We start from the raw sequence: 110,533 nt of genomic DNA, 5'->3' as shown, positions 1-110,533 counted from the left end.
ACAGGTGCTTAATACGTGTTTGTGAAAAGGTTGGAGGAATGAATGGGTGGAATCGCAGCAATGACACTTCAGATGAAGCTTCTGAGCTCTGAAGCCACAGTGCAAACCCCACTGTTACACAACAGGCCAGCGACCTGGAGCCAAGTCAGGGTGCTTTATCCACGAGGTTGAAAGACCCAAGCAAACATTTGACAAAATGGAGTTAAAACACTTTTTAAAACAATCGTTTAGAGTATTAGACCACTGTCTTATGGGGGGTCTGAAGGGCCTGAAGTAGGAGTGTTTTATTTTTAAACAATTCACTTCCCTTCTGACTTCAGGAATCCCCAGGATGGCTTGGTTTTGAGGACATTGCCGGTCAACCGCAGCCAAGAAGTGATTAGCAAGTGCCTGCTCCACAGACACGGTCTGACTTCTGGGCTGAGTTCAAAGCAGAGTTCTTAGTTTAATAATAATACAGGATTAGCTTTCCTTTACAACTTCCCATGCTGGATCTATTTTGAAAAAAACACTGCAATGTCCATGGAACTTTGGGGGCACAGTGAAGACTTGGAGAAAACATTTAGTGCATATTTGCGTTCTTGTTCACATCCTCTCATAATGAATCATGGAGAAAATAACCCTCCCTTAATTCTCTTGGTGGGAAATGGTGGTTATTTCTAATGGGATGAACAAAGCAGGTCTTGAACTCCTCTCATCACCAATGTGCTGAAAGGTGGTTCCAGAGCTCACGAGTGATACAGGCTTGCGTTCACTTATTGCCATGTCATTTAAAGGAATCTGATTAAAAGTTCAGAAGAAATGCTAGAATTCTACAGAATAATTGTCCAAAGCTGTGGACAAGTACTGATGGTAGCATGTGAGAAGATTTTAGCCCAGATATGGGTGAATATTTTCATTTCAATGGCATATATTTATTTTAACACATATTTAAAAGATATATAACTAACACATCTGTGAGTTCTTGACTATTTTAGGAAAAGACTAAAGAAGCTATTTAAGTGAAAACCAAAAAAGAAAGGAAAGCGTGTTAATTTAAAGAAAACTAATAATAGTGAAAATTGTGAGGCTGGTACCTAAACAATGAAGTTTGCTGAACAGATTCAAAGCAAGCATTACATTTTTGTCTTGTTACTAGAAGCAGTACGCAGATGCTGGAGTCTTGTTTGGAACAAATATTCAGGACTTGGGGGAAGGCTCGGGTACTGTGGATGTGCTTGGAAGGAAGCCTTAAGGACACAGCCAGTCTTTTCGGTTGTGGGGAACACTTGGCTCCAGGATTTCTAGAACGAATCTCTGTGAGTCCATCAGTAAAGACCCCCAGCAGGCAGTGACGTCTGCTCAGGAGAGCAGACCTTCTCTCAGACTGAGCCTGGATCTCAGAGGGAAGCTGATAGCTCCAAAAGCCTTCCCCTCTGCCCACCTGCCGGGGATGTCATTGCCTGGCCCTTGGAGAACCTTCCACCAGGGCTATCGCACCTCACAGTGCATCAGAGTGGAGCCCAAACTAACAGGTGTACCTTCTACTCACCACCTGGTCATGCAGGCTGGCATGAGTCCACTGCATCTCCTTCAGGATAAAGATAACGAGGGGAATGGGCTCTTGCCTTTAATCACTTTTCTGAGTCTTTGCTGATAGGGGGGTGTCCTGGGCAGAGTGCTTAAGAGGACAACTTAACTGTCCAGGCGTCTTTTCTGTGGAACCTCAGTCTCGACTGGAGAATCCACTCCTGAGCCTGGCCTTGCTCGGGACCCACGTTTTCTCAGAGAAGGAACTCAAAAAGTGCCCAGAGCTGGTGCTGGGGATGCCATTTGGTGGTCTGGGAGTTGCTGATTGCTTTCTCTGTCACAAAGCCTTTGATTTCCACCGGCTCATGTGTACACATGTGGGTATTCTTGGTGGCCTGACCATTGAGCATAATTAAAAGAAATGATTGGCTTTCTCTTGATGCAAACATCTGGTTTTACTTGAAACAAGATGACTTAGCTGTTTCAGAAACATTCTTGTAACCCTGGATTCACATTTTCTTCTTAAAATATATATTTTCTCTGTTAGGGCAGCATGTTAATGTAAACACTCCATGTAACTGACAACCGACAGTTTCAGAGTGTGTGGGGCTCCAAGCACCGGAGGAACCGCAAGAATGATTGCGTTTTTGATTTGATCACTGGAAATCTGTTTCAACAGTCACTCTGATTTAAACAATTACTCTGATTTATACTCCAAACGCTGTAATTTGCAGAAAACGTAACCATGTGAGGACATTTTTCTAGAGTATGTCTTGGCAACTTTGTTTTGTTGTGATGTCATTCCTTCAGCTTCAAGGAAGTGCTAAGGGAATCCAAGAAAGAAAGCGGGGCCTTTTCTTTCTGATGGGCTTTCTGGCCACCAGGGGGAATATTCTCAAGTCTTACCACTCCCGGCCCCTGAGGCCAACTCTGCCGGGCTAAGAATGCCATCCAGGACAGAAGGAGACCCCAGGTTTCCTGAAGGTCAAAGAGTTAAGGACCAGGAGTAGGGTGATTGGTTGTGTAGCCACTCCCACCATCTACGGTTAAGGAGGGCAGGTGGGAAACCTCTTCTTGCACCAAATTCATTCTTCAAAGCCCAGGTTGACAGAGCTAGAAGACGGACAGGAGGTTTAATCCCTTCATTGCCCAGAAAGGAAGATCCAGAGAGGGAAAGAACACCACCCAGGTTCTAGAGCAAGTGTCAGAGCCAAGGGAAGAACCAGGTCCTTGGGTTTCTGATTCATTGCAAGATTGAATTGTAGGCATGGAATGGCAAGTTGGTTCCATTTTATGTATGGAGAATGTGTCTCAGTAAAATGAGAATACAATTGTCATAAATCAAAAAAATTAAGCAGTCCATGTTTTGTAGGGTACAGCTTCAGAGAGCTAGTATTCAAAGTATTAGCTGTGTTTATCCACCCCCACCCTGCACCCCACCCGCAGTACCACAGCCAACTACCGTAGCTGGTCAGTGCTGCTGGAGAAAGAGCCATGGAGGGCAATTCCCTGTGGCCTTGCTCTGCCTGCTGGCTTGGTGACAGCTCAACCACCATAGGCACTGAAGGTGCTTGTTATATGAGGTAGCATCATGCCTGTGGGGATGGCACCAAGACCCTTGATGGTGGTGGGGTGCCCACCCTCTCTAACTGCATCTTCCTAGACCATCTGCTATGGATTAAATGTTTTGTCTCCTCCAAATTCATATTTTGAATCCCCAGTGTAATAGTATTTGGAGGTGGGGCCTTTGGGAGGTAATTAGGTTCAGATGAGGTCATGAGGGTAGGGCCCCCACAATGGGATTAGTGCCCTTATAGGAAGGTGAAGAGACCCGATGCCTGGCTCCCTCCTCCCCCCATGCCACCCCTTCTCTCGTCCACGTGAGGATATAGGGAGAAGGCAGCTGCTTGCAAACCAGGACCTTCACCAGAACATGACGAGACTGGCACCCTGATCTCAGACTTCCTGTTTCCAGAACTGTAAGAAATAAATTTCTGTTGTTTAAGCCACCCAGTTTATGGTATTTTGTTATAGCAGCCTGAGCTAGGACACCATCTGTCTCCAACCTAGCCCTAGCCCAAGAAGTAGATGGTTCTCTTTAAAGTTCATCTCCTTGATAGCTATAGGCCTAGTTTTTCAATAACTCCTTAAAATCACTTATGTGGCTCTTATCACCGAGGAGCTGTAGGATATGACAAGTTCCATCTCCACCTAGAATCTGCTGTGTGATCAAGAAGGGGTCTGATCCTTGGCCATGCCCCAGTGTCCTCTCAGCTAAATGAGGGATCAGACCACCAAGTGCTGAAGTCTTTTCCAGCTCCACTACTCTTTGGATCTGTGACTCTATCATTTTGTTTATATGTTTTTCTTATTTAAACAGTGATACAGGCTGATGGTGGACAGTTTTTCCCTTGAACCACATACTCTTTGAGGTGTGAAGTTCATCATGTGTGTCACCCCTCCCACAGAGCCTGGAATGGGGACCTTCAGCCAAAGGCATGCTCACAGCCTGCCACTCCTCTTGGGACTGTCCTGATGACACTACCAAAGACTGTTGTGTGCTTCTGAACTATGTTGGTGTATGTAGCTCTTGCACGATGAGTGGGAGCCTACAAATACTCAGTTCCTAGTACAAGAGTTGGAGCACAGCTGGATCTCAAAGATGGTTTGCTAAACAGCCCTGGATTGGCTATTTGACCAATATGTCCTGCAGTAATAAGTTTATCCATGCTAACCACACTGATGAAAGAAATTGTTCTTTCTTTATTTTCCTAAAACTGATCTGATATTCCACATGAGCTCCCACACACAGCGTGGTGAAAGAAGAAATAAAACTAAATTTTGGTCCAATTGAATAATTTCAAACTGATTCCAGCTCTCTTGTCTTCTCCTTTCTCTTACTCCATGTGGCATTTGGGTGTGGTAGGAGGGAATACTATGTTCTCAGATCCCTCAGGCATTGATGATCCTCCAATTTCTGAGCCAGTGTCCCTTGGTCTGGTCACTGCTTGCCTTGCTGTCTTTGATGGCTGACGTCAGCAGCTGGTAAGATGTGTGACTTTACCTCTCTATCCTCAGTTGCCCCACGTGGCTGACTCAGGGTCTGCTGCATCCTACGTCTAACTCTGACCTGAGAGGTCTCTGCAGTGGGTCATTATTCCGCCTGCCATGGTGACCCATGCAGACACTCTGGCTCCCAACGCAGTGGCCGTACAACCTCCCCACCCTTGGAGGGCCTGTGGGAATGTCTGGGTCCCAGACACGCCACAAGGAAACTGAAAATGGCTCAGAAAAGGTAACTCAAGCTTGGTCTTCCCTTAGCTCTAGTATGCTTCACAATTAAATTTACTTTGGTGTGGTTGCTGCCATGTTGGTACAAGAATAGACTTTGAAGCGAAATTAACTCAGAGTCCCAACTGGGAACCAGGACAGGAGACTCTTCCTTCTGGCTTTCCATGCAATTATTCAACATATTGGAGCCTCTTATCTCACTCCCTGTCTCTTCTGCTTATTACCCCTTCTCCTCCTAATCCCTCAGAACTGGGAGGGGTGAACTCCTAGCTTTTCCTTCCTCTGTATATTATCCTCCTCCTGAATTTGACAGCAAGTCTCATGGCCTGTATACACTATAGAAAAAAATTCCGTAGCCTGAATTTCTTCAATTGATATGTGAGTCACTCTCAAATTTATACTTATCTTCTTCCTGAATCTCTATCTATCTATCTATCTGTCTGCCTGAATTGTTTTCTCAATCTTTACACTTGGATATCTAATAAGAAGCTCAACCTTAGCATAATCAACACCATAACTGTTTGGCTGCCCTGTCCCCGTATCTGTCCCCTATCCCAAGCATTTTTAATTTTGGTGAATAGAACTGCCATCTACTCAGTTGCCCAGACCAAAAAATTTTAAGTCATTTTTAACTCTTCTTTCTCTCACATTCCCACATCTAATCCATCAGAAAATCCCATTGGCTCTAACTTCAAAATAGATCTTGGACCCAAAACATTTCTCATCATCTCCATGGTTACCATCAGCATCTAAGCTACCATTTCTCCCACTTGGGCCATGGCTACAGTCTCCTAACTGGGATTCCTTCTTCTACTTGTGTCCCCATAGAGCATAGGTTCTCATCTGGGGGTGATTTTGTCCCCCTGGGGGGACATTTGGCCATGTTTAGAAATACTTTTGGTTGTCTCTAGTGGAAGGTGGGGGGGTGCTGCTGGCATCTAGTGGAGAGAAGCCAGGATGCTGCTAGCAATTCTGTAAGACACAGGACAGCTCCCCAAAACAAAGAATTACCTGCGGGCTTCCCTGGTGGCGCAGTGGTTAAAAATCTGCCTCCCAATGCAGGGGACACGGGTTTGAGCCCTGGTCCGGGAAGATCCCACGTGCCGCGGAGCAACTAAGCCCATGCGCCACAACTACTGAGCCTGCACGCTAGAGCCCGCGAGCCACAACTACTGAGCCCGTGAGCCACAACTACTGAAGCCCACGTGCCTAGAACCCATGCTCTGCAACAAGAGAAGCCACTGCAATGAGAGCCTGTGCACCTCAACGAAGAGCAGCCCTGCTTCCTGCAACTAGAGAAAGCCCGCATGCAGCAACAAAGACCCAACGCAGCCAAAAATAAATAAATAAAACAAATAAATTTATTTTTAAAAAAAAGAAAAAGAATTACCTGGCCCAGTATTTCAACAGTGGCAAGGTTGAAAAACCCTGCCAATCTCCCAACATAGTAGTCAGGGTGGTCTTTCTTAAGTATAAATTAAATTGTGTCACTCCCATGCTTAAAACAGTGTGGCTTGCTAGTGTAATAAGAACAAAATTTAAATTATTTATTCTAGTTTCCAAGGCCCCATAGGACCTACCCTCTGTAGACCTCTCCTATTTCCTATTTCTCCATTCTGCTCATTTACAATCCTCCAGCAGCAATGATCCTTTGTCTTTCTCTCCAATTTCCTGAACACATTCCTGTCTCAGGGCCTTTGCACTTGCTGTTACTTCTATGTTCTCTAGATTTTGCGTGGTTGCTATGTCATCACTCAGGTCTCAGGTTAAATGTCACCTCCTCAATCAGTCTTTCCTGACTTCCCTGAGGACCACAGGCCCTCTACCCACCCCTGCAAAACAGACAGACACATCACATTACCCAATTTTATCTTCTTCTTAGTATTTATCAATATCTAATATTGTCTTACTTTATAGTTTATTTGTGGTCTGTCTCTTTCCCCTAAGTTTCTTGAGAATGAGGCTATTTTTCTAGAACGGACAGAGAAGGGCTCAGTAGATATTGATGACTGCATGCCTGACTGATTGATTGTCAGTATGTTGAATAGAACCTAAAGAGATTTAGAACATCTTTTCTCTCTGGTCAGTGCCTAGCTTTCAGGCCTATTGTCTTACTGTGAAATCGTATTTCAATAATATGAGCTGAATATTAACTCTTTTTCTATGCATTCCTGCTATAACGTTACTAGCCACCCCCATACCACTCCATCCAACTAATATGTACCTTAGCTGGTTAAGGACTAGGTCATGCTCAGGGGAATACAAAAGAGAAAAAATAGTAATCATTATTTTCCAAAATATTACTCTTACAAATATAAACAAAGTGTTCAATCTATTATTAAAAAAACCTCCACTTCTTCTAGGAGGCAAACCCCATCCCCCTCTTTCCTCCCAGTGGGTAACAGGATGGGCCCCAGCTGGTTGCCTGTTTGCTCTGGTCTTGGTAACTGAACGTCTTTCAGTTGCTCCCTTCCCTACAGCACAAACCTAAGGCTTTACCTAAAGCTTTATCCAGCATTTCCTAAGGCTATTTCTACGTTGGTGAAAAGAATGCACTCCCTCGCACAGTAGCAGAGGAGGCTAAAATGCAGAAGTGCTGGATTCTCAGGAGCCGTTTCAAATACTAGACTCCCTTTTGCCAGTGTAGAAGCTGCCGAGATTTCACAGACACAGGAGGTGAGGTTGTGGGAGTGTGCTTTTTGTGCATGAGTGCGTATCGTGTGCACAGATCTGCATGCAGGCCTCAGGTGTATATCTGTGCTTGTGACATCCCAGAAGTCACACGATCAAAAATGGGAAAGGATATTTTGTGTCTCGGCCCACGGAAGGGTAGTGGGAAGAGTGCATTCATGTCATTAATCTAGTGTTAGCCACAGGAACTAGTAGCATTTGGCTAGGTGGCAGCTATTTACAGTTTTTTATCATTTATTTGCAAACGACCTGGGTTCAAATCCATTTAGTAGTTTGATTTGGAAAAGTTACTTAATTCTGCAGATCCTCAGTTTTTTGATCTGTAAATTGTGGCTGATAATTCATTTATGATGGTCCAAAAAGTACCAAAGCTCAGTCTCCACCATAATAAGACATCTCTCTCCTGCCCTCCCCTTGCTGGCTAACAAACACATCTGCTGTTCTTGCCTGAAAGTTATGGTGTCTTTATTACCCAGATTGGGGGATGTGGGTGAGGGGAAAACATGGAGGCTTATAGGCTGTCCACTGCAAATGGCAGCGTGCTACTGAAGAACAGGGGCCCAGCCAGAAAGGGGAAGGGGAACAGGAGTTGGAGCCTGTGCAGGCTTAGTTGGGAGCCATCGTTTTCTTGCCCATTAGGGATGAGGGAAGAGAGAGGATTGGGGACATCTGTCAAGCATGTGAAACAGGTGGTAAGAGAAGGAACTAGGGAAAGACAATCTTTAAGAAGGTTCTCTGTGTTAGGATGGTGATGCCACTTTGGTATTTCCTTGAGGGAGTACAGTGCTGATTGAGTCGGTTCTTCTACCACTTTGATGGCTCCACAGAGGCTCCTTTGAATGTGACATCATGCTGAGACAATTCTTTCAAAAGCAGAACCAGAAAACCAGACTTTATTCAAGTTAGAACCAATTTGCGCTGTTGTTGTGAGGATTAAATGTGATTTTTGTGTGTAAATCTTCAGCACAGAGTCTGGTAAATATTAGCACTAAATAAAATGTAGCTTTAATTAACATGCTAATCACAGTCTTATCTCTCAAAGACTAACTAACTTGACTCTCAAGAGTTCACAATCTCTTTTATGTAGCCCTTAAGACCATTTGCCACTGTTTTACCTGTTGTGGATTTTCCCTTGACAACTCCTACCCCAGGTTCTGTTGGCTCAGAGCTGCTTATGAATCTAAGACTAACTTCTGAAGGTCACTTTAAGATCCAGAGAAACGGGGCTCAGCTTGAAGGATACCAGATTTCTTTCCTTAGTGATAACTGGGGTTAGAGCCTTTGGAAGTATCTTTGGGCAGCAGGGGAGTGACAATTGTAATGGGGAGTTGACGGGTTGGTTGGGTTCCCAGTCATAAGGCCACCATAGCCTGGTGAGGGGTCCCAAGAATGCCAACCAAAACCCCTTCCCTCTGCCCACTCACCTCACTCCTACCCAGTACTGAACTCTAATAAGGCCCAAGCTTGCTCTGTGGCTCTGGGAGGGTGATTTAGTTCTTCCCAATCCCACAAGCTCAGGATCAACAAGGCATAAGCCAGGTGTGGCCAGCTTTTAAAGAGAAATCATGATGTCCCCAGGACCTACACAGTGTCTGTCCCAGTGGAAGCATGCTTTACCTTGTTGTGACCGGAAGGTGGAGAGGCTTTCTCCAGCCGTTGGCTACCTTTCTCCCCACTGCAGTCCTCACTCTCTGCAACCCCCCTTTCACTTAAAGCCCCCCTTCAGGTGCCTGCTGCCTTGTTCTCACCTTGTTCCTTATGTCCTGGTCTCAACTGTCCATTCATCACCAGGGCAGGAGGTCCATCTCTTTTCATCAGAAGCAGTTTCACAGAGGGGTGAAGAGTACAGACACAAATGCCAGGTGCTTAGAGTAGAATTCCAGCTTCACAACTTACAAACTGGTGACCCTGAGCTAGTTAATCTTTTCGTGTCTCAACATCATTATCTGTGAAATGGGGATACTGATAATGTCTGTCCTGTAGAGTTCCCACAAGCTTAAATGAGATAATATGTATTTAACTCTGCCTGGCATGTAGTGATCGCTGTGTAAGTTTTGTGGGGGTGATGATGGTGATGATGATCATGGTTATGATGATGCTGGTGGTGGTGATGGAGGTTGTAGTGATGATGGTGATGGTGGAAGTGATGATGACAGGGATGGTGATGATGGGTACATCTGCTCACTTAAGCATTAACATAAAGTCTTCCTCTGCCATTCAAAGGGCAAGTGATTATTCCTAGGCTGGCCTCATACCTGGGCAAGGATGACAGTCAACCTCTCACGTGATGTCAGCGGGTACAGAGGGTCCTGCCCTCCCCTCTGCTGCCTGACAACTCCTCTCCTATTCTAGGGAGAGTAAATGTTAGCGGGAAGATTTCTGGGCAAGATTCAGTAACTTCTCCCCCACCTATTTCTGGCTATGCTTTCGGGGTGAGATTGAGCACACTGGCTCCTGATGTTATGTGGACTCAGAGTATGAGCTCCTTGCATACAGGGCAGAGACGTGATGCTATTTATCTCTGTATCCCCAATCCCAGTGAGTCCAGGAGTGGTGCTCTGTAGACTGCATGGACGGATGGATGGATGGATGGATGGGTGAGGACGTGGATGGATGGATGGATATGTAATGAAAGATGAACAATTAGCAATTTTTCAGGGCATTTGTTGGCCGCCTGCAAGGTGAATGATGTTTGGCCCCTCTCCCTGATATCTGCCACCTGAGGGATGTCTCTGGGGACAGGAAAAGTTGAAAAGAGAACAAAAGGAGAATCTGGGAGGGGGGCCATAGGGCCATGCTGGGCCATGGTCAATATTCCATGACTGATTGGGCAGTGAATAGATTTGAAGAAATGAAAGTCTTCTTGGAGAATTATGATGCTGCTGACAGGTGCCTCCACGGATGCCCAGGTCTGCCCCTTGTCCACAGAGCCTCGGATGAGCAGGGTATGGGACCTGCCTTCAGGGGTTGCCCATTTTGGCTGACAAGTCTGATCATGAACATGTAAAAGGTAAAGATTCATTCTAAGCTTTTGGCTCAGTTGAGGGTTATTTGATCATAAGAAACAAAAACTACTCAAATGAACTTAAGCAAAACGGGAGGATAAACAGTAAGCAGAGAGAGGGGCTGAAAGTACTGCCAGGCTTCACGGAGTCTGGAGAGTTTCCAGGTGGTGCTTGTCAGACTATCTGTGTCTTGCTCTCTGAGACGACGTTGTCTCTCTGCTTCTTTTGGCTCCAGGCTCCTTCCCTGGAACTTCCTCTACAAGGCCCTTCATTTCTGTTCCTCCAGAATCTCAGCTTGCCCACGGCTTTGGGTTGCCCTGACACATACTCTGGTCCAAACTATGCATGACCTTGAGAGCCTCAAACGTTTTTACTGCAGTTTCTGTCTCTCTTAGATCAAATTCTGGAGAGAAGGAAAAAGGAGAGAGGGAAAGGTTCAAGCTGGATGCTTCTCTCTCCCCGACCCCAGTCACGGGGCTCACAGTATGGCTGTAACAAAACTCAGAGGAAAGGGGCATGTGCAGTGGGGACATTTCAGCAGAGACAGATGCAAGACATGCCACAAATGTACGCTGAACGAATGAGAGGGAGTCTCTCGAGTTGTGGCTGACTGATGACATGTGGGAAGGATTCCAATGTGACAAACGCATCCAGCGCTTAAGACTCCGTGCTCTCACTGCCGAGGGCCTGGGTTCAATCCCTGGTCGGGAAACGAAAAGTGCACAGGCTGTGCAGTGTGGCCAAAAAAAAAAAAAAAATAGAGAGAGAAGAGAGTGGGGCGTTAAGTAGGTTTGGTGCTGAGTGGTGGGGGGTGATGGGAAAGTTGAGTTCAGATCCCCTGAGCTTGACACTCTTGTCGTAGGCAGGTCAGTCGAGCTTCTGGAGGCGCGGAAGATGCACACGACGCTCCCCTCTGGGGGAGCTGACAGACAAGGGCGGGTTCTCTAGGACCCACATCTGAGACAGTCTCCTGGGCTGCAGAGATGAAGACCCTTCAGAGACGACAGTCACTCACCGTGTGGAGGGAGAGAATCGGGTCCCACGGTTTTCTCCAATCCTGCCCCAGGCAACTTGTCCCAAGCTCCTTCAGAGGAGAGACTTTTGAGCAGAGTTGGTTTGCTTCGGGGCCCCCACAAGAGCTCCACTCATTGAAGTCATCTGCACTTCGGCTGGAAGCTGAGCTAATAGTTGGGAAAGCCGTGGTTTCAAGGCCAATTCGGAGGTGAGAGGATGACCACAAGGACGAAGTCCAAGGAGCATACTGGAGGAAAGAGCGAGACGAGTTCTAGAACCATAAAGGAGAGTGTGTGAGCCCCTGGGCCCCAGGAGAGGAAGGAGAGAGTCTTAGGGGCTTAAACCCCAGTGACTTTCCAGGATGGAAAGACAGGGTCAAAGGTCACCAGGAGTGTGCTGGAAGGCCTGGGTAGTCCCCAAGGGCAAGGTAACTCAGAGGGAAAAGTGAACCTATACCCTTGCAGGGACGGTCCAGGAGGAGCTTTGTCCTGTACTAAAAGGGTCCAGTTTAACTCAGAAAACATGTCCAGGGCTGAATTGATATCCTGAAAGAGAAAAGACCATCTTTCTCCCTCAGAGACTTACACAATGGCACATCAAGAAGCGGCCTGACCCACCTTTTTGTCACCTGATTCAGGTGACAGTAATGTGGAGGGCAGGACAGGGGGCGGCCGCTCCCCTAGTCTGGAAGTTCTTGGGCAGCCTGCTCAGAGAGCCTGCACGAGCCCCGGGCCCAGCCCCTCCCTGGCCCCGGCTACTCACCGGGGCCCTGCCGATGCAGAGGAAGCCATAAAGAAACCGCGGCTGGTAGTTCCTGCTGGTGGTAATGGATATACCTGGAGGGTGAAAGGGAGTCATTAACCGAGACCCATGACAAATTTCTGCATGTTATTATTTTATATTTGTATTTAAAAGTCATCATCCTGGGCTGTGACACAGGGGTATGTTCAATATAGAATTTCTGCTTTGCCTGGAAAACTAGCTTTTGGCTGTGAAAGCGGCACATTGTCAATTGCCTGTACTTTGGCCTTCACACTGCATTTCCTTCCCTGCTGTGAGGCAGTAACCTGGCACATACCTCCTCTCCGCCCGCTCCAGGCTCCTCAGAAACGCTCCTGTCCCTCTACCAGAGCTGTGACCATTTTATTGAGGGTGAGCCCTGGCACTCAAGCCCCTCTGCTTTCCGGGCCAGCCAGAGGCCCCACCGGCAGAATGAGGCCCCCAAACTTCCTGGAAAGAGAACAAAAGGGAGTTCTGATTTGTTGAGGATCTTAGAACCTCTGTGGCCCAAATAAATGCTTGTTGTCACAGTGACAAGCTTCAGCTGGGACCCTCTGGGCATGAGGTAGACAGAGTCCATAGGTGTGGCCTCTAGCCTTTAAGCTGACACTTAAAGCAATTAAGCTAGCACACGGTAGCAATTAAGGTCATGGTTTTTGGAGTTAGGTTTTGGTTCAAATCCCTGCTGCATCACTTACTAGCTGTGTGTCTTCGGGCAATTGGTTTAACCCCACCGAGCCTCAGTTCCCTCATTGGCAAAATGTGAAGATATTAATATTAATAGTAATAATAATGATTAAAAAAACAACTTCAGAGGGTTGCAGTGAGGGTTAAAGGAGAAAACACAGGCAAAATGCTTCTATTAGTGACTACTACCTTGTATTTATTTGAAAAGCGTCAGTTTTATTGGTGCTATGTTTGCGCTCTGCCTGATTTTTTTTTTTTTAAACATCTTTATTGAAGTATAATTGCCTTACAATGGTGTGTTAGCTTCTGCTTTATAACAAAGTGAATCAGTTATACATATACAATATGTTCCCATATCTCTTCCCTCTTGCATCTCCCTCCCTCCCACTCTCCCCATCCCACCCCTCTAGGTGGTCACAAAGCACCGAGCTGATCTCCCTGTGCTATGTGGCTGCTTCCCACTAGCTATCTATTTTACAATTGGTAGTGTATATATGTCCATGACACTGAGATGTGACAGGGTAAGAGAGTGCCTGATTTTTAAAGTCTGGTGTAGGCAGTGTATCAAGGCAGGAAAAGCTCACTGCATCCTTTAAATAGCATCTGGGAAGAATCTGTCACATTTTGGAGATGCCAGCCAAAGAACATCTTATTTCCAGCCAAGCACCTTGTTTGTCCAGCTACAGGGTGTCGCATGTTTATCTGAGACAAAGTCACCCCAGCCCCATTTTTCATATTTACTTCTCAAGAAGTACAGCCAGAAGAGGAAATTAAGTTGTGGCTTGGTTGCAGCCCAAGATGCAGACATTTTCCTTTTTGATAGGTGCATCTGCCCTTCCAGAGGCCCAGCGAAACATTCAGAAACTGAGAATCACTTACGGTCATTGGAGGAATTGATATCCTTTGAAAGAGGGCTGGGAATAATGCAAATGTCACGTGATATCTGCTATGCACAGAATAGAAGGAACAAACTAATTAACTGATGGAATGTGGGGCATCTAGGGGAACCGCAGGGGCTCTGAAAGGCCAAAAGAGAAAAGCAGCAAAGCAGGCCCCAGGTGGACCGGACTCAGATGCTGGTGCTAAGTCTGGGCAGAACTAAAGCCAGTCTAGTGGTTTTGACTGGCACTGGGGCAATCTCCCAAATTCTCAGGATCCTTATTTTCTTTCTAGGATGGGCACATCCCTCTTTGAACTGGTAAGTTCCTACATCAGAGCCCAAACATCAAGCCCCGGTTCTGCCCTTTCTGGAATCTCGAGTTTCCCCTCACTTGTGGCTTTGCTTTCCTGCTGCTTTCTGTGGCAAGTGTGTCTGGATCTGCCTCTTCTGCTGACTTGCCAGCTCAGGCTGAGGACACCAAGTCATGCCCAGATTTGAATCTCTGCAGCAGGAGTAGGTTTTTAGTGGGTGCCTAGTGCACCAAGGGAAGGATCTTGGGAAAGTGTACAGTCATCGATTAGCAATGTCTGCTGTGGACAAGGGCACACACAGCATAGGCTAATCAGGGACTAGTGCACAGTACGTGATTTAGAAATGTTTGTACAGCTAGTAGCCAAATGAGGAATGAATAGAACGGACAGGGCAAGTGTCTTCCTAAAGCTCGTAGGCAATTTGTTGTTGAGTGTGGACTAGAAAGCTGTCTTTTGATTGGCAGCTCTGAATTCTTCTTCTGTGGCTCATTTGCTCTTGCCTGTGGCTCAGAGCTTGGGGGCTGTGAGAAATCACCAGCAAAAGTGGGAGAGAGAATCTGGTAAAGGCCAAAGCACTCTCTCCAGCTCCTGTTTGTTCTGGTCAGAAACGGATACATCTTGAGTCAGCCTAGGGAAGAGACCTCAGCTGAAAAGAGATAGACCGGACCAGGGGATACCTGGCTTCTGTATCACTCAAACAGAATTTGATGCAAGTTTCAGCTGGGGATTGCTAATCGCATGTATTCTCCATCTAGAAATCATTTGTTAATCAATGAGTGCACTTTTTTTTTTTTTTGTATGTTGAATCACATCTGGAAATGATCTATCCCCATAAATTGATGTTCAGGAAGATGATTAAAAAATCCTGATTGTGCTCAAATGAGTATGGAAATGTTTAATAAGGAGCTGGGGTCTGGGATCACTGTGAGGCACATTCTTGAATCCTCATGGCCTGGATTTCTCTCAAGGCAAAGGGACCAAAGGGAGGGTTAGGGAGGTGCTGCTTTAGTTTGTTTGCCCATCTAGGGTGGGTGAGCGCTCCTCTGCTGCCCTGCTCGCCCTTCACCCTTCTGGAGCCCAAGTTCCCATTGCTGGATTCTCAAACACATCACCAGCCTTGTAGCCCGGGGCAGAGGGAAGGCCAGGAAGAGTGTGGGGTTGTCACAGTGCTGGCATCTCACAGAGAGACCATGAGAATTCTGGGACAAGGGGATTACCATCCATTTTCACTCTCAAAGAGGCAGTGGTGATCAAAAGTCTTTTTGAGCCTAAAATCCCATATGACTCTCTCAAGCATTAGAATGAGCTGCCTCAGGGCTGGCTGGCCAGCCGTCTGCCTGGTAGAAGCCTGCACTGAGTGAGCTGGACCACGTCCACCAGTGCCCCTTCCTAAGCAGCACGATGCCCGCGTGCAGCTTGGGTGGCTGCCCTGGGGACTCTGCTGCACGCAGTGACTCAGGAACCTGCCGTGCGCCCCGGAGTTGGGAGAGAGGGCCCTGAGTGGACCCTGCAACCTCACATCTCCCTGCATCTTCTGTGTGAGTCTGAGATCCCGACTGCTTGCTTGGTTCCCAGGGCCGAGGAGAAGGGTTCTGACCTCACCTGTCAGCCAGCACAGTAGCCTCAGCAATTAGCCCCTAATTGGGCTCCAGCTGCCTCAGCATCTTCTTCCAGGGAGGCGGTTCCCCAGGCCCCTCTGACATTTTCTGCCTTTTGGCCTCCCTCTGAAGAAACTAAGGAAACTGAAGACTAGAAGGAGTTTCCCAAGATTTCATGGGCAGCTGGGGGCAGAACTAGGACTGGAAATAGAACTCCTGCCCACTTCCCAGTTCCATTATTTTCTGACACCCTTCTATTTGCCAGACAGGCATTTTTCTTAAGCTCCCCAGACATCTGATAAATTTGGTGGTGCCGTGACTTTTTCATCCTCCCGAAAGTTATTGCCCAGACACTGAAAGGCATAATTGAATAAAAAGCTAGAAGCTGGCAGAACCTGATATATAGAGAGCCAAGGCCACAGAAACAGCCAGAGCCTACAGCCTCAGAAGAGAAAGGAAGCCATGCTCACGGCTCTTAGGAAATTGTGGAGCCCGGGGCCCTCAGCCCAGGTTTGCCTTTCGTCCTGCAGATTTCCTATGGGTCCACGTTCTTACTGGCCCCATGATGCCTGTCTTCATGGCTAAGGCTTTCTTTGTGTGGCACGAACATAACATGGTGAGAGGCTTAAGAGACAAACAGACAAAACCCAAACCAAGCCAAACCGTAACAACGTGGCTCTTGTCACTCATTAGAGAACAGGAGCCAATGACCTCCTTGTTCTGGGCATTGAGATCACAGTACAAAGTTCAGGCCTCGATCTAGCTGTCACTTCAATGGGCACACACGTTTTGCAAACTCTTGATGTTACTGAGTGGGCTGAAGTTTTTTATATGGGTTTTCTGGGGTTGGAAGGTCAGCTAGGGAATGGGAAATATTATTACCAAGGTGAGTCAAAGCAACATTTTGTTCTTGTCTTTTCTATCCTTGTTCTGCTCGGGAAGCTTGCAGTGAGGCTTCCTCCTGCTGGTCGTGCCTGAGGCGCTCTCGTGCAAAGTTGGGTGGCAAGGCCAAGGTAGAAGACCCCCACTCTGGGGAGGACTTGGGGGGTCTGAGAGTAGTTCCAGGTCTGGTCCACTCTCGTCCTGCATCCAGTGAGGAATATGCACAGTCAGCTTAACACCCATGGCCTGGGCAACTCTCTGTAAATCCTGACCCTGGGCTGAGCATTTTTGGCACATTTTGAGGTTTAAGTTAATTTTGAAAGTTGGTTTGGAGTCAACAGTGGGACTTACCCTGAACCTCGAGGCTGTGTATAAAATATCAGTCTCCTTGGGTGAGGGACAGCCGGTGTGCTGATGTGACCTCCTCTGTCCGGAGGGGCACAGGTACACGGGGAGGATGGAGGCGAGCAGTGGGGATGATTCACGTCAACTCCTTGGAGGCAGGAGCTGTGCAGAAAACTGGCTCCCTGCCCTGACCCCTTCAGCTGATGTTGACCTGGAGCAAGATGGCACAAGAGGTGATGGTGGTGGGGGAGGACACATGGGCATCCAGGAAAGGGTTTGAAACAGAGACCTTGCCTTCGTTGAGCTGATTCTGCGGAGGCAAACACAAGCAGTGTGTTTAGGGGGTCATTACTCTGTGTCTGGTCTTGTGCTGGTGGTAGAGATGCTATGGGTGTGCTCCTTGCATGCAGGGAGGGGTGCAGGGCTCTTCCAGGCTATAGGTTGGGGGGTGGTCCCAATGGAGAGTGGCTTGGTCCAGTGGCAGCAGCTCTGGTGAGCGACTCCTCAAGCACAGAAATTTGGCTGAAAGTCCCTCCAAACAGTCCTGTTGGTCTTGGCAGTCAGGCTGTGTGCGTTCTATTCATCAGTGTCACCTCTGAAATTCCCAGGGGCCCCTCTACGTGGAGTGAAGCAGAGACAGCACGTGTGCAGCTGGAAGTGCGTTTCCGCAGCAGTCAGGGCCCCAGGCAGCCCTTGGATGGAGTTCTTGAGGCAGGAGGGGGTTTATTTCTGGGACATCTTACTCAAATGAGAGATACTCCCTGGAGAAACGCCAGCCTGGGGCCGGTGCTGGGAGGGAGCGCTTTCTCCAGCAGAGAAGACTGCCTGCTCGGACACTCCAGGCCTTTCCTTGGAGGCTCAGCTGCACTCCTGGCCGTGAGACATTAGACGTCTCTGGGAGTTACCCTGATAAAAGCCTGAGATGGGAGGTTCTGAGACCCAAACACCTCATAGAACAGAAAGGGAGTTTGTAGCCCCAATAGAGTCAGAGGCCAACAAATGACATGTTACTGCAGGATAGGGGACAGCTTTGCAGGCAGAGCTACTCAGGCAGAATGGAGAGATTTGCGTTTGTTTGCTCTCTCCTAGAAAAGCAGCAGGCACACAGCAGGTGCTTAGTAACTGATGAATGAAAGAGCACAGCCCATCTCCACTTCTGGGCCTGTCTCCCCACCCTGTGATACTGGCTGGAGTAGGAGGCAGGGAGGTGAGGGGTTCTGGACTTGTGCTCAGGCAGAGGGTGTGGGCTGACCTGCCCAGGAGCTCATTTGAGAGAAAAGTGCTGTGACGTACTCTGGGGATTTCTACAACTGCTCCAGGAACTGCACCCCATGGGGAGTAACAGGCCAAGCGAGGAACTCCCCTGCCCCTGCCCCGCGGCCGGTGCCCAGCTGGGGCCCTCCCAGAGCTGGCTGAACCAACGCCTCTTCACCTACTTTGCGATAAGAGTCTGAACGTGTGGACTTACCGGGAGCTCGGCGGCTGTGGACAATCAGGCAATCAAACCTGCCTGCCTGTAATTGGGCTATTTCTCTCCTAGTTGAGCTGATGTCTAACAAGCAGAACACCGGTGGGTGCCCGGGACGCCAGGCTGGGTTGACAGAGACCTTGCTCTCAGCCCCCTTTCTCAAGGACCAGCCATCTGACCATGGCTGTGGAGCCCCTCTCTGCTTCCAGGTACCAGATGGCATAGCCCTGGCTTTCAAGGGAGCAGCTGAATGTACCGTGGAACAGGAAAGGGAGAATTTCAGAAGCAGAGGTGGGCAGTGGACCTGGGATGGTGCGTCTCTAGCAGCTACGGGGAGGCACCAAGAGGAAGGATGCACCGGGGGGTATGTAAGTGCAGGGTGCATCTGTTCATTTGTGTGTGTATGGGTACGTGTGTACGGGTACGTGTGTACGTTCATGCAGATGTGTGTAGCCACGTGTGTGTGTGCCTGCTGTCTATATACAGGTGTTAAAAGATAAATTGAGGCATACTAAACATTTTAAGAGTTTATGGGAGCAAAATCGATTTGAACTGGGCAGTGCAAGAGGAGCTGGGGGCAAGACTTTTGTGGAGAAGGGGCAGAAGCAAAGCGAGGACATTATTTGATTGGCTACAGCTGAAGGGGTTGCCTTATTTGGGAGAGCCTAGTTGGCTGCTTGTGACTGGTGGTTCTTAGGTTTCAATTTTGGTTTGCTTACATAGGCTACTAAGGCATTAGAACCACCTCAGTATGTTTAACTTTTAACAGGTATTTCTGCGTTCCTGTGTCCCACGTGCACAAATGCATACGGCCCTGGTCGATGTTAACATGTGTGCTTACATGCCTGTGTATGTGCTTAGGTTACTGTCTCCAAGGGCCCACACTCAGACTAGCACAGGCACTGACCAATCAGAATGACACTGTCAGTAACAGGGCGGTGGCTGGAGTGGGGGTAGGGTGGCCCAGCGGGTCCCGTAGGAGGGGCTAGGGTGACGGGGGCAGGGCAGGAGGCAGGCATGTGCAGAGGTACTGACTGCTTCAGATATATTTCAGTATTTTAATAGCTGGTATGGCCTTCCTAGTGCATCAGTTCTGCTGTCACCAAAAATAAACTTGGGTGAGTAATTAGGAAAATATATTTCAGCTGTGTTAGGTTTTCAACAAAGGGAGCCATAGGATCAGATTTACATGTTAGAAAGGGTACTCTGTTAATCCTCCTGTAACACTGGGATGACCATACCCACCTTTATGTAAGGATGAGGTAAAGATGAAACGAGATAAACCCATACAGTGTGCATGGGCGGGAAAGTTGTTAAAATTATTGGTGTTATCATTTGTATTATACAAATGGCACAGTATATGCTTCCAGGTATGGTTTTGGAGATCACACAGATCTGAATTTTAAGCCCAGTTTTCTGTGTATAAGTTGTAAAGTTGAAGCTACTCAACCTCGGTTTCCCTGTCTGTAAAATAAAGACCACAGTGTGCTGCAGTGGGTTTGCTGCAATACTGTGAACACTGTCTCACACATAGGAAGTAATCTGTAGATGAGTCCATTAATATTATTTCTGATGATGATGATGGTAAAAGAAGAGACACAGTCTATCAGAACCTGAAGGCCTTTAGAAATTACCTGGTTCTGCTGTGGTCTGGAGAAATGTGACATGGGACTGACCTCCTGAGGGGCCCACTGAGGCATGAGAAGGCCAATGGGCCTTCAGCTGGGATGGCTTTCTTCACTTTGCTGAGTCCTGGGACTTAGTGACCTTGTGACCTTGGGACTTTGCGAGACGTTGGTGCCACGCACGTCTTTCATCACTTTTGATCAGCTTGTCAGTTGTTGCTCATCGCTGATAACTCGGTCCCATTCTTCGTATGTGTGTTGTGTCAGCAGCCTCCCTGGAACCTGGGGTTCTAGTAACTTTGGAGCAAGGGGAGCAGCGGGGAGGGCATCGTGGAGCCTCTTCTCTGCTGGACACAGCAGTAGCCTGGCTGGCTTACCCAGGTCAGGGCTGCCCTGGCCCCATCACCTGAGAAACATCCTCTCCGTGTTGTGAGGTCTGTGTAGATGCTGCCTTTAAGTTAGAGGCAGAAACTCAGTCAAGACAAAGCCTCCTAGTTCTCCAGGTACCGAGGTTACAGGAACTTATTGCTCCTTTTGGGGCTGGTGAAGGAGGTGGAGGCTGAGGGCCCACAAGGTGTTCAGTTGGGTCTCAGGGAAAAGTGGGGTTCAGAAGTCAGATCATCAGATACTAAAGACAGCAAGTACTTCTATAGCCTTCACATTGTGTCAGTCACCGCTCTAAGCAACTGACACGTATTAACGCCTATAATTTTCACAAGAACCCTCTGAGGTAGGTACTATTATGATCCCCATTTTACATCTGAGGAAATGCAGATACAGAATAGACCAGGGATCTCAGAAGCCCACAGCCCGGGCACACGACAGAACTGGAATTAGATCCAGGTGGCCAGGCCCTGGAGTCTGCTCTGTGTCCTCTGTTGGAGGATCGGATCGAAGGACAAGGCCCCTTCCTTCCCCAGAGTGAGATCTGGGCCGAATGCTGGGAAACTGAAAGCATGGGCATTTCTTCTGCACAGGAAGCCCTGGAGCTCCGCGCGGGGCTGGGCGGCTTGGGAAGCGGCTTACTCTGCATTCCACGGCGGCCACGCGCGGTTGCCTGGAGAGCCTCTGGGGAGCATCGTTAATCACGGCGTGGCCCCTCGTGGGGACCGGCCCCACCCGCCCTGCCCCTCCTCTCTCACTTGCCGAATTCTCACTGAGAAAGGGAGAGTGGCCTTCCCTTGAAGGGTGGGCTCCTGGCCTCCCAAAGGCGTGTAGTTGGAACCAACTCTGCCCTAAAGTTGATCTTAAAGGTTTTTCTGTGTCCCTGCCAGGGGCTTGGGTCCACGAGGCCCAGTCGTGGGCTACGGATGGGATGAGATGTATGAAACCCAGGCCTGGCCCAGGGCACACCCAGGCCACACGGCCAGGAGCCGAGAGGGCAGAGGGCTCACAGGAGCATCGGGGGCCCTGGGTCAGAGAAGGCTGACCAGAGGAGGGGGAATCTGGGAGCTTTGTGGCAAAGGCGTGAGCAGACAGGTGTGGCGTGCTACTGGGAAAAGGGTGGGAGTGACAGGGGCTGCTGGCAAAGCCCTTGGGGCCACGTTTGTTGAGCCCTTTTCCTCCCGGGTCAGGAGGGCTGAGATCCCTCTTGGCGCTGGGCCGCAGGGCCCCATCGTGCAGGCTCCAGTATTCACCCCTGTGTACTGGCCTCACCCCTCTGTGCGCACCACGGGGCAGGGCCCAGAGCACATGGTCAGCACTTAGAGGAACAAAGGAACTAAGGACAAGTAACCGGGTGATTCCCCACCAGACCTTGGCGCCCCAGCAGAGCCTGCCTGCAGCAGGAGCCCGGGCCAAGCCTGGAGGACGTAAGCGTGGTCTTCCCTCACCTTAGCTGTGTGCCTCTCCGGCCCGCCTGAGCCCTGGATTCGTGTGTGGGGCAGCTGACCCTGAGGGTGCTGCGTTCTCATCCAGGGTCCCACCCTCAGCCCAGGCACCTGGTCGGGGGCCCTGGGGAGCCCTCAGCACCCTTCCCCCTTACACCCTGTCACCAGGCAGGACTGGGGGAGATGCCGGGCAGTGTCAGCAGGGGGCCTCAGCCCTGATCAGCGCCCCTTACTCATTGGTTTCGGGGGGCGGGGAACACCCTTGGCCCTACCTTGGTTTAAACTGACCTCAAAGCCAACACGGTGGCGTTTCCTGGGAGCCAGGCCATGGAAGTAAGAAGGCTTCTCCCTCATCGCCAAGGGAGCACCACAGAAAATTCTGGGCCACCCTCTCCCCGTCCTCTCTGGAGTCTATGCATCTCTAGCAGGGAGCTCATCAGGATTTGCATACCCTGAAGACCTTTAAGTTTGATTTTCTATCTGTGGGCAGCTGGGAAAGCCTGTGGAGAGTGTGCCCACGGGCGATAGGCTCCTTCCTCCCCGCCCTGAGTAGGTCTCAGTCAAGCCCAATGACCCCGCCCCTGCCAGGCTGGTGACATGGGGAGCGGTGGCTTGATTCTCAGGGGTCGCCGGGCCTTGAAACGTAACCTCTCCCGGAGCCGTTTTATATTCTCACCTCCAGCTTTATGTTTTGCTCAGAACTGTTCCCATTATACTTTAGCACTTAATTCAACAGCCATGGAAAATATGCTCTTTTTACTTTTTTCATCTTTTTGACCTAAGATCATGTTGGTGCCAATTTCCTTTAAAATAATTCATTACCTGTAGGCCGCTGGTGTGAAATCCCAGCGGTAGCACCCACTGACCCTCTCTCTGTAATTCCGTGGCCTCCCCTCGCTCACCCTCTCCTCGGGGAGCCTTGGCCTCTGTGTTTAGACACTAATGTTTTTTCTCACACATTCATTGTGCGGCTTTCCTTAATTTGGTGTCCCGCCGGGCACCAGCGGGAGGCCACTCAAACATTATGTCAGTGATCTCAAAACTGAACCCCAGGGCTTTCTTCTGCCAGCGGCCCGAGCAGATGTGTGGCACACTTTATTAACTCAAGTACCCACGAGTTGAAAATTTCATTAGTTTGAGGGGAGGGCTAAGTCCCATCCAGAGACCTGGTCTGGACAGATTCTTTGTGTCAACCTGACCCCTAGCAAAACGGATTATTGTTCTAAGTGAGACAAGTGACCTAATGTTCTGCCTGTTACGCACACATGGTCTGTAACCTTTTAAAATATGAGTGTGGGAAAACAGCGCATTTTGCCACATCCCTGACTGCAAATTCCTGACAGGTGGCAGCCGGGCTCTTAGCAACGCCACCAGGAGCCTGGAATTATCCAGGGGCCACGGTGCTTCCCTTAGGGCAGGTACAGGCCGGGTCTGGAGAAAGGAAGGGGGAACCTTGGTGTCCAGTGCTCCTGAGACAGACCAGGGTGCAGCCTTAGCCTGGGGCACAGGACGGACCCCTCCTAAGCTCCCTCAGCCTGGGTCCTGCTTTCCGGAAGCACGGGGGGGCTCAGCCAGGGAGCGCGGGAGACTAGCAGGGGAGCGCCCCTTGGTTTGCTGTGTAAGAGACTTTTCTAAGGCTCCGTGCTGGGCGTTGGGCACAGCCACGTCCCTGCACAAACCCATCTGCTCACCTGGGTCCCCTGCCGCCATCTAAGTGACCTCATGTTCTACCTGTTAGGTGTCCATGGTCTGTACCCTTCCGAAACCAGAGTGTGGGGGGCACAGCACCTCCTGCCTCCTCTCTGCCCACAGATTCCTGCCCAGTGGCAGCCGGGCCCTGGGGGAGAAAGGGCATGGTGAGTTCACCATCTCCTGAGGTTCCCTAGCAAGGCCATGAGCTGAGGCCCACGTGGACGGGGTGACCCCGCTGTGGCCTGGTGTGGTGTAGGCAACGGTCTGTCGGTCCGGAGGAGAGGATGGATGAACACCCAGTCGGGCAGGGGGTACGGTCTCCATTACATGATGTGGCTGGAGGGGGGAGGCAGATCTGACCACAGGGCCTGCAGAGAAGGAATTGAGCAAGGCTTGAAGACGGAGAGGAGTGGGCGAGGGTGGGGCCTGGGGAGAAGGAATTGAGCAAGGCTTGAACAGGCAGAGGAGTGGGTGAGGGCGGGCCCTGGGGAGAAGGAATTGAGCAAGACTTGAACAGGTAGAGGAGTGGGCGACGGTGGGCCGTGGGGAGGAGGAATTGAGCAAGGCTTGAACAGGCAGGGGAGTGGGCGAGGTTGGGCCCTGGGGAGAAGGAATTGAGCAAGGCTTGAACAGGCAGAGGAGTGGGCGAGGGCGGGCCGTGGGGAGATGGAATTCAGCAAGGCTTGAACAGGCAGAGGAGTGGGTGAGGCCGGGCCCTGGGGAGAAGGAATTGAGCAAGGCTTGAACAGGCAGAGGAGTGGGCCAGGGTGGGCCCTGGGGAGAAGGAATTGAGCAAGGCTTCAACAGGCAGAGGAGTGGGGCAGGGCAGGGGCCTGGGAAGGAAGACCGCAAGGTGTTGGTCTTGGTTGGAGTTTTTGGGGTGCTAAGAGGTGGCTATGATCATCTACAGTGTGCTTGCCCTGGACTGTGTTTCCGGCTGAGAGACAGGGCAGTTCCTGGGCAGAGAGAAATATCCATGTGGAATCCTTGGCCACCTTTCTGGTGGCACTGAGTTCTCCAGTGGGGCCTGTCGTGGGCGTCCACCTGTTGACAATTTCAGCTTTGGTGGCTGCATACGTGGAGACCTAGGACGCAGCCCCTAGGCCTGGGCTTGTCTCTCCCCAGAGGCTCTGTGACCTGGCCTCCCAGGGAGCTGAGGAGAGGGCGGCCGTGGCCCCTACCTTCTGACAGACACAAAGCAGAGCTGGTTGTAAAAACTTAATTAAATGAAATATTTTAACAAGAAATTCCAAGAACAGAATGCCCTGCTCGTAAGCAAGCCCTCACAGAAATAAAAGCTGACGGGAAGCGTGTGTTCTGTCCGACAAGAGAAAGTTTCTGCGGGAATCAAGATGGTGCAGAGAGGCAGCCTTGCAGGGCGGGCCAGTGAGCCAGGCCAGTTCCTGGGTCAGAGCCGGCAGGGGAGGGCTCAGCCCTCCGGGAAAGCTTGGACCATCCTTCACCCCATCAACACACGTTACTCAGCATCTCCTGTGTGCCAGGCAGTGGGCAGGCTGAGTGTGTCATGCCTTCAGCCGGCACCGGTGTCTCCGTGCTCCTGTGAGAGGGATTTTTATAAGATGCAGAAATGGAGGCTCAGGGAGGTTACGTGACCTCCCAGACTTAGGTCAGAGGTGCGAGTGAGGAGGAGCTGGGACCAGAACCCAGACCACTTGACCCCCAAGTCCAGTCTGCTTTCCACCTGACCTGCCCTTTCCACCACAAAGAAATTGCTGGCTGGCCGGAAGCAGGGCCACTTCCAGGGCTGGGGTGTGCCGTCATTCCTTCCCTTGGGGGGGTACAACTAAACTCTGTCCCCACAGTGAGCTGAGGGGAGTGGGGAACCTCGTCCCCACTCTGAGAAGAGGGCCCCGGGCCGGTACTGCTGAGGTGTCACAGCGAGACCAGCCTGTGTCAGGCCCAGAGGGCGCATCATATGATGGAGACAGTGGGGCTGCATTGTGGGCAGACAGATAGTCAAGACTTATGGAGCTCAGGAGAGGGCTGGCAGGTCTTAGAAGGCTTCCTGGAGGAGATGGCACTTGAGAGGACCCTGAAGAGTTCCTTAGAGAGTCAGGGGAGGGTGTTCCAGGCTCGGGGAAGGAAGTGAGCAAAGCCTGGGGGTGGGTGGCTAAGCGCCCTGTGTAGCCAAGGGGGCAGGAGGTGCCCGCGTTGGAGGTGAGAGAGGAGCCTGGATCCGCTGACTGACTCCCCAGGGTAACCTTGCCCTCATGTATGTGCCAGTGACGATGACGTGGCAGGAAACATCTCCTACCTCCATGTCAGACTGGGGCCTCTGTGAGGAAAATGCGCCATATGTACAAACCAAGTGACCGGCCTGATTTCTCGATTGGATTTTTCCTAGAAGTATTTCTGTAGTCCTCCCTGATGTAACCTGGTATATTTACTGCACACTGTCTTCCAGTGCCTTCCAGTGGCCTCAGTAGGACGTGGCTGAGTACCACCCTGATTGAAGAAAACTACATAAAACTCTGAAAACTGCGAAGAACATTCATTTTAGGGAGAACGTTTCATAGGATAAGAGTAAACTGCTTTACGAGAATCTTCCCCATCAGATTCTCTTATATTGTACATTTCAAATATTCTTTGGCAACATCAGCTACTGAAATGTTATTTTAAAGACACTTTACTTTTTTCCCTTTATCTTCCCTTCATTATTTTATTTATTTATTTACTTGGCCGTGCCGTGCAGCGTGTGGGATCGAACCTGTGCCCCTGCCGCGGAAATGCGGAGTCTTAACCACTGGATCGCCAGGGAAGTCCCTCAAATATTCTTTGATTTATCAAAGTGAACGCTCACATTTTCTTGGACCTAGTAAATGTGTAAAGTGAGTCAGGGATGTGATTGGCTTAGAAATCACCTTCCAATGTAAGTGACTTTTTTGCAGCAGAAAAATTGCCTGCAAATTCTATCCTCCACTCTCTCCTACCTGTTTCCTTCCCTTAGACACCAAAAGGGAATGCAGAGAATATTCTTTTTTTTTTTTTGGAATTTTTAAAAAAATTATTTATTTTTTATTTATTTATTTTTGGCTGCATTGGGTCTTCATTGCTGTGGTTGAGTTGTGGTGAGCGGGGGCTACTCTTCATTGCGGTGCGTGGGCCTCTCACTGCAGTGACCTCTCTTGTTGTGGAGCACGGGCTCCAGGCGCGTGGGCTTCAGTAGTTGTGGCATGCAGGCTCAGTATTTGTGGCACGCAGGCTCAGTAGTTGTGGCGCACGGGCTTAGTTGCTCCACGGCATGTGGGATCTTCCCGGACCAGGGCTCGAACCCGTGTCCGCTGCATTGGCAGGCGGATTCTTAACCACTGCGCCACCAGGGAAGCCCCCACAGAGAATATTCTATCAGGAACCTGCATCCACAGGACCCACCTCTCACAACAAAACCAAAGCCTTGACTAAGTTTCCCCGTGCAAGGTTCTCATCTCACCCTCTTGGGAGAAGGCAGAAACACATGGGGGCCTCTCGTTACCTATCTAACTTGTCCCAGGAAAACTGCGTGAAGAATTTTCGATAAACAGATTCTTTTAAAAACATGGTAGGATGAATCACTGCCCCAGTTTATTTGTGAAAGGTAGGAAAAAATTATTTTAAAGCCGGCTGCAGTTGGAGCCTGTTGGCCTAAAAGGAAGGTAAAATGTTTCCTGGTAAGAAGACTGCTTGTTTTGTGTTAAAGGAAAATAGGTCGATGGGCCTTTGTTGGAAAACGGGAGGCCCCACTGCCTCCCCAGGAAGAGTCAAATCCTCCTGCCCTCCACAGTGACAGGAGTCTTCCTCTGTTGGGTGGGCAGGCAGGGTTTGGGGACCTGGGGAGAGTTGAAGGGGGAGGAGGAGAGAGCCTGAGAGAGATGGGAGCCATTGGCTCACAGGACAGCCATGTGTTAGGGGACCTCGGGGAGGGGGCATATGTGGGCTGGAGCTCAATGGGTTGATTCCGATATTAAAGAGGAGGGAGACCTTGGAGGCTGCACAATGTGGGCACATCCAGGCAGCCAACACTTGGTTGCATAGTGCGTTTTAGGTTTGTGTTCTGTGTACATGGGATTTGCTCAAAGGGGGGCATGCCGTGGTCATACTGGACCCCCAGGCTGTCAGTCCTGGGAGGACCATAAGGAGGCAGGGTGACCTGCGCAGCTTCACAGCGCCAGTCAGGCCTGCAGCAGAGATGGAGCCACGCCTCCTGACTGCCGTGGAGGGACTCTTCCGAGTAGAGGCCCCGCTTGCAGATGGAGACTGCCCCGCTGGCCAGATGGAGGACTCCCGGGAGGCCAGATTTCCACTGGGGTTTCCCAGGACATGGTGGCCCTGTGGGGAGCATGGAGAAGCTGAGCAGCCGTCAGAGAAGGAGTGAGGAGTTGGGATTGGTGTGTCCCATGTTTGGACTATTCCCTGCCTCTGGTGTTACTGGGGAGTTGGGGCTTTATGTGCCTTCTGTCCTAGCCCCATGGCTTTGCCCCATACACAGATCTGAGGGGAGTTTGCATCTGTACCTGTTATAGAATAACAGTCAGTCCTGCATGGCCTAGGAGACCTGTGAATGGGGAGGTGGGGTGCCAGGGCTGGGGAGGATAAAGCTGAAAGGTAAAAACACAGAATCTGGCATGGGAGCAAGCACCCAGAGGGAAGGGAAGAAGGCAGTCCAAAGTATCAGGCTCCAGTCAGTGAAGGTGGCCTTCTGTTATCCACCACCCGGGGTGTTAAGAGCCTTGACCAGAGGTCAAGGTAATAAAGCAGGCAGACAAAGTGATCTAAGACATCAGAGAAAGGAGGTACAATGGGAAGTGCCACTAAAAATGGACCAAAGGAACTGGCCTGATTAATTAAAATGCACACCCAGTCATCTTGGAGCAGAGGAAGTAGTGGTGGCTGGGTGGAGGCTGGGAAGGCAGCAGGTAGGTTGGAAGGGGGTTGGAGTTAGGAGGAGGAGGCCAGTTCTTACAGGGGGGATGTGGGTGTGTGGAGGGGCAGTTCCAGGGCTAGGAGCAGGTGTGGAGGAAAGAAGAGACACTTCCGCTTCCCACCACCCTGAGCAGCCCCTGGCAGCTCAGCCTCCTTGGAGGACATGGATAGTCTCTCCCCAAAGAGCCAACATCAGTCTTGTGGGTTTTCAGCCCCCTCCTTCTTCCATTCAACCCCTTTCGTGAGAGAAAAAGTCTACAAGTACCACTTCAGTGCAATGGTCACTCAGGCAGCCAACAAACAGCCCACAGCAGGGCTGAGTGGGTTGTCTCAGAGGAGTTCACAGAAGGGAATCATTGTTTCACCAAACTCAGGGGACCCTCAAAAGAGGTTGGGAAGGTTCCACAAGGTGGAACGTAGAAGAAAACTGACAAAGTCTTAGTGGAAGCCCATTGCAATGGCCTGGTTGATTTCAGAATTTGGTCTGGGGCAGCAACATGGGTCAGCAAAGAACATGGGTCAGTGCAAGCATGTGGCCTGGCTGTGCATCATAGGTGACCAGAGAAGGTTTCAAGGACTAAGAGCCATTATTTTCATATATATATATATATATATATTTTTTTTTTTTTTTTAATGAAGTATAGTTGATTTACAATGTTGTATTGTTGTATTAGTTTCTGGTGTACAGCAAAGTGATTCAGATATATATATATATACACACACACACACACATATATATCCTTTTTCATATTCTTTTCCATTATGGTTTATTACAGGATATGGAATATAGTTCCCTGTTCTATATAATAGGACTTTGTTGTTTATCCATTCTCTATATAACAGTTTGCATCTGCTAATCCCAACCTCCTAATCCATCCTTCCCCCTTCCCCCTTCCCCCTTGACAGCCACAGGTCTGTTCTTTCCATCTGTGAGTCTGTTTCTGTTTCATGGACAAGTTCATTTGTGTCATATTTTAGACTCCACATAAAGGTGGTATCATATGGTATTTGTCTTTCTCTGTCTGACTTACTTTGCTTAGTGTGATAATCTCTAGGTCCATCCATGTTTCTGCAAATGGCATTATTTCATTCCTTTTTATGGCTGAGTAATATTCTGTTGTGTGTGTGTGTGTGTGTGTGTGTATATATATATATATATATATATATATACATACACCACATTTTCTTTATCTGGTCATCTGTCGATGGACTTTTGTTTCCATGTCTTGGCTATTGTATATATATAGTGCTGCTGTGAACACAGGAGTGCATGTATCTTTTTGAATTATATTCCGGATATATGCCCAGGAGTGGAATTGCTGGATCATATGGCAACTCTGTTTTTAGTTTTTTGAGAAACCTCCATACTGTTCTCCATAGTGGCTGCACCAATTTACATGGCAAACCAACAGTGTAGGAGGGTTCCCTTTTCTCCACACCCTCTCCAGCATTTGTTATTTGTAGACTTTTTAACGATGGCCATTCTGACCGGTGTGAGGTGTAGCTCGTTGTGGTTTTGCTTTGCTTTTCTCTAATAATTAGTGATGTTGAGCAGCTTTTCATGTGCCTACTGGCCACCTGTATGTAAGAGCCATTTTTTGCTGAGGCTTGAAGGATTTTCCTGGAGAGAATTAAAAAGGATCAGTCATGGAGATAAGAAAGTTTAGATACTGCAGAGGACCAAGACTAATTCAGTTTATCTGGAGTGCATGACTTTTGTGTTCCCATTTTGCAGATGAAGAAACTGAGGATTGAGAGGCAGAGTGACTCCCCCAGGACCCCACATCTAGTTTCCCTCCCTCCCTCCCTGCCCCTACTGTCCCCTGGGACCCTAGGGTTCCTGTGAGTCCTTCCCATCTGGGCCTCCCCCAGCCTCCCACTGCAGAGCCTTGTTCATTTCTGTGTCCTGAATGCTTAGGAGAGTGCCTGGCCTAGGGAAGGGGCTTAATGAATAGCTGCTGAAGATATGAAATAATTTTCTTTTGAAAGAGGAGTTTGTCCATCCAAAAATCCCAGGTTGATGCCATAAAGAAAGGGAACCACAAATTAACTTAAGTACTTAATATTTGTCAGGCCCTTGCAGGTTTTCTTTTCTCTCTTTAAATTTTTGAATAAAGTAAAAAAAAATAATTAATATATTTAAATTAATTAATAACATAATAAATGCCCCCAAACTCATCATCCAGCATGAGAGTGAAAGCATGACATAACTCACACCTACCTTTGTGTCCTCACCCATTGTGACAGTTAATTTTATGTGTCACCTTGACTGAGCCAAGGGATACCCAGTAGCTGGTAAACATTATTTCTGGGTGTGTCTGTAAGGTCGCTTGCAGAAGAGATTAGCACTTGAATTGGTAGACTGAGTAAAACAGATAGCAGTCACAATACTGGTGGGCACCAACCAATCTGTTGAGGCCTGGATAGAACAAAAGGCAGAGGAAGGGTGAATTTGCTCTTTCCTGAGCTGGGACGTCCATCTTCTCCTGCTCTTGGACATTGGTGCTCCTGGTTCTTGGGCCTTTGGACTCTGACCAGGGCTTACACAATTGGCCCCCAGATTCTCAGGCCTTCAAACCCAGACACCGCTGGCTTTCCCGGTTCTCCAGGTTGCAGATGGTAGATCATGGGACTTCTTGGCCTCCATTTTCTAGACAATTCCTATAATAAATTTCCTGTTAAATCTGTTTCTATGTGTATATATGTGTGTGTGTGTGTATATATATATATATATATATATATATATATATATATATATATATACACACACACACACATATATATACATATATATATATATATATATATATATATATATATATATATATACACACACACACACACACACACACACACACACACACACACACACACTATTGATTCTGTTTCTCAGGAGAAGTCTGACTAATACACCCACCCTTTCCACTGCCTCTCTCCACCATATGTAACCTATTTTGAATCTTGAGTCTACCATTCCTTTCCTTTAAAACTATAATTCCAGAAAATAAGTTGTTTGGTTTTAGTTGATTTTAACTTTATTAAAAGGGTATCATGCTGTGTTTAGTCTTCTGGGACTTACCTTCTTACTCCATTTATGTTGGTAAAATTCCTCTACATGGTTGTGTGTAATTGTAATTATACTTCATTTGCTTTAACTTCTGTCAATATGATGCATTCAGTTAATCCACTTTCTGTGTGCCAGGTACTTCATATACAGTATTTCATTTCACCTTCATTACAAGCCTATAATGTAAGAGGGAACCACCCTCTATTCCAGCTCAGAGTGCTTCAGCCTATTCTTTCATTATTCCCATTTTAAAGATGAAACTAGAAAAATCAAGTGACTTTCCCGAGGTTATATAACTCATGAATGGTGAAGCCTGAATTTGGCTCCAGAGCTGAGCCTTCTTTTGAGAAGAGGGAAGTAGTGGCTGCCCCAGCTCAGCAGAATTACAGGCAGGACTCTGCCCTCTTTCTACTGTTCTTTCCGTGAACTTCCAAGGCATCATGTAATTCCAGGAGTGTTCTAATGACCTCAGCTCCGATCCATCTAGCCCAGCCCAGGTACAAGGCTCCTGGAGCTGTCCTAGGCCTCACTGCTCCATAGGGGCCTAGGTGCCGGCCTGAGTGGGACCTGCTTGATGGAAGGGAAGAGAAGGAGTGGAGAGTCCACCTGAGGGGCCAGGGAGAACTGGGGAGCTGGGCTGCTGACTGAACTGCCCTTTCCTCAGGCTACTCTCTAGCTTAGAGTCTGAACTGTGGATGCCTCTGCTCTGTGTGGTACTCATGCTGCACAGCTATGGCCCAGACACAGCTTAGAAACAAGGGTGGGGACACAGGCCTACAGCTCACGGACCAGGCTACCTCCAAGGCCTGCGTTGTCTCTCTCACTTAAAACTGGGCCTCGGTGGTGCCAGTGGAGGGGTAAAGTTGACACAAAGGTCAGAGCTTAGTGCCTAGCGCCTGGGTATCACTGACCCAGAGCACTGCTCAGATTCGGAGGAGGCGTGAGCCAGTTTGTACAGGAGGAGAAGGGCAGGGCCCTCTCCTCCTAGAAACATGTGTACCTACTCCACCAACTTTTACGAGGCCCTGGAATGTTATTTGTTAGTGACCACCCAACCATCCCACCAACAAATGGAGTGCTTGAAGGGAGTGCAGCTGACCTCTTAATGTGAAACAGCAAGACAAGGAGATGAGCTAAGAGGTAGGGTCTGTTTCTGCACATTTATCTCTGGTTATTAGACACTTTTAGAGGGAACATCTGTTTGTCCACTCTGGCTCCCATGTTACAGGCCCCATTTGAGGGCCAGCTTGGCCCCTTCTCTGACTGAATGGGGACTAAGTCATAAATTAGAGCCAGAAGAGGGACCTAGAATAAGAAGTCAGAGGGGGTTTTGCTCATCTCACCAATAAAGGGCAATTGGGTTCCTCAACTGACCAGCCGTCAGGTGAAAAGCAAAGAGAACTGAGGGGGCTCCAGATGCACCTGGTGGTGCCCACTCTCAATGGACCCAACGATTACAAGGTTTATTCTGGGGACAGCACCACTAGTCTAAGGCAGGACCTGGGAGTCGAACCAAAGCACGCAGCTTGACCATGCTTCCAGAGTTCCAGGGACCTGGGCTGGGCGCCATTATCTTATTTCTCCTTTGGTTTTAAACTTTGGATATTTGTTTTACGGGAGGAATAGCTGTGTTTATAGTAGTACTTTCCGAGTCATCTCACAGTATGTTCTCAGGACATGTACATGTTGGCTCACTCTCAGGTCAATAGGCCAAGTAATTGTACAAGGGGACAAACTTTGTTTTCTTGTTATGTTTCTAAAGGTACATATAAGGACATAAAATCAATACAATTGGTTAAAATTCTCCTTAGTCCCCATTCCTTTGGATGTTGTTTCTCTAGCCCACATCTCCAATTTAATATTGGAGATATTTCTGCTTGGACATACCACTGCAACTTGAAACTTACCATGCGATCCCACACTCCCTTTCCAGCTGTCACTGATCATCTGTGGGTCCATGCCTTACATTAATAGTCTACCCTCAACACGTTTCTCCTATTTCTAGTGATGCCCCATAGGTCTTCAAGTTATGCAGGTTCAAAATTTCGTAACTCTGAAGTCTGCTTTAGTCATTCTTCCTTGTTCTTCAGGTCACTCCAGCAACCCCTCCAATTTTTGGTTCCAGTGAGTTTCCAAGGCAGCTCAGTTCTAATAGCTTTTGTACCCATCCCTTCTGTCCTAAACAGTCAGCCCCCTGGCTCTGTCTTATGTCTTCATGATGCTTCTTGTATCCAACCGGTCCTCACCATCCGCAGCATCTATGACTCGGCTGAGATGCTCAGCATCTTTTACTTGGACCTTGGAACAGCCTCATACCCAGATTCATCTCATTACAATTCGTCCTGCAAAAGCTGCCATATCAGTTTTCTTAAATCACAACCCATAACACCCTCCTGTTCAAATACCTTCATTGGATGCCCTCTCCAGCCAAGAGAGTACCACCTTTCACTCCAGCTTTCAAGACCTCTGCTGCCTTTCCAATCCTGTCTCCCCTTGACTTTTCCTGTGCCTTGGCCACCTTCAAACACACCCATCTATCTTTATTTGCTATGTTCTTCTTCTAGAATGGCATTTCTCCCTTATCTCTTATTAAAGTCTATGTAACTTCAAGATCCATTTCAGTGGTCTCCATGAAAACTTCTTGATTCTTATCCTTTCCTGTTATAAAATCTTCATAGTACTTTGTTTATACCCATCACGAGACAACACATTCCACCTTTGATAAACAGATGGACAGACAGACATCCAGGAACTGTGTCTTACTGATTTTTGTCTCCTCTGTAGAGCTTTTGTGCTTAGCACATAGAAGCATTTAATAAATGTTCACTAAACTGGCCAGTTCTCCTTGTCTCCATTCTCTCTCCTTGCCATAAACTTGTTTAAATAATAATCTAATAATAATAGCACTTCATTTCTACACAACATTAAAGGTTACAAAACTCTTTCACGTTATTATTTCAACTGATTTTCATGGGACAGCCTTACAAGGCAGGTAGGATAGATATTACCCTCATTTTGTAGATAAGAAAACTGAAGCTCACAGAGGGGAAATAAGATGCCCAAAGCTCCAAACAAGTAAGGAATGTAGCCATTAACTGAACCCAGAGAAGTATCCTGATATGTAGTGGAAGACCAAGGTAGAGGACAAGAAAAGTCCAAGCCCTGCCAAAGATCCCTTCTTCCAACTTTACTGAGCATGATAAAGATATTCTAAGCCAGCCAGGGGCACCTCGTATAAGGGATACCAGTCAGGGAACTGAACAGGTGGCACTGTGTGATTCTATGATCATTTTGAATTTGTGTCTGTTTTTTCCTCCTCTCATGCCCCAGACACAGATATGGCCATGTGAGCACCAGGAAGCTTGGACTCCTCCTTTCCCTCCAAATTAAGCCATAATCCCAGGCCTCCTTTCAATTTGAACACTCAGTAGATCCTTGCTGCTCACAGCTCGTCAGGGAAAGTCTCATAGAGTTATGCCTGGAACCGCTCATGTGCTGCTGTGGGACCTGGGCCTAATTTCTCCCCTTATCTCATGCTTGGAACTGACCCCTCATCTACCCTCTCATTCATTCACTCAACTATCTGTCCATCCATCTACCCATCCACTCATCCACTCATCCATCCATCTATTGATTCATTAGCCAAAAGACTTTCCTTGAGTACCAGATCCATACATATTCCACCTCCCTATGACTCTTTCTGGCTCCTCAGTTCTAGATAGAAGAATCCTGCTAAGGTACCAAGAGGCTAATGTGTTATCTTTTCCAGGTAATGCTTGTGTATTTTAAGAGTGGCCTTTACCAAGGGAATTTGAAGGCTTTATGAAAGAATGTTGCAGCTTGAAGGTATCTGGGAATAAAAAGGGCCTTTTCCAAACAGGTCTCATGTAGGACTTGGCGGTGGGGTGGTCTCCAATTTCCTATTCCCCAAAGGTCACACCCTTCCTTTGTCCTCCAGTGCCACTGAAATGCAAGTTATAGCTGACCTTCCCAATGACATTAGTGACAGCTGGGCTGCACAGCCTTCCCTCACCAGAGCTCATCCTGGATGCTCTGACTGGATGTTGCCAGTGTTTAAAATCAGAGTTTGAGGTGAGTGGATGTAGTAGGGGAAACGCTTGGGTTTTGATTACACTTAGGATGACTGGATATTAAGTTTGGAGAAATAAAGAAATTCAAGAGCATTAATGTATGCTTGGTCCCAGAAATGTTAGGAACCCATGTCCCAAGTCTCCTCTCCTACCCTTACTTCCTCTGCCACGAATGGATCCTGGCCGAGCTGCAGGGAGCCTTCTGGGATCCCTACTGCCATGAAACCCTTGCGGTTAGGACTTCTTTCTTAGCCATTCCTTTTCTACTGCTGGCAGGCGAGTCAAATAAAGGGCCTGATGGTTTATCTCAGAGCCTAGCAGAGAGCCTTGCCTGGCAAAAGCAGACTGATTGGTGAGGAAGATTGTGTGGCACATAATGAGATGCTCCTGTGGGTCAAATTATGTGAAAGTCTTTGCAAACAGTTTTTCATTCTCACTTGGCAAATACAGTCTCTGAGATCAGTTACTTTCTTCAAGGTGGCAAAGTATTTCCCTCCCTAAATTCTCCTTTTCCCCTATCACTCAAAACAGTGTGTGTTCTAGAGGTTTTGAAATGCCAGACATTTGAATAAGTAACCTCATCTCTCTATCTTTCAATATGAATGAGTCACATTGAGTGGTATGATACACAATAAAGAATTTATTTATTTGTTCTCGCTCTCCCAAAGTTTAGCAAAATAACTCAGATCCTGGTTTTCTTTAACTTGCAAAAAATGTCATTTCCCAGAGTTCAGAGACCTTCAGAGATCTGATGCCAGCTTCGATGCAGGTCCAGTTCATATGTGTTTCTGCATGTAGTCAGCTACCTGCTACAGGGCTGGCTTGGTGGATGATTATATTAATACATACAGTTTGAATATTTTCCCTACTATGTGGAAATTTAATTGGAGCAGAAGAATAAATGAGAATTGCTATAAAAAATTAGAAGGTGATAGTAAACTCTCCTGGAGCAACCCTTATGTAGGGGCTCATGCCACTGACTGTGGCCAATTGTAGCTCTTTCAGTAACTCCATGATATATCTCAGAAACATGTGGTATTTTTGAATGGACAGGTCAATCAATCTTTTGGACTCAGCAATGAATTTTTCATAGTAATCAGAGAGGTGGTCTGCAAAATCCTGTAGTTTATATGTGAACTGCTGGTGGTAATCAGAAATGATTTCCTTCACTGTAACAGCCCAGCTTTTAATTATTTCCTGAGCACTGGTAGAAAGCTCTGCAATCTTCTCTTTCCCTTTTCCATCTGCATCGGCAAGGATGCTCAGATATTCCTGGAAATCTTTCTGCACCAGTTGCTCAACCTGACTTGAGAGTTGGGAAGCAAAGCCAGCAGCACTGACAGTGTATTTGGAATGGAAGTCCTTAAGGGCATCTACTAGGTTCTTGATCAGGTTGATGATCTTTTCTTCAAGTTCATAATATTTCACTGTCCAGCCAACCATACTTGGATCAAAATATTCTTTGCGAAGAGCCTGCACATACTGATGGAGCTGCTGTAGCTCTTGAGAAGCTTCCTGAAGTTTGTTTTGAACAAGTTCATTAAACTCACCAAAGTTACGACCTAGGTTTTCTTTCAGGAGTCTAGAAACAAAGGAAATGAATATGTCGAAGGTTGTGCTGATGTCATGTTGGATATCATTAATGAGATCAGTAAATTTCTTCTCCTTTAAACGTTTAAGGTCTTCTTCTATCTCTTGGAAAATGCTATGTAGAAACTTCTTAAGATCACTTAGCATCTCTGTAGTCTTGACAGACTGGAGGTCACTAAGTGCCTTTTGGACCTTTTGTGATAAAGATTTCAAAAGTTTTCCATACTCTGAGCCTATACCTATTAGTTGATCATACACTGAATCAAAGGGAAATTTATTCTTTAGGTCCTTGATTAATTCAGATTTCTCCATCAGGTCTTGGAAATAGGAAAACAGTATTTCTAACCCACTATGGATCTTTGAATGTACCTGGGACAGCAGCTCCCCTACTTTCTTCAGGACCATAGTGTAGAGTTCGTCTTCAGTGTAGTTCCCGGCTCTTCCTGGGAGCTGGAATCTGGTGGACTTCAGGAAATCAATGAACGAGTCAATCACACGGTTGACTGTCACATTGTATTCCTGAGTAACTCCTATTAAGCTGTCAAACACCTTCTCCTGGAGTCTCTGGAAACCACTGTGGTCCTCCTGAGCCAATAGTTCCTGGTACAGACTCTTGGCCTTGTCCTTCCACTGCTGGTAGGTTCTAGTGGTGCCTCTGGCTATCTTTCGGAGCCCCACGTCCACCTCATCAATCTGCCTCACGGCCCCTTGATACACCTGCTCAGCGCTGTTCTGCAAACCTCTTCTCAGTTTTAAAGAAGCGTCTCTCAGATTGAGTCCCGTGTACTCCTGGTGGTACTTGTTGACATAGTCATAAGAGGCCCCCGTGGCCTTGGGCATATTGTCCTTGAGAGAGCTTAGCAATTCAGACACTGCTTCTTCTTCCCAGTTAGCTTTAATCTGAATTTCATCATCCAATTCCGGGACCCGCATCTCAATTTTGACTATGTTGAGTGTTTTATCTGGAGAGGACTAAAACCAGCAAAAAGGATGAAAAGAACATGTTTTCAATTATCTTGATTACATAATATACTACACTAAAACTTCATTAGCAGTTAAAAGTAAAGATCAGAGGATCTTTCATATTCTGATGGGGATTTATCTTTCATATGTCAGTTCATGTGTTTGTCTTACAGTTAAACAAATACACTCTTGTTAATTCCTCTTTAACACATGCCCCAGAAAGGACAAAATTATGTAAGGCATTTACACAGTAACATTCAACATTCAGGCCTGTCTAGGCCTGAAGATCAGAAGAGGAGGAGGAGGGGGAGGAGGAGGAAGAGGAGGAAGAGAACGGGGAGAAAAAAAACAGGGAAAGACTAATTCAGAGAAAGGAGAAGTAACAAAGAAGAAAAAAGCCCAGGGCCCATCGAGCAGAGACCTAGAAGACCACTATCAGGAGCCATCCATCCTCTAAGCCTGTGATAAACTTTAGTGATAGAACCTGATTATTTCTTCTCCTCTGCTAATGGCATCTTTGATTTGGCCCTGGCAGAGCTTGTAAAGTACGTGAGAGAAACTTGGCATATCTAACAATCCTACTGTGGGGAAGAATTTTGAAGCCTCAAATACTCCAGAAGCCCCAGTCTGAAAAATGTACTCAGCATATGGCAGAGTTTTTCCATGATTTAGGTGATGAGGCAAAACTCTCACCTTTCTAGAACAGCCCAAATGTAATAAAATAATAGTGGTAATATGAGGTCATGTGTGCAACTAATACAATCAATAAAAGACTCCTAATACTTTCTGGAGAATAGCTCCTCAGAAGAGAAGTTCAACCTGCTCATTGCCTGTGTTTCACCTAGTTTGGGAAAGCCCCTAGGTAATACTTTGTACGGACTTCAGTTTACCTGTCCATATTCTCTGTTTGCTCTTGGGGTGTGTAACCCACTAGATGGGACTCACCTGAGGGCGGTAGTAGAGGTTCCATCTCAGTAAGGTATCGTTAATGTTTTTCACGTCGATGACCACAGTGCCTATGGCTGGGGAGGCTACTGAGGAGGAGAGGTGGTTCTCGCTTTCTTGGTAGCGCAGACGGACATCAGTTAATGTCGGGCTGGTGATGTTAAGGTCGACCTTTCCATTCCAGTACCTGAAAGCAAAAGAAAGCAGATGGCCTGTCATGAAAGGGATGTGGAGATGGCAAACATCACAATGACTGGAAAGGAGATGAAAATAGAAGCTCCGTACCCAAGTCCTTGATATCTGCCATCTTCTTCATATTCTGCACTGAAGTCACGGTGTGCAAATGATCCGTTAGTTTTACAAACTAACATGCCACCTTCAATTTTGTGTGTTCCCACAACTGTATGGGAAAGATTTTATATTTCATTAGATTAGTAACTGCAGGATATAAACCTTTTCATTGTGAAAACAGAGAATTCTATCTTAACTGTCTTATATGTTTGAAACATGCAGTCCTCATTTAAAAAAACAGGAGACCTTTTTAGTCCTAAAATGATTACAGAAAAATCTATTTTCTCTGACCCTATTCTTCTGCAATTTCAGTAGGTTTTCAACAGGATGGTTTTCATATGTGGGGTATACATGTGTCTCCTTCCCGCCTCTTTTCAATTTTGCTATAGAGAGCAATTTTGCTTCGAGTCATATCTAAATACAGAATTATTTATTCACAACTCGCACTGAAGAAATAAAGCACGTAGGGGAGGCAGGAAATTTCCTTACCGTTTAGGTCATATTCCAGGAACTGAATGGTGGAGCTGCATGTGGAATCCAGGAAGGTTTCAACGTGATCTTCTTTGTTTTTCAAACCAGCACTCCAAGTGGCATTATACAAGGGAGAGGCCACCTCGAAGCGTGCAGTCAGTGTTCCAAAGGAAGGAATGAAAATTCCAGCAGGTACAGAGAACTTCATGGAAGGAATCTCAATAGTCTGCTCAGGCATGGTGATGGTTGACAACTCGAAGTCTGCAATGTTGCTGGCCACACTCAGATCCAAAACAGCACTGCCAACTGAAATACTTTTTGGAAGGGTGAAGTGGGACACAGTTAACTGAGATGCAGGCACAGTTATCTCAAAAAAGGGAACTGAGGAGACTTCTGGTTTAGAATATTGTGCTAACATATCAACTTTGGGGAATTTCACTTTGGGTAGTGTTGGTATGTTGAGGGCAAATGGCAAAGTACTTAGCTTCTTGTAGATTTTTATTTCACTGAAGTCAAGTACGTAGGATGGGACCTGAAGATCTGTAAAGGGTACGTGGAATGTAGGTGTGACGTTAACGGAATTTAGGTTATGTAGTTTCAGTCCAGGAATAATGAATTTATCAGCCAATTCTCGCACGGGGATAGAAACAGGATAGCCATTGGGGTTTTTGGTATATACAAGGGCAGTTGAAGCACGGAGATACTGTTTCCTATCGTTGTTGGTGGTTACATCCAGCTTTAGGAGGTCCCATAAGCTCTTGTCATAAACTGGTAGGACAACATCTTTGAGGAACCATAGGTACCCTTCTAAGGAGCCTGCCATGTCAAGGCGTGCCTCTTCTTGGTCATTGGAAAGCTGTATGTTGTTCTGGAGAGACCCAGAATGAACCTGGACCTGACTTTTCCAGCTGATTTTCTGGTTCTCAGTGTTAGCATTCAGGGACACTTCCTGGCCAAGGTAATTGATGTTAAGAAGGGAACTGGGCTGACGTGCACGGACCTGAACAAGGGCTGATACTTCCCATAGGGAAAGTTCCAGGGTGGCTTTGCTTGTATGCTCTCCAGATGTTAAAAAGAGGCCCCCTAGTCGTAAATGGTTTTTCGTATTTTGTTCCCAGATGGCATATATGCGTTGGAGAGTGGTTTCTCCAGCAAAATTTTCTTTTACTTCAAGATTCCAGATACCATCTACTTTGGAAGCTCCTAGCAGCTTCACAGAAGATCGAGTACCCTTGGAATTCAAGTAAGTGCTGGCCTCACTGGCAAGAGTTCCTGAATATTCCTTTGAAAGGATAAAAGCCTTGACACCTCCTTTGGTAGATGACTCAATGGAAAAGTAAGAGGTGAGACATTCTAAGCTGAGCTTGTGGTCAAACGCCCCTGTAGCAGTAGTGTACACATGGGGCCAACTGAAATCATACTTTAATTCCATGGATGAAGAGACAGTAGGTTTTGACTTGGTATTTCCATTAAGTTCTTGCTTGAAATTCATTCTCAAAAGTGGAATTTGGACTCTTGCAGTTGTTGTCATGGATGCATCCATGTTTTTCTTGGTGAAGCTAATAGTATTGTCATGATTGCCCTCCACGAGTTTGTTACTCAGAGACAAAGCTGTGGCTAACTTCAACCCTCTTTTCCTCGTCAAACTTGAGGTGCCCTCTAATTTGTACTGCAGTGCATCAATGACAGAAGAAGAGGAAGTAAGAAAATGAGCCACAATATCTGATTGGTTATAAAGACCAACATTGGTATTCAGTGTGATGACACTTGATTTAAAGGAAAAATCATAGGTAATATTGCCCATGGCTGGAATTAAAATTTTGTTTGTGGTACTCAGTACCTTGAACTCTGGAAGAGAAAGCTCAAGAAGATTCCTAGGGACATGAAGGGTTGGCAGCTCTAGGAATGGCAGGACTAATGTGTATGAGGGCACGTAGACGCCAGAACCCGGCATGGTGATGCTGGGGGTGCTGATCTCTTTGGGGATCACATACCCGAATGTCAACATCTTCACTGTGAATGGAGACACTTCAATGTTGGTAACTGGAATAGTGTATCCAGGAATTTTATAGATCCTGGGTTGCTGATTGAGGGATTTTTCAACCTTGTACTTATCAAATGTAATTTTTGCTTCATTGTAGGATTTGATAAAAAAATCTAATGCCTTGTTTCTGACTGTCTCGAAACGCCTGTTGAAGGAATTGATGTTACGATTGATAAATGCATAAAATACATCCAGAGGAACTGGGATGGAATGCTTGTCTTTGTTTTTCTTATACTGAGCCTTTACACTTAAATCGAACGATTGCTTTGTTGTTTTCAAGAATTCCTTCAAGCCTGTCTTTTCCCATAAGGAGATATCTTTCACCTGGGGCATTGTGAGCTTTGTATAAGGTAGAGTCATTTCAGGGATTGTTAAAGGAATGTTTAAAAAATCCAGGTTGGCTTCTCCATTTATTCCTATGTGGGCCTCAATGCTTTTCTCATTGTTTCCAGCAGAGAAATTTTGATTGTACTTATAATGATTGAACCTGGCACTTGCTTGCCAACTTGCTTGCTGGGCACTAGGACTCAGAAACAGTGCATAATTATTCAGAAAGTCTATCTTCCCTGTCAATTTTAATGGAAAACTAACTCTCAAGTTCCCTTCATTGTTTGTGGATGCGGTAAGCGCACGTGGCTGTGCTGAAAAGAAAAGAGAATTTTTCAAAGTTCCAATAACCTTTCCATTTAAATGCGCATCATGGTTGCCAGTTATCTCTGCCTTCCCTTCTCTAAGCAGTGCCATACCTTTAGCAGTTAGAACACTGTGGCCCAAGTACTGGCATTCAGCTTGTGACTGGATTTCAAATTTAGAAAAGTTGAGGAAGCGAGATTCATAAACTATATTTTGGTTTACTCTTAGGTGTTTGCTATTGATCTTATTAGACAATCCAAAGGACGTGATGGGTCCTTCCATAGTAAAGTTACTTTGGGATTCATGTGTTCCCTCATCTGAGAATTTGGGGCAGGCCAATTTCCAGGACCCTGTTCCAGAAGAAGTCCATGCTAGGTGTCCAGCTTCCAACAGGGTCTTGATTTCACTGCGCAGGTCAGCCTGGCTGGAGAAGTCCAGTTTGGGGATGTTCAATTTGTGGAAGTACTTTGTGTTGCTGTCCAGGGTAAGCTGATTATTTACCTTGACGAGCACACCGTTACTAAGCTCCAGTGTATTTTTTTCTGTGTGTAAACCTGCCACTGTGTTTGATTTTCCCTCAATAGTATTTCCAACAAATAGCACTTCACTCTCATGCTCTGTTTTCAGGTACTTGCTGGAGAACCTCATAGATTCCTTCAGAACAAGTGGATTAATCTTAGGGTCTGAAAGTTGTGCATTTGCTTGAAAATAAAAATTGAGAACTTCTAATTTGGATTCTCCTTTGGCAGTGACGGAAGCCTCAATCTCTGCCTGGTTTGCTGAAGCAGTTACATTCTGAATGTCAGCATTTGCATCTAATATGAGAAGGGGAGATTGGATTTTCAAAACGCCATACAGCTTGCCAAAAGTAGGTACTTCAGGTGTGTGTGAGATGTGGGGAAGTTGGAATTCTGGTATGTGAAGGTCAGAAACTTGAAAATCTGTAACATTGAGATGTGGGATGACAAGTTCTGGAATTGTGATTTCTGGTAAATGGAAGTCTGGCAGAGTGATTCTGGCAAGAATGGTGTCCACCCCGCTCAGATCCCTCAGGTACACTTCCGGGACTGGCCACTGCAGCTCACTGTTCAGCATTTGGTCAATGGTTCTGATGATCTTTGTTTTTATTTCTACCAAGTCAACTGTAAAGGAAGGGATGTGGAAGGTATTGAGGACAGTAAATTCTGGCGTGGAAAACCTGGATGGGATTTTTATATCTTTCAACTTTTTGAAGTTGATCTGAACGGATGGAATCTTCAGATCTGTCAGGGGGACAATGAAGTCAGGAGTCTGATACGTAGCCTCCTGAAGGGCACGGAGACTGACTTCAAAGGCAGGTATGGTCCCGAAGGTGGTCTGGATTTTGGGAACAGTGAACCCTTGTTCTACTAATGTTTTCAGGTTTTTGGCCCAGTCTTGGATAGAATACTGTTCTGCAAAGTCAGTAAGGTTCTTAGCAGCAAGATTCCACCAATCAGAAATATAGGTGACAAGTGTGCTGTAAACCTGGCCAACTAGGAACAGGTATCGCTGGACTTCCTGCTGCATATCCATTTGATACACTCGGTCTCGTATATCTTCCAGGGTCTCTTGGAATTTGGCTTTCATGTGAACTACAGAAACCTCCTGTAACCAATCAAAGAATAAGGTTATTTTGGTGGCCTTTAGGTTTTCCAGATGGATTGAGACTGTGGCCTTGATGTCCTCTGTAAACAGTTTTAGTGCTTTAGCTTTCTGTGGAAGTCCCAGAGCCTGAATTTCACCATTGATTCTGTGAGTCACCTCACGAATTTTGTTATTGGTTTTATCTACAAACTGGTGGTAATCAAATGACCTTAATTTCTTTACCAGCATGTCAAGGAATCTGTTTATTTCTTCAATGAATTGTTTAAAAGACAATGCTTCAAGCTGCTTGAGAGCATGGTCGGTAAACCCAATCAATTCCTCAACAAGGTCTGCCATCTTGACTTGTTGTAGGACACTGCTTAGCTTCTGAACAGTCTCCTGCAGCTTATATTGGTGGGCCAACTGCACTGATTTATCCATTAAAACCTGGATGTGGTGGTCTATTTTATACATCTCAGTGAACTCATGGACCATGACTCTGAAAGCATTGATTTCCTCAATTACTTCAAAATCTTCAAAAAGATTTGTAACACAGTATTTGACATGCTCAATAATTTCCTTTATTCTTTGAAATGAGATTGTAGTTCTCAACTGATCTAAAAGCACCCTGACATCAATAGCTTCAACCTGTTGTTTGAGCTTTTCAGCAAGGTGCTGGATGTCTACATTCTGAATCTGTGCATTGAGCTGCTGCAATTTTTCTTGTATCTGGATTCTGATTTGATACTTAGTATCCATAGTTTGAATCCAAGATGCAGTACTACTTCCAATTTTGTTAAAATCAATATTTTCAATAAAAAAATACAGATCACGGATTTTTTTTTGTACAGTTACACGGATATTATAATGTTCATCAAGAGTTTTCAATTTTTCAATGATTTGATCAATAATCTTAGCAATAGCTGCCTTAAAATCATGTAAATCATAATTATCTTTAATATACTGATCAAATTGTATCACATATGTTTGTAGCTGAGATAGTTTTCCATTAAGGTTGATTTTGGCATTGTCTAATGCGATCTGCAGATCATTTTCTGTAATTCTATAATTTTCTGTGAAAGCAGTTAGTTTCTCCTTGGCACTCAAAACTTGTTTCTCCCAGTTGAAAGCATTCAGATAATCATTAACTTGCTGTGGGAGTTTGTCCAAGGCTGTTATGTATTTCCTCATGCGTTCATCAATATTGATGTGTTTCAATTCTTTCTGTATAGCTTCCAGTGCACCTATAACTACCTCTCGAGTCTTCTCAAAATATTCTGGCAGGATTTTAAAGAATGGGAGGTTGATGGTGTGAACATCTTGGTTCTTATCATATTTTACAGAAGCAACAAGAGTGAATTCTTGGGGCTGGTCAACAGCGTCCCTCAGCTCTAAAGCATCAATTACACTGACGGGCTCACTGAGTAAAAGTGGCACTGTAATAGGGGAGTCCAGCACAGTGAGGTCAGCCAGGGCTCGTCCACTGAGCTCAACACCAACTTTGTCTTTAGTGTTGTAAGCACTGAAGTCCTGGCTGTATTCATTTTGGTTCAACTGGGTCTTGAGTTTCCAGGTGCCTGTCTGCTCGGCCAGAGTGAGCAGGGCACTGATTTTATGATCAAGAGCGGTACTGATGCTCCTCCTGGACACGAGATGGTGACTTGTGGATCCTCTGTAATCATGAGAGAAAGTAAAGGCCAGAGGTTCTGCTTTCAACAGGAATTTGCTATACAGCTGCCCAGTGTGTTGTCCCCAGAGAACCAGTTTCCCATTGCCATTTGTATGCGTGTCGACGGTCATTGTAAATGGGGCCATTGCAGAGTGGAAAACATTGTTGAAATGCAGGGAGTCCGAATTGTAGTTTGTACTAATGTCAACGGTTGAAGCAAGCCCAGCGATGTTAGTGTTGAGCCGATGGCTAAACTCTGTCCCCTGCACCTTAGCTACAGTGTCTGCTTTATAACTTGCTGATAAGTCAGCATAAGAAAGAGTGTAGATGTGTTTTAGTTCATTATTTTGGTAGGCTCCTTTTATGGTCCCACCCACATTCAGCTTCAGAGGTTCAAGCCGTAATTTTCCATTGTTGGTCATATCCAGAGCACTGAATTTCAAGTCATTGTTTAAAGTAGTTACCAGGGAATAGGGCTGGAACTGTAGATTAAAATTTTGCTTATAAAACTTGTCAGAGCTATAAATGTTGTCAAGTTTGGAAGAGAAGTCCAGTGATAACCCTGCAATGTTCAGATTGTTTGTGTAGTCAAGTTTCATTTCAGCGTATGAGCCCATCATGTCATTTGAAAGCTTGAGTCCTTCCTGGTTGATTCTGAAGTTGAAAATGTTTTTGCTGTCAACACCCAGAATCACGGCCTGATAAGCACTTCCCAGGGACACCTCTCTGAGGGTAGCTCTTCCATCTAGACTGAATTTTGCATGGTGTTCCCGGAAGCGGCCATTTGTTGTTAATTTCAGGGATGCCCCAGAGAGGCCAAGCGCGGCATTGAGTTCATTCTCCAGCATTAGGGGACTATACTTCAAGTTGGTCATTGCACTGGTAGACATTCCATCTTGGGCAATCCTTAGTGTTGCCTTGTGAGCACCACTATTAATTCTGTCAGTGCCCAAGATGTCAGCATTTAACTCAAGACCATGGGAGTTTAGTGATCCAGAAAGCAGGGTGAAGAACTTCAGTGACTTGTAATCAGCCTGATACTCAGAACGTAGCAATGCACTTTGCTTAGAGAAGGTCAGATCCATCTTGTTCGAAGTGGCAAAGTCCTCATACTTCCCATTAGTGTCAGATTTCAGAGTCAGCTCATAGTTCTCATATTTCAGGGAAGCGGTATTTTTCATGAGGCCACCTTGCAGATCCAAGGTGGACGTAATAGAGACTGTTCCATCTTCATAGCTTCCTGTTATCTGGTTGGTGCCCTGGACGTAGGAGGAGTTAAACCTCAGGTTGGATTCCCCATTTAGCTGGCCAGTGGCAGGATCCCTCTGATAAGACAGGTCATATGCGCCTTTAGCATAGAACGAAGAGTCTCTGAACTGCCCATCAATCGTGACTTCTTTGACATACAAATGTTGTTTCTTTTTTGAGTCCAAATGGACTGAAGCAGATATCTGTGGTCCCCAGGCACTCGATGCATCGAATGTTAGAAAACCTTTTGAGGCTGGATTGTTTCCAGTTTTCTCTACGTGACTGAATTTGACAAGTGAATCCAGGAATTTGTGGTGTAGAGACCCATCACCTGAAAACGTGAGTGTATTCCTGTGGTCATACGTTGTTTTTGCAGATCCTAGCATAAAAATCAAAACACATTGGTTAAATGAAGTCATGCACTTCCACAACAATTTCTATGCTGAAAGTCTTTCAGTAAGAAAGTCCCATTGGTCTGGGTCAGTTGTGCAACAGTCTCCTCCATTTATAACATGAGCACAAAATCTGATAGCAAAAGGCATTCCTCCTGGAAGCCTTCCCTGACCACCACAGACCTTGCTGGGTTCCCTTGTCCTCCACTGTACCTTACACACTATACCCTATCACAGCACCTCTCACACTGACTTCTAATTGCCAGTTTATCTGTTTTCTCTGTTACTGCCTAGTAGAATACTTGATACATAGGTGTTTAATAAATATTTCCAAAGGAAGAAAGGGAGGGAGGAAGGAAGGGAGGAAGGAAAAAGAATAGGGTTCCAAGTAGCAAGAACAATGTCTGCAAGAAAGCCCAAGTTTTTCCCTTCCTAGAGGAGGCTAGCCCATTGGAACCTGCAGCAAATTCACTGTGAACCTCCCCTCGGGCAGGGCTCACCTTGCACATGGTAGGAGAGCAGGTCGACCACGGCGTCTGCCTTCACATGGCACTGAGCCTGGAGGCTGAAGGGGTCTGTGCTGGTGTTGCCGCCAGTATAGGAGGCGGACCAGTTGTACAAGTTACTGTAGGTATTTGTGGAGAGGTCTAGAACACCCAAGAGAGGCACCCGCAGTTGATACAACTTGGGGATTGTAAAAGCGGGGACTTGGAACTCTTGAGATGGCAGGTGGAATCCCACAGGGTGTAAGTTGAGGGCCGGTGTCCGAATAGTCTCTAACATCTTTAGATCTTTGGAGGATTTGCCACCAAAAGGCAAAGGGATCTCAATGTTCACACTGTTCTTGTTCAGGGTGTATTTGATCCGACCGTCACTGAAATGAAGAGCAAAGACAATGTCCCTACAGTCAGACAGCAAGCCCTCGAAGTTCTCTGCCTCCTGACCTTCTAAGCAATAGTGCATGTGTCTCATTTCCAATCCTGGACCGCACTACTTCTCATGCTGCTCCCTGGGCCTGGCGTCCCTTGGCTTTAACCTCTACCTACAAACGCTCACATCCGTTCAAATCCCTCCCAAGAGCTGTGTCCTTATTTCTACCATCCCATCTAAGTCACAGTCAATTTCTCTTGTTCTTATAGTGACACAGTTGCTTCCACCTATCTCAAAGATCTTTTCATAATCTGCTTATATAACTAGCACTTATTTGTTCATTTGTCAGTGTCTACACAGTGTCTTCCTGTGAGGGGAAGGATTACACCTTATCCAGTTTTTATTTTCTCACTGCACCTAATCTAATCTAGTACTGCACACAGGGGATACTTGATACGTATTTGCTCAACTGAATTGAGGCATCTTGACATGTGGAAAGAGCACAGGCATGGGCATCAGTAATCTTGAGTTATAATGTTAGTATCGTCAGTCAGTGGGAGCTATGCTAGTGAATTCGCCTTTCTGAGTCTCAGTGATGTTATCTGCGTAGTGAGGATAATAGTACCGTTTCTGCTGATCTCACAGAGCCAGTCTTGGATATGAAATGAGAAAAGATACCTAAAAGCACTTTGCAATCTTTTCAGTACTATGCACATACAATGGACTATTTTGACAACTCACAAGAAGAAAGTAGGATGGCAGAGTGTAAGTGTAGTAAACAAACAACTATTCATTGCATTACTCCATCAAGGACTGGGTGCTGCCTATCCAGATCCCAGCATTCATGATAAGATCCCATGCTGGATAAGGTCCCATCCATTTCTAAGGTCCTGTGGTCCTGCCTTTTCAGCACAGCACAGACAAGACTGATGGTTGGAAACACTAAGAGTGAAGGAAGAGGTTCCTGGGTCCTCTGAAGCTGCCACTTTTTTTCTCTTATCTTCATATTTTGTCCATATGAGTGCTTTGGTGAATTTTAACCCTTTCACACACTTATCTGGTCTATTAAACTTTGCTGCCCAGACACAGACTATGGAAAGGCCCATGTGACACAGGCCACTTGTTTTCTAAACCCTGAAGATAACACAGAGAACAGTCAATCCAGAACAGACTGTAGTCTTTTCAGCTCATGCTCTGATTTTTAAATTTTCATGACAGACATCAAAGCATCACATGTATTTCTGTAAGTACAGAAGGGGACCAAGCATTTTACAGTCTGACTTCCCCATAAGGATGATGCTATTTTGCTAAAGTGACATATGCTCTCAGAATGTGCCTTCATTCCATGCCCAATGGCTGTCCTGACCCTCTGAGCTCAACAGCAAGCCTGTAGCCGACAAGTCTGCCAGCCACTCTTGAATTCTTCACGATTATGAGTATATCCTGATCCTGAGCATAAGGGGAGTTCACTTATAGTAGAGGAAAACTGAATGGCTTTCAAATTCAGTTTTAAAACTAAGTGAATAAAACATCTTAGGGTGAAAGTACCAGAATCTCCTAATTACTTTCTTAGGTTTTTTTTTTTTTTTTTGACTGGGCATTCACGTTCTGACCTCATATTTAATAATGCAAAAATGCCACAATGTTTATGTGAGTTACTAATCTCCTTAAAATGCTTACCTTGTTTCCCTTAAAAATGTAAATTAAAAAAAAGTCTAAATCATGCTAAGTAAAATCTTCCATTTACCTTTCATGGTTCAAGGAATTTTTCTGGTTCCTCTTTTTACCTTTTTAAGAAGAGGTTTTCTGGGATGTGGAAGTCTGGCAATTGCATTTCCTGGAGGTACAACTCTTGTAGGCCACTGAGATGATCTTGTAAATTCTGGGCATAAGGAAGATTCCTCGATGCCTCCTGAAGCCATGTGCTTGTTGCCTACAAAATAATAGGAGTTTTCAAAGCAATGGGCATGGATGGGCATCAAACACAGTTAACATCAGGTGATAATCCATATTTGACAGCTTGATCGTTAAGCAGGACGGTATACTCAAAGTTAAAAAATAAAAATTATGAATTTTGGTTGTCAGTAATTAATCTCTTCCTGTATTTTATGAAAGGAATACGTAGCATAGTCAAACCCCTAGTCAGTGTCCTGAAGCTCCCTGTGGTATCTTAGGCACAGGCAACTCTTCTGCTTAGTAGTATTCATTTGGTATTGAAAAATATAGCCTTGTGTAACTGGGTAACTATGCATACGTGTTTCTTTTTCTCCCCAGGAATTCCCTGGGGGTAGGAAGCATGCCTTATCCATCTTTGGATACTCTTTCACCTAACTCAGAGTTGACTATGTGATTAGCACTTATAACCGTGTATTTACTGACTGGCTGATATGTACTTACAACTACTAATTTGGAACCCATGTGCCGGAAAGTCATGCCTGTTTGAGGAACTCTGTGATCCAGGAGACTACTGGCATACATATGCAAACTTTTAGGATAATCAGAGAGATCCACAGGGAAACTGGAAGCTGCTTTTTTGGTATCCACGTTGGTGCCTGTGTTCCATTCAAATTCAATCTTCTCCTCATCTGAAAACACACACGTGACATAGTTGTCAATAGTGCCAGGTCAGCTCCTATCTGTGGCTGTCAACACTGCCATCGAGTACACCGTGCTCTTGGAAGTGCTCACGTGGGGAGGACGTGCTTACCATAACGCCACGCCACCTTCTTGGAAACTGTTGAGCCATAAGCTGTAGCAGATGAGTCCATCTGCAGGAGCAGTTTTGAGGGAGACCACTGGGTGAGGATCTCACTTCTGGCTTCTGCTTGCAAACGGGGTATGGAGATAACACCTCTGATTTTGCCTTCTTCCTTCCTGTCATAACTATTGAAAAAGAAAAAGTTGACGTCAGTGACTCCATTCATTCCAAAGAGATAGGCAGGGTTCAATGCAAGTTCCATTTGTGGCGATGAAAACAAGATAAATGAATGGCTCAGAGAAATGACCAGAGATGCAACTCCTTAACTTCTAAAGCTAACTCACTACAAATTCAGGACACTCCAGGGAGGTATGGGAGAGAGGTTTTCGAAAACTGAATCCTGCTCTACCATTTACTAGCTCTACTGCCTTGGCCAAATTATTTAACCCCTCCAAGCTACCATTTCCTTATCTATAAAACAGGGAAACTCATACCTATCTGCAGTTTCTCATGAGGGCTGAGATAATTTCTTTAAAGTACCCAGTATAGTGCCTGATGAATAGTAAGTACCCAATGAACGGTAGGCAGATCCAACTGGACACGTGCAGAGGGTCACAGTGTTGAGGGCTCTGTCTACCCCTTGAAGTGCAGACCCCTTGGTCAGCTTTAAAGCTGAAAAGGAAGAAAGGAAAGAGCCACAAAGGCCCACAGCTCAGGTCAGACCCCCCCTTGAGCCTTCCTTACCTCATATGGCCGGTGAGGGTGACCTCAGTGATTTTCTTATTCTGAATGTCCAGGGTGAGCTTGTAAGACTTTTCTTCCTTAGCAGATTTATCATGAACTCTGAGGACTGTCCCAAGGTCAACGTCAAAATCTGGAATCTGGATTTCACTGGACAAAGTCTTACTCTGCCGGTTATATGTGAACATCATAGTCGCCTCGGTCTGCTTCACACCTGGAAGAGTGTACAAGAGAATCAAGATGTCTATTCAGAAGATATGTTTAGGAAGGAAAGAGAGAAAAAGGCAGAGAAACCTCAAGTACTTAATGTGCTCAAATGAGGACACAGTTCAGGATTTTACCTTAAATTTTTAACTCAGTGGTACTTGCACATTTGTTCAATCTGTAAGTATTTATTGATTGCTTATCGCGTGCTAGGCACTGCTCTTGGCACTGGAAGCCCCTGCCCTCATGGAACTGACATTCTAATGGGAGGGATACAGACAATAAGCAAGTACATTATTTATGTCAGGTGGCAATACATGTTTGTTAAGAAGAGAAGTAAAACCGCGTAAGATGATAAAGGAGAGAAAGGGATAGAAGAGGCGCTATTTCATGTGTGGTGGTCAGAGAAGTTCTGACAAGAGGATATGTGGGCAGAGACCTGAATGAAGAGAGGCTGAGCCACGCTGCATCCTGCAGGGAGAGCCTTCCAGGCAGAGGGAATCGGAAAGGCAAACGTCCGGATATGAGAAAAACTCAGCGTGTTCAGGGACCAGTAAGGGCTCGAAGTCCTTCTGTGTCAGGCACACGTGACATCTCTGTATGATCGTCGGCCTACGACACCCTTCCTGGTTCGTTGCCACCCTGCCCTGCCTTCCCCTCTCCCCAGCTCCTCCTTTCTTTGTCACAAGATTTCCAGGTTTCCTTCAATTCACAGGTGTACCCATTTTATATCTCTTGTAAAATCGTTACTTGACACTTTTTATCAGTACGTGCCCCCTGCGTGCCCCCCCTTTCCTGTGGGTTTTGTTTTCCTAGTTTAATTTTGCGACATATCATTCCTACATAAAACATCTTCCAAAGCGAACATTTAAGCTTCTCCAACCCCTAAAACCTGCTCTTCCATCTCAGGACGTGGCAACCCTGTCCTCCAGCTGCTCAGGCCAAAAACTTCGAGTCATCCTGATTGCCTTTTTTCTCTTACCCTGAACATCTACTGTGTCAGCAGATTTTGTCTTCCCAGTCTTCAAAACATGGCCGAGTCCAACCGCCTTTGCCATCACCACTCCAACCCAAAGCACCACCGTCTCTGGCCTGGATTACTGTGATGGCCTACATACTAGTTTCTCTGCTCTTGTCTCCCTAAAGTCTCTCTTCAACATAAACATAAATCAAACAGTAGCTTCTTCAAAAATAAACAAATAGGACATAATCAAACTTATAACCACAGCAAAGGAAACCATAAACAAAACAGAAAGACAACCTACAGACTGGGAGAAAATATTTGCAAACAATGCAGCCAACAATGGCTTAATTTCCAAACATACAAACAGCTTATACGGCTCAATATCAAAAAAAAACAACCCAATCAAAAAACGGGCAGAAGAACTAAACAGACATACACACGGCAAACAAGCACGTGAAAAGATGCTCAGCATCACTAATTATTAGAGAAACACGAATCAAAACTACAATGAGGTATCACCTCACACCAGTCAGAATGGCCGTGATCAAAAAGTCTAAAAGTAACAAATGCTGGAGAGGGTGTGGAGAAAAGGGAACCCTCCTGCACTGTTGGTGGGAATGTAAATTGGTGCAGCCACTATGGAGAACAGTATGGAGGTTTCCTAAAAAACTAAAAAGAGACTTACCATACGATGTAGCAATCCCACTCCTGGGCATATATCCAAATTAGACAAAAACTCTAATTTGAAAAGATACATGAACCCTAATGTTCACAGCAACACTATCTGTAATAGTCAACACATGGAAGAAACGGAAGAAACCTTGTGTCCATCAACAGATGAATGGATAAAGAAGATCTGGTATATACATACAACGAAATACTACTCAGCCATAAAAAAGAATGAAACACTGCTATTTGTAGCAACATGGATGGACCTAGAGATTATCGTACTAAGTGAAGTAAGTCAGATAGAGAAAGACAAATATCATATGCTATCACATGTGGAATCTTTAAAAAAATGATACAAATGAACTTATTTACAAAACAGACTCACAGACATAGAAAACAAACATGGTTACTAAAGGGGAAAGGGGGTGGATGGGTAAACTAGAAGTTTGAGATGAACAGATACACAGTACTATATATAAAAGAGATAAACAAGGATCTACTGTATAGCACAGGAAACTATAGTCAATATCTTGTAATAATCTATAATGGAAAAGAATCTGAAAAAGAATATGTATATATGTACAACTGAATCACTTTGCTGTACACCTGAAAGTAACACAACATTTTAAATCAAGCATACTTCAATTAAAAAAAATAGTAGCTTCTTACTTCACTCATCGTAAAAACTAACATCCTTACACAGCCTAGAAGACCATCCTTCCCTCACAACCCCCTACATCTCTGACCTCATCTACCATTTTCCTCCCTGATCTCCCTGCTTCAGCCATACTGGCTTCCCTCCTTTTCCTCAAACACAGTAGCCATGCGCCTGCCTCAGGGCCTCTGCACCAGCTCGCCCCTCAGCCTGTAACGCTCTTTCCACATGGCTTATCCCCTTCCCTCCTTCAGGTCTCTCTTTTATGCTCCCTTTACCAGTGAGGGTTTCCCTTATCATTCCAAATGGCACTGGCTTCCCCCATCCTTCCTCCTTGCTGTCACTCCTGACATTCCCTAGACCCCTCTGTGCTCTATTCTTCTCCCCAGCACTAATCTGACTTTCTGGATATTTACTTGTTTGGTTGTTTACTATAAACTCCACAAGGATGGGGACTTTATCTCCATTGTTTACTATTCTAGCCTCAGCTCTCAGAACAGGCCTGACACTTATCTGGCACTCAGTAAATATTTGTTAAATACATTAAATTAAATATATTCTGCTTGTGAGTCCTGGACCTGAGACCGAGGGCAGAGATGGAGGGACCCTTTTCTGGGCACTTGCCTTTTGCCTGAGTTACAAACTTCAGCATGTCCACCAAAGCTTCACCATCTCTCTGGAGTTCGTAGAATGCCCTGGCAGAATACTGCTCTACTTCTCCTGTTGGCTTCAGTTCCAGTTCAAATCTAAAGATGTTACAATGCGTGTGATGCATAACGTTAGAGCTTTCATGATGATGACAACATCCCCAAAACAAGTCAGCCTCAATTGCAACAAAAATCTGGTCCTTATTCAACATTGTCTCTTGTCCTTAACTAATGATGATCTTTATGATCCCTTTCAGTCCCTCCAAAAGCCCAAGGCAAGGGCAGATCCCAGGGTGCCTGGGGTTTTTGGACAAGCAGGAGTTGGTTGGTTGTGTCAGCAAAGCTGAGAACAAGGATAAGACTTGTCCTATAAGTCTTATTTTAATTTATTTTATTATTTTTTTGGCTGCACCGTGCTGCATGTGGGATCTTAGTTCCCCGACCAGGGATCGAACCTGTGCCCCCTGAAGTGGAAGCGTGGAGTCTTAACCACTGGACCACCAGGGAAGTCCCTTGTTGTTTATTTTTTGAGCGAAGACCTCCCTTAGGGGTCATGACGCCTCACCTTCCAGCACCGCCCCACTCCTACCCACCTATGAAGACGCCCAGCCCTAGACTCAAAGGTTAGGTAGGTACCCTTCAGGTGTGTTGGGCAAAGGACCACTGTTCTAAATAACCAAAGGACAGTGCAAATTTCTGAGGCTGGTGACGCGACATCTACAACACACAGCATTTTTTCTTGGCCCTGCTCGGTCGCCATAAGGTAGGAGGTAAGCACACGCTGGGTGGGGACACTGAGCATCTCTGACCTGGTGTCCCCAGTCAGCGGGTAGTAGGAAGAAGAGTCTGTGGAGCTGGCGTTGGAATAAGCGACCGCGGTGCAGTAGTTCAGGCCAATAAAGAAAGGCTTGCAAGTTGACCAGGACTGCCTGTTCTCAACGAGAGGTGGGATCACTTCCGTTTTGGTGGTAGACACCAGATGCAATGTGTTACTGGTGAAGGAAGAAAAAACCTGAGTTATCTTCAAGTCATGGACCGAAATGAACATCACTGATTCTCCCAGCGCAAATGCCCCCTTATCCTGCGCTCTGTCTCCCCTCTGTCCACACCCACCTCAAATTCTTTGATTTACTCAGAAACAAAGAATAGTAAGAAGAACATCAACAAGGCTAACAATCACGGTGACTCTTATGTTTCCCGAAACAACCTGCACTTAGACATTGCACTAAGTTCATCACATTTGTTCTCTGTAATTTCCACAACAGTGGGCATTAAGAGTCTCCTTTAACAGAGGAAAGAGGCTCTGAGGGGTCAGTAACGATCACGGGGATCTGACCTCAGGGCTGCCCCTTCCTTCCTAAAGTGTGGATAAGAGGTGTCCTGCTTCTCTTTCATCTGCAATCTCTCTCTACTGGCTTCTTTCCACCAGTATTAAACATGCTCAAGTCTCTTCTCCCACTGTGTGTGTACACACACACACACACACACACACACACACACACACACACCTTTCCTTCCCTTCTAGCCCCCTCTTGTCTCCCTCACAATCAAGAAATTTGTCTGCCTTTGCAGTCTCCACTTTCTTTCAACACCCATCTCACTGAACAGGGATCTGACTGTCACCCCCATGGTGCTTCTGGAACTGCTTTCATCAGCAGCTCCAATCAGCTCCAAAGGACATTTGGAGGCTTCGTCTTCCTTGATCTCTTGGAAGCATTCAGTAGAGTTGCTCACTTATGGCCAGATTAAGACTTTTGAGTCCAAAACCCCTGAAAAGATTATGGTATCCTCCTCCCAAGTATGTACTTAAAAAATTAGTAAGTGCCAGAAAGTTCAACAATGTCCTGATTTCATCCAAGGATGAAAGGATCTTTGATATATCATGTTCTTTTCTCAGTATTGTTTCCTCATCTTAGGGGGTGCCCTAAGACCAACGTTTGATGGTGGGCATCAGTGCCAGCGTTGGCCTGTCTATGGGGTGATCCACCCCGTGGCCACGCCTGGGCTTCTGTGCCCCTTTATGGCTTTGGTCACCCCTTCTCACTCGTTGCTGCTTATTCCTCTCCCCTTCACATGTGTCTCTTCTGCCTGTTTCCGTCCTAGTCCCTCATGCCTTACTCTATACTAATCACTGTTGGACTTCAACAACCGCTATGTGCCAGTGATGCCCAGATCTGTATTTATAGCTCAAACCTCTTCACTGAGCTCAGACCCACTGGTCCGTTGACAGCTGGATGTTCCCATCGGCTGTCTCACAGGACTTCCAGTGCAGCGTGTTGAAAACAGAATTCGTCACTGTCTCCCACACCAGCTGCTCTTCCTCTTTAGTCCTTATTTCAATGAAGGGCACCCCTGACTCCTCTTGCCTCTTTCTCCGCCCCCACCCCGCCCACCATATTCAGTCAGTCAATAACCAGGTACTTGTGTTTCTACGTCCTAAGGATTTCTGGGGTTGGCTCACTCGTCTGTCCACCTGGCCCTTATCGGGTGTGGCCACTGTCATCCCCCTCCTGTATGTGATTGTAACAGGCTCCTGACTGGTCTCCCTGTTGCCAGTCATGCCCCCTTTTCACCCATTTCCCGCTCTGGAGTCAGAGTTTTCTAAAGCACCGACCTTATTTTACTTATGCTCCCACTTTAAACCCTTTTGCCTTCAGAAGAGCCCAATCTCCCTAAGACGGCTCACAAGACTGACCCTTGCCAGCCTCTCACTTCCTCTCTCACCATGTTCCCCGTGTACTTGACCTCATGGAATTTCTTGTAGTTCCCAAACCGTATCATTTTTCCTTCAGGCCATTGCATGTGCTTTTCTCTTTGCCTGGGAACACTCATTCCTTTCTCTTTTGTCTGCATAACTCTGACACAGCTTCCAGGGATCAGCTCAAGTGTGGCTCTCTTCAGAAGGTTTTCCTTAACTGCCACAGGCTCCATGATACGTAATTTCATGGTCCTCTCCTGCTTCCTCTAACCGAGCCCTCACTTGATAGTCACTGCTTGCCTCACTATATTTGAATTGACAAATTAATGTGTCCAAAATATGGAAACTAAGGTAAATCAACGTTTGAAGATTTCATTGAAAACGGAGCTCTCAATAGGAGGCTGCATCCCATAATCAGGAGAGTAGGACTTCCATGCTTTATGCACTGAACTAGCCACTGCAAATCAGTATGTCCTTTGGTGGTTTTCCTGGGAAAAATACCCATTTCCCAAAGATGATTTCTCTATAGCTAGTGCTTCTTCATTCTCAAAACAAACAACAAGAAAACACAACCTAACAGCAACTCATTAATCAGTAGGTCTTAAGTCTCATCTTAGTAAAATGTGAAAAGTCAAGGAAACTGTAATTATATACTGAGTCTAAGTCAGGTTAAAAATAGGTAATCCAGTACCTTCTCTCTCTCCAGCACCCCCCAGATCCACTGGGGCCTGAATTATCTCAATCAGCTGTCTAGCCTGGCCAAACCCTGCAGTCATAATTCCTTCTTTCAAACTGGCTGATCAGATCTTACTGAAAGAATTACCTGCCACTGAACAGCCTGACTGGCCTCTTAGGAGAAGGAACGATGAACTCCAGCTGCCCAGCTTTCAGGGCTACTCTCGCCTCCAGGCCTGTCTCATGGAAGAAGTTGGTGTTCATCTGGACCCCACTCCTAGCAAAGTCCGGAATGATGATGCCCATATTTGTCACAAACTCCACAGACACAGACGGCTTTGTCACCAGTTCTGCCTGTATCTGTAAGTCACAAAACAACCTATTCAGCTTTGTTAAATAACCTCAGTCCCCTGTAGTCAGATCAACCACCCTTCCCACCCCCGGGCAAATATCTCTGGATGGCTCACACCAGAGGAAACATTACTGAGATTCGTTTGTAGGAGGAAAAGCCAAGTTCTCAGTCCTCCAGGGCCAGACCGATACCCAGGACTAGGAAGTGCCCAAGTTAACTTGAAGCATAACAAGATACAAAGACGACAGAAACAGCTGAGTTCTCATGCTACTGCTGTGCCCGAGCAGAGCTAGCGAGGTGGTGCATCCTAGTGGAAGCCTAACGTTTGTCATAAAAGTTAATGAGGTGATTCCAATGGTGATGCACTTCGTCTTGAACTGGAAACACATTTTTTAAATTGCACAAGACACCCACCCTGGAGGAAAAGAACAACCTAAGGAAGGAAAAAGTGGACGGGGTCTTACATTGGCTACTTCCAGTTTCACTCCAGCCTTGATTCCAGGAGTGATGACTCCAGAGGAGGACACCTGCAGTTGTAATCCAAGTCCGGTGGGGAGTTCAAAGGCATTGTCCATGAAGATGTAGTGAAGAAACAAGTCACCCTTTGAACCTTTCCTTACGAGCTCTTTAATCTGTAGATCCGACAGGGGAGAGGAAAAGTATGCTTCATCGAAGTGGGCTTTGTGAAATGCGACCTCCCCCCCCATTAGACAATGGTTATTCTTCTTTATCCAGAAAGGAAGGGACCAGCATATTTTAATTAGCTGAATAGTTTAATAAGTAAAGATGAATGATTACTGATTTCAACAAATTGGGATACAAAAAATTGCCCTGTGTAAATATCATGTTGTTTTCAACTGGTGATTTAGAAGGCATTTCAGAATATTTCTGGGCCTCTGAGATTTATGAACTTTAAGTATCACTGCATAGCATGGCTTAATTCTGATTTTTTGGAGTCTAAATGTAAATGAGGGTTTACTTGCAGCATGATATATTATGGTAAAACCAATTTTTAAACAGTGATGGGCTGGGACTTCCCTGGTGGTCCAGTGGCTAAGACTCCGTGCTCCCAATGCAGGGGGCCTGGGTTCGATCCCTGGTCAGGGAACTAGATCCACATGCCGCAACTAAGAGTGTGCATGCTGCAACTAAAAGATCCTGCACGCCGCAATGAAGATCCCGCAGGCCGCAACTAAGACCCAGCACAGCCAGATAAATAAATAAATAAATAAATATTTTTAAAAATAATTAAAAAAAACAAAACTGATGAGCTGTTTAGATGATGTACATATCAGTATGCATTGTTCTTTGTTCTTTATAACACATCTGTAAAATAACTTGAGATCTCTTTTATTAAATCCACATTATTATTCATTATATCCTATGGAGTATACTTGGATATTTTCTCCCTTTTTAATAAATTAATAATTATAAAAAACTATAGGGACTTCCCTGATGGTCCAGTGGTAGAGAATCTGCCTTACAATGCAGGGGACGTGGGTTCAATCCCTGGTTAGGGAACTAAGATCCCATATGCTGTGGGGCAACTAAGCCCACGCACCACAATTACTGAGCTCATGCACCTCAACTAGAGAGCCTGCGTGCCGCAAACTACAGAGCCCACGCGCTCTGGGACCCATGTGCCACAACTACAGAGCCCACGCGCTCTGGAGCCTGCACGCCACAACTAGAGAGAAGCCCATGTGCCACAACGAAGAGAGAAGCCCGCGCGCCACAACGAAGAGCCCGCATGCTGCAACTAAGACCCAACGCAGTCAAAAATAAAAAAAAAAAAAACTATAGTTCATATTTAGATAGTGGATTACAGTTTTCTACATATGTTGTTTCATAATCACTGCATCATTTCAATATTAAAAGGAACCTGTAGCATAGGTAGAGGGAGACACACTTAACATTGTTTTCCGGATGAACAAATGAACGCTGTTAAAAGATACATCTAACATGATGAATAGCTTAATTTCTAAATGTTATCAGTTCCTTAGGATCCAATAATCTTCTTCACTGAAATTCAAGACAAACCTGCCTCTTTGAAGGAAGTACAAGCACTTTCTCTGGTTTGTGTGGCTGGGATCTTAAGGGAGCCTGGGAGATCTAAAAGGAGCCCAGGCTAATCTCGTCACCCTATGACGGGGCCTGGCCCGCTTACCATCTGAGGGACCCCCTGCAGGGTACGGACACCGTTCAGCAGCAGCCTCCCCAGGAGCTGGAGGTCCTGGAGCTTGACAAAGCCAAGCTCTTCTCCCAAGATGTGGAGGTAGGCTCTGGCTTCTGGGAAGTCTTTGGATTTCAAATCTTTGATCAGCTTCTCAGCATTGAGCATAATTCCGTTGACCATGTCCTGGGATTTTAACAACAAAATATCTAGTGAGGTGTGAGCGTTGTCAAACAAACACCCGTAGATTCAGATGTGGGACCTACCTGCTGCAGCCGTGGTGGGCCTAAACACAAATGCTCAAGGCGGGGGCACAGGGAAGACACTGAAATCAGGCTCCCACCTTTTATCAAAAGGTAGATAGCTCCTCCAGACTGAGACGAAGAACACTCAGGGACAACGGCGCTTCCACTCTGTTCTTAACTTGAATGATGTAGGCATAGTAAGGGGCACCTCTGCTCTCCAGGACACCAGGATCCCAACAGCTCCCCAAGATTAGAAGACCCTCTGTCTGCCAACCCCTCCCCTGCTTACTCCCTCTCTCCTTTGACAAGGCAAAAACACTAGGGGTTTCTTGGGAAAGCATAGCTGCTATATACATTGGCCAAAGCTTGAAAAACACCTGGTCTAGGTAAGTTCTTATCTAGGTAAGTTCCTAGAGATAAGAATTCCATAGACTGATGCTTAGGCATTGAGGAAGAAAAGAGTGATTGATTGAAAGGCTCCAAACAGATCAAAGACCCTCAGCCTCAAGCGGAGGTAAGTAATAGAAGACGGAGGTGGGACCATTTGCGAGCATGGAGGAGTAAATTATGGCCCTGCTTCTCAAACTGAAATGTGCACACCAGTTTCTTGGCAGTCTCGTTATAATGCAGGTTCTGATTCAGCAGAGCCCAGTAGGGCCTGAGAACCTGCATTTCTAACAAGCTCTGATGTGATGCCAATGACAACCACACTTTGGGTAGCAAAAAGCTAAAGCATAAGAAGCTCCAGATCATACAATCTATTTTCTACTCCTTAAGTGGAGGCTTATGCTAGCTTCAAAGAGGATTTTGCTCCCATAAGCTAGTGCACTGGTGTGGGTGAGAGCCAAAGAAAGTAGTTATTAATAATGAAAATATGAAATTAAAGAGTATAATACTATCTGCTTCTTGAATAATCAATACAAGAGTCAGGTACTTTGCTTCGCTTTTTACATACTTCAGTTCATTTAGTCTTTAAATATCCTCGTGAAGGGTATGGATTATTATTAGCAATCTGGGGATGTGGAAACAGACATAACATCAAGCAGCTTGCCCAGGTATGCAGAGCTTGAAGAGAGTGAGGTTAGATTTCAAACCCATGCCCCAGAGTTCATACTATTATGAACTCTATCTTAGAGAGCCTCTAATGTTAGAGAGCCTCTAATTATGTTAGAGAGGCCTCTAATGGGTCTGGATGTGGGTAGACTGAATCTCCAGGAGGCCCATACCTACAGAGGATACTGGCTCTTATCCTCACTGGACTGGTTAATAATTGCCATAGTTGTCATTTCAGTTAGATAGTACCTTGGTCACTTCCAGGCTTAGATTAAGAATGTTTTCGCATTGAAACCCAAAGCTTTCCTTGAGAGGATACTTAACAGAAACATACCTGCTCACGTTTATCATCTTTGTTGTAGCCAAAGTGATCCACCAAGACCTTGGAGACACGATCAGGAACTTGACCATCAACCCAATACAAAGCCTTGTTGACACTGTCTGGGAAAAATCCTTGCTTCCCAAAAAGAGCTTCCAATGTTGGCTCAAAGCCTTTTCCTTGCAAACCAATCTGAGAAAGAAAATCAGGCAAGAAAATGCCATCATGTTTCTCTGTTGCCTGTCAGCCTTCCATTCCCCTCTTTATGCCCAATTCATTAAACGAGTCTTCGGTGACTACTACAGGGCAGGAGCTGAGCTTAGCACTCCACGTGAGTTTTCTTATTTAAATCTCAACAGAATCTTGACAGGCAGAACTTATCACATGCCTGTTTTCTGGAAGAGGCAGCTAAGGTTCAGAGAGCATAAATAGTTAAACCAAAGATTCAGAGTTGGGAGTGGACTTGGGGTTTGAACCAGAGCCGTCTGACTGCGCAGCCCATGCACTTCCTTGGATTTGGGGTCTAAGGGCTTCTCTGAGACATCTGCATTTCCATTCATATAAGGAGTCATGCTTCAGATGGCCCCTAGTGGGGAGGCAGGAAGGTGAGGGAGGAGGGAAAGAAGTGATGGTACCACTGCCTGATGATTCTTGTTCCTCCGTAGCTGGCTCACGGCTCCCTTGACTTGACTTTATGTTTATGATGTAGAACAGAATGGCCTAGAAAACATAAGACTCTGCTTCAATCTCACACATACCTCAAAGAGGTCAGCTGGAGCTAATCCGAAGACTGAGAGGGTCATTTTCAGCATGCTTTCTTTAGGAAGGTAATTACTTGGATCAAATATAAGATTCCCTTCGATTCTGCCTGAGACTGGGTCAAGTGATGGAAGAGAAATAGATTTGGAAAGGTGATAGTTCCGGGAAAACTTTTTGAAGTCCGTGACAGTTGGAAGTTGAGATTTTTTCAGAGCTTCTTCCACTAACTTTTTCAACCTAGATGAAGAGGAGGAGGATATTGTGAGCCGACACACATCACGTTACTCTTCCACCCCCAAGTAAATATGGATTTCCAATCGCTACCAAACTATTTGGGTTTCATCTGCCCCAAGAGCTTGGCTCAGATCTGCCACCCTTTCACCCAGATGTTTGTTCCAGAAGAGAGAACAACGTATGAAGGGCAGGCAGTGGCTAAATCAGAATTGAGGTTTGGAATTTCAGCCCCCTGTGGCAGATGGGGACGAATTCACTCACTCCTGGACATACAGCTCTTCTGAGTTTAAGATGTTGGCGATGTGGGAAGCCACAAAGTTCTTCACTTGCTCATTCTGTTCCCGTGGGAGGAGTTGGGTGATTTTGTTAATATCTGACTGGGAAGGGCTGCCCATCAGCATGAGATAGGCAGCCAGTCGCTTATCCCCTGGAGAGGCGTCATCGAGGAAAGTCTGAAGTAGGACCTCCCGGACCTGCAGCCAAAAGAGACTGTTGTCACTGTCAGAACACAGAACACGCCTGGCAAGCGTGCCTCGTCTTACGCGCAAGCTGAATTTCTCTCTAAGAATCCTTCAAATGCTGGTACTGAACCTTCTTGCCCGTGTTCCCCCCAGAGCAACCAGCTCAAGGAAGGGTTCTCAGAAGACACCTATCAAATGCGTGTTGAATTCAACTGCATTAAAATACACAAGTTTTGGACAAGTTACAACTTGTCGGAGATCTGCCACTAACTGAAGATAAAGTTGTTTTAACATAAATTATCTTAATATGAGAATAAAGGTGGGAAGGGACAGTGAGAATTTGGTGCTAATAAGTAAGTCAGGTTGTCTGCAAAGCTCTGGAGTCACTGCCACTTTCTGGGGCCAGTTTGACTATCCTAGTCTAGGGGAACTGGGGAAAAATCAGCCATGTTTTCCCAAGAGGGGAGCGATGGTCAGTCTGGCGGGAGGACAGCGTATAGTGAACATCTCACACTCCGCCTGCTGGAGTAGCAACAAGAGCAAATATTTCTCTCACGTCCACATTACTGCTAGGCAGTCACCAGGTGTGTTGAAAGTTGCAATTAAAAAGCAGTAGAATAAAGTCACTAGAATGAGGAGATTTAGAATCTCATTCCAAATCCTTGTCAGTCTGAATAAACTTTTCACTTTCAGTCCTCTTCTGTGGACTTTACCTCATCTCTCAGCTCCATTTTCCGCAGGGCCTGGATGGCGGCCTTCTGAATCAGCAGTGATGGCTGTCTACTTTTGATGCATTTCAGGACTGAAGATGGGAGTTTTGGGGTTAGTTGCTCCATGGTTCTACCAATATTTCCAATGACCTGCATTGAAAAGAAACAAGAGGGAATCAGGGCACAGAAGAAGTGAGGGGTGTACAGGAAAACTGCACATCATACAAAAAACTGAAAATACCCTCAGAATCAAGTAGGTGTGATCTTCGTTCCCAGTGCAGTCATTGCGAATCTGTTCCGACAGGTAATCAGCAATTTCCAGCAGGTCCTGTGTCCCCGTAGGGTTTGTCTTATGATAGCTACAGAATAAGAGGTAGGATTCAGCGAGCATAGCCAGATTTATCTTAAAATATACACTTATATTCGCTGATTTCTTTTTTCAAATCATTACTCTCAAAATGAGCAGTAGAAAAACAAAAGAGTAAGCATCATAATTTGAAAGTGGAGGGAGGGTACAAACTTAATACAGAGAAGCGGGGTCTTCCTTAGCTCCTACGAGGAGAACCAGTGTAATACTCACTTGTTGATCACGTGACTCAGAGCATAAAACGTGGCCCGGCTCTGCTGCTCCTTTGCCATGTTAAAGACTGCCCGCAGCCTCTCGGCAGAGGGCTTTGGAATCAAGGCCACCAGGTAGGTCACAACATCTATCAGAAGGGGGTTGGCTTTCTCACTTTTCAGCCACTGGAGGATGTGAGTGTAACACTGGGGCTGTCCGCATTGAATCAAGGCTTGTAAAGTGATGGGGCTGAGAAGAAAAGGGCAGAGAAAGTTATAAACATCACCTTCTAGGCAGCTAAAATATCCTTGGCTCGTGGTGTTCCCTCTGTCAGGAATGCCCTTATTCCCCTTATTCACAATCCAAATCCAACCATCTTCCAAAATCTCACTCAGATCCCTAGAACCAGAAAGCCTTCCCTATAAGCATTATCCACCGGAGAAGCACCACGGAGCAAAGTCTGAAGAAGGACCCCCTGGACTCAACATCCAGAGAGGTCTGTCATCCTTTGGTCAGAACACAGAACATGCCAGGCAAACACTCGTCCAGTCCTCAGTCCCTTCTCTGATCTTCACAGCACTAACAGTGAGTGCATTGGAGTAAAGAGAAGGCACAGTATTATTTTGTTTGCCTGAGTTCTCTCTCCTCTAGCCTATAGGCTTCCAGAAGGCACAGACTTCTTTTTCTCTCAAACACTCCAGGGTACCCATTACAGAACTAGGAATTAGAAGATACACATCAAAATGTGGGAAATATTTCCCTCCTGTCTTAATACACAAGTATGTATCTACCTTGGATGCAATGTGTGTACATGTGTATTGCCCATGGAACTCTAGACACCTTAGCTGATATTTCTCTATCCAGTAAACATTAACTGACTGACTAATTGATTAACTGGGTTGAAATTTCAATGGTCCCTGAGAGTCTCTGTTTGGCCGAGGTCTCAGCCAGCTACCAAAGGTGTATAATCTATGAAAGATTGAGCTGCGACTATTCAAGAAATACCTGGACACCTCGATCAGCTTTGGCAAGAGGGATGTGACTGCCTCATTGCTGAGGGCTCGCAGCTCAGTCACCAGTTTATGGAAGAGGTTAGCTCTCTGGGCATTCTGCTCGGAGACATGCAGTTTCTGCAGCTCCTGGAGGGTCTTCACGATGGCCTCGGCCTGCTTTGGAGGTGACGTGGACTTGGTGCTCTCAAAGGCAAGACCCACCGCCTCGGCACCTGGAAGGAGGAATGTGTCAGAGGGATTCTGGTTTACCTCTGCTTCTCACCCTCATCTTTCTACTGGAAACTGGAGGTCAAGGAGGGGTCAGCAAAGGGGAAAAGAAAAGAAAACTATCCGGTACTGTACTTGATGCCCATTACGTATCTATCTGGCTCTGTGCTAGGGGTCTGACTTCAGTGTTTTCATTGACTCATCACACTCTCCCTGAGGGTAGTATTATTCCTCAATTTAAAGATAAGGGGGGACTTCCCTGGTGGCGCAGTGGTTAAGAATCCGCCTGCCAATGCAGGGGACACGGGTTTGAGCCCTGGTCTGGGAAGATTCCACATGCCGCGGAGCAACTAAGCCCGTGCGCCACAACTACTGAGCCTGCGCTCTAGAGCCCGCGAGCCACAACTACTGAGCCCACACGCTGCAACTACTGAAGCCCGCACGCCTAGAGCCTGTGCTCCACAACAAGAGAAGCCACCTCAATGAGAAGCCCGCGCACCGCAACGAAGACCCAATGCAGCCAAAAATAAATAAATAGAATTAATAAACTTATAAAAAATAAAAAAATAAAGATAAGGGAACTAAGACCCAGAGGCAAGCCACTCACCTTGCCCAAGACCTTTCTGGGTGTGAGAGGCAGAGCTGGAACTCAATCCAGGCTTTTGTGACTCTGGTATCGGATAACCTTTCTGCCTAAAAGACCTGGTGAGGAGGTACTGCTGCTGATGTGGCAACAGCTGAAGCTGACTCACTGCTGCTCACCCACCCTTTCTTCCAGCGGGATCTACTGGCAGTTTGTGGGGGAGGGGAAGACGATTTTGTGTCCCCTCCATCACCCTCCCTGTGCCAGGGAGGCAGGTGAATCAGCATGGAAATACGGTGCAGTGGAAGGAGTCCACTTAGAGTAGACCTGGAGGCCTATTTTTCACCACCTCTAATAGTCTGTGACTGTGAACACATCACTAAGCCTCTCTCTGGGTCCCTTTCACCTCTGATGGGTATAAAAGCACACGTTGCTACCACCTGACATCACAGGTTGCTGAGAACAACGAGGTAAGGCACACGACAGCTTCACATACAAGACACATGCAGGGCTGGGGTTGGACCAGAGGTCTCTATAGTTCCTTTCAGCTCTAAAGACTGATCCCTGACCCTGAGGGTCTCTCTCACTTGCCCCACCTTGTCCAGGCCCCAGGCCTTATCATGGGGTGTATGAGGCTGTCAGATCTACCAAAGGTTGACTTAGGAATCCAGTTTCCTACTTACAAAAACCCAGGTAGCTTTGGGGAACTCTTCCCTTTCCTTTATCCCATTGCCACCTGACATTCTGAAGTGAATGTGCTTTCTCAGTAGAATGGCCCACAGCCAGAACACTAGAGCCCATGACCTCATCACCAGCAGACATTTCATCGGGCCCAGCAAGGAGCTAAGCCATGGTTGGTACATCGTGGGCAGATTTCCCAGCCCTGGCAACCACGTGCACATAAAGTCTTACCTTCATCAAAGAAGCGGCTGTTGATCTTAGGTGTGTCTTCGAGTTTCAAAGTCTGTGTAACCTGTGCCATCATCCCATACTTATTCCTGGTAACAAAGGAGGCACATCATGTCATCGATGGCCAGCTCCCCAAACCATTCTGTTCTTTTCATGTTAAATGTTTCCCCCACCTCTGCTTCTACCCAAATTCTGCTCACCTTTCAACACATAGTTATAGCCAACTGTCCTTCACGGGTGTAGAGAACAAACAGATAGATACCAAGGGGGGAGGGGGGGTGGGATGAACTGGGGCATTGGGATTGACATATATACACTACTATGTATAAAATAGATAACTAATGAGAACCTACTGTATAGCACAGGGAACTCTACTCAGTGCTCTGTGGTGACCTAAATGGAAAGGAAATCCAAAAAAGAGGGGATATATGTATATGCATAGCTGATTCACTTTGCTGTACAGCAGAAACTAACACAACATTGTAAAGCAACTATACTCCAATTAAAAAAAAAAGCCAACTGTCCTTGATCCCCCTGGTGAACAGTACCACCTCCTTCTGGTCATGTTGGCTGTCCTTCCACCAGAAGGACATATGTACCTTACACCCTCCACCATTCTGGAGGGCCCAGAGGGAATGGACTAACATTGTGCTTTGAAAGTCCTTTGCACCTCCCACAGCACAGTGCCAAGACTATAGCAGTTACTCAATATACATTAGTTGACTGACCAGTTTTCAGAATGGATTTGGATACACAAGTCTCTATGCCAATTCCCAAATCTTCTGCAAAGCCTTTATAACCAGGGCAGGCTGTAATGATCCCCAGTTTTTCCTGATCTATAGCCCTTAAAGTCTGGGTCTCAGATATCTTTTGTTGGTTCCAAATTGTTTTGCATGCCTAAGATTTTCCTACCAAATTGCCTGTTAGCTTGAGACAGGAGGACAGGGATGGGCTCTGCTTTGTACCTCTTTACAACCCCCTCCCAGGCACAGCCTAGCCTGCAAGAGGGCACCTGAGAAGCATTCAGCTCCTACTGGCCCCATAAATAATGAATCAAGGCTGCAGAGGGTGACCTACTTATAGGAGAAAGGCAGGAACAGGTGTTGCTCCTTGCAGATGGCTTCTGACACGTGCTTCCTCTTAGGGTCCAGGGTGTACTGGCAGGACTGGCTGCTGCCAATCAGCGTTGACAAGGGGCGGGTCTGTGAATGAGATCAGGGGAGAAGCATTTTCATCAGTCCCTGGGGCTTGAACCGGAGTCTTCGGCCATAGGTATTTACCTTCAGGGAAGAAGGTGGGGGGAATGGGGGTTCTGTACCACTAGATACATTCAGTTAGAGAAGAGAGCTTGGTACTTGACATTTTGACAAGGGGATACAACAACTCGGCAGACCCAAAGCTGAGTCAAGCTATAGACTCTTCTTATTCTACCCCAGTGGACCTATGATCCTGCACAAAGTATATATAACCTGGTACCCTACACACGCCTGTCTGTCCCACCAAACATAAACACTTCACAGCTGCGACTGCTTCTTATGTTTTCTTTGCCTACAAGTTTTCCTCTGAGATCCCGTATAGCTCTAACATTCCATCATTTTAATAATAAAGAGGCTGCTGTCGTGTGAATAGCAATGCTGATGTGAAACTTACCATGCCTTTGATCAAAGCCAGGGGGCTAACTCCCGTGCTAATGGGCTGGAAGTGATCACAGCTCTCCAGGTTTCTTTCGATGGATATTTCTGTTGCCACATTTCCCTTCCTTGTTTTAACGGTAACGTCACTGGAGCAGTTTCCATACACGGTGTCCTATGGGAGCAAAAGATACAAATGGTGTATTCAACATGGGGAAACATGTTTAGGTTCTTGGGGTGGGGCTGGGAAAGGAGCCAGGGAGAAAAGGCGGATGCAACGTGGCTTTGGGAGAAAGCTTCATCCTCTTTGACAGAGCATGGGCATTGCTGGTTCCAAGGGCGGCCAGAGCTGGAGTGAGAAAACCACTTACGGGTGATCCTGGTTCTGAGGCATACCTGCTGGCCCTCCTAGGACCTAGCCAATGCTGGTTTTATATTCTGTGCTCGCAGAGCATTTTCTCAACTGTTCATTTATGGTTCGTATTCCAATCTGCCTTGTGTTCTATGTGTCTTGGTTCTCACCCCAGGTCCTGGGAACTCCCTGAGGAGAGGCCTCTGCAGGATGCAGCAGTGAGTTCTCCGCGAGTAGCGCAGTATGGAACTCAGAACATAGTAAGGGCTCAAAAGTGTTCGTGGGACTGAAGTAAATTGAATTCTCTCTCCGATCAAAACCTGAAATTCTTAAAAGAGGCTGGCAAGTAGATTCAATTATTTTCTGTGTTTAAAACAACACAGAGGCTATACCTTGTGGAAACAGAACAAAATCAAACAAAGGAGTAGGGTGGTTGGGACTCCCCAGAAACTGCTATAAAATTAGACCCAACCTGCTCAGGCTGTGTGGGCTGAGCCCTCAATGAGCCCAGAGGCTGGGGCGAGCCCTGGGCACTGTGCTTCACACCAATATCGGGCCTCCCGTGTAACTAGCCATGCAGCTGAGTCAACGATCCACCTGATGTATAAGTGGGACCTGGCTCCAATATGTGAAGATGCGTTCAAAGGGCCACTGTTATCAGCTTTCTGAATTCTCACCAGAAATAACACTTGTTTAGCCTCTTCTGTCTCCAGGGGAAGCAGGAGGGCAGAAATGATGCCCCTCTTGATGTTCAGGATGTGTTTAGGCTCTTCTTTCTCTGGGTAAAGTAAAACTTGCTTCCCTTCAGGAACAGCCAGCCTGAGATCGTACCTGTCCCAGAGAGAGTGTGGTCACTGAGTGTCCTTTCTCCACCATGAGCCTGATGGACATAAGCTGGGTGGCTTTGTAGCCTCCTTTTTACTTATTTTCTTTTTACATTTTTTCTTCATACATAGCAACACACATCTATATATATTTTTTCAAGAGCATACAAATATGTGTATGCTTTTGGTATTCTTTCATTTCTTTTCCTTTTTTGCTTGGCTCACTCATCCTCTCTCTCTTTTCTACCCACATCGGGTCTCTGCAGCCACACTCCCCCACAGAACAACCTACTGGGCATCCCATTTGTATCTCCACACTCAGACAACCCGGTATAGAAGCGTGGGAGTGAAAACACCTGCATAGAAAGAGTTTGTTGGTCCTTGTTTTATCCAAATGGGATGGTATTATGCATACTTGTCTTTCTCTTGTTTTTCTCATTTAATTTATACTCCATGAAAATCCTTCTGAGTCATTTGGTAGCGCTCTAACAGATTCTTTTTAGAAAGTTGTATAACATTCCATTCTATGGTTATATATACTTTATTCATAGTCCCCTGTTTGATGGCATTCACTTTCTCTTCCTGGATTTTTTAGGTTTTTTTTTTTGCCACACGAACAACACTGAAATAAACATTTTTATGCATCTATTGTCACACATTACTACTTTTCTTTTCATAGGCTAGAGTCCCAGCATTTGAAATTGCTGTGTCAAATGCTACAAGTATTTTTAATTATAGTAGATATTGACTAATGGCACTCATTCTCACCAGCAGTGCACGAGGGTACACTGTTCCTCATAGGCTTGTTAGCAACAAGTGCTATAGCTGTTTTCAATTTCTGTAGTCTTATGGGTATAAGGTGATAAATATCTCGTTGTTACATTAATTGCATCTCCTGACCCCTGGTGAATTGGAGCTCCTTTCCATACATTTGTTGGACATTCATTCACTCTTTTATATGATCTCAGGCTATGTCTAAAGCCTGGGTCAACTCGGATCTAAGGGACCTTTCTTTGGGGACTTCCTTAGGGGGTTTCACACGGCCTGGCAGCACCTGCTCTAGTTAAGTCAGAATAAAGAAAAGGAGACCAGGTATGTTTCCCACAGCTGTCCATCCTCTCAGAAAATTCCAGACACTGATGCAGGCTCACAGGAAAGCCTTGAGGTGGCCAAAAGCAGGAGTCCTTTTTTGCAGGAGGGTAAGAACCAAAAAGGAACTATGACTCCCTTCTGTCACTGCACCCCACTCCCTCAGATGCATCTAAGTCTTGGATAAAATAAGATGTATTGGTAAGAGACAGAAGCATCAAGGCCTATTCTGGCTTCCGAGTCTAACGTTTAACAAACTGAAAGAAGGGCACGGGGGGAGTTTCCGATGTTACCAAATCAACAAATCCATGACTGTCCGTATTTGCACACACTCAGGACACTACAGACTGTGATCTGGAGATGAGGCAGGGATAATGTTCAAAAAAATCTAACAACCAGTACAACGTGAGCACTGATCAGTCAGAAGTGATGCCGGTCATAAACGACAGGCATGGCCCGGTCAGTGCGCACTGGCAAAATGCCAGCCCTGAAGGGCGACCAGCTCGGGCCTCAGCTCTCCCTGGACCCCTTGAAGCTGGTGTCCTCTGCTGAGCAGGCCCGGCACTGCCATGTTTGGCCACAGCAAGTCCTGCCGGGACCCTGTCTGAAGACTACGAGGCGCAGTCTTGTTTCATTCTTTAAAGGTGAATTCTCTTGCTTAAACAAACCATCTCAGCTTTACTGTCTCAAGGAGTTTTAAAGCGTGAGATCTTTTAGGACCACATTTAAATGATAATTAGGGGAACTTCAGTAGGGGAGGGTAAATACTGCTTCCCTCTTTTTGATTGTTGGGAAAACTCAGCAATTCCCTGATCCATGGTGAATAGAGAATACCAATACTTACACTCACATACATGCCCAACATAAACACACACATTCATGCCTCAGTGGACACACACACACACACGCTCATGCACAACACGTGCAGTGGCACTCAGAGCTCAGAAATTTAAATGCACAGGCCCACGTCTTACTTGGACATGGCGGCAGCAAACTCCTCAGAGTTCTTGGCCTTCTTCAGCAAGGCCTTGCCCTCAGGGTTGAAGCCATACACCTCTTTCAGGGTGCAGTGGCTCGTCTTCAGGATGAAGTTGCAGAGTTGGGGGACCTCCAGCTCAACCTGACAACAGAGGGTAACAGCACATTAAGACTCTCCATCAAGAACACAAGATCCCCCCTCAGCCCAGGGCTTTCCGGCCTTTTCCATGTCCTAGGGTACCATGCTTCTGAAGTTTTCCCCCATGCATGCAAAGGATGATATCTTCTTATTGGTTCTAAATGTACTCCCTTTAAAGACGTACAACTGGCTAGAAGAAATGCAGCCTAGGAGTGAGGGTTTGGAAGAAAACCAGGAGGCAGGAGGAGAGCTATCATTGCTTTCAACAGCAAATGTTTCCTTAATGTAAATAGAAAAACCAAAAATTCAAGACCATTGTACCTATCAGGGCCTATTCAGAGCTTTGCATGCAGCTGGAGTTTAAACAGATCCCTAGTTGTTATCCAGCACTGCTTAAAGAACTTTCTGCAGTGCTGGAAATGTTCTATATTCTCACTATCCAATATGGGAGCCGCTAGGTGTGGGTGCCTATTGGGCATTTGAAATGTGGCTAGTGTGACTAAGAATCTGAATTTTTACTTTCATTCAATTTAAATAGCCACACGTGGCTAATGGCTACCTTATCTGACAGCACAGACGCTGGGACCCTAGAAAGAAGAGGGTGGCCCAGCCTGACTTCTCTTTCCCACACCAACCCCAATAGTGGCCCTTAGATCTGTTCCACAGGAACATGGATAGGAGTACAGTCAGTCTCAACAATAAGTGAAGTTTTATTTGAGAACAAATTGCATATAAAAATTTTTCTTTTTTCCGTTTTGTCTTTAGTAGCAGATACTATTTGACTTAGATGATAAAAACGGCACTCCAGAATGCTTTCCTGGGATGCTCACCTCCCTTGGCCCACCCGCTGGACATCTCTCAACATATTAAATCTTCTGGTCTGCAATCCTGATATTCTAGATCACATATTCTAATTACATCTTGGAAGCTAATGGGAAAATAAACCTGGTGGGTAAAATTTGTTTTCTGTGGCAGACAACTTCTCAGCAAAGTGGCTGACTTTCAAACTGAGGGCCAGTCCAGCACTTGGAGATTACGACAGTCCTGGCACAAGCCGGGTTTGCTCAGCCCTGGGCTCCAGGGTCCTCCAGTGGCCCTCTATCTCCCCTCATACCTTGCAGTTGATCTTGGTGGAGCTTCTTGAATCAGCAGTCCCGGGGACTCCACTGGAACTCTCAGCCTCATAGTTGTATACATATTTCCTGAGGTGCTTGAATCGCGTTGCATCTTCTGCAATGAGGAGAAATAAGTCAGCTACATAGCAGAAATAACTTGCCCGAGGACAGTCAATCCTGGGCAGAGAGGGATAGTGGCAAAGATAATAAAAAATGGTAATTAAACTCAAATTATTTTTAATTGATTTTGCCTTATACTTAATTTTCCTTTATAGATTTAGCTTCTGGCATTATGATTTTGCTGAGGCTAATATTTAAATTAGTTGGTAATCTTTGAATATATAATCTGAGGCACAAGGCAGGGCGTGTCAAGTAATGAGGCTCAGAAAGTCTATAGGAAAGACTCCCTGGAAAATTAAGAGTTGATAGCATAAAAGCAAATATCTCTCATTGCCTTTTCAGCTTGAAAATACCATAATTCTGTGGCTCTTTTTTGATTCTACCAAACATCTGAGGCTAAGTTCATTAAGCGTTAAGGGTATCCGGCTGATTTAAGAAACCCCTAAGAAAGAATTTCCGGAGGTTTCCACAGTGCGTGAGAGGCATTTTCTGAACAATTTAAGAAAAAGAACATTTGGGTCATGAGCCCAGATGCAGTGATGCCAGACGCCCACGAGATGGCAGTGCTGCTCCATCAGAGGGCAGCCTCCGGCTCTTGGGAGAACACAGGGTACCACTGCAAGGCCAGCTCCTTTGACCCCTAGGGGTCAGGTAAATACAAAGGGGTGGGCATCTGGATTTCTGCACAAAGGTTAAAGTCAGCATTTCCTCACCTTCCTGCCCTTCAAATTAATGATTAGCCCCTGACAAACAGGACGCATGTCTCTTTAAAGTGTCTATGGACCAACAGTTGACGGTCCCTTCCCCACCCTACTCCCAGGCTGAACTTTTAGGACAGATGGGAAGGGCGGGTAGAAGAGAGCGGAGACCCCTTGGAGGGGGTCAGAGGCTCAAGGAACTGGCTTCTTGGGCCCAGAGCAGGGTACACCAATCACAGCATCACAGCATTTAAGTGGCCTGAGGTGTAGGGGGAGGGGGGGAGGGGTGCCCTTCCTTGCCCCAGCGGGAAATGCCTTACTTGGACAGCTCGGGCTGACATTTTCCGGCACGGTGTCTCCTGTAAGAAAGGGAGAACGACAACTGTGGGTTTTCCCGTTCTTCCAGATGGGTCCCAGCGTCTGACAGGGACGACAAGTGCAGAGGACTTTTAGCGTCTTGGAGGGAAGAAGGTTTTGAAGAACCCAATCCCCAGCCCCTCCCGTTACCTGAGTCTGGAGGAGCCACCCAGCTGGTCCTGTGCCCCTGTCCCCCGACCCTGTGGCTGTCCTCCCTCTGACCCAGGCCCGAGCTGCCCCAGCCCCCGCTCGTGCCCTGGCTCCCGCCCCCCAGCCCCGGCCTGGCGCCCCAGCGGCCGGGGGGCCTCACTCACTGGCCCGGGCGCTGGCGGCAAGCAGCAGCAGCGGCAGCAGCAGCGGCAGCAGCGCCGGCCTCGGGGGGCCCATGGCCGACCTGAGCGGCGGCTCCCTCCCGCCCGCTGGCTGGGCCTGGCCTCCGCGCTGCTCGCTGGCTCCTTAGGGACCGGCGCCCACAGGCAGCAGCTCCGCACCCGCACCCGCTCCGCACTCGCACTCGCGGGAGGAATGCGGGGCCGGCGCCCGGGCCTGATTTATACGAGGCCGCCCGCCCAGGGCTGCAGCTGAAAGAGCGCCGGGCGAATTGCAAAAGGTCCAAAGGGCAGCGTCCGGGGCCTGTTTGCTTTTCCGCACCAGGCCCGGCTCTGAGGACCGAGGAGGGGGCTCAGCCTGGACTCAGCCAGGGCCACTGGGGCCTTGCCTCTCGCCTGTCCTTTCCCCGGGGTCTCAGGGCCCCGGGCCAGTGGGCTCAGCACCCGAGGCGCCTGCCCTGCGCTAGGGGTGCCTCCGGGAGATGACCAAGCACGGGAACCAAACTCGCCCCTGCTCCCTGCGCTTTGTAACCACTGGGAAGCCAGTCCTTCACAGCGTCTTGGTGGAGTCATCTTCCCACCTCTTCCTTCCGCCTTTAGTGGACTCTGAGTTTGCATGGGGGCCTGTAACCCGGATCAGCACCTGTGGCCCTGGGTCACCTGCCCTGGATTCAGCCCATCTGGAGGGAGCAGACAGCAAGGGGAAGGAGGGAGGTCTGGTGAGGGACTGACCCCCACTCGACCTGAGGGACCACGTCTCAGTCAAAGTAGAAATCCAGGAGCCTAAATCTTCTAGAAACCCCAGTAAGGTGGGGCCTTTGGAAAAGACCAGCCTCCGCCGTCTTTCCCCCAGCGGCCCAATTTCTTCTTCAGAAATTGAGGAGAGGAGGCTTTTCCCTACGTGAACTGCTTCTGGGTTTCCTCACGGATGGGGGAGGGCAGCGAGGAGAAGTAGAGTAGTGGGGGGATGCATAATGTTCCTCCTAAACATCCCGGAAACGTCTCCATGAATCCTTCCCTTCTTTTCTAGGTACTGTCCATTTCCCACAGGAAACTTGTGCCAAGGCAACACTGACTTACTGACCCAGAAGCGATTATAAAGGGTGAATGATGGGATGGTGCTGTGATGGGATGGACAAATGTCTGGGACTGGCCATGTCCACAAGGCACCTCCAATCTGGTTGGGTAGACAAAGTGTGTAGACAGGAAACTGCTGGTGAGCAATGAAGGTAGGCTGAAAGCAATGCTAAACTGTATGGGGTATAACTGTTGGAGGAGAGCAAAGGGAGGAGTGGGAGGGGGGGCCCTGGAGCAATGAAGAGGGGCTATGGACTGATGGGGACACGAAGCACCAGAGGCAGAAGTCAGTATTTGTTGTTACAATTTGTTACTTATGAGATGTATCCAGATGTAACAAACTACTTGTGAAGTCATTTAAATCTTCTGGTGCCGAGAGTGATGGTCAGAAGGGTCACATTCTGAGACAGTAACAGTGTATAAGAACCCCCCATTACCTTAGCAGAGACTTGCAGGAGGATGTTTGCCTTGTTCCTGGCACCTGCGTCGCCACACTTCTCCTCAATTCATGTATTTTCCTTAGCCAGGAACTCCCTGTGGGCAGCTAAACTCCCTTCAGTGATCAGCTGCTTTGCATCCAAGGTATATTAATATTGTTAAAAGTGGATATTACAGAGGTTTCAACCCAAGGCTGCTCATACCTACACCACTGAATTCAAAAAGGTCTGGAAAAAGTAACTGCCCCCAAACCCCATTTCTCTGAACACTTTATTTGAACTATTTTATGTGGACTGTCTTTCCACGGGAGGAGCTGCTGCTAGTACATCAGGAAATGGTCATGCTCCCATGCATGTGGGTAAAAATATTTAGGTATAAAGAAACTGAAACGAGATGGTTAACTTCAATTTATAAGCACAAGGCCAGGATTTCTCTGTTGGATGACAAATGAAGCCACTGTCCTATAGTCAGTGTCAGTAGAGAACATTAAATAAGACTTGGGGTTGTAATGTACAGCATGATGAACATAGTTCATAGCACTATTCTGTGTATTTGCAAGTTGCTAAGAGAGTAGATCTTAAAAGTCTTTATCACAAGAAAAGAAAAAATTGTGCGGGGGGATGTATAGTGTCAGATGTTGGTATTGTGATCATTTCACAATGTACACAAATATTGAATTATTATGATGTAAAAAAATAGAGAACATCGTTTTTATGATTTGGGAATCAAAAAATGAATCTGCTAACTTGGACGCAGGGAAACCTTGTGGGTTGCTTAGATGCCCCTGAGCTGACTATCACCATCTCTAAACGGAGACTTGGAAGCATCGGGCTCAGCTTCTCTTTCTACCCCTGATTTCCTCTGAAAAGTCACCCCAGTGCTGGGTAGCAGCCAGCAGTACTCATCCTCTGACAAGGTCAGGTACAGAAGCACCACAGAGGAAGTGTTGGATCGTGGAGTTGACTCGGGTACACTTACAGAAATACTGTAAGGATTAGTGCGTAGACTTTTCTTACATTACTAAATCCACTTAGATCTTTTGTCAGAAGCTATTTTAAAACATAGCATTATTTGTGAACACAGATACCACCCTTCATCTCTTTGCCTTTAAGAAGAACATTTCTCAGTTCCCTCTCCTAAACACATTCAAAGTTTCAAAGGACAGTGACCTGTCTTCACAGAGACATCAAATGGTGTCAGGAGTCAGGAAATCTTCTAGTATAAGGTATTCATTGAACAGAGAAAACCCAGGTCGAGCAAGGTCAGCTGATGTAAAGGAAAGCAGTATGAGTGTTAGACTCAAGAAGACCTGGGATTGTGTCCTAGCTGGGTTTCTTGTGGGGCTTGTAACCTTGGGTGACTTCACTTTCCTAAGCTTCTGTTTAGCCATCCCTAAAACTGGATTAAAAACAGCAACCTTCCTCATAGGAATTTTTGTGAGAATTAAGTGAAACAATGATGTAAATAATTGCATTGATAGCATGATGCCTGGCAAAAAAGACAGTGAATGATAAATTATCATTTATTATGTGTGTGCGTTGGAGTGGAAGTATATTTGGAGGGTAGCTATTGAGCTAGCTAACCACAATGGATATAGATACAGAGATTAACAGAACAAAAACAGGAAATCGCTTTAGGGAAAGAGAGCAGAAACAAGATAGGGCATCCTTGAGGGCTGCGCATAGGGGAGATAGAACATCCATTTGTCTCTGATGATTCCTAACTTTTCTGGGGATTTGAAATCACTGTCCTTTCTGGGGGTGAATGGAGGCCTTCCTACAGCAAGCAGACTAGTGACTCTAGCAGAGACACGTTCTGATATCACAAAGATTAATCTCAGCTAGTGGCTATGACTTAACAGTTTGTGAATGCAAAGTCCCATCAAGTGAACGATCAGTCTGAGTAATCACTAAGCTCTGCGTACCCATTAGAAAGTCACCTGATTAATGGAATTTCAAGGAATTAGATAATGCCGAGTATTTCAGTTAACAGTCTCTAGAAGTGAAACTATGCATTCTGTTTATTTGCAGGTGACCAGAAGGGTCCTGGTCAAGTTCAGGGACCTACGGAAACTATTAAAAGCCCCTCAGCAGCCCAATATCCTGAGTTCAGTGTAGTTCATATACTGAAATAGGTGTTCAATATATATTTGCTGAATACAAACGAATCTACGCCATTCAGTTATACCCCACTGCTTCCAGGATATTTATGTACAGTGACCATGATGCTAAATAAATCTTTACAGTGACATAAAACAAGGAAATACAATCTGATGCAAATTATTCCCAGCTATACTGTTCAAATAACTCATCTGGCAGATAAGGACCAGTACTGACAATGACTAATCAGCCTATCTCTTTTCTGCCTATGACAGCATTATAATTGCAAATGATGCCCAGAAGCTGGAAAGTAAACTTCAAGAATTGTAGATGGAGTCATGCCCAGTGTGGTCTGTGCATGCTAATAACAAGTGCACACAGACATATATACAAACACATACACAAATGATAAATGTCATGGAAAAAATAGTGCATTGAAGTGAGTGGTACAAGTGGAAGATGGTGGGATGGGCCCAGTGTCAACCAGATGAAGACATTACTGATGGATGATTAACCTCCAGTGAGGAAGCAAAAAGAAACTTTCCTATTTGGTTATTCTGCTATCCAAGAGATAAGGTCAGAATGTTGAGCAGCGGTTCTTACTGGGGAGAAAAGTTCGAAGTCAGCACCGTTCAGCGTGCAGTCGGGTTCTATGTGTGTGCAGCTATCACTTCCTTGACCATGAAGGTCCCATCCCTCCACCCTGCCAGGGCCTGCTCCAGCCCCACCTCCTTTGAAGAACCTTTCTCTGGCTCCAGTCCAGTAAGACCTCATGGCGTCTGACCCTGGTCTCTTATCAGTCAGTTTCTTCACAGGGCAAGTGATCCTGAAGGGCCTTCATACAGACCTGCTGTTGCCCTGAACTTATATTTGTCTCTGGTGATATTATCTAATTTTTCATGTGTTTACATGTTATCTTGCCAACCAGAGAGAGAAGCTTGGAGGATGAGAAGTGTGCGTCGTTTTCACCTTTGTACTCCTCTTCCCTCTCCCTCACCAGCACCTCACACTAGGCAAGGCAGATGGTAGCAAAGGAGTAAACGCTGTGATTATAATGTGAGACGGTCCTTGTGAGACAGGTTTTTTTCATACCTGCAACTCAGTTTTACTCTCGGGTGCCGCTGCATATGCTTATATTTTAATTTAGACTGCATGGTGAATCTGAATCAGCACGAGAGAGGCAGGATCTCGGAGCTGGGATCACGGGACAGTCTCAGACTCTCTGAGTGTGGTCCCTCACCTGTGTGATGAGTGGACAGGACTAGGTGACCTTTTAAACCCACTGCAGCTCTGACTACTTTGATTCTGTGAAGACTTTGGAACTTAAAGAAAACAGCACATAAATTACCCTGTGCTCGGACCTCACTATGATGAGAAGCTGTGGCTAAGGATTTGGAATCATTGAGCAGGATGGATTTCTAGAAGGCCACCTACCTCAAAGACCTGCACTCATAATACTGTGCAAGAAATATAACCCTTCACCCATTTTAAACAGATTTCCAAATACAGAGTGGTCATGCCCTCCTGGGGATACTGGAGACTCTCAGGAAGTCCTTCCTCATGTCTAACTTTAGGCTTCATCCTTGCCTGGCCTTCCTTAGGTATACCTTAGCTTTTCCTTTGAAAGACTTTTTGCTGGTTTTGGTCGGCTGCTCTTTGCTGATTTTTTATTTTCTAAGTTTCCTTTGTCTTCTCATGGACTAAGGCTCAGGATGCACTAGCCTCGAAGGGCTGACTGGCGCTGATGATAAACAGAGGGCTGGCTAGCTAGACAAGCCTCGCCATCCCCACGTGACTGCTGATTTTCTTCAGGTATTTACGGAGCCTCTGAGCACTCTGTCTTCTGAGAGCTTACAGGTGAGGAGAAGGGCCTGAATACACATCACAGCTAATAAAAAAATGAAAAGATAAAGCGTCCAGAGCAGGGTCTGCACAGCCAGACTTCAGTGGTCTGACGTGGGTCTCAGAGGTCCTGGAGGAGGTGGGACTTGCGTGGATCTTGGGTGGGTGATGGGCAGGATTTGGGTAACTGCACTGAGTGGCACCACTGAAAGGGCGATGGCAGGGAGCTGACACCGTCTGACACGCCTGACAGTCTGTAACCCAGCCGGCCAGCTGAGTCCATGGAGAAGGCCGGGGAAAAGCAGGATGGGGGTCAGCAGGGAGCACACTTTGCTGTGCTCAGGACAGAGAGCTTGCTGGCTAATTCAGTCTTTGATTTAACTGTGAGTTACTGTGTAAACTGCACATTGGACATTTGGCATTAAATAGGGAACATATGGCATTGAAACTCTAGCTAGTATACAAGGCTATGATTATTGGGCTGGATTCTCCTTGTCCAGAGCTGTGAAGGGAAATGGAGGAACAGGGATTCCCAGAGTGTCAGACAAACAGAAGGTCTTTTTAAAAATAATTAATTAATTGGCTGCGTTGGGTCTTTGTTGCTGCACATGGGCTTTCTGTAGTTGCAGCGAGCAGGGGCTACTCTTCGTTGTGGTGCACGGGCTTCTCATTGGCGGTAGCTTTTCTTGTTGAGGAGCACAAGTTCTGGAGTGCAGGCTCAGTAGTTGTGGTGCACGGGCTTCTCATTGCGGTAGCTTTTCTTGTTGCGGAGCACAAGCTCTAGAGTGCAGGCCCAGTAGTTGTGGCGCACGGGCTTAGTTGCTCCACGGCATGTGGGATCTTCCCGGACCAGGGATAGAACCCGTATCCCCTGCATTGGCAGGCGGATTCTCAACCACTGTGCTACCAGGGAAGTCCCATACTGAAGGTCTTAGAGGCAGACTCTAGACAATATTCTTACTTTATGGACAGAGAAACTGAGGTCTCGACACCCTGAGGTTCTTTTTTGTTCTTGTTGTTTTTCCCAAACAAGGGCAAATGTAGGGCAAGAACTTGGGTCCCCTAGTTTATAATTTAGAATATTCATTATACTCCAATTGCACTAAATCTATGTTGACTACATAAAATTGCTTGGAGATTGCTTTACTGAAAATGAATCTTTGGTATCAGTGTATTTCCTTATAATCTATTGCTCATTAAAAGTGAAAAACTTAATTTTTTTGTGGGTTTGTATTCAGAATAAACATTGTTATGTTACTAATTACATAGACTCACAGAGATTCAGGGTTTCAAAGGGCCATTAAGGTCACTGCATCCAACTCATCTCCTAATACGGGGATCTCATCAGACTGAGAATACCTGGGCACCCATTAGCAAGCTGCCTAAATGGTGGAATTTTGTGAAATTACACGATGCTCTAGTCAGCATAGCAATTAAAAGTCCTTAAAAGGGACACTCCTCCAGCCTGTTTATCTGCAGAGGACCAGATGGATCCTGCATATGGACAGCAATGCCTTGTGGTCATATCTCAGGTTTATTCTATTTCTGTCCTCTGTCCAGGTCAGACCATCCATCACAGGGAAAGCTGAGAAAGGTGCCAGTTTGGGGATGGAAGTTTCTCTGATACTGTCTTTATCTGTATTTTGAAGTCAAGAGCAAATAACTGCCAGATTGGCTGATGTTATTTTCATCTGTACATCCTTTCTTTCCTATTAGCATGGGGGGAGGAGTCAGGCCATCCCCAGAACACAATCTGGTTTGGTGTCTTGGTATTCAAAGCAGAAAGTGGATAGAAACGTGCTGTTTAGTATCTCTGTCTTCTTTTTAATAGTGGCACTTAGCTTTTAATAGTTATTTTAAAAAATAATGGCCACCTTCAGCTGTTTTGAGATCTACCTTGGAAAAGGACTTCTTTTTTATCAGCTTTATTGAGATACAATTCATACCATAAAATACACCCATTTCAAGTATATAATTCAATGTTTCTTCGTGTATTCAGAGAATTGTACAACCATTACCACAACAGATTTTTAGAAAAATTTTAACACCTCAAAAAGAAATCCTGTGCCAATTAGCCAGCATCCCCTAAATTCCCCATTCCCTCATCCCTAGGCAGCCACAAATTGCCTATTCTAGACATTTCATATAATGGGATCATACAATGTGTGGTGTTTTGTGACAGGTTTTTTTTACCTAGTGTAACATTTTCAAGGGTCACCCAGGCTGTAGCATTTCATTCTTTTTTATTGCCAAATAATATTCCATTGTTTGGATTTACCAGTTTATTTTATTTATCTATTCATCAACTGATGGACATTTGTGTTGCTTCCACTTAGTGGCTATTATGAATAATGCTGCTATGAACATTTGTGTACAAGTTTTTGTGTGGACATATGTTTCCATCTCTCCTAAGTATATGCCCTAAGAGTGAAATTGCTGAGTCATATGGTAATTCTATGTTTAATCATTTGAGGAACAGCCAGACTTTTCCAAAGTGCCTGCACCATTTTATGTTCCCATCAGTAGTGCAATCTCTCTGTACCCTGGCCAACACTTGTTATTGTATGTTTTTTTGATTACAGCCATCCTAGTGGGTGTGAAGCAGTATCTCACTGTGGTTTTGATTGGCACTTCCATGATGGCTAAGATATCGAGCATATTTTTGTGCTCTTATTGGAAATTTGTATATCTCCTTTGGAGAAATGTCTATTCAAATCCTTTGGGTTTTAAACTTTTTAATTGAGTTATTCTGACTTTATATTATTAAGTTGTAAGAGTTCTTTACATATTCTAGATACAAGCCTTTTATTAGATATAGGATTTGCAAATATTTTCTCTCATTCTGTGGGTTGTCTTTTCACTTTTTTGATGATGTCCTTTGAAGTACATTTTTAATCTTTTTTCATTATTTATTTATTTATTTTTAACATCTTTATTGGAGTATAATTGCTTTACAATGGTGTGTTAGTTTCTGCTTTATAACAAAGTGAATCAGCTATACATATACATATATCCCCACATCTCCTTTGATAAAGTCCACTTTGTTTATTTATTTTTGTTACGTGTTCTTTTGGTGTCACAGCTAAGAAACACTGCCTAAAACAAGGTCAAGAAAATTTACTTCTATATTTTCTTCAAGGAGGTTTATAGTATTGGGTGCTATATTTATGTCTCTGATCTATTTAGAGTTAAATTTTGTATATAGAAGTTACCTTCTAAGCCTTGCTCCTGGAAGTTTCTAGGTTCTGTGAGCCTGTATCTGACTCTGAGTAACCTCTCCCACCTCTCTGCTAACAGGGCGTGACCCGTTCCTGACGAGGATGATGTCAGTCCTCTTGCTCAATGAGCGGATCAGTCCCTTATTGGGCGCTGCTCCTCCCTGGTGCTTTCCAGGCAGTGACCAGTCACCAGTGACCGAGAGCCACAGTCACCGAGGGGACAGGCCCTGAGCCCTTGTCTTCTCAGAAGGAAAAATGATGTTTTTGGTCTCTGAAGCTAAAATCCCAAAAGCTCCTTTTCAAGTCCACGATCCTCTGATAACCATGCTTCCTTTTTCCTTCAGAAAGTATCCAGTGGTTAGAGAAATGAGGCTTTTCTGCACCCAAAACAGCTCACATGTTTTACAAGGAAATATACAGAACTAGAAACAAACAAACAAATAAATAAATAAAATAAAGTGACATCAAACACATTGGAATGGTTGCTTTGGGGAGGAAGAGGAGAAGATCAGGAGTTGGAGGGTGGGGATGGGGAGTTAGGATGGAAAATAAACAAATAAACCAACAAACTGAGACAGGGGCTCTTGTAGACCTGTAACAGTGTGCCAGATGCTGAGGAGGGGGGATAGTCATGTCCCCTCCTGAGTGGTAACAGAACAACAGTCCTATCATTATAAATGTTAAAAAACATTAACATTTATCAAGAACTCAAAATGTACTAATCATTGTTACAGTTAACTTTCATAAATTATCTGATTTAATATTCAAAAGATAAAACCTGCAAAATTGGTATTTTTAACCCTCATTCCTACAAATAAGGAAGCAAGGGCTAAAGTCTACATAAGTTATGCAATGTCTTCCTTGTGATCCCTAGAAGAGGCAACTATGAATGTATAAGAGGATCAAATGAGCAGCATAAAGTTCATCTCAGTGACCCCGGGCACATACACTTAAGTTGCCCTTCATCTGGGGAAATAAGCTAGTGTCTTATTAACAAGAGCTGCAATTGCATGTTGCTTTAAGGTTTGTTAAAGGCTTTGGTATCCATTATTTCTTTTCATCTTTCTAATAACCCTGTGAGTTTTATATTAGATATCACAGGTGAGAAACCTGAGGCTCCTTGGAGTTAAATGACTTTCTGGGATCACCTGGCATGTAACTAGCTGAGCTAGAACTCAAAATCAGGTGTTCTGATTTCATATCCCAAGGAGCTCATACTCCACCATCCTGAATCTTAATGAGAGGATTAGGGAACCCAGGACTTCTTAGGGAATTTGGTAGAGAAATAGGCATGGGGGTTCTAAGCCTTAGCTGGCTCCCAGAGAGGACACTCAGAGAGGCAACATAGAAAACACCGGAGCAAACCACTGCCAGAGAAGGAGATGGGGCTTGGCGGCATTTCCGAGGGGCTGCCTTTGATAACATCCTGATTTCTGATGAAATGTACTTAGGGAAGAAGCAAAGACGTGGTGAAACACCTGTGGTCGCTGCTCCTTGGATGTGTTCTTAATGTAAATACTGTTTATTGCAATTTTCCCCTTCTAAATGCCTTCATGCATTTTTACTAAGCAGGTAAACAAGAAGCTGGCTCAGACACCTCAGTTCTTTTTCCATACTTATCTTGCACATAATGGCCTTGCACGATTATTCCTATGGATTAACACTCTGGAATGTGAGACACTGTTATCACATCCAGAAAATATCTCTGAGAATGAGTCAGTATGAAATGATATGTCTGTCTTCTTACTCTGGACCAGCTCTTGGGACTGGAGCCCCTGGCAGAACACTGGCTGACAGCATTCTCTATCACTGGCTGACCCACAGGCAAAGCTAAAGGCCATCGATGTAACTTAATTTGGACAAGTCCAATACAAAATGGTAAATTGAGGCAATTAATTCAAATCAATATATTCCTCTTGACTCTTACACCTTTTTTACCTGGACTTCTTAGTTGAATACGGTGATGGATGTCTGAATTATCCAGATAATTACTTCATTCTCACTTCATTAATAACAGAACTGTGTCTCCTCGTTAGAGGGCAGAGGAGCTATGTGCACCCTTACTGCGCACAGAAGCTAGAACCTTCCTGAAAGGAGGGAGGTACAGGGGTGGAAGAGTCAGATAACGCAAGCAACTTCCAAGGCCACCCCATGGATAAGCACACCACCACCTTTAGGGCAGAGCAGCAGCTGCCCTGCTTTCCCCCCTCTAATACGCCCCTCCCTAAAATCCTCCCACGGAGGGAGAGGAAGCGCTTCTGTATGTGACCTGCTTCTCCTCCCACCCCCTCACCTCACTTTGCTCCTTCTCACTCCTGCTCTCACTCCCTCAGTGAACTCTCTCTCCTGCCCTGGTCACCAAACCTCAGCCCTAATCTCCATTTTCTCTATGAAGGTTGTCTGTCCTATTCTTCCTCCTCTTTCATGTGTGCTTTATCTTCGCCACCATTTTAGTACCTCATTATCTCTGAATTGATTTATATTTTGAGTTACTTTATGGACTGAGATGCTGGCATATACGTGAATATGCTGTAATGACTCCCAATATAGCCTGTGTGTTAGTTTGCTCGGGCTACCATAACACAGTACCACAGGCTGGGTGACTTACAACAACAGAAATTAATTTTCTCACAGCTCTGGAGGCTAGAAGTCCAAGATCAAGGTGCTGGCAAGGTTGGTTTCTTTTGAGGCCTCTCTCCTTGGCTGTGGACAGCCACCTCCTCTTCCCTGTGTCTTTACATGGTTTTCCCTCTGTGCCTGTCTGTGTCCTAATTTCCTCTTCTTATTTGTAAGGACACCAGTCCTAGTGGATTAGGGCTCACCCTAATGGTCTCATTTTACTTAATAACCCCTTGAAGAGCCCTATCTCCAAATACAGTCATGTTCTGAGATACTGGAAGTTAGGACTTCAAAGTATGCTTTAGTCTGCTCAGATTGCTGTAGCAAAATACCATAGACTGGAGTGCTTAAACAATAGAAATTAATTTTCTCACAGTCTGGAAGCTGGAAGTCTGAGATCAGAGTGCCCTCACGGTCGGGTTCTGGTGAGAGCTTTCTTCCTGGATTGCAGATGGTTGCCTACTCCCTGTGTCCTCACATGGCAGGGGAGTGGGAGTAGGAGGTAGCGGGGGAGACAGAGAGGGAAAAACAACGAGAGCGAGAGCGAGAGTGAAAGAGAGAAGGGGGTAGCTCTTTGGTGTCTCTTCTTATAAGGGAACTAATCCCACCATGAAGGCCCTACCTTCATGACCTTGTCTAAACCTATTACCTCCAAAAGCCCTATTTCCAAATACTATCACAATGGGGATTAGGGCTTCAACATACGAATTTGGGGGGAACACAATTTTGTTCATAGCAACATATGAATTTTGGGGGGATACACTTGAGTCCATAATAGTCTGAATGGGTTCTGTAAACAAAAGTACATGACTTCCTTACAATTGACAGTGATATGGACCCTTGTGATTCCTGAGAAGGACGCTGGAGAGCTTCAAGAAGACCCTGTTAGCTGAGTAGCCAACTAGGGACTATGGTCCACATGGTCTTGGAACTGCCTCACTGAGTTAATGGCTTCCTCAGAGTCCTGAGATGGCTTTTGGCCATGGGATTACTGCAGTAGAAGGATATCGCTGGATAATAATGCCTCTAGAACATACCTTTGGGCAGCCAGGAAATCCTGTGGTAATTCCAAGGGTAGGACAAATCCAGAAAACAATTGGTCTGGGAAATTTAGACAGCCTATCAACAGCAGCAAAATAATTCAGAAGAAGAGTAATAAAGCTTATTGACTTTTGTTCTTTAGGGGCTATTTTTCTCCTAGCAGAATAAACTCATCTCTAGGGGATTAAAGACAGTCTCCCAAAGAACTATGGAGTCCCTTGTACCTGTGGGCCAGCAATCCCCTTAGCTCAGGAGCAGTGCAGCCAGCGACCTTGGTCTGATTAGGTAGGGCAGATTAATGCTTTAATACTGCGAATGCTTTGGGTGGAGAACGGAGAAATAAAAGCGTCTCTTGCAAGGAAAAAATAGGTGCAAAAATCTACAAATTAGAAAAGACTCATTTATGTGAAATACCAGGCTTCTCAAAAAAATGCTGGAAGAAATATTTATGAGATTTTTAAAGTGACACCACTAACATCAACCAGCCTGTGAAGAAAGGCACAGTAATAGCACATTTGGTTAACATGACAAAAATAAGGCAAAAATAACATTATATTATTTAGTTGAGTAGCTTGACTGAACCCAAAGGAAATTTGATTTCCTTATGGTCAGAGAATGTACTCTGTAGGATTTCAATTATTTTAAATTTGTTGAGGTTTATGTCCCAGAATATGGTCTATATCAGTGAATGTTTCAATGATCATTTGAAAAAATGTGTATTCTACTGAGTTGGCTGTAGTTTTCTATAAATGTTAATTAGATCCTGTTGGTTGATGAGTTCTTCTATATTCTTGCTGATTTTGTTTATTGGTTCTATGAGCTGCTGAGAGTGGGGTGTTGAAGCACCTGACTATAAATGAAGCTGGGACTCAAAAACAAAAAGAATAAGGCTTCCTCCTATCAGTCAGTCAGTAAATCAATTAATCAGCAAAAGAGCATTTATTGATTATTTTCAGCACTCTCAATCCTATACTGGGTGGTGAAAGAAAGAAGATATGGATCTAGTTAAGAAAACTGGGTATTTGCATCATGTATGAAATCAGTTTGTATGGGCTCATGATGACATGCTGAAGTATTTGTAACTTCCCTTTATAAAGATCTTTATGTGTTCAATTAATTCATCTGGTTAGCCAGACTTTGTTCTAGATAACCAACAACAAGAAAGCTGGGCTTCCAGGTTGGATGATCTACTGAGCAACTTTTTCTTGTAGAACAAGCTGATTCCAGCAGACCCAGAAACCCACCATTTTTTTCAGAGCTGGGGACCGGATGCTTCCTTTGCTCATGTATCTCTTCTTTTTAGGAAGTGCATTAGCGGAATGGTTAAGAGCACACATTCTGAAGCCAGAGGTCTGGGCTTACACTACAGCTCTGTCACTTATGGGTTATGTGACTGGGGGCATGTTATTTAATCTCTTGTGCCTCTGTTTCCTTATCTGTAAAAAGGGGATCATAATACATAATAGACTGTTCCTACCTGATAAGGTTTTACGATTATTAAATGAGTTAATACCGATAAGGTACTAGGCACAGTTCTTGTGCATGGTAAATAGTCCATAAATATCAGTTACTGTCATCGGTCTGTCAATATATCCTTTCATATTCAGTTCCCTTTCTTCTCCCAACTGTCTGTGATCTACTGATGTGCACACATAATGTCTACTTCAGATATTTTCCCAAGATGAATAAGAAGTTTTTCTGCTAGTTTACACTCTTATAGAGGAAGTAAGACCTACAAGAATAGCCAGACTATGAGACCAAATATTATTGCCCTAGAAGAGGTGGAGCAACCGCTGGGGTCACAGGAGGTGGTTAAGGGAGATAAAGTGCTATGATGAAAGATCCAAACCTTTGAGGAATTTTGCAATAAGTTCCTTTGGATGCCAGCTGAATGGCCAACTGACTTTTTTGTGATATTTATGTTTTACTAAATATGTCCATGGTATTTTCTTTATTAGGTGGGATTTATCTTTTCATTTGAAGTAGCAACACTTAACTTCTTATTTTGTAAACTGAGTTTCAGCTTCTTATTTGGTATCTTTATACTTTTAGTGGAGATTCTCAGAAATCTGGAAACTCTCAAATTATTTTTGGGTAGGCAGTTCCTTCATCTAGCTTTAACATTTATGAAAAACAAGTAATTCTTTTCCCACACAATTTGTAAAAATATCGTCGTAAGTATCATTATAAAGTTTGTAACACAATTAAAATATCCATGGTTAGGCTGAAAGTTGAGTTGTCTTAGAACCTTCTGAACAGGGTGGGAGTGGATGGCCTCCCAGGTCTCTGGTCTCCAGTCAGGGGTGGAAAGTAAACCCTCGCACTGAAGTCTGATAAGGGATATTCTTATGTTGAAGAATTCAGAATTGGGATTCGTAATTTTGTGATTTGTTACGTAGAGAGATATTCTCCAAAATTTTAGTTTCATGAAAGGTTAATACTAGAGGATAAAATGCATCTAACTCTCCACTAATCTAATCGGTTGTTCCAAAGCTGCTTAAGGCTGTGACTCTCCCAGATACAGCCATGAAGAAAAAAAGAAAAGAAAAACGGACTTTCAGACCTTGCCCAAGTCTCTGAGTCTCTAAGGATCTTCTTCTTACTTCATCCCTAAATCACAGGAGTTTAACTAAATAATCTTATTCTATGGTTATTTATTCCCTCTGCTCTCATCCTCTGTAACTTTACGTTAATTATTTTTTGAAAGTCACTACCTTTTCAAACCCACACTAATACATCATTTAAAAAATGTCCATTACAGGGACTCATTTCAACCTACATATATGCTTTTTGACATGTATTTGTTGACTGCCAAGGCTTTTGTAAGATAGGCTAAAGGTTCTAGACTCCCTATAAAACAGAGAAGATTCACTGAGGGATTTTACATATAGATATGGATCCAGCAGAAACAAGAACATTTAAAGAATGAACAGGGAAAAAGAAACAGAGAAAAAAGAGCTCAGAGGAGTAAGAAGAGACACGGAAGAGAGCACTGGTGCCTGCCCCTGCCTGCTCACACCCTACGCAGGTAAATGTGGGCACTGCAGGCTCATGTGCAGGCTCTGCTTCATCTGGCCCAGCGCTCATGTGACCTGCCCAGGAGGCACCTCATCCCCACTAGTCGATCAAGTTAGAAGTGGGTCTTGCTGTCCTGGTTCCACTGTGCCCCTGGAACCCATGCCCTAAGCTACACCTCTGTGTCAGAGCAGCAGCGTAGCACAGTGGTTAAGCATGTGGCATTCAAGGCTACTTTGCCCCGTTTGAACCATACTCTGGCACTTTATCAGTTGTACAACCTTAAACAAGTCACTTGAGTTTCTTATGCTTTGGTTTCCTTACTATGAAAATGGTGATAACCACAGCCCTACCTTATAAGGTTGCTGTTGTTATAAGGATTAAATGTATTAAGATAGGTAAACAGCATCTGACAAAAGTAGGCAGCAGTATGATACAAATATTAGCTTTATATATTGTTACAATTATTATGTGTGCCAAAACCACGGTTTGCACTGGATCTCCACTTACTGGAAACTACACAGCGGATGCCCTGCCTAGCCCTTGCCAGTTCCTCTTCTGTTGCCCTCTTCTGTTGCTTCAACCAGGATGGAATTTCTCTGGAAATCAAATACTAGCACCTATTAAAACACTAGCATCTAACTATTAGTTTGAACCATGTATGACATGCCATTTTTGTAGGTCACAAATAACTGAATATTGAAAATTTCATATGGTTTGACCTAAAATAAGCAGCACTCTTGGCATAAAATCTGTTTGTCAGACAACCACCACTTAACATTGTGAATTACGATCTTGACCTTTCTGGAGACTGGCTCTATATCCCTGTCAGCTCCTCAAGTCCTGGCACTGCTTACTCTTGGCTCCTCAATGCCCCCCTCCACATTATCCTGGGGCTGAGGTCCTAGAAATCTCCTAATCTTCCATGTTATGACAAGTGGCCTCACAGAAGCCAAGAGAAGTGAGGATTTTAAGGGTCCAATGCTTCAAAGAGAGGTCCAATGGGATCAAAGGATGGAAAATGTCCATTGGTTGTGGAAATTAGGAAATTATTTGAAATCTTGTTTTTTGGAAAAAGTGTGAGGCCTAAAGCCAGATCACAGCAAGTTGGGAAGTAAATGGGAGATAAAAAGGAGGAGACTCTTTTGAAAAGTTTGGTTATAGCGAAAAAAGGGTGATCTGAAGAGAAGAGCACAGAGAAGAATTTATTTTGGCAAGATGGAAACATGGATATGTTCTGAGGTTATGAAGGAGAAAGTCGATGGTATAAAAAGAATAACTGACGGAGTATTTTCCCAAAGGAGTTGGGAAATGAGGGGGAAGGGGATGTGGTAAAGGTTGAAAATAGATATCTCAGTGGGGAAAAGAAACTGAGAATAGGATGATAAACTCTCAAGGAGAGTTGAGTGTCTAATTGAAGTTGGAAATAATGTTTGAAATGACCCTGAGAACTCAGTGGGAATTTTCTCCAGCAGAGATACACAGCCTTGAAACACAGATACTGGACAGCCAGAGTAAGCCAGGATGTGGGATTGACTGAGGGATGTGAAGAAGAACAAAAAAGTCAGGTAACCAAGGGGGGTAGGGTAGTCTTTGGAGGGATTCACTATGAGCTGGAATCTAGAGATGAGAGGGCATAAAGATAGTGAAGCATGGACAGATTAGAAAGGGGGTGAAGGGATTGAAGATTTGATGAGGGTAAAAAGAGGGCTTACTGGAAGTTAGGGTCAGATGTTGGCTTTCTGAGTTTAAGATTTCAGAAGGAGAATCATTCTGGGGTTCTGGAGGGAGAGACGGTTTGGAGTGTGACCATGGATGTGGGTTGATGGAATATAGGTGAAGGTCATTGGAGTTGAGATGATTACAGAACTTTGAGTCTAGAGTATGGGTGAGTCACTGATTTAGAAACCAACATTATTAAAAAGTTGGCAGGAAATGAAAAAAGAAACTTGTCCTGTCTTTATTCATTCATCCTGCATTTATTCAACAAACACGGATCAACATGTATTTGTCTTAGTTTTAAGAAAGTCCAAATAACTTTATATTCCTATGTTAGTGTACCACACAGTTTTTCCCCAGGACCTATTCTGGAGTGATCCAAGTAAAAAAAGAGACAGCCTACGTAGCAATCTCTAAGGCTTTTACTTACGTAGCTTTAAACAATTTTTGAGATAATTGCATATTCACATGCAGTTGTAAGAAATAATACAGAGAGGTCTTGTACACCCTTCACCTGGATTCCCCCAATAGGAACATTTTTTAAAACTATAGCACAGTATCACAACCAGGAAAATGACATTGCTACAATCCGCTGATGTACAGCTTTCACCAGTTTTGCACGCATTTGTGTGTGGTGTGTGTGCAGATAGTTCTGTGCAATTTTATTACGTATGTAGATTTGTGTGAGCACCCCCCGCAGGCAAGACACAAATCTGTTCCCTCACAGACTCCTTTGCACCCTTTAATCACTGCAACTACTTCCTGCTCAGTCCCCCCCTCCTTAACCCTTGGCAACCACTAATCTGTTCTCCATTTCTATAATTTTGTCATTTCAAGAATGTTATATAAATGGAATAAGACAGTATACACACATTTGAGATTGTTTCTTTTTTCACTCCTCACGATTAGCTACAGATCTATAGAAATTGTGTGTATCAATAATTTTTCCTTTTTATGGCTGCGTAGTATTCCATGGTGAAGATTTATCAGAGTATGTTTAACCACTCACCCTTCGCAGGACATCTGGGTGGTTTCCAGGTTTTTGGTTATTAAGAAAAAAACTGCTATAAGCACTGTGTATGGGTTTTTGCAGGAACATAAGTTTTCATTTCCCTGAGATAAATGTCCAAGAGGATGCTGGAGTAAATATTATGCTGGTGCCTTGAGAGCCTACAGAGAAGTGTTTGATCTTCTTCCCTGGGCAAGCAATACATCTGCCTGTCTGGCTTTGCTTGTGGTGTATTAAGAAAGCAGCAGGGTTGGCCTCAAAGAGTTTCTTTCCAATCCTGTGATTTGTACATTCCTGGATTTGTTCACATGTTGCAGGTAACAGACTAATTGCTTCACCTGTGTTGTTATCCTCTTCCGCTTTTCGAGGTTCTCTTTTTTTTTAATATTTATTTATTTATTTGGCTGCGCCGGGTCAGAATTATTCCACGTGTTGTGCCCTCTCTCTCTTATCTCCAGACTCTGCTCCATCAGCAACATGGTTGTTCCAAGCTTTGGAATCAGGCATCCTGTGCCCATCCTGCTTTGAAACTCATCGATTGACCTAACAGTAGGCAAACTGTTTAACCTCTTAGACTCAGTATTCTCATCTTTAAAAGGGTGATAAGAACTATTTTATTACTTCACAGACTTTGGGATTAGACTTCTGGTTCAATTTTGACTTTGCTGTTTTGTAACTGTATGCCTGGAGCTATACATTACTTCTCTGTCCTTCAATTTTCTCATCTGCAAAATGGGGGTGATAATACCAGTTACCTCATAAGAGTTGTTATGAGGATTAAATGAGGTAATACATGTAAAGTATCCATATCCTACATTGGAACATAGGAAGCACTCAATAAATGTTAAATATTATTGTTATCATCTCAGAATTCTGAGAATTAACCAAGAATGCATATCTAAAATGATTAAAACTGCATATAAAACATGCTATGTTGTTTGCATATATAAAACTTGTCAAATACTGACTATCTTAAAAAATGTTTTTGATACTGAATCACTAACTACCACCCTCTATTCCTCCTTGATTTTCCCACAGCTTTTCCAAAATGCAGTTCATATAAACATTGCCTCCATTTTCTCACTTCCAATTCACGTCTCAGCTCAATGCAATCTGGTGGAGACCCTCTCCACCACTAAAACCCATGAAAACTGCTTTATTAAGGGTGCCAAAACTTATTTAACACATCCGGTGTCAGCATCTCAATCATTATTCTGCTTGACTTAACTTCAGCTTTCCATATTGATATGTGTTGCCTCTTTCTTGAAGTCCTACTCTCCTGATGAGTTTCATGTCATTACAATCTGCTAGCTCTCCTCCTATCCTGCGTATAATCTTCGCAACCTACTTTACCCAACTATTGCTTTATCTGTTCTTTAAGTGTCTGTCTTCTCTCGGGCTCTGTTCTTATTACTCTCTATCTCACCTGTCCTGTGGCTTCAACCTCTATCTATATGCTGATGGCTTCTCATTTGTATTTTCAGCCCAGTTTTCTTATTTGGGATCCTCACCTACATATATAATTGCCATCCAATTGGATGTCCTGCAGGCATCTCAAATACAACATAGTCAAAAATGAATACATTACCTCACCCATCCTCGAATCTAAATCTCTTCTCCACGTACATTCCCTATGTTAGTAAACGGTGTCCTCCGTGCGTGCAAACCAGAACCCTAGGAGTCCTTAGAGCCTCCTCCCTCTTCACAAAACCTAGGCAAGTCTACTTTCTAAATATCTCCATCACTTGTTTCTCCTGCCATTCTCTGCTGCCACTGATCTGGACATGTCTTGCGTGTACTACTGCAATAGCCTTCTTGCACCCTAGTTACAGCCACACAATTCAACATGTAGTTCCCTGAATATTTCAAGGTCTTTCATTTTTCTGAGTCCTTGAAGATGCCACTCTCTCTGCTTGGAATGTTCTCCTCCCATTAGTTTGACAAACAAACTTAAAGTCCTCTCTTCAGCCTTCCCTGATGTCCCCAAGAAATTTAGTTGCTGCTCTTAATGCTACCTGTGTGCTTTGTATGTATTCCCATTATAGTAATATCTGATTGTATTGTAACTGAACATTTGTCCGCCCATCTCTTCATTACTCTGAGCATTTTAAGGGCAGAGGTCCTGTGTTTTCATTTTTGTCATCTCAATGCCAGGCACATCAAAACATCTTCACTTGGATATCCCACAAACATTTCAAACACGACATGTTTGTTGAATGAATAAACTTGTTGAACACATCTTTTTCACCTTCTGTTTCTTAAGTGTGGGCATTTTCATCACCTTTTGTGGCAAATATTTAATCATATGTCTTGATTGATGGAGATTCATACCTATTAGTTCTCATCTATCATTAACAACTTGTTCCCTTCTCAAGCCTCAGTTTCCTATACAGTGTGACAAATAAGACTTTTAAACCTCCAATGAAGTTTCCATTGTTCATGGAAAGATCATTGTTTGAATTAAAGCACACTGTTAATAGGAATGCTTCCTAGATGCACAGTTGGATTTGAACAGGACATTGGTGTTTCAAGAAGTTTCCTTTTTACCTGGCATGCATTTTAAAAGATTAAGAAAGATAATTTCTATTGCACAACCATTTGCAAAAGTTCACAAACCTCAAAACATTTAGTGAATAAACAAGGAAAAAACTCAACTCACATTGTCTTAGTGCAATAGGTGGTTTTTAGCAATTTCTACTATCTGGTCAGAGTGAGAAAATATTCCTCCTTTGTGTCATGTGAAATTCCTTCTAGCGCTACACTTTATAAAACACTGTTCTACTCTGAGCAAAAGAACAGAGCCTACTTTTTAATTCTTTTTGTATGATTTGTATGTAATGAGATATAACTTCCACTCTAGTAAAATTCTTTGGGGTTTAGAAAAATGAAGTGGTTTAGTATTGAAAATATAAATGCTCTGGTACATGGACCACTGGCTCACTTCTTCAGCAAAAGAACCTATCAATTCATACCAATGAAACATAAAGCTGTGAAGGGAAGAATATATTTCTCATTTCTCAGCTATCTGAAAAATGTCACTGGGCCAACTTTAATCATCTTTCCCATTACCATTTAAATGTATATTTGAAATACAGCATCATAAACGAAATGGATATTTTAAAATTGTCATGTTAGATTTCCACTGGTCATAAAGCTGCTTGATATTATTTTCTATTATTTCAGCAGCCAACTGGAGCTTATTTTATGCAACTCTCTAAAATCAACATTACATGACTAAAGTCACATGGTATAGTTAACTGTTAACTTTCCCTACTTTTCATTATTCCATCAGTAATGACTCAGTTATGATAGAAACAGTTATTGATTTATCAACAGACTATTGGAAAGAATGAAGAGAGGATAACTTACATTTTCTATAGCCTGAATTTTTCACTTGTTCTCAGACCACTGCTTTTAAAAGTGAATGAATTAATTTTGCTGATATTAATTATCTGTAAGAAATGTAATACTTAAATAATTAGGTATCTTCATACAAAGAGAAAGAAGCAATTCCAGTTTAGGTATGGGATTAACCTTCTTTGAACTCAGGAAAGCTACAAGCTGTGAAATTAGGCCACAGTTAATCTTCTGATAAAAACACCTTGATTTAGATTACACAATTGTGTAAAAGTTAGTCATTTAGAGGACATCAGGTAAACTTTTTTCTCAGATCTTCAGCAATAAAGACAGGAATGCCTCTCCCACAACAGAAGAGAAGAGAAACATCCCAATTTCAAAGAATAAATTTTAGATTTGCTTAGATTCAAAATTTAAAAAATCAGACTGTATATACACAATGTGGTCAAATAACAATTAGCAAATGGGACTCTGAATTGCAATAAGCCAACTCAATAAGAAACTTCATGGCCTAGCTGGATACAGCAGAGTCAACATAGTCTATTCTCTCCATATTTTCAACAGCAGCAATCAGAGGGACAGAATCCACCATGGGGTAATCTATACCCTTCACGCTGATGAAGGAAACAGTGGGATTGGCTGTATTGCATAACAAATCGACTCTCTTCAATTTACTTGCTTTTGAACATGCTGCTACAGTAGGATAGAAACAAATGCTTGCACAAATGGTATAGGGATTAGTGACATAGGACACTACATTTTACGGAGTTGAGGGTCAGCCTTTAGATTTGGTCAAAGCGCTTCTAACCAGTCTTCTAAGGGTCCACATTCCCACTGAGGCAGTAAGACCCTGACCACTTACTAAGTAAATGCTGGGGCAGTAAATCAGATAGAAGCCAGCTTCTGTTACTCACAAGGCCTTTTCTCTCCTTTTCATCCAGGGTTATGGAACTACTCTTCTTAATATGAGAATATATAAAAATTATACTTGAGAAAACTAATCGTTCTTAAAAATTTGGTGGGCCACAGAACCCTGCCCTTTGATGATCTGATAAAAGCTAGCATCCTCTTACTATAAATATCTACAAATGACCAGCAAGTTTTGCACAGAACTTCAAGACATTGTGAAGCCCCTGGAATTCATCCATGGCCCCCAACAACTCCTTAGTTAAGCTGCTTAATGCGACAACTAACCATGTTCATACTTCATCCATCTCTGTAACTTTAAACTTCCCAGCACAGTGACCAGCCTGGAGTAGGATTTCAGAGTCTTTGGGAATGAACAATTTATCAGGGGTTGGAGTTGGTGCTCTCAGCCACAGGGAGCTCCAGAGCGCCAGTAGGAAACCTCCGAGAAACTCGGTGCACTAGTGCCAGCATCTCCAAAGGTCTAGTTCCACCCCGCCCCCCCACCCCCAGCCCACTGCAGCCACTGGGCGTTCAGGAGAGAGGATTTCAAGAAGGCTGGGCAGCACGGTGAGTGCTGGGTGTCGGGGACACCCACATGCCGGCAGTAGCGACCCCAGCCTGAACACACTGGGCAAGTCATGAGTGTGTGGTCACTGCTGGTAGGATGACCCGGGTTTTTGGTTCTTTGGCCATGATATTAGATGCTAGAATAACACTATCCTTCAATAAATAGTACAGTTAACTGCTCCTGTGTCATCAAGAAATCCTGGAGGGAGCCAGACAATGAGTGCCCTGAGTCACAGGTCCAGAACCAATTGTCTTGATAGGGAAAATGTGTGCTACGGAAAGAAGGCAGCAAATGGCTTCAAATGTAGTCCATGCTCCAGCCTTAGAATCGGGTTTTCCTCAGGGTGTTGCCGTGTCTGCGTGTGTGTGTGGGGGGGGGGGCAGGGGAGAGGGAGAGAGAGAGAGAGAGAGAGAGAGAGAGAGAGAGAGAGAGAGAGAGAGAGAGAGAGAGAGGACAGAGAAGGAAGTCCCAAAGCTGTGGGCTCAATCTGTGCTTCCAGGAATGTTTCGAGGCTAACCTTCCTAAAGTCCATGTGACCTGCGACACGACTTTAACTCCTGATCCTGAGCCTTCGGCGCTGTCCCAGATGCCTGCTGTGCCTTAACGGTGCCTTAATGGTGGAACCACACCAAGTCGTGCAGGGCAGGATGTACCTGATAGCTCATCAGTGCAGAGATCAAGTTTCTGTGAGAACGCCCTGGTGGCAAAGGTTCACTTCAAGCGCAGTAGCTCACGAATACAAATGTGGCAAGTCTCAGATTACAGGCTGTTCTGCTGCCTGTCTCTTGCCTTTCCTGGCCTATAGTTGCTGTGCATAGTGACTGGCCAGGGTTAGGGCTGAGGGAAGATGATGCAAGGGGAGAGAAAGCCAGGCTCTGCTTGCTGAGAGCTGGTAGCTGGGGTCAGCTAGGCAGGCAGGAGCTCATGGGCACAGGAGACTGGCCAAGATGTCGACCCTATTTGCATGGTGCCGCCCCTGTAAGTCCCTGTCTCTAGGGTTTGTTCTCAGTGGACTTACCAGAAATCTTCCCGAAAATCTCAGTTCCACCCCCATCCTGTAACATTCTGTTACTGAAGAGTAATTATTACCTGGTGTGACATTTAAATATTCTCAATACTCTCTAGTTACTTTTGGTCATTCTCCTTTCCTGATTAGGTCCTCGAGAGTAAGATGTCTGTAGGCACCGCCCCATGGGGCTGAGCAGGTGTAGAAATCAAGAAATACTGGCTTGAGTGAGTTAAGAATCTAACTATTGAATTATTAAAGAAGAAACAAGGCTGAGTCCAAATAATTTTATAAACATTCGAGTGGAGAGGGCATGCAGTCTCCTCAGCATTTTTCACACTTTTTGAAAGTGACCTATAGTAAGAAATTACTTTCCCATTCTAACACAGTACACGCACACACACACACGAGACAAAAGTTACCTGAAACTTACCCTTACTACATGTGATATACTCTGATTTTTTCTATTCTGTTCCATTTCAATAAAAAAAAAAAGAAAAAAACTGGTCACCACCCATTAAACAGATTTTATGATCCACCAATGGGTGCCAACTTGTTGTTTGCAAAACATTGGCTTACCTCATGGGATTATATTAAACCTGACAAAGAACCCTGCTCTGCTTTGCACTCGTCACTAAAAACCATAAAAATATTTTCTATTCATACATAATTTACAAACATTTCTTAAATAGGTTTCACTGTGTTTCACAGCTAACAAGTGGTGGAATTTAGAGCCACAGCCAGTCTTAAGATCCCAAATCGAGGGCTATTTCCGCTTTATCATGTTGTACTCATGATCTGATTTGTGCCTGTCTAGCCGCCCCAACTTGGTTGTAAGTGCCCAAAGGACCAGGAATGTACCTAACACCATGCTGGCTGACCCAGAGGTGCTCAATGGTAAACAGGTTGGTCAAAAGCCATGTTCTGGTTTTGACATTGTATTCTGGGCATTTTTGTGCCAAAACTTTTATAATGCTTTATAATCATACCTTGTAAAAGGTGTGATTATATTTCATGGATAGTATCATATCTATGATACTCTATGTGTCAATGGGTTGCACTGGAAAAGTTTCCCAAGCTTGTAGGGCTTTTTCAGTGAACAGGTAGGAGGGGATGAGAGAGGGACACTGTTTGTTTCCTACCTGTGCTTGAGCTTTCCCCAGAGTTCAAAGAGAAAATTCCAGAAAGGCCAATAAAAGCAACAGACAGCAAAGTCTTTGTTTCTGCTAGTTTTCCCAAACAGCTGGTTTTCCTCAGGCTGTAATATGTAGGCCTAGCTTCTACCAGACCCCGAACCCATGATAAATGGTAAACTATCAAGAATATGCCCCAATTTGCTGCTACTTTGGGGCTTTCCAGCTAAAATCCAATGTCCTTAGGGAAACACAAACATAACATCTGTCCTAAGGTATATACATATGTGTATGGGGAGGCATAAGAACTGTTAAGACTGAAGATTCACTAAATAATTGTCTGTTGAATGAATGAATGAATATGGATGAAAAAATCAAAGTGTGAACATATGCTATACATAGGTGGATATTCAGGATTTTTTACATGTTCTCATATAAAACTCATTTCCTCAATGTCCTAGGAGCAGGAAATGTGACAATAACAGTCCTGGGGGTATCTGGATAGGAAAGGATGGGGGAGAAAAGAGTTGAGAGGAGAAAAGGGAAGGTAGGAATGGGAAAAAAGAATGCGAGGAAAACGTGGCTGGAATTGCAGGAAGAAGGCCCAGCAACACTGAATGTTGATCACATCTTTGTTAGTTCTAGAATCATCTTTATCTTACTTGCTACTCTGTATACTTTGTTGGACTCAAAGTACACATTTCATATGCCGGAAAGTTCCCTTGTTTACTTATTCTTCCTGATCCAGCTTTAAATGGCTGTCTAACCATCTCAGTATGTTTCTTACAGCTGATATACTTGTGAGCTGAGGTAAGGAGTGGGAGAAAGCAGCGTCAAGGTGGCTTCCTAAATCCAGTTCATGCGAAAGAAACCTTTCCTAATATTAAATCAAGTGGAACCCTCTCAGTAGGAGAAAAATAGGTGATGTTGCAATGACAAGACTCACCTTTCAACCTCATGATTGATAACGTTTGGGGGAAAGAACGATATTCTGTTCAAAAGTCAGGTCAAAAGCTTATCCACACATTGATTTCTCAATACAGGATCTGTAATGTCAAATAAAACAAAATCCCTTGTCCCAAATGAAGTCATTAGCAAATATCTCTTTGCTCTCCTGGGAATTCTGTTCTCTCACAACATCTTTCTGAATTATCACTTTGCATTGAGTTAAGAGTTTAAAAAATCTTTCAAATGAAGTATATGACCACAGAAGAAGCCAGTGGTTCTGAGGGCAGAAGGGAAGGCTGGTACTAACCTGGTGCCTGGGAGAAACATTAAGATCAAGAGTACAGCTATGGGAGCCAGACTGCCTGGATCTGAAATTGTTTCTGCCACAAGCAATGTAAGTTACACAACATTTCTATACCTCATATGTGAAAGTGAAATGAAATAGTTTCATTTCATAGGAATAAATAAGTTAATACAGGTGATGCACTTAAAACAGTGCCTGAATATAGCAGGCATTCATTAAGTCCTAGGTATTAATAGGATATAAAAAAAGAAATATTCATTTGCTAAATTTGCAATTTATTTTGGTAGGTTTTTTCCTCATTTTAATAAGGGCCAGTGGTTTTAAGAATCTTGGAATGACAGATCTGAAAGGAATGTTTATTTTACAGAAATGTAAAAAGGCCACACAGCTACCTAGCGGTACATTCAGGACTAGAAACCCGACTTCCTGATTCTAAACCATTCTCCACTGTACACACTCTTTCTCTGGAGGAGGATGTCCAGGACCAAGAAAGTTCTATCAGGACAATAATAACAGCCAGAATTGCCGTACCTCCTTCAAGGGCTCCCTTGTCAATCTAATGACAATCTTAAGTTCATTCATTCTTTCATTCACTCACTCACTCACTCACGCATTCATTCTTTCATTCACTCATTCATTCTGGTTCATTCATTCTTTCGTTCACTCACTCACGCATCGCTGAGTTAAGCTATCCATGGAAGGTACTGAAAAGTAAAACACAGTCTTTGTCCTTAAAAGACTTCAACTGAAATTGGAGCAACAAAATAGGCAGAAATAAAATGATACAATAATACTAACATTTATATAATATGAAAAGTATTAGAGAGGTTAGTCATCTTTTGTTATATAACCAATCAGAAGTCCAGTAAAGGAGTTTATGATAAGTTAGTACATTTATGAATGGCTAAAATAAATGAAGCCAAGCGGGTCTACTATGAGCTGGGCTGTGTTTAATGTTTGCTGTAGCTGTAGGTACCAGAGGCTTCAAATCTCTATAGTGCCTTTGTTTTTGTCTCCCCTGCTGTCCAGGGGATACCCTAATAAGTCCTCCTTAGGTAGTGTCTGTATTTTGCAGCTGTTTCAGCTGTAATCCACTGCTATATTAGAGCCCTGTTTGTGTGGTGGTGAGGTGTCTGGGTGGGAAAGCATTCTACAGTTTTATAGTTAAATATCGGTGTTTTAGTGTGCTTGGGTCCCTGGTATGCGACCTTCACAAGTGTTTCATAGACCCCACCCCGTTAGGGGCTGGAGGCAGGGCAGTGTACTTCTCCCAAGCTGAATAAGGCTCTGGAAAAATCTTGCCCCTGGAGAGTAGGGCTTTGTTATGGAAAACATCTAGATTTATTTCAAAAGAAGAAAACTCCACCACCTGTCAGAGCCATGAGGTTATCTTTCTTGGTTCTTCACTGTGAGGACCTGGTGGGTTTCCTGGAGGTAAAGCCCATGAAAGCGTGAGTGACCCCTAAGGTCACAGACTCCAGGACTCTGTCACTCTCATACTAGTCCACACTCAGCTCCAGCAATTTGTCAAAGTTACCGCAAAAGTGTTCCTATCAATGTAGGGCTCCAGTGACTTCCACTCCAGGTAAGAAGACCTCAATGACTCTCTGACTCTACTGTCTGTCCAGATTTTGGGGTGGTTGTTTGCCCTGCTACCTCAGCTTCATGAGTCCAAGAAAAGTCACTGATTGTTAGGGGTTTTTTTCCCCCACTTTTATTGGGTAAGATTGTGAGTGTTTTACATGTAGGGCTGAAACCTAAAGATCCAACTTCATTTTTTACATTTGGATATGCAGTTATACCAGCACCATTTGTTGAAAAGACTAGTCTTTCCTCATTGAATCTTTTGGCATCCTCGTCACAAATCCTTTGACCATAAATGTGGGAGTTTATTTCTGGACTTTCAATTCTGTTCTCAATCGATCCATATGTCTCCTTTTATGACCGTATGACACTGTCTTGATTACAGTAGCTTTGTAGTAAGTTTTGAAATTGGGAAGTGTGAGTCCTCCAAATCCATTATTCTTTTTCAAGATTGTTTTGGTTATTCCAGTTCCCTTGCATTTCCATATGAATTTTAGAATTAGCTTGTCATTTTGTGCAAAGAACCCACCTGGGATTTTGAAATAAATTGCATTGAATCTTTAGATCAATTTGGAAAGTTTTGCTATCTTAACAATATTAAGTCTTCCAGTTCTTAAATATGGGCTGTCTTTCCATTTATGTAGGTGTTCCTTCTCTCAATGATTTTAGGTGTACAAATATTACACTTTTGTTACATTTATTCCTGAATATTTTATTCTTTTAATGCTATTATAATTGGAATTGTTTTTCCTAAGTTTCATTTTTGGATTGTTCATTGCTAGGGTATTAAGATAATTGATTTTTGCATGTTGACTTCATATCCTGCAAACCTTGCTGACCTTGTTTATTAGTTCTTATGATGTTGGAGTATTTCTTTTAGGATGATCATTTATAATTTCTCTATAGTCCAGTGAAACTGGGATTAAAAATGCCCATAAGACTTATCAATTAGAACCACTGTTATACTAAGAAAGCACACTCTTAATAAGATGGTGATGATAAACAGTAGTTAGAATGAGTCATGCAGTCCAGAGGGCTTGTATTTATTATGGGCCTGACATGAGCATGTTTACAGGCTGAAGAGAAGGAGCAAGTGGGAAGAGTTCATTTGGAAAAAGAAGGAGATGACTGACACAGAAAGTGTCAAAGAAGTCAGAAGGGGGTGGACTTAAGGTTGACCTTGTTTTCTTAGACTTTGAGATATGATATGAATGAGAATATTGGCTAGAATTTACATTAAAACTGCTGAATAAAAACAAGACATGATAGAGAGTATGCTTGATGATGATTTCAATTTCTCCATGACATAGGTGCTCAGGTGATCTCCTGGGGGAGGGATCTGAGGGAGAATGGAGAAGGTCCGGGACAACTGTTCAGGAGCTTGGAGAGCAGTCTGACCAAGGGCAGATGAAAGGGTTAATAGGTGTTAAGGGACCAACTGAGGCTAAATTACAAAAATGGTTGTCAGGTTGATTTGTAGGATTTCTCTAGTCATGTGTGCACAAGAATAAAGATAATAGTAGGCAGCAATGTTGTACTGATCTTGGGCTGGAGATTTACTGTCCAGGTGCTGTTGTGGTGAAGGTAGACTAACAAAAACACATCAAAGATACTGGTAAAAAAAATAACTAAGACAACCAATCATGTTATAACAGTTTACGTTGGCAAGGAAGCCTTAGAGAGTCCTCACAGACTGGGAAAAAAATTATGGGGTCAAAGAACTGGAGGTCGCTCTGAAGTTGAAAGTAGGTACAGTGGGAGTGAAGGCACAAGAGAAGTAAAAGGATAAGACATTAAGACTCATAGAGGGATAGTGCAGATCAGTATTTTGGATGTGGTGCAGTTCCAGGTGATGATAAGATTCTAGGTGTGACTTGGCTAAAGTAGAGTGGATGTGAAAGCCACTGGAATTAAGAAAGTCCGAGTGTACGTTTCTGGATGGCTCATCTACATGACCTTGATGTCACCCAGAATTAATGACAGTAACTGGGGTAGAAAGAAAGATCCAGGCACTGTATTTGCCAGTTAACGAAGGGGAGTATCTGGGAAGTTGGTAGATGACAGTAATAAAGTGAGGCAGAGGTTGGTAAACCCATCTTACCTTAGGGAATCAAGAGCTTGCACTGAACATACCCGAGGGTTATAAAGCTCTCCGTAATCATAGTGGCTCATTCTGGGATGGTTCTTAAGGTGGGGAAGCATCCTGAGGGAATATTTGGGATGAAGCAGGGAGGCAGCCCATATCTGTATTAGAAAACTCAGCCTGGTTGTTCCGATACAACCATCAGGAGGTGTTATTTCCCACTGTTCTCTTCCCAGTGAGAACTGCTGCTTTAAGGATGGCTACAGAAATCTAGGAAGAATTCCTGAGGAGCATATGGCTTCTATCCTATTCATACTCCTGTGCTTGCTACTTATGACTATATACAGACACGAATCTAGATTTCTGAGAGATCTTTCCAAGGAAAAACACACATATTTTTCATAATTTTGTTTATTTTGATACAAAATAGCATAAATGCATACATTCATTTTTATAACAGGTGTTATTTACAGTGAAATGAACAGATCTTAAACGCACAGTTTGGTGAGTTTTGACAAATGCATAAGCCCTCACCTTTATCAGGCTATAGAATATTTCCATTACTCTAGAAAGTTCCCTGGTGACCCTTCCCACTCAATTCCTGCCCTACTTGATGCAACCACAGTGCTGATTTCTATCATCACAGATTAGTTTGTCTATTTTAGAACTTCATTTTAATGGAAACACATTGGTATTCTTTTGTGTCTGGCTTCTTTTGTTCATCATAACAAGGTTTAAAGTTAGAATTTGGGTATTAAAGCAAGTCATTCTAATAGAAAATTCTCATGATTACCAAAGGTGACTGAATTCAGACCAGAATGAAGGCAGATGTGTAAAAGAATCGTGGTGTATTTCCACCTCCTGGATAGTTTGCCAAGAAAGCCAAGACATATTTAGTTATGTACTGCAGGAACTATCCTGTGGCCAAAGCCCACTTGGCTTTGTGTCCCCATCACCCCTTCCCCTTCTGAACTCTTTACCGTCTCTGAAATGAATCAGTGAGGAAAGGGTTCCTTTCCATACCTCTGAGAGGGATAGAAAACCTGCTCTGTACTTGGTAGTATGATCCTGCTCCTGTCTCAGGGCTTAAAAAGAAAACCCTGAAATATGTTCTCCGAGTTAAAAATGAAATTTCAGCTTAAACATGAAATCCTAGGATAGATTTCTTAACATCTGTTTCAATAGAAACCACAGTCTGAGTATTTTTTCCTTCCTCAAAATTGTGCCTAGGTATGTGGAGGGTCTGTGGACTGAATGCTTGTGTCTCTCCAAATTCATAAGTTGGAGCCCTAACACCCCAATTCAATGGTATTTGGAGGTGAGGCTTTTTGGAGGTAATTAGCGTTAGATGAGGTCAGGAGGGTGGGGCCCCCAAGATGGGATTAGTGACCTTATAAGAAGAGATACCAAAGAGCACCTCCTTCCCCTGGACACACAAAGAAGAGGTCATGTGAGCACACAGCGAGATGCTGGCTGCCTACAAGCCAGGAGAAGAGGCCTTATAATGAAGCTACCTTGCTGGCACCTTTATCTGGGGCTTTCCAGGCTCCAGAACTGTGAGAAATAAATTTGTTTAAGCCACCCAGTCTATGGTATTTTGTTATGGCAGCCCAAGATGACTAAAACAGGAGGTAATATTTAGTAAGTACTAACTATATGCTAGGCATTGTGTCACATTTACTCTTTGAAACAAAACTAGGAGGTAGGCATTAGTATCTCCACTTTTCCAGGGAGGAAAAGAAAACTCAGCATCACACAGCTACTAAGTGATGGTAGATATTATGAAATTGCCCCCTACTCCAAGGATGCTGCATCAATTTATTCTCTCACTAACAATCCCCATATACCTACCAACCTTGATAAATAACCACCAAGCCTTTAAAATCCTTGATAGCTCTGTCTCACTGTAAGGTCCTGATCTCATTACTTCCTTTTTTGAGCTAATGGTTGAAAATGGGGATAGCTTCTAAAACTGGTAAAATATTGGCTTTGATGCTTCCTTATCAACATATACACTCTACATGAAGATTCTTGGGGAAACAGAAGGTTGCTGGGTACTGGTACAGATGGGTAACGGTGCCTTGGAAAGCAAAGATATGAAAAAACAACATTTAGGAGAGAGCTGCAGAGAGGAAGACTCTAGTTTTACCATGTTTTATTGTCTACCTTATTTTAAGGGCGTTCTGAGCTCATAGGTGAGATCAGGGGAGCTGAAATTGCTTTGGAATTTAGTTATGTGTCCCTAATACACTGTAAATTTTGACTGAAGTCTGCCTACTGGGTGAGAAACTTAGCGTACTTAGAGCCTCACAAAATAGGGGCCTCAAAACACACAAAACAAATAAAAATACAACTGAAGGAAAGCTGAAGCTAGGACCCCACCCCGAATCATCCTTTCCCTCTTGCTTTCCCAGTAAGGAAAGTAGTAGTATCAGCCTGAGGCAGTGGGTATCATCATAACGCTGAAGGCTGTCTTGGATGGGTAGCTTCCACTAAGATAGGTAAAATATCAAGTTTACACAACTGGGAAGTGGCCAAGCCTGTATCTGAACCTGGTCTTTTTTTTCTTTTTTCCCCAATTTTCTTGAGTCATAACTGACAAATAAAATTCTAAGATATTTAAAGTGTACAACATGATGATTTGATATAGGTATATATTGTAAAAGGATTTCCACATAGTTAATTAACACATCCATCACCTCATATATTTTTATATGTTAAAATCTATCTATCTATCTATCTATACCTGGTGAGAACATTTAAATTCTACTCTCTTAGCAAATTTTAATTATACAGTATAGTGTTGTCAACTACAGTCACCATGTTGTACATTAATTAGATCCTTATTCATTTTACAGCTGAAAGTTTGTACCCTTGTACCAATGTCTACTTATCCCCCCACCTTCCCCAGCCCCTAGTAACCCCTTTTCTACTTTTTTTTTTTTTATTCTTCAATTTGTTAATATGGTGTATCACATTGATTGATTTGCGTATATTGAAGAATCCTTGCATCCCTGGGATAAATCCCACTTGATCGTGGTGTATGATCCTTTTAATGTGTTGTTGGATTCTGTTTGCCAGTATTTTGTTGAGGATTTTTGCATCTATATTCATCAGTGATATTGGTCTGTAATTTTCTTTTTTTGTAGTGTCTTTGTCTGGTTTTGGTATCAGGGTGATGGTGGCCTCATAGAATGAGTTTGGGAGTGTTCCTTCCTCTGCAATTTTTTGGAAGAGTTTGAGAAGGATAGGTGTTAGCTCTTCTCTAAATGTTTGATAGAATTCACCTGTGAAGCCATCTGGGCCTGGACTTTTGTTTGTTGGAAGATTTTTAATCACAGTTTCAATTTCATTACTTGTGATTGGTCTGTTCATATTTTCTGTTTCATCCTGGTTCAGTCTTGGAAGTTTATACCTTTCTAAAAATTTGTCCATTTCTTCCAGGTTGTCCATTTTATTGGCATAAAGTTGCTTGTAGTAGTCTCTTAGGATGCTTTGTATTTCTGCGGTGTCTGTTGTAACTTCTCCTTTTTCATTTCTGATTTTATTGATTTGAGTCTTCTCCCTCTTTTTCTTGATGAGTCTAGCTAATGGCTTATTAATTTTGTTTATCTTCTCAAAGAACCAACTTTTAGTTTTATTGATCTTTGCTATTGTTTTCTTTGTTTCTATTTCATTTATTTCTGCTCTGATCTTTATGATTTCTTTCCTTCTGCTAACTTTGGGTTTTGTTTGTTCTTCTTTCTCTAGTTTCTTTAGGTGTAAGGTTAGATTGCTTACTTGAGATTTTTCTTGTTTCTTGAGGTAGGCTTGTATAGATATAAACTTCCCTCTTAGAACTGCTTTCGCTGCATCCCATAGGTTTTGGGTCGTCGTGTTTTCATTGTCATTTGTCTCTAGGTATTTTTTTATTTCCTCTTTGATTTCTTCAGTGATCTCTTGGTTATTCAGTAACGTATTGTTTAGCCTCCATGTGTTCGTCTTTTTTACGTTTTTTTCCCTGTAATTCATTTCTAATCTCATAGCGTTGTGGTCAGAAAAGATGCTTGATATGATTTCAATTTTCTTAAATTTACTGAGGCTTGATTTGTGACCCAAGATGTGATCTATCCTGGAGAATGTTCCGTGCGCACTTGAGAAGAACGTGTAATCTGCTGTTTTTGGATGGAATGTCCTATATATATCAATTAAATCTATCTGGTCTATTGTGTCATTTAAAGCTTCTGTTTCCTTATTTATTTTCATTTTGGATGATCTGTCCATTGGTGTAAGTGAGGTGTTAAAGTCCCCCACTATGATTGTGTTACTGTCAATTTCCTCTTTTATAGCTGTTAGCAGTTGCCTTATGTATTGAGGTGCTCCTATGTTGGGTGCATATATATTTATAATTGTTATATCTTCTTCTTGGATTGATCCCTTGATCATTATGTAGTGTCCTTCCTTGTCTCTTGTAACATTCTTTATTTTAAAGTCTATTTTATCTGATATGAGTATAGCTACTCCAGCTTTCTTTTGATTTCCATTTGCATGGAATATCTTTTTCCATCCCCTCACTTTCAGTCTGTATGTGTCCCTAGGTCTAAAGTGCGTCTCTTGTAGACAGCATATATATGGGTCTTGTTTTTGTATCCATTCAGCCAGTCTATGTCTTTTGGTTGGGGCATTTAATCCATTCACGTTTAAGGTAATAATCGATATGTATGTTCCTATGACCATTTTCTTAATTGTTTTGGGTTTGTTTTTGTAGGTCCTTTTCTTCTCTTGTGTTTCCCACTTAGAGAAGTTCCTTTAGCATTTGTTGTAGAGCTGGTTTGGTGGTGCTGAATTCTCTTAGCTTTTGCTTGTCTGTAAAGCTTTTGATTTCTCCATCAAATCTAAATGAGATCCTTGCTGGGTAGAGTAATCTTGGTTGTAGGTTCTTCCCTTTCATCACTTTAAGTATATCATGCCACTCCCTTCTGGCTTGCAGAGTTTCTGCTGAGAAATCAGCTGTTAACC

The 110,533-nt window shown here is 44.6% G+C and overlaps 1 protein-coding gene and 1 long non-coding RNA gene across 2 annotated transcripts; both read right to left on the bottom strand.

Annotated features, from left to right (window-relative positions):
* Positions 1 to 12,004: 12,004 nt before the first annotated feature.
* LOC309612578 lies at positions 12,005 to 20,231 on the bottom strand. Its single transcript, XR_014235288.1, has 2 exons — positions 13,511 to 20,231; positions 12,005 to 13,219 (listed from the first exon to the last, which is right to left on the bottom strand). It is a non-coding gene; the product is annotated as an uncharacterized lncRNA (long non-coding RNA).
* Positions 20,232 to 36,305: 16,074 nt separating this feature from the next.
* On the bottom strand, positions 36,306 to 75,766 carry APOB (apolipoprotein B). The gene is made up of 29 exons (XM_082357789.1): positions 75,552 to 75,766; positions 75,201 to 75,239; positions 74,062 to 74,177; positions 72,805 to 72,950; positions 70,595 to 70,748; positions 69,585 to 69,740; positions 69,012 to 69,136; positions 67,938 to 68,023; positions 66,228 to 66,447; positions 65,244 to 65,471; positions 64,905 to 65,022; positions 64,667 to 64,813; positions 63,754 to 63,965; positions 63,258 to 63,495; positions 62,515 to 62,691; positions 60,877 to 61,068; positions 59,174 to 59,341; positions 58,506 to 58,717; positions 55,794 to 55,976; positions 54,962 to 55,083; positions 51,849 to 52,059; positions 51,114 to 51,289; positions 50,804 to 50,991; positions 50,194 to 50,339; positions 48,037 to 48,410; positions 39,964 to 47,523; positions 39,469 to 39,583; positions 39,184 to 39,370; positions 36,306 to 38,247 (listed from the first exon to the last, which is right to left on the bottom strand). Exons 1-29 carry the CDS (start codon positions 75,622 to 75,624, stop codon positions 36,607 to 36,609), a joined length of 13,710 nt encoding a protein of 4,569 aa, XP_082213915.1. The 5' UTR covers positions 75,625 to 75,766; the 3' UTR covers positions 36,306 to 36,606.
* Between the last annotated feature and the right edge of the window lie 34,767 nt (positions 75,767 to 110,533).

This window comes from Balaenoptera borealis, assembly GCF_965194805.1.
Source record: "Balaenoptera borealis genome assembly, chromosome: 15".
Taxonomy (NCBI): domain Eukaryota; kingdom Metazoa; phylum Chordata; class Mammalia; order Artiodactyla; family Balaenopteridae; genus Balaenoptera; species Balaenoptera borealis.
Note: the sequence above shows the minus strand (reverse complement) of the source record. Positions and strands in the feature narration are given on the sequence as shown.

Coding starts and splice junctions, on each gene's coding strand:
- APOB (XM_082357789.1), bottom strand. CDS start 75,624: ATGGGCCCCCCGAGGCCGGCGCTGCTGCCGCTGCTGCTGCCGCTGCTG. Junction 72,951..74,061: donor CCACCAAGATCAACTGCAAG/GTATGAGGGGAG, acceptor CTCTGTTGTCAG/GTTGAGCTGGAGGTCCCCCA. Junction 52,060..54,961: donor GTTTGTAACTCAGGCAAAAG/GCAAGTGCCCAG, acceptor ACACTCTTCCAG/GTGTGAAGCAGACCGAGGCG.